A 144,179-nucleotide genomic window follows, 5' to 3' on the forward strand; every position below is an offset into this window, starting at 1 on the left:
ACATGGCTGACGTTTGGTATGGAAATAACATCCAAACAAATATTAAACTATTTTTTACTAATTTTATTATCATTGTGTTGTATTGAAGTTTAACAAGTCTACACAAAGAAAGGTGCTAGCGATATACTGTTGAGGTTGATATAATTAGCAGGTACAACCATTGCGGTTAGTAGGGACACACTATCTTTGGCCGCTGATGCTATTTGCACCTCGTAAGGTCCCATCAAATAAAATAATACAGCTGTAATAGATTAGTTATTGAACGATATATTATTATTAATTAATATACTATTACTTTATTATTATTTATTTACAAATATTATACCATTATTAATTTATATTTAGATTAGGTACCATTAGGACCGATATGATTTTTAACACTGCCTTCGGGTAAAATTTATAGTTTATCGGTTTAGCAGTAATAATAATAATTATGATCATAATGATCGTGTAACGATTATTGTTATTATTATTATTATTATTATTATTATTGTCGGTTACTGCCTTCAGGGGATTCTGACGGACGAACCGAATAGAGGATGGTCATCGAACCGTCTGTTATTATTCTAGCTTGCCAGGTATATAGTTCTCTTGTGAATTTCACAGGTCATTCCCCACACTTGTCCGTCACATGAGAACGCACTTCTGAGTTCTGTCTTATGACTATTGCTATAGTATAGTACTTATTGGAAGCCGTCCATACTCCAAGTTCAAAGTCATGACGTTCAACTGATATTCACCGAAAACAATAAAAAACCATTAGGAATCAGCATTGCCGTTTAATGACCAAGTGTATTTTTGTTGAAGCGGCCAATAGATTAGCAAAAAATATATCAAATTAAACTTTTTAGGTCGAAGAAAATATACGAGGCAGACTTATTTTTTAAAAAATATGTTTATTCGACTAATAATAATCAGTATAGGATGATGCCGCTCCCTTCAAAATTGCATGAACTTTCTGAGCTTGACGGCTAATGACGAGCCACTCCCAGTTGGCAAAAAGTGTGGTCATAAGTGAACAAATATTCAAGATGATTCATCGACAATGAGCTAATAATTTGTAAATAAGCTTTTGTCTATCTGTCAGTTGTCAGCCAATAACTTACAATTAGTGTAGAAAATATTAGAAACAACACTAATAATCGTTAAAGTGCTAATTGGAACCAACATGAAATTAGGATTTTTTTTTGTTCAAACCGTCAATATTATTTTAGTGTTGTCAAACAAGTACTTATAATGAAGACGGCGTGCTTGTCAAAAGTTTGTGACAAAAAAGTAATTCTACAACATCATAAACAATTTAATAATTATGTATATTTTACAAAAATAAAAATTTTTAATTTTATAATTTTTTATGAACACTGTATGTTTAGAAACCATGTATAACAATTATATTATATTCATCAAATTTAGCAAATAATTACTCACTAATTATGACTTATAATCATTATACAACACTACTTCGAACACAAGAAATAAAACAAAACCATTTTCTACATTTCTCGTTGAATATGAATCTGGTCTCAGATTTTGAGTAATAAGGCTTATTTTTTTTAAAAATATACTTTTTTAAATATGGTCTTAAAGAAATTTTTCCTGCTAAATTTAGAATGAATTCCCGAATAAATAAAAGTTATCGTTTTAAATATTTAGTTTTTATTTAAATGTAAGAGGGAAAAAATATTTGTTTTTTTAAACTATAGGATATCTATACGTTTAAATCAGATTATGCTAAATTTTGGTTGATAGATAAGTTGAACTTTTAAAACAAGCACATTTTTTTTGTAACATGTTTTATATATTTTTAATAGTTTTCAATAATAGAAATGACGGCAACACGTCTGACGCCTGTGTTAGTAACTTACTGCTACCAAATATATTTTAAAACGTAATCGTCATTAGGATCCATAATGAAATGGATGGATTAAAATGTATGTAAAGTAACACCTCATTTTGATATATACAGAATCGTTAATACAATTTTCAACAATTTCACTAAAAGCTTTACCATCACAATATTACATTCTCCTTTGTTGTGATTTGTTACTCTTAACGCCGACTATAAATCGAACTAAAATGGAGTTGATCTCAAACCGACGTCCTAATCAAATTAATTTTAATTTAATTTATAACGTACACTTTGAGTAACATTATATGAGAGTGTCCATTAAAAGCCATCCATTAAAGAAAAATATCTTTTCTCTAATTTAGTTACCTATCGTTTGTGTAGCAACCCTTTAAAGCTTTTGAATTAATTTAACTGATCCTATTATTATCAAAATATTCTGTCATCCATAAGGCCATAAGTGATTTTATTATCTCTGAAATTAATATATAGAAAATATCATCGTTGAATAACAATATCCGCAGTATATTATAAAAATGTATGCAATTGTGAACAAACAGTTAACAGTTATCATTGATACTAATTAACCACACTGGCATTCAACTGATTTAAGACAGTTATTTTTTGAGATGGCATATTTAATTTGGTAGATCTAGAGTGGGGATATACCATATTATAGTTTTCTCACATACCTTAGTCAGACTTTTTTTTTATTAAGGCAAAACCCATAAAATAAGGGAGAAATTACACTTTGAACGTAGTAAGTTTTTTAATTGTTGTGTGTGAATCAATAGAGCGGTTATTCAAAAAATGTTTACATTACATTGTTAATTACGGCGTATAAGTAAACATGACAAAAAACTGTTATGGATAGAAAGGGTTGCTTCAAAGGGTGTAAGGAAAAGTTTGTAAACGTTTTCGGTAGTACCTACTACATGTGTAAAGAGTATTTCATACGAATTTGGAACTAATTCTACTATTTTTTAAAAAGTTATTGAGTTAATTTAAATTTAATAAATATGTAACTCATTGGGTGTTTTTTCTAGATTCTGATTGGAAAATGGTGAATTTTTTTATATTTCTGGCCCATTAAAGTGCATTTCACGTACGATTTCTGATCTTTAGAGTTGCTCCACAAGGAAATTGGTTCCGTAGTTTAGAAGATGACAAAAAAAAAATGCAAATACAAATAAAATTATTGTACGAACATATTATCCTCTCAGATCTGCATCAAAGCTAAAATAGAATTTCCCACTGCTAGGAAATATTATGTGTGCTGGCATAATATTACAAAATTCACTTTTGTTTCATCTATCGCCCGACTTGTGACTGTATTATAACAATGATAATTATATTGTACAGGACAACGTTTCCTAGTTGACGTTAGTAACTCCCACATTGTAATACGGTTTAAGCCCACGCCCATCGGATTCATCATTATCATACAACTATATTTTATCCTTGAAGTTTTCTATTGTGCACAACATAGATTTGCAAGTTCGGTGCGGTGATTCTAAGTACAAAATAAATAAAAATTAAAGACCCTCGCCGAACAAACACAATATTATGATATTGTTTGTCCAAGTATCATCAATAATTAACAACTATCACATTTTGATAGGCGATTCACGCTATAATATGTATGTATGTGTGCCAATAGACAACTGATTATGTTTTAGACATTTTTAAAAATAGAATTTTGAGAAAATTTTACTTATATTATTTAGTTTTGTGCAAAACGCATACGTTTTAGCACACGCATGTGCTATGGGATAAGCTTAAGTATTTAATAATATAAAAGCAATTTCATTTTGACATTTCAACCTAACAAGACTGTAAATTCGGTGTCATATCTGACTACCATCTAATAGTTTTTTTTTATTAGCTTTACAGTTTTTTACATGCACAGGTAATTTGTAGTTCACATAAATTATAATCGAGTTAGCGTTTTAGAGTGACAATTTATGATGAAATTTTCTTTTGTTTTAATGGGCAATAAACTATAAATTTTAAAACGCATTGCCGTTTAAAATTATTTTTTTATACACCAATTTTCCATGATGTAATTAGTCGATGATATTGTAAGAGTTAATTATTAAATACTAAACCATTCACAAACGAAAATATTCGGCCAGTAATTGTTGTTCTACGCAATAAAAACGGTCATGTAACTTATTTGACAATATTAATACAATGCATTCAGTGGCGGATTTTGGACGAAGTCACGGTTTGCAATCGCCCTCGGGTAACACTTTTATAATTAATAAAGGAACAAAAGCTACCTCGAGCAAAATTCAAAAACAAAAACCAACTATATCATAATTTACCAAGTACTTTTTGTTCGATGTAGCAGGTGTCGTTATGTCTTTTTATTGACATTCAGTGGAATTAATGATGGTAATATTATTATAGATAACTTTTTTCCTCCAAATGGGTTTTATAATATTAAATTTTGATTTTTAGAGAATTCTTGAACGTTTTATTTAACTCATAAATCGTGTTTTTTTAAGATAATACAGACAACACACATGTTAAGGGTAAACAATTGTTAGTAATAAAAATAACGAAGTTAAATCCTATTAAACAAATTAATATGTACATCGTGTCAACAATAGCACAAAAATACAACGCACCGTCGAGTAATATAATTTCTTCGAAACGTTAAGTAAAGTAAAGTAAGGTAAAGCAATAATACACAATAAAGAGGGTTGAGTAAAATAAGGTTATTTACTTAAGTCCAATTAACATTCCCAGTAATACGCCAGTCTTTACCCATCCCTATCAACTTCCATTTCTTTGAACTGAGCTAAGGCTTTAAGCCAAAAAAGCAAGACGCGATGAATACAACTTGCTCGTTTTAATTTTCAGGATTTGGTTTTTTTGCTTAGCTAATAAATATGTATAGCACAAATTCAAAACGGGTTCTTCTTACTAGAAACACGAGTTTCTTAGAATCATATATCAATATTTGCTACACATTTTCAGTTAACTTTAAGCATGAACGCAAACATTGTACATACATGTGTTAAAGATTAATTATACATTGCATCAGAAACGAAATTTTCGAAGAAGCTCTTTATATAACAAAGGAGATAAAACGTATACATCATAATTTGGTCTTAAATAGATATTTTTGTTGACAGAAAGTCTGGGAATAATTTTTGTTTTAATTATTTTTCATGTATCCTTTATCCTGTATTTTTAATCTAATAAACGAATTACACAAGATTTTTTCAAAGCCAGTCGTTTGTTGAAAAGATATTTCGGTTTTCCTTTTAAGGAATTCAATAACTGCAAAAGTAATTTTCCTTTTTAAATAAGTCTTAAATGTTGAAATATGGCGATCACTACATCTCCCCATTGATTTGAACTTGCAGTATATTTAAATATTAGTTTAACAGTTTCCTCAATTCCCAATTGGCTTTTTCACTTTAAAGCTATAATGAAATAAATAAATTGTTTACAACATTATTCACAAATTTTTGTTCAAACGTTGCTAACTCATTGCTCGGTATAATAATTATTTAATGTACTTATAAACATGTAACATTGCATTACTTTTTAGATATACTTTCTGTAACCAAACTGCCATTAGCTTAGCTTTTCAGAGCTTTTTTCCATCCATATTTTTATGAGATTTTGAACGTTTTTTAGAAGATCTCAAATCTCAATGTCACCTTTAATTGACGCCAATAAATAAATATAATAATTGGTATAATAAACAAAATATTAAGAAACTAAATCGAATAGGTACCCATATTTAGTAAGATGGACACAACCTTTAATAAGGCGAACTGCCAAAATGACATATTATACCGGGTATACTTATTAAAATTAATACAAAATGAGTTTGCTTAGTCATAGTATGCCGCTTGTGTTAATTATTAATGTTAATACATTAAAGTGGTACTGAAAAAGGAACTATTATTATAAACAATATTATAATATTCGTCATCGTTTATCTCGCTTAATAATAATAAAGCGTGGATTAAGCACAAATACTTTAGGAAACAGACAACTCCTATTATTCAAATATAATGTAACTTGGAACGAATTGTTCTAAATTCATGGTAGACTTGACTTTGGTAATATGTTAATTTCCCAATTTTTTAATACTGTGTTGATATAGTCAAAATAAAATCTTTCCACCTGTTACACGGGCGGGTTTTCGTGAACTTGTTTATGTAATTGTATATAATAAGATAGTGTGATGACATTTGATCTGGTAAATAATATTATCCGGGTGTGAATTGATCCGCATTAAGACAACTGGTGTCAGCATAAATAGTAATAACCGGATACCGTTCTGGTATCATTCTGTCTATTTAAAGTATTAAATAAATAAAGGTTTTTTGAAGTGTCTTTGATTTTGTTTAATAGTGCGATGAACCAATATTACAAAATATAAAAAACGTGTTCATAATAGGTACCTATTAAGTTTTTTTTTTCAATTCAAATTATCAATATATTGTTAAATTTAAATTTGTTGCATTAAAAAATATCTAGATACCAGATAGATAAACCGGTTGCATACTTTTAAAACACGTTAATTGTAACCAAGTTAATATGCAAAAAAAACAATTGATAGACACTCGTTAAATACACAAATAACTGACAACGTTTTAGACTTATGTTCAACACACAAAACATAAGCAAACCAATCGGCAGCTCTTATTATATGACACTGGCTCCTTAGGTGTGATATATTTTTGTTAGTAAATTTGAATTATTCACAGTTTTTCTAATATTGTGCTCCTGTATAATATACATTTATGATTTTAGATGTTTTTCTATGAACCGTGGGACAGTCGGCCTGGTAAAATAGCACAGCTAAACAACTCGCTATGATTGCGCTATTAGGTACCTACACCTAATTACAAAGTAGACAGAGGAAGAGTATAGCCTCAGTAAACGGATGTGCGAAATAATGTCATTACAACATTACCAAATCGCGCATCGTATGGGAATTTCTTTTGATTTCGGACGTTACGTTAGTGCACGCAAGCATCCGCCTCGTAAATAATGTCAAGGTCTTGACAAATCTATTGTTATTTGTAACCCGGTAATAACGATTATATAGCAACAATAACGTCGGCCAAGCACAGCGGGTCGACCAGAATACCAATCGGACTGTCGGTGGGTAAAACAGGCAGTGTTGTGTCCAAAAGTGTCAGTGGCTCTCTCTGAACAGCTGTCAACGTTATGGTGTGTCATCAGACTGCGAATGTCGACTTGAATCGACAAACACTCTTCACCGATAGAATCGAGAGTGGTTTTTTAAAACTATGATAAGAACAGTCAAGAAAAAAAACATGATTGTTAAAATAATCCAAGCTAAAAAAAAGCCAGCAGTCAGCACAATGGTGTTAGGACTTATAAGTCAGTATTTTTTTTAAGAAATGATTACAATTGAAAGTGATAAAAATACTTTCAAATAAAAGCTTCGGTGTGTATTTGTAGAAGTTGAGAATATCGTTGTAGTAAACCAATAGGCTAATTAACGACATAATAAAAATATTTTTAGGATGATACCTGTTGACTGTTGACTCATACACACTCAGTAACCAATTACGCAGTTACTGCGGTCAAAGTGTAATTTTCTCACTTATGGTTTTTCTTTATTAAAAAAAATATAGACTACAGATTTTTGAGAAAACTTGATATGCTATAGCCCCGTTCTAGATCTAACTTCAGTCTAATTTTCCTTAAGTCCGAAAACTACACAGATAAAAGCGAAATTTAGTAAACGATTTTAGCCTTCCAGAAGAAAAGGTTTATGATATTTTGTTTGGTTTGTCAACGTTCATTCTGTACAAATTTGGAACTCATTCGACTATTTTTCAGAAAGCTATTGAGGGCCGCGATTTTAAGTTGACAGATATATAAATTGTTTAGATGTTTTTCTCAATTTTGTAGGGGAAGCTATTTTAATTTTGGTCTTAATAAAGTATCTTTCGGGTACGATTTTTGGACTACAGACTTGCTATAGGAAAAATAATCAATTCAGCGATTATAAAAGACGTTTGTGCTTTGTATCGAAGCTAAAAATTCAGGACGAAAGGGGTTCACTTTTAAATTCTTAAGAACCTTTGATGAAGACACCCATGTTCTTAGAAAGTGTGTACAATTATGTAATTTTTTTTTCGGAAAACCTTCTAGCTTGTTATTTTACATTATTGAACAATATGGAAATTTGTATTCTCTTTGGTAAATTCCTGAGCCCTATCAACTTTTAATAGTAACGTTTATGCTAAATTAACTTTTTAAATAAAAAATTATTTTCTGAACATTTTGAGTGGTCAATAATAATTGACGATTAACAATAAGTGGAGTGTGGTATTATTTTTATCTGCGCATTACTCTACCGATCTGAGCTCTTCACCTCCTGTCCTAAAATTTAAACTCAAGTTCATTCAAAAATATTTATCCAAAACAGGTTATTGACAAGTAAACATTTTCAGCAAATTATTCTTAACTTAAAAAGTTAATTAAATATAAATGTCACTATTTAAGTTTTAAAAGTTTTTCAAGTTCAGATAAATATTAAAAGAGTTAAAAATGTTCAAGGTGAACAATATTATAAAATAACATTAACCAAAGTGTTTTCAAATATTGCAAATATTTTAAGAGAATTGTAAGACACGCGTTACTTAATAAATCGTTTTCTATAAACTGACAGCTCTAAAATTATATAGTTGCCTCTACATTTTTTTTAACTCTCCAACTTGTTAGTGCCAAGTATAGTGAGCAGTGCCATTAAGAAGGTAAGCGCAGGAGCCAAATGTCACGCGCCATACAAAAAAATAATACTGCCCTCAGAAGAAAAAAAAGTTAAAAGTCGAACCGGGTAACCCAAAAGTTTCTTTTATCATTGCTGGAAAAACATTTTTATGAAGCGCATTTGGCCGTTTTTAGTTGTATTTTTCATTGGAACATATATTTTGTTACCTGTATATGATGTGTAACGCGATGGCCAACTCCGTAGGAAACCGTCATTAATAATATAGTGATATTATCCACCTATGTTACGTTAGTAATAGGCAGCAGGTCTAATTGCAAGTCAATTTTTGAAAGTGCATAACTAGTTGAGATATAATTTCACCGTAAGCTACAGCAAAAAAACACTTTATTTTATTATGTTTATAGTATGTAATTTATTCCACAGATAATACCTAAACATATGTCACACGGTTGAATGGATAGTCGTATGACAGCTAATGCGATTATACTACCGGAGGGGACGTTATATTAAAATAACCATTGACGAGCAGACACATATCATTCAAAATTATGATTGAGGTTGGTGACCCGTTATTATATCATCCAATGGATTGGAAATTAAAAGTTCCCAAATGTTTAACTTTCTTGGTATTTTCCAGAGCCCTGTCAACTTTTAAAACATAAATGGGAACTTATATATTGAATATAATTTTTTTAATTAAGTATAATTTTCTGAAAATATCGACTAGTCCATATCCAATTTTGAATAATTACTTTTAAAGTTGTTAAACTTTGCAATTTATTTAGGACGGCAAAAGGGTGGTGTATAGTATTATTTTTATCTGCGTGGTCTATCACAATCCGCCTCTCGTCCTAAATTTTAAACTCTAGTAACTTTAGATTTTAGAAACAATTTGAATGTTGTCTAAAGTTGTATGATAACATAAACTAAAACTGCAATTATTTCAAGAGGAAGTAAGTGTCTTAAGAGTACTAGTTGGCTATGACACTTCCGGGTGGTTTATGAATAGTACTGTACATTACATACTTGGTAAATAATGAACTTAGGTTGGGTAGGCGGTGTGGTGACTCATTGTTCAAGTGACGAACGAGTTTCAGTTTTCTGCGTGTGTTGCCAAAATCTTTTAACATTCACTACAAAGGCGTTGAAGCAATATTGTGAATAATTTATGTTGTTATTTCGAATGTGACTCAACTAGCAGAGGCAAGTGCAAAACGCCATTATATATTGTTATAAATGGTTTTGCAGACGGATCAGAATTCAGATATTAGTCACACTAGACGATATGACGGGACAACGCAATTGTACACCCGTTAACGGTCTAAGTGCAAATAAAACACATCCTATTGTGACCTGGATGGTGTCCACCTTTGAGTTTCTATAAAACTTTGTGCCGGCGGTGATTCAAACCCAATTGTTTAGGTTACTCTTTAGAAAACGCAGTTAATAGTGTTTTGTTATTTGATTTTATTCGATAATTTGGCTTAAGTTTAATTTTAAATATGTAATTTATACCCAGACGAGCCAATAATATTAGATTTAAAATATGAAATATTATAATTTGTGTTTTAATTCAGATTTCCTACGTTATTATAGCGGCTGAAATAGTAAATAGCCGCTATAATGTCTCTATACAAATATTGTAATTATACACTAGAAAATATGTTCAGTGAAGTCACAAAACATATAATTTTTGAATAACGTCCAGAGAGATTACTGTTTTCTGATTCTACACTTACACTGGGACCGCTTTTTTTGGCCTTGACCTTTCAGTTTGTGGGCACTTTCTCTATATAGGTACGACGCCAACGAAACGATGCAGTTGTATAAATCGTAATAAAAAACAACTTAAAACAACGCCTTTGGGATCCGTTGTCAGGCAACTTATACGACCTACGTGTTTTTCACTCGCAGGGATACAATTTAACAGGAAACAATAACTTACGTCACAAACTTGCTAAACAATCTCTGCGTTCACCCGACTAAGAAGTTCTAATAGAAAACACTAATGTATAACATCATAAATATTTGTTGAATTTTACAACACGGTTAATTTTGTAAGGGCTGTAATGTGTTGATATAAACGGTTTATTTAAATATGATAAATGGTCAACAAATTACAATGAGAACTTTATAAACATTTTGTTTTGAAAATAGTCATTTTGGACTTTTAATTACCCTGTAAAGAAATTAGCATGATCAAAAGCAATCACGAAATAAATAGATAATGTCTTTGTTTTAATCGTTAATAAATGCTGACATTAATAGCCTTAATACTATTCACGTAGTGAGAAAAAACTAATAAATTCTATTTATTTATACTTTTCTTAGAGCTTATTTTTGATACCGATCGATATTGTTTTTCTTTAACATTTTTTTATGTTTTTCCTTTATCAACAAAAGTGGTTGAACGGGCTTTTCAGATTATGGTAATTGAAATTCCGTAGATAGGTTAAACCGATTATTCTGGAATCGGGAATTCCATTAGTGAGTACTGTCAATGAGTATATATTGTACAATAATATATAGTTTATATTCAACAGTATTACTTCTCTCTTATTTACTGAGCACAGACAATTCTTAAAATTGTATTGTACTATAAAACTTATTTTAGTTTTATTTACTATATTTTTTATTTCATAAAAAATACATAAAATATGTTGTAGATATTTATTGTTGAAGTAGGGTCACTGGACTCCTTCTTCAATTAAATTATTCATGTCAAGTTAATAATAAATACCTATCAAATTTGTTTACCTCTTGTTTTCCATATATATATAAAACTGTTGTTAGTAAGTAAATTGTCAATTAAGTTTTTAAGTTTAGTATATAAACTACCTACCATTCCAATATTTTTTAAAAAATGACAAGAAAATAAATTATACATACCTACTATACACTGTTTATGTACTGTCATACATTGTGAAAAAATAGTCTTTTTTATTAGAAACGTTATTTCTTAAGTATATTTTTACTTTTTTAAAAAAATTGTAAGCTAATAAATTTGAATTATTCTAGAAAACATCTTATCAGCTTTATTTTGAATAAAAGTACAGTAAAAAAATATAAAACATTAGGTAGGGATCGTAGCCGTTCCCCTTGTTCCGCTAAATCCAACAGTGTATAAAATATTGAACGTGTCTAATACGAATTTGAAATAAAATTTTGTAAAATAAAAATTAAATGTTAATAATGTTGTTCATAAACAAAATAAAAGTAATTAAAAAGATAAAGTCCGATTGACTTTTATAATAAAAACTTACAAATAGCATTGTTCATTTTTTTAGTCTTGCAAAAAAGAGCTTATAGTGTTATGTTTGTTTGAATTTTATTATAATAAATTATAATTTTTAGGAAATCTGGAAAAAGGATTTGATTAAATTTTTTAATACTTTTTTTTACGAGTCTCGGGGGAAACATTGTTTTAACGAGCATGGGTCAACCTAAAATAGCAAAACGATAGAAAAAAGCATCAAAGGACTAGAAACCCAAGTATTTCGGACATAAAAGAAATCGTTGTAAGATATTTTTCCTTTCTTCAATGCAATATTTCAATGGATTCCCACGCGAGATTTGTTCTAAAGGTTATTTTTCATTTTAGACAAAAATAGTCTTTCATTTATTTATTTTTTGTTCAATAGCAATGACAAAAACAACCATTATTGATGGTCAGTTAGGTTACCTAAATAAAAATGATAGTTTTTGTTAGAACGGTTGTATATCATTTTCTTCATAATACAAAACAATAGTTGATCTTGAGTACCTCGGTTTTTGAATTCATTGCTCGTTATGCTTTTTATATTCCCCTAAGAACAAAATTAAGGAAAGCTTTAGCATTGCTGAACACAAGACTCAAAACAGCGTTGTTCAAACAAACATTGAATAATATAATCAAATGTGATTCGGAATGCCAAAAAAAAAATGAATTAAACCATTTACGTTTTTATGATATGTATAACTGTTAATGACACTTCCTATACTGAACAACAACTCGTTTTATTTTAGTTTTTTTTGTTGCTCGGAAATTATCGCTTGGCTTCTTTGCATAACGAGGATACAAAATCCGATATTATACTTTGAGCGCTAAACACGCATAGTTTACTTATACTATACTTAGTACTTACCAGAAATATGTTTTATAATATGTGTATTTTATTCATCCAATGACCGTGACACCATCGCTCTGCCTCGGGATTAATGTCTTAAATTATATTTGGCTCTTGCATCGGTTTTCCGAGAAAAACAATGTCTGAGCGTCTGAAATATAACAGTTGATACTTAAGAAAGAAATTCTCGCGTAACGCAAAGAAAGACTATACTCTTGACATAAGATAACATACTGACAGCTGTCAGTCAGCATACATTTACTATAAGTGTAAAATCAACATGTGGAGCCGTGGTTGCAGTTGCATAGGCAATATGATAATGTATAATTATGTTTAAAACAATATTTAGAGGTTTTTTTTTTTATAAAAAATGAATTTGTTTTTAGCGTTGCAAGCAAAGTCGAGAACTTTTATTTTACTTTGATTTCATAAATTCAAAAGCTTCTAAACATAGAATGTAAGATGGCTTTTAATTAAATTGTTCGGTGTGTCTTTAGTCTCTAAATCTATCTTCATTGTTAATACTTCGCAAACAAGTACAAGACAGCTTTAATATCAACTCAAAATACTTATTGTGTACAAATCGAGAATCTTATACATTGCTGAAACGACCGATATAAATAGTGTTGTTGATGTATAATTCGTATATTCGTGCTTAATAATTGCTTCGCAATAACATTTTAAAATGTTATTTCCGGAAATCTAACATTAAAATAAACTTTCGATAATAGTTCTTAAGTATTAAAATTACTGGTGTATAAAGTTTAATAACGATGATTAATTTCTGTTTAAGTCCGTCAGTTATCAATAATTATAACTTTTTACAGTTTTGGAATTATACATTTCAAAAATCACGCAGCAATAGATAATATAAATAGTCCATCAATAAGGCAGATAATGTATAAGACAATGTACAAGAGTCTTAGCAAATAAAAATGTTTTAATAAAATTAGTCAGCACCTGTTTAAAAATTAGTGCACTGTTGCGGACACGAATTCGTTTGAACTTGGAATAATTTTGCTCAAAACACTTTGAAAACAACACCACCAAATTAATAAAACCGGCATTTTTTTACTGGAAGCTGAACTCATTAAAACACCTAAAATTCTTATAGTTCAAAGAAAAAGCTACGTTCAATGTTTTAAAAATTGTTTAATTTACTTAAGAGCGAGTGTTTTCAAGTTTTTATTTACACCTTAAGATAATAATAATTAATGATATTTCTCTGAAAGCAATACAATTATTTTGGTAGAAAAAAAAGTACATAAATTATTTGTTTGGCATTTATTCATTTACTTTATAATTGAAGGTCTAAGATTCTGCATAAATTAATTTATGCGCAAGTCGTAGAATTAGGAGTGTTTAATTCTTCTTATTAACTTTATACTTTGACAAAGCGTTTTGTTGATACTTTAAAATCAGGATTAATTAACTGATAATGATAATCACATAATCATCATATCACATAATCACTTGTTGGCATTAATTTACCACAGATCCAATTAGTAAATTATGACAGAAATCTCGTTTATTTAGAAAAGTGTATGGTCCCAAAGATGGGATATGAATTTTTAAGAAATAACTGTCAACTATCTTCAGTTGTGATATCGTGGCATAACTTTTAACCTTAATTAATTGTTTAATAAAATTTATTATTATACGTGTTTATTGTACAAGTTCCGTTCTCTTTGTATGCGAATTTTTTCCTTAAATATAAACTCTTTTATATCAGATTCTCGACGGTTAGGTTTTTGGAAGCCTTATGATATGAGCCGAGCAGTTTTATATATTATATTATATAGTAGGAAAATGTTTTATTTTAAAAGTTTTTAATTTTTGAGAGTGTCTGTATAATACTATGTATAAATATATAAAAGCAAAAGGGGTGAATTTTTTCAGTTTTTTCAATTCTTTTGTTTTTGTCAACTACCTTTGTTACTCTCTGGCACCAGTGTTATGTAGATGGACATTACAAAAAAACAATTGAGGCTCGCAGCAATGTAAAAAACGTAGTCTTAAATTATACGGTTTATATATTTGTATGGTTTATTTAATTTAAAATACATACCGAGTTGCGGTCAAAAAATACAAAATGTAATAATACTAATACTATGCACCCCGTCAGTTGGAGACAATGTTATTTTTGAACGTTTAAGAAATTATATACGACATCACAAAATAGTGTTGTATGTAAATTTATTCTGAAAAAGAACCTATACTAATCGGTATTTTAGTTCTTGTTGTGAAAAAATAAAATATCAAATGCGTTGCACAGTGTGTTATTACGTCCTTAATATTTGGTCGAGTAGTAAATCAGATTCTTCCAGTCCCGAGTATTGGATTCCTACGTTGTCGCACACGTGATCGAAGATGGCATCTGCCAGATCGGCGTCGATATCATCGTCGAACAACTTAAGACAGTTGTCATCGGTAATCACTGACTTGTGCATTAGCCCGTAGTCGCGGTCGTCGTCGTCATCGTCATCGTCGTCATCGTCATCGTCATCGTCGCCGCCGTCGTCGTCGTCGTCGTCGTCGTCCGAGAAGGTCGCATTATTACTGAAGTGTTGCCACTGGTCGACGATCATCTTGAGGTATTTGTCTTTCTTCGTTGCCAATACCGACACCGTCTTGGGCATGTGCAGAAAATCGACTAGCTCTGTGATTCTCATGCGATAATCGTTTTCCAGACAGCCGACGATCGAGTTCAACGCCAAGTCGAGCATGTGCTCGATCTTGATCGCTCTGTCTTCGTAACCGGGAGAAGTCCAAGTCCTGTAACCGCTGAAGCACAACAGCGACACAAACTTGAACGCCCTGTTGCGTACCGCGGTGTGCAAGTCGGCACAAGCACTGTTGTAGACTATAAGGTCGTCCGGTGTCTGAATGGCATCGCGAACCACTTGTTTTATCGTGGTCAGTCGGTTGCCGGGCCGTATCGTTTCTTTCTCCACGTACTTCCAGCTGTCGGTTTGCACGATCCTCTCCAAGTCACATTGCCGGACTGTTTCTTGGACATAACCGGCGTTGTACACCTTAGACCAGCAGTGACGGTACATGACGGTCAATGCCAAAATGTATAGTTTCATTTTTGTGGAAAACTGTGTCACAATGGAACACTTGAACACTGCACGCTTGTGTAGATCCGATAAAACAACTGAAACAGATATTTTGATTACGTTTTGCTTACCTACCGTTTAACAAATTGTTAGTTTCAAACTCATAACATATAATGTAAAGCTATAAAAACAAAAAAAAAACAAAGCCATCGTCAACACGCTATATTTTAATAAAAACATATTTGATTACTGTTGGGTATATTGAATTCGTGTTGACTTAAGTCTCGCATAAATTACATAGCATTATTTCATATTGTACGGGTTGTGTTTAAGTTATTCGTTTATGCTGGAGCGCATAAACTGTAGTGCTTACGCTAATTTTGAACTTAAGACAAGAGCTGTTGTGACCTAGCAGGTGGCGTCGATTAAATACTTGAATGCGAAAATGATTACAATATTATAATTTAGATTATGTACTATGGAAGAGAAGACATTGCAAATAGATTGTACACACACGGTATGAATATACAGAAAAACCAAATTTGCCCTAAATATGTTTCTGTATTGCACACGTGTTTGAAATTCCTATGAAATGTATTAACACGTCATGTGCAACGCTCATATTATTAATATGAGTAGGCTTTACTGGTAATAAGACAAAAAAAAGACGTTTTGAATTTTCGAAATTTTAGTATCTTTCTATTATATAACACAAAAGTACTAAAATCTTTCAAACAAATTTGATTATACAACTATTCGGATAATACCCAATTCTGTTTGCAAATTATACAACGATTATTTCTAACTAATTTTTAAATAGGCTTCTACTATTTTATTACGCATATTAACAACATTTATATTGGATACAAATAAAGGATATTTGCCGATATCTATAATTATCATTTCATTTACTTTATCATCAAATAAAATAAAAAATGTACATTTTTTTATAATATTACAATTTTCAATTACGTAGTATTTCAATTTGTATGATATTATAATAATGAAAAAAATAATTGAAGTTCACGTTATAACAATATAGAGAGAGGACCAACAACTAATAATATAACACTGGAGTTACTTTTTTAAACTGGTAGACTAATATAATACTTGTGGGACAACTAAACATGCAATCACAAATATCATTTGAAAAATGCGAAGTATGAAACTTCCAAGACCAAGTATTGGCTTGGTAGTTCTTTGTAATAGACATTTTTTAATATAGGGTGGTTCTTTTAGCATCTAACATAAATTGTATGAATTAATTACTTAGATTTTTACAAAAAACAAAAAATTTAAGAATTGTTTTAAAATGAAATACTAAATTATTACACAGTACTTTTTTTTTGTACCTCCTCCCCTTCATCAAAAACTCGACACTAATTTTTATTTTGATATGGAAACCTCTATAACTAATTACGTATATATATATGATATTTTTTTTTTTTACATTTTGGAAGCTTAGTTTAAACAAATTATTGTTATAGTTATTAGTATTAAAAGTGATAAACTTGCGGTGAAGGGGGCGAACGTTGGTTATTGGACTAGTAGATAAATTTTAAAATTAACATGTGTCCAAAAAAACAAAAAATTAATAATTTAATTGGTCCAACCAAAATTATTATACGTCTGCATTGTTGCTAAAAAAAAGAACTTAGCAATTCTCAATAAATAAACGAAAAGTTTACTAATATAGTTATACACATTATATATTTACTCTGAATATTACATACTTCCCCTGTGGGTGGGGGCCAGAATACACCCACGGCAGTTCATGCCCGTCGTAAAAGGCGACCAAAATGGACCTAGCAATGGGCAGCAACATTGTTAGTATCAAGTATAGATTTGTCTATATTTGAATAACATCCCTTAGTAATAAGAGATGCCATTACAATGCAGAAGGCAACGGAAAACCACTGCATTAATTTTCCCAAACATCAGGCAATGAAGGTTAAACATAAGAATGAGGAGAACCAGATTTGCAACGACAAGGCAAGGCCTTTAGTAAAGAAGAAGATATTACATATTTAGGTTATTGTGTTTAATTACAATTGATAATTTTAATTCTCTATCAAAATATTGAACTAAATACAAAATTAAATACAGATATTATATAATTATTGAAGATAAAAAAATAAAAAATCATGTGTTATGGTTTTGCATTATAATGTACAATTTTTAGATTTGACAGCTTCGTGGACAACAAAACTTTTTAACTAAGAAGAATTTCGGTTTTTTGGTAAATCTAAACTTAAGGGGTTTTCGATTTAACTGTACTTCCAACTGACCAACGACTATTACCACACCAGTAATATAGAACCTACTATCCAATTTACTACTTCTCTTTATTTAAATACTTGTAAACATTAGTACCTACATTCAATAGCAACTGCTATTACTACAAACTGTAATTATTAAACTTTATCTTTGAAGTCAATGTATACAGCGACAGTAAGTATAAGACAGTGAGCTAAATATTCATTACATAAGTTTTAGTATAGCCGAGAGAGTATTACACGGTACAACTTTCCAGAACAAACGTTTAGAAATGTAATATTGTATTTTATTGAAGCATTTCTGTTCTCTCCGGCTATAATATTTGTGTATAATAATATGTGAGAATAGTTTCTGTTTCAAAAGTAAGTAGTTACCCGATGGTTTAGTTGCTCTAAACAGAAATATTGTCTGCAATGAATTTCGAACGAGGCGTTATTTGCTGAGAAGTTGTGTTTTAAGACCAGAACAGCGAATAATGATTTCAACCGTTAAAACGACTTTAGGAGTTACGGCAAGTTAATTTAAATCACATATACAGGTGTTCGTAGAAACATATAATAGTGATATGTAATACACAGAATTCATTATGGAATGAATGCTTCTGCCAGCTTTTGTAGCAGTTTGCAGAGATAATGTGCAAAACTTATGATATAAATTATTCGTCAAACTGCTGCTGTATTACATTAATATAATTTATGTATAGACACATATTAAGGGCATACATATATCATGTAATACTCACTAAATTAATTTCACCGACGCGACGTGTAAAGTGAATAATGTAAAAGCGATGGAGAGAGATTTCGGCTGGTATAGATTGAAGAACAATTTATTGTTTCGCTAAAAACTATAGAAAATAAAAAAAAAATGGTCTGAATAATAACTAATTGCAATTAAATGAGTTATTAGTGATGAGAATATCGAGGTTTCAAAATACTTTTATCAAATTCGGTTAGGTTTTTTTTTCTTTCTAACAAGAAGTTGAATAATAAAATCAATGTTTAAATTATATTTTTTGCTCACTTTGCTAAAACCGTGATCCTATTGCATTTAACAACTGTTTTCTGTATAGTCAAATCAGATGTGACAGCTATGATTTATTGGTAGTCTATCGTTTTTTATTATTAAATTAAATTTGATACATCAATATATTTTCAAAGACAAAATTTATTATCATATTTTACAGAATATATTAATATATTATCAACACGCTTGATTGATTAAACGTTGATGATAAATGATCGGGCGCAGATGCGAGATAGAGTGAATGCCTGTTATGAAGAAGTTGAAAGCTTTGAAATAAAAAGATAATCAACGATCAAGTGTCCGCCGGTAGCTACAGTAAAAAACTCGATGAAAATAAATACAAGTGTCCCTGCAATGCAAAAAACTGTCACCGTTATATTTTATACCCAAGACATTATTAATTTTCTATAAACGAGGGTACTATAATACTGCAAAACCTACAGAATAAATGAATTGCCAAAAAGAAAAGGAGACCAATGAGCCTAATATTTTTGAACCGTTATGGATATTTTAAACTGTTCTATAAAATATGAGTGTACTTGTAACCACAATCATGCATGCAATCAAGAACTGTTGTTTATTTTACCGAGTGCGTTGTATTTACACAAACGAATGCTTGGTGAACTTTGAAGCGTTTCAAATTGACATTCGTGCTACAATGTTTACCAAATCAAAAAAGTATTTGGTTTTAAAGAAACGCTGCATGGTGTCATAGCGTAGGACATGATGTGATAAATTGATTTTGTTGAGAAATTGTCTTGTCTTTATTAGTCTTCCACGGATTTTAAGAAAAATTTGTAGAAGCCATTGTTAAAATTATTGGAATAATTTATAATTTTATGAAATTTAAAAATCTTAAAATTAATTGCTTTAAAGTTTAAACTAGGAGTTACAAATTGGGTTGCCATTTACATCATCTCTCAAAATACATGAATAATGGTGATTGTGTTAGGTATTTGCCAATTATTGTAAATTGCCTTTGTGAAAAACTAACCAAAACTCAAAAACGGTTTTTTTTAAAACTTTATAGAAGTTGGTAAAATTTATCACAATACGTATTATGATTAATAATACATATTATTAGTACTTAAATATTGGATTCTCTTTTGTACAAATAAAAAAACTTCATTTTTGATAATGTATATTTTCAAATTATTAAGTAGAGCTAATATAATATTTATACTGTATATTTTAATCTACACGACATTGTTTTTAGTCGTTTTTTAGGTGTTCAAAAACCGTCAATGAACATTTATCTCGATGGTTACCAAATAATTTTGAATAAACACACATTGCCTATAGTGAAACGGAGTCTAAACAGTTTAACATTTTTAGTTGTATTGTGTTTGGGAATTTTTCATTTTGTGTTCTCCAAAACATTATTCTTCACTATATTCTATAGATATAATATTGAAAATTAGTACATACTATGAAGGGTTGTGCAGTTTTTGAAGGTGGAGACCAGGCACCCAAACAGGTACTTATCATTGAGTCTATTGACTATAAATTCATATTATTATTTTCATACAACTAATAAATTGTTTGTTTCAGGTTAAGGTTGTTAAAGCAGACGATGGAAGTAGCAACGGGCCTTGTTACGTTCATCGTTATGAGAGGTATAGTTCGTTTGTCAACACACCGAGGTTTAAAGCAAACAAACCGTCTTGTCCTCAGAAATCGACCCTGTTGAGTCACAACTCCGATTCAAACCTTACCAACACATTTGATTTGTGTGACGTGTTTGTCGGCGAGGTGAGCAAAGCTATTTGGGTACATAGAAATAATAGCCTTAGGCACCATAATGGTTAACTATTACCAACGAGGCCCACAGTTTGTTGGATATTCGAACTGTATGCTTAACGTTTAACCCTAATAGAACCGGAAATGTAAATGATAACCCTATAAAGCGACGACAAATTCCGCTAAAATACTTTAACTAAGCTCAATGCTGGCGCTGCAAGTTTTTTTTTGATCTAGGACTTCTTTTGATGAGCACAAGCGGTCGTTTAAAGCAACGATTGCTCGATTAAAATTATAAATGTATCTAGGAAAAATACGAAGATGTTGGTTAAAAGTATTTCTGACCTATGCTCATACAAGCAGGCTTACTCAATAAAAGCTTATGTCCTTTAAAACGAATATGATAATATTATTATGTCTGTTTCTCTATGTTATAGGATTACAACTTAGAGAAACCTCAGACGGGTCCTCGCAAAGAAAAAGCGCCTGAAAAAGGTGACGAGTCAGCTAGAGAAAATGAGCCGGAAAAGGAAAAATCGGCCGGCCTGCTTGTAGCAGTCTTGGATTCGAAAAATTCTGATTTAGAAGAAAAAGCGCCTACGCCGGAAGATGAAGTTAAACATAATCCAAGAGTAACCGTAGAATCTACATCAAGGTTGAGTGAGGGTAACATAAAGATTGCCCGTGTCGTTACAGGAATCGTTATTGTCGTTCTATTCGGCGTATATTTCACAAGGTTCCTGATGAACACAAACGGGTCCTGGTTCCATTAGGAATAAGTCGTTGTATTATTCGTTTAGTTATTATAAGACACTTGACGGTATACTAAGTTGCGTCGAGAAAACTATCATTTCGTTAATTGTAAAACAGAATAAATAAAATAATATGAAATTTGTAAGACGATAAGGCCTTGTTTATACAAGTTTGAAAAAAAAAACAAGAATGAAACTCATTGTTTATTTATTGCTGTGCTTTTGTGTAATTGGATGTGCACTTCATTACAAAAGAAGTATTCATTTTTAATTAGTACATGTAAATATAATGATTTGTTTAAACGGTAATAATTAGGGCTCCCTATTTTACGTGAATCACGGCTCACGGATTCAAGTGAAATTAATCACGAGTTTATAAGACTCGTGATTGGAAATTGTCCGTGAATTTATAATTTTATTCACGTGATATTCACGTGATAATATAATATACGTGATCACGTGAATTTCGTACAACGAATTCACGTGAATTAAACATACGGGTTTAATATTACTTTTATTCACGTGATCACGGAACCGTGATCACGTATGTATTACTTCACGTACGAAACCGAGACCCCTAGTAATAATGTTAAGATGTCATGAATTTTCTAAAAAATTAACTTTCTCTGAATTATAAACATTTCCTGTGTTACATGTTCAAGTAATTAAAGAAAATGCGCAAAACGTTCAACCTAATGAAGATTTGATTACATAATTTCAAGCCATAAATGTAAATGATAAACCCAAGAGAAAACTCTGAATTAGCGTGCGATGAATATTTAAAATAATAGGGTTTAACGTATGAAATCTGCTTTAATAAAAACCGCTGTAGCAAAAAAAAAAGACAAATGGAAACAGTCACCACAAAACTGAATCACTAAATAAACAAACAAGCCAAAGCCAATTTAGCGAATTAAATGTAACTTTTAATTATAGAACTTTGGAAGTAAAGCAATAAAACCATTTGAGTGCAGAATAAAAAAATATTTCATTTACATTCTGTAAATTTGTTCTGTTGTATTTTAATAATAGTAATGGAAGTTGTGTATTGTAAAATAATTATTTTTTATTGGTATTTTACGCTATACATAATTTGTTGTAATTTAGTTACTTTATTTTTAAGAGACAAACATGTTATAAAAACTTAAAGCACCACTAAAGGTACTTTTTTAACATTTATTTTTGAAAATTTAATTGTGCAATGTTGTATAACATAATAGCTGGCCCTGATATTATTTAAGCTGTTAAATCAACTATTTGTTTTATACAAGATAATTTTGGATCTTTGTAAAAAAGAAGACTTTCGAAATAAAACTGATACAAACACTTACATTGAACTAAAATATAAGGCCTCCGATCGAGACTTATAAAACGGTAAATTAAATAATAAACCAACAACGACCAAGTAGGTTTCTACATAATTTACTACCGGGACACTATGAAAAATATATTACAAACTGTCATACAATAATGTTGTAAAAGCTGTCTAAAAATCGAATTTCTGGTATTAAAATAAGAAACTTGGTCGGTGACGAAATCCTCGAAGATATAGACTTGCATTCTTAAAATAATTAAATAATTTAAAGTATTGAATATTTTTTTATTAAAATATTTTTATTATTAAAAGTTAAGATTTGTTAGTATGGCAACTATTATTTACATCAATAGTGATTTTTTTAAAAAAAGTTTTCGACAAAAAAAATGAATAAAGTTCTCATAAAGTAATCAACGATCTACCCGCAAACAAAACCACAAATCAACTAAAAAAGAAATCGGTCGCAGTAATCACATCCAACTAAAAAATGATGTCAACGAAATTTAAAGCACTATAGTGGATCAAAAGGGTTAATAATATGAATTTCCCATTCGAAATCAAACGAAGTTTAGAAAAATGCAAGTTTAACAGCATTTTTAGATCTCAAGTCGGACAAACTTTATGTGGTTATAATGGCTGTAACGAACCAACGACTTTTTGACACGTTGCAGAAGTTGGGGACAAGACGCTGAACATCTTTAAAGTGTACGAAACGGCTACAGTGAGCTATTCTCAATCAATCGACTCGATTGGGCCCATTGGGACGATTCTAGTCTAGATGATTCAATTTTGGATGAAGTTTTTACTGAAAATATCTATATAATCTTTTTCGGTTTGGCGACGCAAATGCGAGTCATCGCCTATACTGTGTATATTGACATTCTGCTGAGAACCGCAATGTATAATATATCCAAACCGTCTACATGGAAAAAATAAAGCTACTCGATCAATACTATTTCATATTATTGGATTTTTATTTACATACGTTTAAAATCGTAATCGTAGCATATGAAAACATGCATTTCCCAAAAGCCTACCAAATATGTTGGAAATATTATAGTTATTGAAAATACTGAAAAACTCATTATTTATGTGGGTAAAGTATGATTTGTATTTGTAGTTGAATCATATTGTAATATGTTAATTCTTATTATATCACATTACTGTTTTTGATATATTAATTTTTATTGGTGTATTTTCAGTTAAATATTTTGTTGTACTTAGAGCCTAGTTGATTTGAATAGTAGGAGGACTAGGAATCAAGGATGTACTAACTAAATTTGCCACACAGCTAATATAGGTACCCGTAGGTTAGACATTTGGGGAAAAAATGGAGTTACTTGTATGTACATTTTATGCATAGAATTTTTTTTTTTAGTATTGATTTTAATCAATTATATTATACATCTCTGTTGTTTTCGTGTTAAGCAAATATTAATGTTTGTTTGCGTGAATGTAAATAAATCGGTTATTGATCATTTTAAGACGGCCTACATTCGAAAGGTTGCAAACAAAATCTAGACACGATCTTTTACAAGTAGGTTATTTACATTGTTTACCGAACAGAGATAAATTAAAAAAAAATAAACACTAGAGCGGATGATAGTAAGTAAGTCAGTAAGTTTTGCATGCTCTTAAATAATAGTCACAAAATGGCGAACATTTCATTGTGCGTTGTAATATTATCAGCAATCGTTTGTTCGGCCGGTTGTGCAGTATTATCCATCGACAAAATAAAAGCGATGAATAAGTACAATAAAATCAACGCGTTTGATAGAGGAAATTTTGGACATCAGTATAAAAGACTATTGTACCTCGACGAACAGGAAGTGGATACGTTCGTTGAAAAAGTTTGCGTGGAAATCGAATGCGATAACGTGTACAACATTTCCGTTTATTTGCATTTGACCAGGCCGGATTTTTATGAGTTTTCCCAATTAAAGGCGTTGCACAAGTCGATGATGTACAAAACCGTTGCCGGTTACGGGTACCTCGAGTGGCCGCAGAAAATCTTAGCCGCTGTGTACAATCTCAGTGCGACCACCGAGATGTATTCACACGTGAATCTATTGTGGCTGTACTACTTGTACTCGAAAAAGATAGCCATATACATAGCGTCTGATGACAACGCAGAACTCTATCTCGTCATTAAGAGAGTGCACAACGGAATGTACGAGCTTTTCCGGGACACTCTGCAAACGAATGGTTGTGAAATGTACGAAGCGCTTACGGATAATAAAGTCGAATACAGTACTTACATGCGGGAGTTGGTCAACGCCCCAGTCAATCCGGCGATGGTGTTCGAGCATTTAGCGTATCAAGCCCAACAGCTCCGAGACAACATCGCAAAAGGTATGAACGATCTAGGCATAGAACACTACGATTTGAACCGGCTGTATTTGAATTTTGTGATCGACGACACTAGGAAAATGGAATACATTTTGACCAAATTCGGAGCCATCAAACATGCGGTCACGTTGAAAGAGTTAGCGCATGCTAAAATGCGAGTGGTCAAAGACTACACGATACCGTTACAACAGTATGTTCGGTCGCTTTATGAATTCCATCATTATTTCATTGAGTTGTTGAACACAATAGTGTTGCGGATATGTTGGAAGTACTTTGCGTGCATAAAAACGGTGTCCAAAAACTTTCGGAAGAAACAAACCTGGAAACTTTACGGTCACGTGAAGGATTATGCAGATTTCTTGAAATTAAACGATACCGACCGCGTTCGTTTGCTAATGACCGATCTGAATCCAAAGCACATGTCTTCTTTGGACAACAATACCGTAACAGATGTAGAATCTAAAATCGTCAAATGCATTAACGATAAAGGTGGTCTATCACAAGTCACTATGGTCACGCATACCGCCGAATCCTTAAGGAAAAGTGACGACGGTGTATCTTCAGCCGTACTTAAAAAATTCGCAACAGAAAACCGTATTATTTTTACTGATAAACAATCGTCTTCTATTCAAGACACTCTACTGCAAGCCGAAGTGTTTGTCGGATACGTGAAGCAAATATTTTCAAAAGTAAATTTTGAGGTTATACAATCATTTATGAATGTTATCACATCAAGTTACTTTAGCTTGTATTGTAAATTTGAAGAGAATAGCAAATTTTCAAGTACTTAAATTTGGGAAAATAGAAGTTAATGTTGTTGTAAACAATTTAAGTTGAAATTCAATACCTTATTTTTATATTTTGTGTGTGTAAGTACAAATTACCAATTTTTCCGATTGATTAATTTCTTTGATTGTTCATACCTGTTAAACCCGTAGGTTGGTTGTCAGTTATTCCACTTCCCCCAATTCTACCAATATTCTTATGGCCTTATATGTATCATAACTGCGAAGTCTTTATTTATTTGTCCTATAAAGAAATTACGAGGTCATTTTGCTGTTCTCTCTATTTTTCCTTATTTTATGTTCAAAAATTCCATCAAACTCCGTTTATTGCTAATAATATTTTCCTCTTTACTCTCTGCTGCCATCCAGTTTATTTTCACCACCACATTTTTAGAGTTTCTTAAGATTTATCTTTAGCTTTGATAAAATTGAAGTTAGACCAACTTGTGAAATGTATTACTATTAAATAAAAACACTATATTATTGGGTTATAACATCGTTCTAGATTACCTTCAGTCTAGTTTTTTAACCTTAAGACTTTAAGCTTGGCTCGGAAAAGAGAAATAAAGAAAAAGTTTTCATCCCTACTGTAAGAAAGGGGGTGATATTGCTTGGTGTGTCAACGTATATCAATAGTATTTTATCTTAGAATATTTCATACAAAATTGGGAGTAATTAGGCTATTTATTTAAGATAGTTTTACAATAAATTATTGATAAACGAAGCTTAAATTAAGTTAGTAAATGGTATTATTTCTTGTTCCTCACTTCTCGAACGGATTCCTTTCCATGAACCGCAATATAAATGCCACTCATGCCTAACATTTTATAATAGACCCTATCGCACTAATTATGGTCAAAATATTCTTTAAATATAATTCTTAAGCAAGGTAACTCGTCCAAGCTAGATTTCTTCTTTAATACAGTCTATCTGCTATAAAAAGCCAATATTTTGATTTATAACAGCTAATTTTTTTTTTATCGTATAATGTATATTAATTGTTAGAGCTAAATTAAAGTTAAGCGATAAATTACTATCAAACGTGTTGGAGCTATTTCCAAATTGTGACCTTTTATTTGTTTTTTGTTAATGTAAATTCGCCGTTCATCCATACAATGAGTTGTCTAAATGCATTTGTACGGAGTTTTGGGGTTGTAAATAGTTTGATTGGAGTAGGTAAAAACTAACATTGATTAACTTCTATTTGTTTGAGTGTAAATTACTTAGGTTAATTAACAACATATGTCTATATAGTTAATTAGTTTTCAGTCGCGAAGAGTAAATTTGCAAAAGTTTTTCAAAAAACACCCATTGACTAAAAAATTTATAAGTTTCTTGTTTTAATAGACAGGCTTGATTACTGGATAAGACCCTAATGTCTCTAGAGGTTCTTATCCTCACGGATTTTAGTATTCACGGGTTTCTGAACCGAGAATTATTCAAAGGATAACAGACCTTTTCGTTTGATTTCTCTCTCATTTGTACATCTAAAAGGAATATTCAGATCGGCTCCTAAAATCGTATAAGGACAAGAAGTCTTATAATCGTATCTACTATCAACGTGAGGAGGACTCCTAATTTAGAATACCTAAACAGAAATATTGTTGTATCATATTGTAATTAAATACATTTAATATTTTAATGTCTAAAATTGTAAGTATAATTATTATTATTTTAATTTTACTTACCATGTGACAGTTTTCTGAAGTTTTAAATTGAGTTTGAACCATTCATAGAATCTGGCTCTGCGGATGTGTGACTGGAATTATTTTATACCAATATATATGTTTAATATATTACTTCAGATCGTATATTAATATATGTTGTAATACCCAAGTTTAGTTTTAATAAATTGTTTCATTTTTCGTGTACAAAATATATGGCGATAATAAATGGTTTTATGACTCTTCACAGTTAAAACTGTTAAGTTTAAGAATATATATTTACTCGTAACTATTGTATTAAGACCTTAGTATTTAGTACATAGTCATTCTTAAATAATTTGCTTAAAGATTGGGAAGAACATGCGTAGGATAAAATTAATACCAATGATGTAGTTAAATGTTTAAAACATTAGGTTTATTGTATTTTGCTCAGAATTTTGTATTTTTATAAAATCCAACTTTATCATATAGAGTTCTGTTATAATAATAATTGTTACAAGTTTAATAAATTATCATTGTACACTATAAAATACATATACGTCTAAATTGTAATAGTTTTTATTATTCATGTCTTACTTCGCTAAGGAATATCCTATTTCTAATAATAATAACAATAATAATAATAATACACATAATATAAAAAATAAGAACATTCATAATAATAATAATAATAAATGTATAAAAAGATTTAAAAAACTGGCGAAGTACATTGTTTAATTATTGACGAAAAAAGAATAAATTAAATAAACGTTTGAATTCTTTTTGTATTATATTAACTTTAAATATAATAGTTATTATGTTTACTTTTTTAGAAATTAAAACAACTATGCTATTTGATGTTGAGAGTTCAAAGTCGTCCTGAAAAAATGTAACAAACACATTTGTTCAGTGATTTATATAAAAAACGAATTCATTGATTAATTTTACAATAAATTCTTCGGGAAGGACAATATAGTACAGTTACCTAGGCCTATGAAGTAAAGAAAATCGTTTCATCGTTTCTGAGGAAAATTAGAAAAAAAAATAAATTAAAAAAATGTTTTCCATATTTATCTGGAATCATTGTTTAAGGGGCCTCTACACATGTGTATTTTTATCGAAAACAGCTCATTCTACTTCAAACTTTTTAGAATACTCCGTTTTCAGTTTTGAAAAAAACATTTGAATTCTGCATAAAAGTTTCGACTGTGGCACAAATTTAATTAAAATTATTTTTTGTTAATTTCTTATTTCAGATTAAAAAAGGTTCAAAATAGCAGTTTTTCACATTGAAATAATTAACTAAAAAAATTAAAAAATTGTGCCACAGTCGATGCCTTGAAAACGTTATGAAGAATTCAAATGTTTTTAAAACTTAAATCGAAGTATTCTTAGGAACAGTACGTTGTAGTAGAAATGTTTTCGTACCATAATAACCTAATTTGTACCTAAAAGCACTATAAGAGTTGGAAAAAAAAATTTATAATTTATCAAAATTTATACTTCTTTCCTTTGTTTAAGTATATTTTATGTTTAAAAAATGTAGCTTAATGTTAAGTTTTATCGAAAAATGAATTAAACAATGCGCCTTAATAAATGCTCCCGTTAATGTTTTTTCAATTAAATGACAATTTATCTAATAGTAATAATAATATAAGAATTCAAGGAACTCGTACGCATTATATTCATACTTGGCATTTGGTTGTAGGGACTGTTCAACCAATTTGTGATTCTATTAGATCAAATTAAGGAATAACTCGACAACGTTTTGGTGATGAACATAGTCAATATATTGTTGGTAGTTCAACAGTTGCCTGATCAAAATAATAATTACTTAATGGAACGATAATCATAGTGATTTACTACCGGGCACTGATGTAATTACGGAATTGAATCCGTTCGTTTGGTGGGAACAGCGCCTGCGGAACACGGAAATGTTGTTGTAAAACATAAAATACTGCGCTTTAACGGTATTGTATCTGGCTTTGTAGCAAAATGCTCGAAAATAACAATGAATTGCACGCCGGGGGAAAAAAATACAATGAAAAGTGCTTGGCCGCTATTTATCCGGATACGGCTCATCAATCGGAGCTCAAACAAAAGTCTATAAAACCGCTTCTAACTCGCATACAAAAACAAAACCACAAAAAATTATAAAAACAAAAAAACCTACTCGCGGAGCATGTCAGTTGAGGTGATAAATAATCCCTTAACTGCCGTTGGGTATGTAAATAAATATAAATTATTGAAAACTATAATAATTTATCCCGTTGAAATGTTTTGTTTATAATTGAAAAAGAAACCCCAAATATATGTAATTTACACGATACCCAGTGAAATAGTGCTTTACTCGAAGAGTGGTAATAATTAATACCAACATGTGAAATTATCAACTCGTTTGTTTTTATTAAAAAAATACATAGTCTATAACTATTGATCCAATTCCGTTGTACTTGTTTTAAATGTTTACTTTTTTAGTTAATACAATTATAAAAAATATATATTATTAGCTAATTTATGCTGATTCAGAAATGTCTATAGCCGATTTGAAGAACTTCGGGAGAGACTCCTTCTGTCTCCCATTTCTAGTCAAGCCATTGGGATTCACTGTAATCGTTAATAAGTCTGTCCTCAACGAAATTTTTACCTTTTGGAAATAGTAACGACTTACACGCTATTGAACCGATTGTATTACAACAGCTGTTGTTGGCAGCAATGTAGAAAATTGGCTTATTAGCGTAAAGCATATTGGTTTATTAATATTAATAATAACAAAAGAAAACTTTCAAACCCAGAAATGCCCTATTGACTTCAAACTTTTTATGACCCATACTTTAAAAAAAAATGGTTTATCGTGCAGAGGATAATAATGAGGTGGTAAAATTTAGTTTTATATGTCTCATTACTTATGCCACACTGAAGTACATTAAGAATCTATAAGCTATTAGCTATCTATGGTAATTAATCAACGAGTTGACTCTTCGTCGTTGTGCTTATGTAACAACAAACGCCACAAGATAATTATAGATACAATAGGATATTGGTAATATCTCATCGATCATTGAATCTGAAGCGATCCATGAGTTTTGACAGTGAATTAATAATTGACAGATGATAATATAGTTTTTCTATTTGATTAGTTTTTATTTGAACGTGTCGAATAATGTTATTTTTATATTTAAAAATTTCGTAAGTATAATCTAGTAAAGCATTGACTTACAAACGACTTCGGCGTGCTTGGAGCAGTGTATGCCGGTAGCAGTAGAACATTCACAGCTACTGTTGGCTTCAGTGTTTCCACTCGAAGGAGCCTCTTCGTTGCTTCCCAACGAGTCTTCGGGAGATCTGGATACCTCGGTAGTGTCGTTTGTGTCGCTCATGTCAAACGAATCCCTGTTCTTTAATTTTCTACGGCCCTTGATAGATGACTATGGAATACATATAATACTAATTTGAAAATCATAAAAAAAAAATCAAACGCGTTTTCAATACAACACAAATTGGGCATGTGAGGTATTTAACGCGTTTACATCCGCCATTGGCGTCCTCCAACCACAGTTCCGTTCTAAGGAGTGTACGAAAACATCGTATTGGAAATACATAGTAATGTACAATTGTAAAAAATCAGAGTTTGTAAAATTTTGTGGATTCAAAAAAAAAAAAAATTTGGTACACAAAGATTTCTAATTTTTGATTTTGGTTTTTTTAGTTTCGTTTAAATAACTATAAAAATATTTAGTTTTGTTGTTTAATGACTATTGCTTTAAACACATATTTTTATAATAAAATTTAAATACTAAAAATTCTATTTTAAATTTGCAGGTATTATATTATTTAATGATAAACATTTATTTTTAATATTGAAGATAAATATACTATTTCAAAAAGTGGCTTAATAGGCTATCTTTAAAAAAGGCAAACTTGTATATTTTCAATTCACCTATAATTATAAAATAATAACCCTTAAAATTTACTTATTTAAAACAACAATTATAAATTAAACACTAAATACTAGAAAAAACTTAAGCACTTATGGTTATATGTAATAAAATAATAATAAGTGTTATAATAGTTTTATAATTAAGGGTTTTTATTATTATTTTATTACTAAATACTGTTTTTTAGTAGTTAATTTAAATTAACATTTTATTTGACACTTTTTTAACTAAAATATTAATTTCATTAGAAAAATGGCCGTTAGGTGAAGTTTTGAAAACCTGTATTTGATTATTTTGTTTACCTATATTATTGTTTTTGAATTTTTACAATAATACAAAAAAATATTACCTACAAATGAGGCGTTTTTTAGCTTCGATGTGGAGCTGACTGAGTATTGTTTTAACAATAATGTGTTTTTATTTTTAATATTGTCTTAGATCCTATGTGGATCTTAGAATAAATTGCTTTTACAATGATGTGTTTTTTATTTTTTCGTTTCTGAACCCACGATATTTTTTTAGAAAATATCAGCGGTTTAAAAAATTTAAAAATTCAGTTACCATTGAACCGATTTCTTTATGTAGTAAATGTATAGGTTAAAAATCATACCTAAAAAGTATTTTATTTGGTCAAAAACTAAAAAAAATTCATCACACATCCCAAAAATTAACTTATTTTTCATCTTAAAATTACGGCACCAAACCATTTATTTTTAAACAGTTGAATTACTTCCAAACTTGTACTAGTACTACTTATGTATATTCATTGACAACCAAATAAATAACGAAAACCTTTTTGTCCAAAAGGGATAGAACATTTTTCTTTTTTATATTTAGGTAAGTATTAAAAGTATAAGACTATGTAAATTTAAAAATTATTAAACATTTTCTTGTTACACACTATATAAATAAATATTAATTTAAATTCTATGTTCATCTAATTGAAACGAGAATAATAAAAATGAACTTCTAAACCTACTTCTTGGCAAAGAAATCGACATAGCCTTAATTTCTGAAACCCATCTCACTAGTAGAACAAAATTCTCAATTCCTGGTTACAAAACAATAAATAAAAATCACACGGATTACTCTGCTCACGGTGGTGCAGCTATTATAATTTAAAATACTATTCAATTTTACCAATACATCGAATTTAATGAATATTTTTTACAGTCTGCTGCCACAAAAATAATACTAAATCATGTACCCACTACAATTGCATCTGTATATTGCCCTTCTAGGCATTCGGTCTCTTCATAAAATTACAATAACTACTTTTCTACTCTAGGTCACAGTTTTATCGTAGGCGGCGACTTAAATGCCAAAAATGTACAATAGGGATGTTATTCTAACAGCCAAAGAGGAAATTCTTTATTCCAAGTTGTAAGTAGTAATCACTTTTTAATAATTCTGCCACAAATGCCAACATATTGGCCTACTTCCTCAAGCAAACGTCCCGATGTAACGGAAATATTTGTCTCAAAAACTCCAAACCACATATTTCACACAATAGAAAATCTACTAGATCCATGTTCAGACCACTCACCAGTTTTATTAAATCTTGAAACCTTAGTGCCTCAATGTTTAAATAACCCTTCCCTTACAAATGGAAATATGAACTGGCCTAAGTTTCAAAATATTATAAATAGCTACATCAATCTTAATTTAAGTCTAAAGTCACCTGATGACATAGAAAACGCGGTTAATAATTTTACCACATGTATTCAATCTGCCGCCTAGGAGTCATGTGCCCCAAAATCACAGCAAACCCTGATCTACTCTCTTCCCTTACCTGCATTCGCTAGAGGCCTAATTGCACAAAAACCTCGTGCAAGAGGAATTTGGCAACGGTCACGGCTTCCTTCCGATAAACGTTTTTATAATAATCTGTCAACGCGTGTCAAACACTTATTAAAAGAGCTACGTTCAAACTTCTTTATTAAGCATATTGCTTCCCTCTCAACCAAAAACTGATCATTATGGAGAACAACAAAAAGTATTCTACGTTTTCACTCAACAATTCCTCCTCTTAAAAAAGACGATGGAACCTGGGCCATCTATGACCATGAAAAAGCCGAATTTTTTCGTAAACACCTCTCTAAAGTTTTCCAACCCCATCACGATATCCCAATTCTCCCATCTCTACAAAATATTGAAGAATCTTTATTAACTCCTTTACCTATGGGATATAACATTACCTCCTTAGCATTTTTCACCTGTAGAAGTTCGAAACTATATAATACATTTGCATTAAAAAAATCACTCTGATATAATATAATCACTACAGAAGTAGCCCGTCAGTTGCCAAAAAAGCAATTATTTTTTTAACATTCATATTAAATGGAATACTGCGTCTGTCTTACTTCCCAGTTCAGTGGAAATTCTCGATAATTATTTTGTTACCGAAACCCAACAAATCATTGAATGACACTACCTCGTACAGGCCCATAAGTCTACCTCCCTTCTTCTTGAAAGTGTGCGAAAAACTTATTTTAAAGCGTATCACCCCAATCACAAAGGAAAAAATATACTATCTGACAACCGATTCGGGTTCCGTGAACGTCATTCGACAATCCACCAGGCACATCGTTTAATTGATCTTATATCGTTTAGTCTAGAAAAAAAAAACTGTACCGTACAACAGTTTTCTTAGATGTTTCTCAAACTTCACCATATCCTACACCCCTCTTACTTTTTACTTTTTAAATCCTATCTCAGCCAACTCGATTTTGCCACCAGAGTAGGCAGTGATATATCTCAATTGTATGAAATAAAAGCAGGCGTCCCCCAAGGAGCTATCTCCACCCCACTTCTTTTTAATTTATTCACCTCAGATCAACCAACCACCCCCAACACTAAAATAGCCGATTATGCAGATGACAAAGCAATAATTTCCATCCACGAAACCCCCAATGTAGCCGCTGAAAATTTACAACTGCATCTTGACGAAATGTCAAAGTGGGAATAACAAATGGCGTGTCAAAATTAATAAGAGTAAACCTGCCCGTGTAACCTTTACGCTACGCAAAAAAAAAAACCACCTCCAGTTTTTATTAACAACACCCAAATCCCAATTGAGACCAAAACAAAATATCTGGGACTTATTATAGATAAACGTCTCACATAGGCACCCCACTTACAAGCGAAAAGAATAGTCCTAAATCAGCGCCTAAGGCTTCTTCGGCCATTACTAAACAATAAATCTGAAATTAATTTAAAAACAAAACTTACGCTATACAAAATGTTACTCAAATCAGTATGGTCTTATGGTATAGAACTTTGGGGTTCAGCAAAAATCTCCCACACAAACAGAATCCAAGTGTTCCAATCCCGAGTCCTTCGGACCATCATTGCGGCACCTCCTTATGTTTCCAACGAAACGCTCCACAAAGACACTTTCCTCCCTACCGTAGTCAAAGTAGCCAAAAATCACTACAAAAGATTCCGAAATAGACTCCAGGGACATCCTAATCCTTTAATTGCCGACCTAGCCTCCAATAGTCTTCCTGAAAACCTACCCCGTCGCCTAAAAAGAAAATGGCGTAGAGACCTGCTAACATAATCTCCACTCTTCCAGCCATTGGAGTTCCATCATTGGATGGTTTCTTCAATCAAGTGCTACACTGTTAATTTTAATTAATCATACCATATGCTTATTGTACAAATATTTTAGTGTATAGATTGTATATTTTTCTAATAAAGAAAAAAAAACTATTTAAATAAAGCACGTTTGGACTGTTGAACTATTTAATTTATTGTTAACATTTTAATGAAATCGTTTTATATATTTTGATTGTAACTAAACACCATCAATTACATTTAATTTTATTCATCTCGTTTTTTTTTTGAATAAATCTATAAAAAACAAAAGGGATCATCTTCTCACTTTCTATAAAGGATTATTATAAATTAAAAAAAAGGTATGACGTGCCGTACTTTTAAGTTGAAATATATATAAACATTTTTTGGGTGTTTTTCCGATTTTGACGAGGAAGAGGAGATTTCTGAGGTACGATTTCTGGTCTATAGAGTTTCTACATGAAGAAATCAGCTCAGTGGCTAAATATGATATACTTATGGTAAGCGTATTTATTTATATGACTGTCAATTGATTTAGTGATAAATAGGCTAATTGATAAATTATTCGTTTGTATAGTAGAAATGTTTGTTGTATTGTTTTCTGTTTTTTAGTTGAATACTTACATTTTTCTGAGATGTGTTTTTAGTAACATAAACACGGAGCTCGTTATTTTTTAAACGTTCTATTTTAACGGATTTCGTTCGACACACTAAAATCTAATAAATATAATGTATGGCTTTCGCTCAAACCTGTATTGAGAATCTTCTGTGCTGCAATTTTTTACCGCCTTTTCGTTTTGAAATATGTGGGTTTTTGTACATTGCATATTTTATTCGGTCTTTTTCGAGCTGTTGATACAACCGAATGAGTTCCTCCTGTTTAATAGAGACAATAGTCTAATCCCAGCGAAAACATTCTGTGTACTCTGTGAGAAAATTCGCCAAGTATGAAAAACAGAAGTCCAAGTAGCAGATATTGCAATTTTCTTTCCATTTTGTACCACAACCTCTTATAGGACTTGGACCATTTCGTTACCATTTATGACTTACCGTTATGGTTTACTGTTTAAGTTGGCGAATTTTTACACCGAGAGTACATCCAAACGTTTTTGATCTACTAGTATTCATTTTTATTTAGAACTAAGAGTACAGGAATCCTTTTATCCTAATATCCATGTATTCTACGTGCATTTTAATATTTCCTCGACTGAAGCCTGTTGGTTAACGACTTAAATAAGACGGGCCACGTGGCATGGGCGAAAAACAACGAGATGACAAGTATTATTACTACCACTTATGCAACTTTTACTACATACTACCAAACGTTTGGAATTGACGCGTTATTGTTGTAGTGTGCATAACAAGCGGTAGTGGTGTTTGATTTTAACATTCAAATGTTGTCAACAGCTCGTCTTTCCTTGTTGTAGTCCTATAATCATATCTTACGGTCAAGTCTGCTCGTTCATATATCCTCTGGCCTCGGTCAAAGAAATATTAAAATAACAGCCTTTTACATGGCAACAGCCAAAAGATTCCTATATAATATAGATATTACTGTTATGAGCGCTCCTCTAATTAACCAAAGTTCGTGCCAATATCGAATATAAAATATATGTCAATATCAAAGTCTGCATTGTATACGAACCGTGATCAGGACCGAAATTAATTTTAATGTGCACTATAAGCCGGTATCTCTTGATGGTAAAAATATTTACCTTTAACCTTACATCATTGCCATTCAAGTCTGAATTATTGTCGTTCTCAGTCATTTCGACTTCGGTTTGAGAAGGCTCAAAAGGGTCATCAGTAGAATCGTTATGCTTGTCTTTGTTCAAATGTCTTTCGAAACAGATCTAATACAAAATGCGTCCATTATTATTATAGTTTGTTAAGTATTTAATACATTATTTCATCGTCAATAAAACAATATCCGCTATAACGTTCATTATTGTATGCGCCCAAATACTTAACAGTTTGATTTTTGTTAATCAACTAGTTGATTTTTTATAATGTATTTATACGATTTGGCAAAAATAGTAACAATTTCTGAAGTTACAGATGTACATGACATAATAATTATAAAACATACACGTATCATACCTAAGCTTTGCACAGTTTTTAAATAAGGAACGTTTTTAGAATTTTGTTAAGTGCCCTTTGTTGTGTCCATTAGGATAAGGAAATATATGAGAGATTAAGTCAAATTTGTAATATAATTTAAAGTATAATTGTATTATTGTATGTAGATATAATAAGTAGTAATAACTTAGTATAATATATAGTATGTTAAATAGATAATTATTTAAATATTCACATCGATTCTAAATAAAATTACTAACAAGATAGAATAATGTATATTTATAATCGCTCAACGGAAAAAAGTTATAAACAAAAAACAAAGTTCAAAAAACAATAATTTCAAAACATATAATAAGTAAAACTAGATAAATGGTAAAACAAATAAGCTATAACAACATAAAACAAAAAACCAGAAATCATAAAAAGCAATTTAAGTTTTTTTTTATAGCATGACCTAAGGATAATTTGGGTCTAAGCCCTAATTGTATATTTTTGTAGATATTGAGCTATATTATTATGTATATTATACGCTGAATTAAAAAGTTTAAATGAAGTAAAGTGAAGCAAGGTCCAATAGCTGTCTGGTGTTGGAACGTATATCAAAATTGTATTCATCGTCATTGTCAACAAATTCTTCTTCCGGTGTCCCGTCTGGGTATGTTACTACGCTGAATTTTTCTCGGGAGATCGTGTCTAGATCCTGGAGAAACTGTTGGGGTTTCACATATTACGTCTTAATATTTTACATTTAAGTGCTTATATAATATAGTTATTTTTTACAGATAACAATGGTTACCATTTTACAATTTCTAGAAAATATCATCTCCAAAAGGATTTAGGTACACATCTTATATAATTCCCAGAAACGAATGGCCGATAGGGTTAGCATAAAGTGTTAGCGCTTACTGTCACTGGTTCAACACTAGGTTCTATTTGCTAAGTGGGGGACCGCCTAGTTAAAAGAAATCGCCACCCCCTTTTTGCGGGCCCGGATTGACCACTCGTGATCTTATATTTGCTTCCAATTTTTTGTGAGGTGGAGAAGGGTATAGTAAAACAAATATTTTGTATGAATAAATATTATGTTGTAGACACGTCGCGTCGTGTTAAAACCAGTGGCGGTTCGCGCTTGTGAGTCTTATATGGGTGTATTCTGGCCTATGTCGATCATAAGACTCACAACTAGACACCTCTAGTTTAAACTCTTCTGTTGAGAAGCATTTGAACAAAAAAAAAGTTGGTAACCAAAGATAGAATTTTTTTTAAATCATTTTGATATTTTCCAAAAAAAAGGTCTAAAATGTATTTATACTGTAAACATCTATTTTTACAGTTTTAAAGTAAATTATTTCATTAATTATTAAGTTACCCTAGTAACACTAGAAAATTTAATACTGTTTTTTTAGTTTTAGGAAACTATACATTTTAGTTTTATTTCCCAATTTTGCCAAAAAATCGTTTTTATCTTAGATTTTTTTTTTGAAAAACTTATTTTTACAAAATGTTTGAACAAATAAAACTGTAGGTAATAAATCCGTGGATAGGATTCTTATCATTAAATATTATGAATCGATTGAAAATTTAACTATTTTGTACTCTATTAGAGGATTATGAAAATATAAAAATAAAATTATTTATGATCCATCTTCTTTATTAATGAAATAGTAATATGCAGTTTTTACGTGTTTGGCTTTTTTTCTCTAAAATGAGCGTTTCCTTAAACATGAGAAATTGATGTATACATATATTGGTTATTTAATATTATTTTGTTGCTGAGTAAATCAACTGCATTAACTGATATTGTAGCTGCTAAGTGAATCCCCAATGCAATGCTATTTCATAATATGAAACGACATACTAGATTTGTTTAGAATAACATCGTGTTAAACGTTTTATAGCCGTCGAACATCCCTGGTCCAACAACAGCTAGTTATTTACAGTAAGTATAATACTTAAACAACTAGCTAGTCAATTGGAAAATATATAGGTATTATTCATGCTTCCTATGATCATTTATTTAAATTTTTATCAAATTTTGCATTTACCTTTGGAACGAACACCATGAGCAACGTGAAAATGTTGGTCAGCAGCCCGCGCACGTAGAGAATCGCAAGTATTATATCTTTTCTGCCGCCCGTCCACTCATATAGAGATGAACGGACGGCGTAAAACGAAGTACTCACGAGTGCTTCGGACATGAGCGCGTAATAAAGAAATCTGCGCTCATCGTACCGAACAACTGCGTGGCGGGCAACATGGGCAAATCGGATGCCGACCATGAGAATTGTAAGTTCACCTGTAAGCAACAAAACCAAAATTCAATATCAATACGGGGCGGGTATATTATGGGTTCTTCAGATTTCTGTGTTAGGGAAAATTGCGTCGAGCAGTGTGATTGGATACAAAAAACCGTTATACCCGTCCAGCCCTCTCTTTTTTCCCCTACCCCTTTTATCACGTTCTTATCTTATAAACGCTAATAGCTCAACAAGTAATTACTGAACACAGAAAAGAATAAAGGTAGGTTATTATTGAACTTTTAAAATTTACCCTCGAACACTACCCTTAAAATTTAAATTAAATTAACATGGATATGTTATTGGGCTGGATCTATTTTAAATTTAAATCTGATTTTTGGATGTGTAAACTTTTTAGCATAATCATTAAAGACTTTAATGCATAATGTATTGGCGTGAATTGAAAACCGCTTTAATGAAAATCGCCAGTAAAAACTTTTTCTTTAGCTCAGACTTCTTAAGTTTTTTAATAAGCATAAACCTAAATAGTTCGTTCTAAATTACCCAATCACCTGAATTCAACGACTTTTTTATAAAGTAAAGTTTGAGAACTTTGCAACTGGAAATTGTTCTTAACCTCAATGAAATCTGTATAATTAAAACTACATTATACATAATCAACAAACACACTGAACGTCATAGAACTACCAGATCAAAAATCTAAATGTTTAACCCCTAAGAAGTAGCAAGAAAATTTTCAATTTCATTAACCGGTTAATCTTAATAAAATTCTCCGGTTGTACTAATAGGGTTATCGAAAAAATCGAATGCGAATTTCCGACTGAAGTGTACCACTGAGAACTTGAAAACCAATTAGATTATCATTGTCATGCTCAAGGAACTGGTCGAACCTGAGAAAGCGTTGCGTCCTAGAGACCACTATTTTTACTACCAGCTAAATCAAAACCATAAAAAAATCTTTTCCTTAATAAACTCAAACTATTAACATGGTATTAGATCATAAATTTGGTTTTAATAACCATCATCCTTTCATTGATCAGGTTCATCGAGTAACAGCAATCATTGAGAGATCATTTGAAGAAAAGGCATACTGTTCTGCAGTACTTCTAGACATATCTCAAGCTTTTGACAGTTTCTGGCACGAAGGATTGATGTTTAGTACTAAATTACTCAGGAAACTGCGGTCGATTGCAATTATCTTATCTACGGACATGAATGCCTACAGACTTGCTATATAAAAAAATTTGGTTAGGAACAATCCATGAATCCAGACATACACAAAAAAACATATATAATACAAAATCTCTTCAGCTCCGCGTTAAAGCTAAAAAAAATACGTCTGTATTTTATTATACAAATAGGGAACTCGATGTTTGAACAAAACCCATTTTTTTTCTGAAGTTCAACATTAATTCTGCGAAATTATTATTACTCTCCTGGCAAACAGTTGCCAACGGCTGAAGCTCGTTTTTTTTATTTACTCTAATAAGCCGTCTTGATTGGTATGGTAACTAGGATGAGTTTGTGATCTCAGAGCAGTAAAAACAAACTGGGGTTGTGTAAATAAATTCGCCACGTCTGCACGTTTCGCCGATAATGTGACACGTGTTGATGTAAGTCTGCTTTTTTGAGTACTCGCAAGTCAATAAAAAATCGTCAGCAAACCATTACACGCTGCAAACACTGTATTCGTCACGTACCTAGTTACTTTGTTGTTAACAATATCAATCGTTATGGGATTCTCTAAGTTTCGATTTTCAGTCGGTTTAGTCTTGCTATACCGTCAGAACATGTATATATGTAATAATTTAGTAATAATTTGACAGCCATAAACCTTATATTACAACAATAGCTACAACAGCCGTTTTGAGTAGTTATATGTAATAAGTAATTGACCTGACCAGATGCAAGTTCAATAATTAATGTACTCAAAACTTACTTAATCTAATTTGAAATCGTCTTATTAAAGCCATTTATTTTAATGCTGGTAACCGGTAATCTTGTGCTTGGTAAATTAAATTTTAATTGAATCTCTTAGTTAATATAATGTACAACAGAGTCGAAATTCTAATAAAATCACGGTTTAATATGGTAGCTTAGCGCAACCACATGGAACAGAAAAATGAAAGTAAACTTTGGATGTTTAAATAAGGAAGAAATGTAATTAACTGGAAAAGCCGGCATAAATCAGACGAGGCAAAGGAAAACAAACTTTAGATTTTCTTAATTAAATTTCTTAATCTTGTCCATGACGTGTATGAACAAAAATGTTTTGTACTTTACAAGATAATTATTAAAGTATATTGCTTTACTGATGTTAAAAATCATTGGGTAAATACAGAAAATGTTGTACAGAATAACTTATCAAATTAGTAAACTTTCTTTATTCAAAGCAATTATTTTTACTCGTGTTCACATTTTACCAGTAAAATAAATATTTAACCTAGATTTTAGGTCAACTTACTTAAATATTTCATTATATTCGTATATTTTAAATCATGTTTTTTAAATATATTTAAGCCAATAATATTATGTAATTATTACCTTACAGAAATGCATAGGACTCAATTATTATTTTTGAGTTTAGCTGATTATAGCAACTTATTATTTTTTTTTTTTGTGACTTCGGGCTTACATTTAGTTTTTTCGTTTTAGCGCGACACGAGTTGAAAGATGTACAACAAAAGTCATCATTAATCTCTAGTCACCTTACTAATAATATAGTATAAATGATTGAAAGTTATTACCGTAATCAGGGTTCTATTTCTTCCAGTGTCGATAATAGTTGTACAGTCCAAACGTGAGTTTAACATGCAAAAGCCGCCCTTATCGATTAATGCGCAAAGGATAGCGAAATTCAAATTACCTAACACGCGGTAAGGGACTAAAAGAATTTTTGTCTAATAAAAAAAAAAGCACGACTACTCGTGTGGGATTACAGGTGAGCTCTATCGCTTAAGTGTACTTTAGTCGTCAGTGTTTCGAGTTTTTTATATATTATGTAATAAACAAGTTTAAAAGACTTTTCTGAATGAACTGTCGGATGGATTTAGTTCTAAATCAACGGCTCGACACGCTAAATGCTAGTAGACACGTAAGCAAAAGTGTTTGCATTAATTAAACAAACTATTTTGTACAGGTTATGTGTAGTGTGCTCGTTTATAGTTTACCGTTGACGTTTAATAGTACAATGTAGAGCTCACACGTCAGCACACAAAATACAAAAGACCGAAAGTAATTTGTAAGACCGCCGCTATAAAATCGCAGGAACCATCTTGTTGGTAAAATATTACGGATATGTGCTTTGGTGTTTTGATTTACTATCGTGTGCACACGCCCATATAACACAGTCATTAGTTTTAATTGTACGATAAAACATTGGTGCGTGGAGTATTATAATTTATATCTAAAGGCAAGCCAAAAAATGTCAAACGTTGCAAAAAATTGAATTTCTTAAACTTCTACAATCGACTGTTGACGATACAAACTAGCGTGATACTGTCGTTTCAACAGTTTTTTTCCCTATGCTATATTTATATACTTTTTATTGACGTGCTCACCGCAAAATCCCCTTGGGTGTAAATGTGTATGAGCGGATTGACTATTGACTTGGCGTCAGTCAGCAGGGATATAAAAAAAATCTCCCCATAAAAAAACGCTATAAGTCGTTGAGGGAGACAGAAATAGATAAATATGGTAATTTATTAGTTTACCATATTCGACGACAAGTAAGATAAAAAAAACGTTTTTCTAGACTTTCCTAAATCTCAAGTGTGTGCATGTGTGTGTGCTAATAATCTATTAGTATCCTTAAGATGAAAATATGTCAAAATCGTAAAATGAAACTTAGTAAAAAAAAAAAAAATTTACTTCTTTTTTTATTTATTAGCGAAAGTTTTAACAAACATTAGAATATACACGCATTACTTAATTCGTGTAAATTTCGTTTGTGAAATTATTTCAGATAATTTGTTTTGTAGGCAATATTAGTTAGTTAAAAATCCTACTTTACCGATAATGCGTTTACATGAATATTAAACTCACGATGTAGCTATTTTTTTGGAGCACATTTATGATTTTCAAATATTCTAATAAATAAATATTTAATATTCATATGTATGTACATTGAATATATTGTATAAAATTATAATAAATTATATGTTTTTATAATTTCAACAAATTAAATAGGTTTTGCTATTTGAAAATCAAAAGTTGCCATCAAAAACACAAAATTAGGAGGGTGGTAAAAAAACCAATGTGAAAAATTGAGATCACATTGTATAAAACAAAATATAAAAAAATATTAAATTTCTTATTAAACCCTATGAGATACTGAGTGGATCACGTCAAGATGACCACTCTGTAAGTTTATTTTCTGATAAAGCATTTGAAATTTACTTATACATATATATATATATATATATATATATATATATATATATATATATATAGATATATTCAATTTCTTGTGACCTAAGATACTTGACCTAGTGCACTTTTCTACGCTTTTCTAACGCTATATAGTTATAAATAATTGGATTAATGGACTATAACATTATCGGTTCAAATTCCAGGGATTTTCTTTATTCTGAGGATAAACGATTTCTTTGAATAAAGAAATAGACACTCTACTCTCATTCTATGGTTTCATTATACTTGTTTAGTCAAACCCGACATCCAGATCCTATTCCTTTTTTAGGACAATAAGCTAAACAGCAAAGAAGGAGGCTTCTATTTACTGTAAACAAAATAAACTAAATAACTTCTGACCTGTTTCCGTGACGTAGCTCCACCATTGAACTTTGCATGTTTTGTATATACTGCCGTTCGGAGCAATTCTCTCTTCTACTAAGTCATATCCTTCATTTATATAGTTCAAAGTGTTCGCGGTGTAAGCTGCCATATAGAGACAACAAGCGAAAATGCCTAATAACAGATACACCGTCAAGTCATGTTCACGAATAGACCATTGGTGAGCTTTTCTAGTGCGGAAATGCATCATGATTCTGCAAACAAACGTCGGACGTCAACAGAAAAAACAAAATACTTATAATTAACTGTGTAGCCCCGTTATGGGTGTTTTTTCATAGGTTTCGACGGAGTTACTAACCTGTACAATTTCATGTTAATAGACCCGTAGCAGGAGACAAATCCAATTTCGCGTACCCATGGAATTACTAAACATACCATTAAATCAGGCTCTTGGGAATGAAGTTGAATCTGTGAGAGGAAAAGAAATTATTATTTATATTTTAGTAAAATTGACCATTTCTAAATTATAGTATTTTATATATGAAAAAAGTCCACAAAATTAACATCTATAACACCTATAAGATCCATAGATGTTGAAATGATAGCTTATGTAATATGTCTGTTGTTGAATAGGAGAATATTTTAATAACAAACAAATATTTTACATTATTTAAACGATTTTATTATAATGCTGAGTACTGTGTAAGGAATAGGAATTGATACAATTTTTTTCTACCAATATTGATTATGATATTCTTCTAAACTTAAAAGCTTACAAGGTTGTTCAATGCGAAACTGTAGTTAATAAAAACTAAACAATATAAATAAAAAAGTGAGACTTAAAAGATGTGAATTTAAAAAAAGGCAACGCATTGATGTAATTACCTTTTTAAGTAGAAAATTGTTAATGGTTGTAAGAAATCCAATAAAAATATAAGACAAATATATGTAAAATTAATATTATTTTCAAAAAAATCGTTTTACGTGAAGTTTACCACTCTGCATACATGTTTAGTGTATGGAAATATTAAAAATCGCAATAAGTAACTAGTAAGTATTACCTAGTGAAAATGAACTATTTTATAAAAAGTATTTTGTGTAGCTTTTTTTTCTTAATAAAAAAATCTAAACTGCTACAGATTTAATTATGTTTCAAATACGGGTTTATTTTATAGAGTTTATTTATATGAAAAAAACTACTCATTTTAAGAACAATACCATCTCAAATCCGCATTGAAAATGTAACTGTGCAATTAGTTATAACACACTAAATTTGTATTGGTCTCACTTGACTTACCTCCGTTTCCATTAAAAATGTACCCACAGCTATACTTTCTAACATAGACCACATAGAATTTTCGATAGTCTGCAAAAAAATAACAACTTAATTAATATTTAGTTAAGGATTAAACTCAATTTCACTAAACATTATAATGGAATAGTATATTATAAAACAATTATAAAATGTTTTTTTAATTATTAGGATGACTAATACATAGTTTTATAAAGGTAAGCCACAAAATAAAAAACTGATTATTCTGTTTTCACTATCCTTAATTTAAAATACTCCTTTGTAATTTTCAGGTGATAAAAATTAGAAAATAAAAAATGTATTTATTATAGTGTTTATACTATGTGATTCGTGTGTGTTGATAAATTGTTCGATCAGTTTTCTTACTTCATACTTAAGTACAGACAGCGTTTAACAGCAGACATTTAAGCCAGCTATAAGTTAAATTAAATATGCCATCTCTTAAGTTTTGATGGGAAGTAGGAGACTGACAAGAAAGTATGTGTTTATTGTATAGGCGACCGCGCCATTATCTAAATAGTCATGTAAACAGAATTATATGAAGTCCCGACATCATTTTAATTTATTTATTGTTATTGTTGTTTATTATTGATCTGTTCAATTTACATATAAAAGCTTCTATAAAAATATACACTAGAATTTCAATTTGTTGTGTAGTGGGTAAACTGATTTATTCTGATCAACGTTTATTTATTCTCAGAACAATAATCTATTAAAATGGAGATTCAAGTATCAGTTTTAATTTTTTTTTTAAATTCACATAATTTATACATATAATCCAAGGTCTCATTTTGACATAAAAAACAAATTCAGTTTATTAGTAACTTACGCATTTTTTATGAGTTAATAACGATAATTATATGTCGATTGTAAAGTTTTCTAATGACAAATATAATACTATTAATAGCTTTTCAAGAAATCATAAATTTGGTTGTACATGATCTAGATGGTTGGAAACTATTATGAATGGAATTTGCCCAATAATAAGGGCCGTGCAAGTGCGAGATTACCTGTCCAAGTTTGTTTAGCTACATTAAAAAGCACTTGTAAAGGTATGGTAATGTAACTTTATGCGGTTTGTTACATTAAATAATAGCAGCCAAACAGCCGCGTTCGATTCATTACACTATTTCATAAAACTATTTAACAACTTCTGCGGTTAGTACAAATACCTGCTTTTGGTGTTAATCGAACCAACGGTCCTTTTTGAATTCCAGAAATTCCAATTACATACTTAAATAATCCTACGGTGAAATAAACCCTTAAGTCCACCATAATAATATGTATTTGTATAACTTTTATAACTATTATTGGCTGGCTTGGTTAAGTTTCTCTAAATCCTTAGCTACATTATATCCATAAAATGCCAGGCTGTGTTTATTTATATGCTATCAGCTATTGCCAAGCGCACGGCTTGTGTACACGAGGACAATTATTTTGGTAAAACGCATACTTTGACTCTTGATCATTTTATCAAGTCATTATTCCAAACTAATAGTAATTGCAATGGAAGTGTGATAGCACGAGAATGGTAGATTACATGTCGTTTAGTTTGATTGTCTGTTTTTAACATGTTACGCTTAGAAAGCAAGCGTTGAACGGATTAAAGAAGTTTGAGTATTTTAGATCAGTTATACCGTCGTGTAGTCTTAATTTTTGGCAAACAATTTGAGTTCAATTTGACAATGTCACATTCACATTCACTTATTTATCATTACTATTTTTAATGTAAAAATGTTGCATCTGTTCAATCTGGAAAACGTATATAAAGTGGAACTGAAGCCATTACTCTGCCATCTGCGTACTTAGTTGTAATAACGTGGTAATATTTAAAGTTGTTTTTATATTGATGAATGTCGGGCGTCTCGTTTGTGTATTAGTAAAAGCGTGTTAAAGGAGGTTTGATGGATGACTACTCGCTAATTCCGAATGCCTACAAGAGCTTAAAGCGTTATTACACCCTAACGCTGTTTACCGACTTCTTACTGAAGTGTTTCGGCTTGGATTATTTTTCTGGAATCCTATTATAGCATGTTCATTTCCTTGAACGACGCGTCGCTTTTCGGTAATGGCAAACGCAATCATTCAAACCGTTGCCAATAATGATGTTTACGATTAAGAAAGGATTAACTAGTACCACGGGTGACATCTCGGTTTTTCTTATCTGAACTTATCCAATGTCTCTAATCGGTTGGGACGCGTTGTAAATTTTGATAATTACATTTTAACAATGTCCATCGCTCGTACACTCTAATAGCACTTAAATTAATTTTTTTTATCAGTTTTATAAATAAATTTATGTGCGAAAAATGACAGTGATAAAAGTGCCTATACGAGTATATACAATATAATCGAATTAAGAAAACCGTTGTATAATAACATTTTTCACGAATAACCGGAAAATCTGTAACCCGTCAAAGTAAATTGAACAAACCATCAAAAACCATAAACTCAATTTTATGGCAAAGATGTAAAACGTTATAATTAACTTAACTTAAAATATTTAAGTGCTTATGCCGTCCATTAAATTATAATTACAAAATAACCAACTTAAAACAACTATATATAATAACTTTCAAGCATTTTTTATTATAATAATAGAATTAAAATATAAAATAATATTATAATAATTTAAATATTACTATAAACGGAATATTTATAATATTACTATAGTTGACTGATTGTGAGTTTAAGGAATAGGTTTTTTTATCAGTTTAAAGTCTTAATAAAAACATTAAAAATAGTTGAAAAATAGTCAGGAAACATTGATTTAATACGCCATAAAATTTAATTTAAATACCCATCAGGTACTGAATTACGTAAAAACACTTTTTTTAATATTTATTCTTCAAACGTGTCAGTTTAAATAATACCACTGGTATCGCATGCGAATGTTATCGTTTGGGATTTAGTTTTGTGCATAATGTTTTTAATTTAAAAATAAACTGACACAACCCGTCAAATTGCATCACCTCAGTGACTTGTGCTAACTATTTTTTTTGTTTACATGGAAACACAACACCGTTTGTATGTTAGATCAGCGGACACGGTTCTTTTTGAAAAGTATCAACATTTATATTTCTTACGTTCAAATAAACATTAAGTGTCCAAAAATATCACTTGTTTTTGCTATTTTTTTAAATTGTTATAAATGCATTTATTTTGAATTTGGCGGAATCCAATTTAGGTATTTTAAAATTGTTATGTACTTCTTTTCAAAAATCAGTACGAATTTCTGAACCAAGTTGAACGAGAATCGTACCGACTGGAAAGCGATTGTTAAATTAAAAGCACTATAAGACAATGGACCTAGACTTTTATTTTTGGTTACATGAACGTTTCAATCGATGCAGAAATGCTTTTAAATTGCCTATACAGGGCGCCGTTTCACCGAGCTACTTGTTCGCTTTACTTGAGGTATAATACATTATTACAAAACAAGTGCTTTGTTTCAAATTTTATATTCTGAGACTTGGCTATGCAACTTGGTGGTCTTATTGAAACAGATTTTATTCATGCGTACAAATTGTACAAAAGTGCTTCTTTATTACCAGAAATATATATCAAAGAACATGGATAACAACGCCCTTTTGAATTCCGTTATAAGACAAAGTTAAAATTACTCATTGATAGTGAAAGAAAAAGCCATAAAAGCATTTGATTAAAGGGAAACGAAATTCCTGCGTCGCTATTGTTACCGTCTGGTTGTATACATTTAAAGTGAAAGACGGTACTTGCTAAACGGGACTCGAAAAAAGTTGTTTTGAGTTGTTGGAGATTTGAATTGGGGCGCCGAAATTATTATATAATACCATTGGGCGGTAAACTACATAATAAACCATTTTATTGCCAGTGCCCGAACAGTGTTATTTGCAGGATAATAGCTTTTGTATAGATGTGTTCGGTATTACGCTTATGAATATGACAGCAATAAAAACAGAAACCAAAAAATATATTTTGAATTCGGCAACGTTTGTGGTGGTATGATGTGAAGAAACAATGAAAACTGTAAAACAATAAATCGCGTCGGGCTTGAGAAAGAGCCAATGCGTACTTAATGATAATCATAATATAAATAATAATAACTTAACGAATATTTATATTAATGTTGTACATTATCACAAACAGCATTAAGTCCACAAACCGGACATTTTTTTAAAGTCTATTAAAATGTTTTCTTTTGTCTGTAAACCATTTTTTTAAACTTTTTTATTACATTATTTGTAACTCTTATTATATAAATAAGAGTAGGTAACATAAACGACGTTAAATGCTCTCAGGAACACATTAATCTCTCTATTGTACTTAATATCATGTCATACACGACAATGTTTAATTATTGTTATATGAGCAACAAATGCTTATAACATTCATTAATCTTCACAACAATCGTACAACAAATATAATGTTATACTTTTGTTTGTAACATGATGATAACAATACATTATTATTTTGTTTATATAATACATATATTTATATATGTTTGTCTGTCTGGTTGGTATTTTTCTGGTAATTTTTAAGCATTTTCTCTTCTTTGACGGTCCTTAATAGACGCATAATATATTAAAAAGGCGTTTATTTTTAATTATTTTAGATAGCTTTCATATTTTTTAACGAAGTCATGACAAGCCAGACGTCATTTGTTGTTTTAGTCGTAGACGCGCTTTTACATGAGCGGTAATAAACATTTTCATGGTATAATTAAGCTTAAAAATGCTTTAAGTAGCTAACATAAAGTAAAACAATAGAGTGGTGCGATGTGGTGGTGAAAATAAATGACGACAGTTACTTATCTCACGTACCGAACTCATTAACGCGGTTAAATAAATTACAAAAAAAAAAATACCTTAAGCGTTTTAGAAGAAAACAAATCAACCGCTGTCAATAGTTTTAAGTAAAAGAACGATTTTTATTCAACATTGCGGGCCTTTAGATGATAAATAAAACAAATTACAGATAAACTTCTTTAATAACACAATACATTAAAAAATATTAGAACTTAGATGGTTTGCCAGGGGTTTTTGAAAAAAAAATAATGCAAGTACTTATATAATATCATTAAATAAAATGAGTTTTATCACTTCTGATCATTGATCGTTTGTACTTGAAAAATGTGTTAATTAATCGTATTTAACAACTTTTAATGTGTTAATAGTTATGTGTATGGAAAAATTAAATCGTCTTGACCAGAATAATTCATTTTGATTTGGTATTATTCCATTCGCTTGTATTTATTGTATCAATTTACAATAGTAATTGACTGTTAATATTTTCATGTTGTTGTTTGGATTAACCACTGTTCGTTTAGGATAGCATAAATTAAAACGTATCGTTTAACGGTTAAATTGTTTGAAAAATAATTTATTACACAAAGTTGTTTATGACATTAGTCTCTTAACGTTTTTTGATCGACAAGTAAAATTAAGCTGCGAATAATTGTTTGCTTCTGTCCTATATTATAAATGCATTTCAGTTGTCACATTAAATATGGAGCGATGGCAAACAACATACAATGGCCCGTTTAATTTAATGTGAATAATTCAGTTATGGTGGATAAGAGCACATAAAACACAAGTGTTGGGAGTTTAACTGCAATAGTAAAGGCACAAGGTGTTCAAGAGAACCGTTTTGTAGACAGGTCGAGTACAAACCCTACGCGATTCTACTGTATTGTAATGTAGGTACCTAATATATATTAAATAGTACACTGTGTATATAAGTACTGTATATATACTAGAGACTAAAATATGCTATGTTGTCTAATAAATACTAAAGATAAAAAGCCAGTATAGTGGGTCGTGACATAGAGGGAAAGAGGAGGTCACAGTTCTAAAGCAATTTATTATTATAACGGAAAGTGGTAAAATCACTTTCAAATAAACGCTTCGATGCAAATCTGTGGACAGAAAGTCCAAACTAATATTGTCAAAACCAAGCACAATAAGAAAGTATTAAATTGAGGACCAGAGTCCACAAATTCGAATCGATTCAGTTATAATAATTCCTGTAGTCATGTGACCTCCCCGTTTTCACACTGTCCCAACATTACCGCATGTGCTTTTGTATTATTGTAATATTGAATACATTTTTAGTATTTAAAAAAATTGTATACATATATATATATATAAGGTGAAATCAAAATTTGTATGTATGATCGCCTACTTAGTTATTTATAGAAATAAAATCACACATAATTGTATCTAAGATAGCCTCTCAGCTACGAATTGAAGCTAAAATTAGTTGCATAAAAAAATTAATTTCTTCAAATGTTTTCTGATAAAACGGTCTCTGTTACTATAAAATAAATAGTTAATACTTGCCCTGTCTTGGCGTTTACGGTGAGTGATATACATTCAATTTAAAGATCTTTTGCAACCATAATGGCGGCAAGTCATTATTTTTAATGGTCTTATTTATTGTGCGTTGAAAGAGATTTTGGCGGTTTGGAAAAGTCACGTTTGTAGTTGAACGGCGACGTAGAGTTAGGTCGAAACGAGAATTCTCTACTTATAATAAATATTATATAGGAATACGTCATAACGTTTACGGTCTATTTGCTTTTATAAAAATCACAGCCTGTGCCGATATAAGTACGTGTCATCAGTACGGCGGCACACGAAAAGGTCCAGAGGTCTTTCCTAAGTAACCCATTATGCACGTTACATATCCGCTTTTAGCCGATCCGACGATTCTGTGTATAAAAAAAAAAGATGGTCCATTGTATAAAACCTAAACAGGGATATTGCAAAAAAATCATACTCTTCACCGGCTCGGCTGCTGTTAAGGCTTGCTCGACTTAATATAATATGGTTCTTAAAGTACGAGAATATTTAAGGAAATAGTAATCAACTATGATTTATCGAAACAAACATTAAGGAAAAATATTTTTAGAGAATGCCGAAATGATGACATGTTTATAAAAACACTATACTTATCAAATGTAAGTATTAACGTCGATAAAAAAAAAAAATCTGCCTCATTTTCAATACAAAACGTATTTTTTTTCAATTCATCTAAATTAAAAAAAAATCGAATTCCTTTTGAAAAAATATTTGTTTTCAATTTTTTATATAATTTCTATTTACATCTCTTTACATTCTAATACATACAAATGTATTAATAATGTTAAATAAACTATAATTAACATATTGAACTTTTTTCACTTTTTTGGTCACTTTTTTTAAACTATACTGTATTATATAAAAATATGTTTAGAGATTTGGGAAAATAGGTTCTTAAAAAAGTCATATATTATGTAAAATAATACAAAAAATAATAATATCCTAAAGTATATTAATCAGAACATATAAAGTAATTTTAAATGTATGAACTCTTTAAATATGTTTAATGTATATTATTATTACTTAACTCACTACTTCGGACATTATCCTAATATTTAATTTGGATAATTCCAGGTCCTCGTAACAAGCTTGATAATATTTATGCGTTGTTGTCTGCTGGATATTTTGTGCTGAGAAGGCTTAGTTACTATGTATATAAGTACCGTTTATAAATTAATATACACATATTTATCATGAATCATGATCATAATAAAATTAAATTAAAAGTAAAACAGTGTCGGTTGTTTACTCGTTGTACCATGTTATTCAAATATTAAATATTGTCAGATATGATTTTGCCTTATTTTATATTCTAAGAATTAGACAGTCGGAGAAAATATGATAAGTAAGTAAAATACTTGTTATTTTGAATGAATACTAAATTTATGATGAAAATATTATTGAAACATTTGTGTCATTAATATATTTTGATATATATTTTATATCTTTTCAAAAAAAATATAGAATTAATAATATTATTTTTCATTGAACATATATTTTACTATTGAAATATTTGTAATACATAGGTATAGGTATTTATTTCTGAGATCAATGAAACGTGAAAGTTATAATATCCATTATTGAAGCGACGTGACATTTACCATAAAAGCCAAATGCTTATTCCATATAAATATAAGTGGTGTGTTGGTTGTCACGTTTGCTCGGCAAAAAACGTTTTATTGTCACCAATGTGTGTGTGACATTGTTATAATAAATTGTTCGCCATAAATAAAAAAAATAGGATACGTTCTTAATTCTAAGCAGATTTATGTGTTAGGTATATGAGATAGCTAAAGGCGATAGCGGACAAAAAAAAATATATAAGGGCGGAAATAGCATTGGCGAAACGTCGTCCGACTGTTTGAATTATTAGAATTTTGGTGGAAAACAAAAACCAAAGGAGAAAAAAAATACAGTTTGCGATAAATTTAACCTGCCATCTAAGCACACGAGAAAGCTGAGCCATTTACATGTTTTTGCCACTTTCTCATTTCAAAAACGCCGTTTTTGCTCGCTAGCCTATAACAGTCTCCGTCCGACCGTTTACACTTTGTACGGTTACACTGTACTAAGTTTTTGTTCACCGACCGAAAACGATGCCTTTATTTTCGTTTTCCTTTCGTTGGTGGGTTCTAAGCCGCTGTTGTTCTTTTGTCGGTATATTATACACATTAATGCACTAGCTCGCAACATTAGCGAGCACACATTGTGGCCAAATGACAATGTATGGCTGTATAAGTGTCGGGTTACCGCAATAATGCCGTTTGTCCATTAGCAAATTGAATGATAAAAAAAAAATCCAATCTTATCTGTTGTTAGACGTTTGTGACAGTATAACAATATGTTTTTCCGTGTTCTTGTGTTGAGCTTGTTATTCAGTCATTGAAACATTGAAATTGACATGCTTAACAATTAAAAACCCAATAAAAGACGATGATTAAATGAGATGTTGAAGAACACATAATGAAGAGACAGACCAAGGGCAAAATACAAGACCCAAATAATTAAGGATATGAATATTGGAAAATACAAGGCCCTGAAAAAATTAAGTTGCAATAGAGAAGCATGGGAGTGCTGCCACAAACTAATCCGAGGATTAATAACTAAAAAATTTAAAAAAAAACCACTATATTGTTTGCATTTAATTGTTGACGTCATGTAAAACGGCGTTTGACGTAGGCAATTCAGCTACACGCCGGTCGTGCGTCATTTTAATATAATAATTATTATGACTACCTATTATCTCTTGCACAAAAATCAAATGTATCTAAATTTACTTAGTTCCATTTCTTTCGCCTAAACGGTTAAGTTTAAGACGACGGGGAAAGTTAAAATAATCATCAATGTATATAGTATAATGAATAAATAATAATTTTAGACACGTTTGATTTTTATAAATCTGAGTACTTCGGATCTTTCTCATTAGACACTTGTTATAATCGTCTTGATTGCTAATCATATTTGGTATTTTATAATTACTTATTTCTCCCCGTTTTAATAAAACCGTCCGCTTTCGCAGAAATTAATGAATTTATAAGACGATTTCTAAAATGTTCAATTGTAAATTAAATTAGCCAATTTTAATCAAGTAATACCTAAGTGTGAATAGCAATAAATTAAAGTAGTATTATGAATTTCGTTGCCAGTGAACTCTAAGTAGATTATATTATAAAACTATGTGCAATATGAGCCGAGGGCGACTTATTTTATTTTATATTTGTGCAAATATTGCAAAACGTGATTGCTATGAGCAACTAAACATTTTAAAATAACTCAATTAAGTGAATAATTCTGTTAAATGTTTGTACAGGACTCGATGTTTCTCTTATTTTCAATAAAATTGAAATAGTCTATCTTATTAATTATCTTGTTTATTAGCTACATATTTTAATTTTAGAGAATCGTATTTTGAGAAGGTACTTTTCTGATTAAATATTCATCCTTAACCGTATGATTTTACTCGTTCACTATTTTACCGCAATTCACATAAAACATGTTTCAATTATTGTTAATAGTTTCAACTGAGCTACTGAAACAATTTTGAATCCGAGTTCATTTAAAATAACTATTGTATTTTGAATTGGAAACAGATTTTTTTTTATGTTACCAAAGTAGCAACAAGTTCACAGAAAGCAATTTTGCTTGAAAATAGAAAATCCGAATACTATAAAAAACACTATTTTGTAGTCAGCGTCATACTGTGCAATATAATAAAACAATAAAAGTGTTCCATTTAACATTTAATATCAAAAAGAAAAACATCAAAAGAATAGTTAAATTGCAAAATAAATGAATAAACGATTTGGGTTCGTAGTAAAAAAAAAAATAAAAACACTTTAGTCATAATAAGTCGATTGGTTTCCATAAGAAAGTATGTATTTATACTCATATAATTGTATAAATGATTTTGGAACCAATATTGATTGAGAATTATTAACTATTGTTATTTTTCATAGAAAAACTAGTTTTCGGTATTGTATTTGTAATTATTTTGATTTATAAAAAAAATAAATGACATTAAAAAATAAATATTTTTTATAATAATTGTACTTGTTCCCAACATATTGTCTTACGCATGTCTCATTAAAGTTTTACACAATTACAATTCACTGTGTTGATTAATAAAAAAATGATTTAAGCGTTATAGTTTTATGTTTTAGTATTTTTAGAATTATACATTTCTTAAACCACGTGTAAAATAATTACAATATAAATATATTTTAATTATTTTAGACATTTAAATTAAACAATTAAATTATTAAAAATAATTTTGTTTTTTTTTCAGTGTACAATCAAACTATGACTGTATGTGTATAAAGTTTGTACACAGAAAAAGGCAGAATTTAATGTTTCAGTAGCAATAAAGATTAAACCGAAATGCCCGTAGTTTGGCCTAAAGTCCTATAGTAAACAGATGCGAGCGTTAGCTTTTAAACGTTAGTTTAATCTTAAGTAATAATTATTTTGCTTTGTTTAAAAGAAATAAAATCCGAGTGTAGCAAGTTAGTTTATGTGATAATATTTCTATTCTGAAACTTTGTTTGTATACTAATCTTTACTATAGCAGTACGATTAAGCTAATGCTTTAATTAAAAAAGCTCTAATGTGTTATTGTTCACTGTTATTTATGTTGTGTATTTATAAACGAAAATCTTTTTTTATAACAATGCATGTAATAATATACAAGATTAGTTGTAGTATAATCTGAATGGCTCTACCGGTATTGTCTATAAACGGTTTTTAAGACAGCATTAAACCTTATTGTTGTTGTTATGTATACAAGTATTTAAAATGGAAATTTTTTATCTTTTAAACCAGATTAAGGCAAACTATGTATTTTTCATACAATTTATATGTAAATTCGACCTTTTACTAAAATATATCTCTAGAATAATCAAATGTTTTGAACACGTCTACTCAATGAAATTCGTCGTTTTTGAGAAAACTAAGATAACTCCCCACTGATTTACTGAATGAAGCTTCTGGGTCGTTTTGTTTTCAGTAATGGCTGTTATATTCATAAAGCTAGTCACGGTCTATTCAATACCTGCGATAAAGCATCACTGAACACGGCATCGGATTATACAAGCTCGGCTTAAAGATTTTCATCAGACACCGAAGAGAGAATGGGCTCCCAAGAATACAAAATAATGATATTACACCCGTTATCTATTTAATAGTATTTCTTAATCAACTTTGAAAACTTAAACATGGAATCTCAGCGTTGGGTGATAAAGAAGAAACTCTGCCTTGACCTAGTTTAGTTTAGCTTCCATTTGTACACTGAACAAACGGCAGGCTTGGCCAGTCTTACTTAAAGTTATTGTTATAACATCATAGGCAAAGATCAGCGGAGATTGAGGATTCGCTTGAAAACTAAACCGTATTAATTTAAACCCATTGGCGAAGATCAGAGGAGGCTTGGTATAATATAAATCTTAAAACATAAAGTTACTGCAATACCTACATTTTTTTTTATGGGGAGATTTGTCGAAATAAAAATAAATGTGGTACTAATTTTAAGTTTAAGGGTTTTAGAATCCCAAGCCCCTCTCTACTGATCTCTGCCATAGACTCTACCGTTTTAGAAAATTGGAGACTTCGTGGAAAATCTACTGCTTTGTAATAGTGTCAATTGGTCCAATTCGGTATTTTATTCCGCTAGTTAACTGTGTTACATTCTGGTTGTATACAAATAGTGTATAGGTAAAATAATATTTTTTGCTGACAACCAAATAGTTGAAAAAAATTATCGTTGCAAACTATACATAATTAAACAAATATATTTTTATTCAAATCTTATTATCGAATTTTTTACCTACAATTCATACATTGAAAAATGATTTTGGCCAATCTCCGAAGATGTGCCTGGTCCGGATTTGGGAAAACCATTCCCGCATCGCTGCAGCAAATCAGACCAAAAACGTCGTGCAATGACGGCTGCCCACCGAAGAAGCCATCGGAATGTCCATCTAAGTGTCCTCCACCCAAATGTCCGCCTAAGTGTCCTCCGCCCAAATGTCCGCCTAAGTGTCCTCCGTCCAAATGTCCTCCCAAGTGCCCAGATGAATGTGCGGAAAAACGCGAAGACAAATGCGAGGAAGTCAAGTACAAAATAGTTATGGTGAGACACGGCGAGAGCGAATGGAATAAAAAAAATCTATTTTGCGGATGGTACGACTCGGAGCTGAGTTGCAAGGGCGAAGCTGAAGCCCTAAGTGCCGGCAAAGCACTGGCAAAAGGCAAATACGAGTTCGACTTTGCGGCCACGTCGTTGTTGAAGAGAGCGCAGGACACGTTGAATATTATTCTTAAAGAACTTAAACTGGAGAAAATTCCCGTTTGCAAGACATGGCGGTTGAACGAACGTCACTACGGCGATCTCACCGGTTTGAACAAAGCCGACACCGCAAAAAAGTTTGGCGAAAAACAAGTAGAAGTCTGGAGACGCAGTTACAATGTGCCGCCGCCTCCTATGGAAAAAAGTCACCAGTACTACAAAACCATAGTGAACGACCCTCGGTACAAGGACGAGCCGTGCAAGAATGAATTTCCCATGACCGAATCTTTAGAGTTAACGATCAAAAGAACGCTGCCTTATTGGAATGACGTGATCATTCCACAACTGAAAGCTGGCAAACGTATCATCATAGCAGCGCACGGCAACAGTCTCAGGGGTATAGTGAAACACTTGGATTGCATATCCGACAAATGCATAATGAACTTGAACCTTCCTACCGGTATTCCGTTTGAGTATGTACTGGACAAAGATTTCCGTCCGTTGGTCTCGATGAAGTTCTTGGGCGATAAGGAGACCGTCAAGAAGGCAATGGAAGCGGTTGCGGCCCAGGGTAAAGCCAAAAAGTAGTAACTAACACCGAGAATATGGGAACAATTTGTTTTAGAATTTTCTTGTAAGTATGTATTGCCTATTATACTCGGCTATAATGAAGCTTTAAGTTAATAAATGAAAATTATTATTATCGCGTCTAGTTCCAAAGTCTTTTGAAGGGTTCTCTTTACTGTGCAAATTTTGCGAATTCATCCATGAACTTTCCTAGTGGTGATAATGAACAGGAATTTTTTAGTTGTGCTTTTACCCAGGTGTAATCTTTAATATGGCTGAATTTTAAATTATATAGCTACCTAATAATAAAAATAATATTAGCCTAACAATAATAGTTTGAAAACTATCAGATGTTGTCTTGATAAATATATAAAGAACATATATGGATGGTTCTGAATACAAGTGAATCAAGTTTATCACAGCTGGTTTTCAGTAATTGGTTTCTAAATTGCTTTTCATTTAATCTATTCTGTGGTACAATGTTATACATGTTGCCATTTTGTGGCATTGCGATGAACTAAGAATTCGATTCACTGTGGGACTGAAAGATATTACTTTTACGCCAAAAACCTCACAAAAAATAAACTTTGCTGACTTATGTACTGAGCCCTCCATATGCGATTAAGGTAGCAAAAATTGGTTATTTTTTTAAAAATCAACAGAAATACTTAAAAAGTAAGTTTACAACAGACTTTATCAATGTTTCTACTTAAGTAGCGGCGGAAAAAAATGAAATAAAATCCATACCCTTTATGGTAAAATCACTGTTTCAAATCGTTTGCCAAACTAAGGCATCCATCGCTATTATTTTGAAGTTGTTAATTGCAAGAAAAGTATGTACAGTTAAAATAGTGACACAATGATATGTTAAGTTGAAATGACTAAATAAAGAGACCAACTAAAAGTATAGCTGCTCTAACTTAACAATTAGTTGGCCTAACTATTTAAGACTTACCAGTTTTGTGATAATACATTTTGAGTTTACCTATCAAAAATTATTTATTAATTTTATTAAAAGCTGGACATTTTTTTATTAGAAAATAAAAGTTATTGGACACAATACAGATATGATTTTCATCTGGTGATTCCTCTAGGCCACACAACTTTTACCAACTTAGACTGTACTAATTTTGTCAGGGTTGAGCTATTGTACGCAGTTTTCCTATATTTTTCTAAATATAATATTGAAACAATTCTTAAAGCTATTCAGTTCCAGTTCTACTCTCGCAAAGTTGCTGCTACAAAAAATAATTTAATAAAAAAATGTATAATAAATAATTGGTATGGCTTTTTTTTTTTTTGTGAAAGCCGCCAACATAAAATGTGATCTTAGCTTTTTTTTTATGACAAATCCCGTAGCAGTACGCATTTATGGTTGTGTATAATAATTTCCCCTGTGACAGGTAGGAAATAATATAATAACGGTGAATACATATTTTGTTTTGTTAAGGCGTAGGTAAGTACTACACATAAATACTAAGCTCCGAGCCCTGCGTCAGGAGAATATGAAATAATGTATTCGGTTAAGCTATTGTGCACATTTGCATTATATGTATGTATTAACCGGAAAAAAATATCATCTCTCGGGCGCTGCTTTCTAATTTGATATCTCGTGGAAAATAGAGCTGCCGCGAGTGACGAGTACAGGCTTTGCCATTAGATGTACTTATATATATGTATATTAGGTTAAATTGTATGCGATGTCGACTTGGGTTTTGTTTGACAAATTCGACGTCGTCACTTTTATTTAAAAAAAAAAAAAGAAAAACAGAGCAAATAATATGGTTTATTTTCAAGTCTACCCGAACGGTATAATGACCGCCACCTGAATGTCACGCCGGGTTCGGGAGACAAATACGTGGGAACGAGATAAATTATTATTTCTACTGGCGCCGCATCGGCCACCACCGGATCTGGATAACGGCTATTGCTATTTTGTTTGTAAAGTGACCCCAACAACCGTCCCGAGCCCTGTCCGCAATAATTTCCAAACAGGCTTTTGTTATAAATCGTTATCGTTTGAGAACAGCTACGGTTTGTAAAATAGGCCTTCGTAAAATCTGCAAAAAAAAAATCTACTAATACCTACTTCTAAAAGCGAAATTTCAAAATTGTCTTTCAACGTGCTGGTTTTCATTGGACGTACACGATTGTCGAACAATAAACCCGTTAAAAGCCCAAGAAGAGTTCCTGGTAAAATATTTTAACTTTATGATTTTACATTTTTTTTACATAAGAATAAAAACATTCATTAGCAACATGACCTAATAACTTAGCCAAAGAATTTGTGTCTGTGTCTTTACAGAATTGAACGGACCATTCTAAATAGTCAACTAGTCAACATTTTATCAACCTTTTGGTTGAAAAAAAAAACAGAATCTTCTTGATTATTGCATTTTTTTAATACGATGTGTTTTCTACTCTTTAAAATCTTTAATTTCTAGCTAGTATTATTAAAGCTGTTTTATAATGTATTTATATAATATGTTAACTAATAATATGTTGGATAAATTCGTATTTTCATTTTGATATTATCTGAAATTTTTATTTGAAAATCTTCCTCAAAAACTTTACTATCTAAAAACTGTTATTTATAATAGTTTAACCGTGCAAAGGTATAATGAATTTCACATACGTTTGACAAAAAATTCTTGGTTTACTCGTTTGGATATAAGTAATTATTTTGCCAGGTTTTTGGGCTTATAAGGGTAAATCGATTTGCTCCGTATTTTTTTCCCCGTTGTCCAAATTAGATAATTTTTATATAAAAGCTTTTAGAGAAATTACAAGCCTGGGCAGTGTAAATGCTTCGCTAGTACCTGCACGCGACAGGCGCCCAGAGAACAATGTAACTTCCAAGGAGTTGACAGATTCCGTTTTTATGATATATGGTGTTTAGTATATAAATGTATATAGGAAGTGAATACACGAAGACCGGCGGTAGTTGCACGGTTTGATAGGAACTATCGTCTCACGTTGAAGCGTGTGCACAAAATACCCGGAAACCTCCTAATTGATTAACTTGGGTCGTGCCAACCGCGGTGACCACTCGTTCTTTCTTTATGTCTGTATGTACACCACAGGTTAAACCAGATAAATAACTCGGTCGAAAACGTGACAGGTGTGTACATTACCGTCATCCCAAACGGGAAATAAAACTAAATTGCACCAACTCGGGCACTATAAAGGATGTGTGCGCCTCTATGGTTGCTTTAGGAATTTTACATTTTGGACTGTGATTCTTTTTGCACGATTTATATTGCAGAATATAAAATATTGGTACAAATTTGCATTTAAATAAAAATCGAGTTCTTTCTTATGCTTTTCTTTAATAAAAACAATTTCTCCTTTCGCCCTGTTGATATACAGCGTTATCTCTTTGGGTGAAAAATTATATGGCAACCCTATTGTGTTGTTGTCAAAACTGCTAGTTGTGTGTTTTTATATATAAAAAAAATGTAGATGAAAATATACTCTATTTGTATTCAGTTACTGCGCGTTTCTCTGGTTTTTATTGGCTACTTTAAGTTGTATTATATTTGTGTCAACGCACCAGCATAATCATTTCGCTGATTTCAAAATCGTTTGCTCTTCTGGGAAACAAAAAAAAAATATATCCCCAACTGTATTCGGTATAGGGAAAACTTTTGTTTTCGCGTTATTCTCTATGCTATAATAATAAAAAAATAATAATGTTACACAAAAGGCGAAATAACGTTTTGATGATGAAACAAACGAAACTCGGGGGGGGGGGGGGGGGTCAGAGACAGAGTTCCTAGAATTACTCTTTTATGAAAAACATAAATACAAATATTATATGTATATATATACATTTTTTTGACATTGTGTTTGTGGAGTTAGAATTGTCCACGTTCCAATGTTTTATTTTATATTCCAAAGTGCGATAAAAGCATGTTTCGAATAAAGTTTTTCCAGTGAAATCCGATTTGACGATTTATATTATAATATAAAAGTAAATTCCCTCGCAAATTCTACACATATTTCGCTCTCTAGGATTTGTATTTATTTATTACCCAACCGAGTTTTCTCGCGTGTACCATTCGTGGAAAATCATTTCCGAATCGCTGCTACAAGTTTCGCAGCAAAAACGACAATAATAAGACGGAACAGTGCCGTCCGCGTGTCGTGTAGTCATAAACTTGTACAAAGAAAAAAAAACGGTGAAAATCTAACGTTTGATTTTAAAATTTATTGAGTGTAACGACGGCGAACGGCCTAGACTGGATCACAATGGATTTATCTAACTTTTATCAACGTTAAGAAAAAGAACATATTGTATTAGTTAATTTTTCCCGAAACGGTTCAATGCCTGTTTTTATTAAAAAACATTTTAATTTATTTTCTTCTATAACATGCATTTGGTTTTTTTTAAATATTAAATATCTGCGATTTCTATAATCTAATATATTATAATAAAAGGAAAACGGCAGTAATAGTTTAAAATAACTTACCCTTCTCTTCCTGAATACAAACACGCAGATTACGGTCAACAAAGTTAACGCCAAGTTAATTAAATGCAAGATCGACACCAATGTTGACAACCACATTTTACTCTTCTTTACTCTGTCTTCTCGAAACCGTTGATAATAATTGTAGCCACAAAACTGTGAAAATACAAAACAAAATAGACATATCGATTAAATTTAGAGTAAATATTCGCTGTAAAATTTGTTTAACTATTTCACACAGTGTCATAGCGCAAAAAATATACATTCTAAATAAATGATCATTAATTATTATTGTAAGTTTGTGATATTCTAGTAGTTGCACTAAATCAACCGAAATCAAACGTTGAAAGCCCAATTTACTTATTTATGCAGATCTTGTTGGAGACGGTGTGCAATAACCAGAGACGAAATTTGACGAGACGTTCGTGGAATATTCAAATCTGTTCATTCAACCGCAACTCACCGATTTTGTCACGGATGACTAGACACTTCTATAGTTGCCATTAAACCTTTGATTAGCTGAATTTCAGTGTGAAATCGAACTTACTCAGTTTCTATAATTTTTTTCTCGGAAAGACGTTCGTTATTATAACGTAGCGCAATAAACCAATTACAAAATCTGAATAAAACCTCAAAAATATGTCTACTTGAAAAAAAGTACATCTGGTTCAGACGAAAGAGTAAATGAAACAAATATAATGTTTATCAGAAATCCTATTGAATTATTGAATGACAACTAATATATTTTCATGATGTTTATATTCTACTGTAAATTCTATTAATTGGAATTTAAAAATATATTTTATTTATATTAAAATGGTACGTTTATAGTGAACAAATAAAATAAAATTGTTTTTTTCATAAAATCTATAATCATAACACAATTAGTTTATATTTTATCCAACTTGTTTTTAGTGATCTTGTTGATTGGATAAATATAATTCACAATACAAACATCATCAGCTAATAACTTTTAGTTTCACTAGATACTATTAGAAGGTATTCAGGAAATGTTTCACATGTGACAACTATAATTGTTTTATTGTTTGTTAAAACAACGATATCGATATATTTAATGAACGGATAAAACGATTTAATAAAAACTACAAGTTTTAATTATGTTTATATTTGGTTATTATAATTATTGAGGGTAAATCAGATTAAACCAGTAATGTATAATAATAAATGCTGAGTATTATTTTTTTTGTTTAGCTAAATTTATTATTTTAATTGTTGATTGTTGTGGACTTTAAATATTGCGCGGGGGGCATAAAAAACATGATTGAGTTATTATTGATAATTTTGATATTAAAAAAAGCAGATGAAGTAATTAGTGTCACTCGGTACCCATTGTTTATTCAGCCTTTTATTTATACCATTGAGTTTAAGCTATTTGATGTTAATGTAGTACAACTATAATGTTTTGAGTTAGCAGGAAGTTTTTTTCAGAAAATACCTAGTTTTCGTTCTAGACTCTAGTTTATTGTAATTTATTGTGTACTATTATAATCATATAAATTTAGCTGTAACAGCAAAGTTAAGTTTTAAGTTTTAAGTGCTTATGGAAAAAACGGTTTTGTTTAAGATTGGACACATTTAATGGGATAGAGCGAAAGTATCCCCCTCTCAGTGTGGGTGATACCGTGATAAAAAAAAAAAAGATTGGAAAAATTTGCAAGAGATTTAGTTAATGACCCACGTACTCGGACCAGGCTAAACTTGGATACGTTTATTTCAACAATTAAAATTTGTTAAAGTTTCAAATAAAATAAATATATATTTTATAATAAAAAAAAACAGATTAGGTCATTAAAAAAACTTCACCGAGCCATTAAAAAAGTTTATAAAGATACTTATTTTTAGGTAAAGTGTATCTTAAATTACAATTGTTTTCAAGTCGAGTAATTAAGGGACAATGCATAAGGGAAAGATATAGCATAGACCCTCATTAATGTCCTTTACTTTAAAAAAAAAGTTAATAACTTATTTGTTTCTAAGACATTTCAAATGTACTACAGTTGTAGTTTCGGTTCTATTTCGAATTTCACTTCTATAATTTTGTTAAACTTGGCGAGTAAAGCTTAAGTTTGATTTCCGAGAATAGCCCTATAATGATGTGTCTAAGGAGTGTATTAAAGAAACTTTGTTCCGGTTCCGCCGTTTTCCCGAAAGTAATTGTGTGTCAATAGATAAACTTTTACAACCTGAGAATTGTCTGATTTCGGACGAACCGTAACGGAGACTTTTGCTGCTTTTATTAGTTCCGCTCGCCAAACTTAATTGGCCCTTTATAAATCCAAATTCCGAAAATCTTAAGAGTGCAGCGAGGAAAGAATCGTCGTCAAAACATAAATAAATAAACGATCCCATTCGTCGGTGGGATAGGAGTCAGACTTAACAGAACTTTTGGTATCCAATGTAGATTAATTATTAAAAAAAAAGAAAGAAAAAACTCATCAATATAGATATCGCACAAAGGCGCTTAACAAACTAAATCCCAACACCTTCACGGTGATATAATACTATTACTGTTCACATTAGTTTTATCCTTCAAGCAAATAAGGTCAGCGGATTTGAATTCATCCCGTATTAACTTGTAATACATGACGTCGTTTATCAACGATGGCTTTACTTTTTATAGATAAACCTCATTATTCAATATATTATTATACATATACTGAGCTGCTTCCAAGATTTTTCTCCTCCGAATCATCTTTCGGTCTCTGTACACGTTACGATTTTCTCAATTTTAATCATTAAATTTGTTTGTCGATCGATATAATAATATTGTGCCAATTAAGGTAGACAGCTTTTTGTTATTCCAAATTCACCGTTAGAAGATTATTTTAATGTGGTTTTTTCTTTTTTTTATTCGGCTGAGCGTTGAACGGTTGTTTTACTTAAGTATTGACCGTTTTCGATATCGGGTAACGAATAATTTTCCATAGAAATCAGATTTGTTTGACCTCGTTCCATTTTATCATAAACTGTACAGACCATTTGGCAAAACGAACGGCTTCCAGTTATAAGTTTTTCGAGTTTTCTAGAATAAAAAAAAATTCAGTACGTGACATGTGTCTTTTATTTTTGCGCCATGACAAAAATTATTGATTTCCAGTATTTTTCAGACGACTGGATGCACCCACTGTTCGGCGTTTCTGCGCCATTAGCGATCAAAACATGTTTTATATTATATATTTATTGTATGGTTCGACTGTCGTCACCATACCTCGGTTCTGTGCATTATTATATTAGATAACCGTCTTTGAACTTAATGTAGTATATATTCCGTTTTCTGTTTTTCTGCAACATAAATAAACTAAACGAGCAAACCAAAGTATACATTTCGTTTGGAAAAACCGTCGCGTAACACGTTCACTGGTCCACATCATGTCGGCGTTCAGGCAACGCAGAATAAGCTGTTTAGAATATTAATAAGATTATAATATCGCATTGTTATATAAACTATATATTATCTCGTTCAACATGTAAATCATGTCTAAAATACTATTTTTTTAGTCGTATTTCAGCTGTACAAAGCGCAAACAACAGACAATTTTATTGTAGTAATAAATTATTAAACATTTACATTTTGTCGCTGGACCCTTTTGATATTATGTGTAATATCAAAAATGTAAGTTAGTTTCTTAACTATTTTCTTTGTTGATATTGTTATGTCGTGTAATTATAAATATAGAGAGAAAAGTATTAAACAATATTCTTATGCTCAGAAATTTGTTTTAAATTTTCTTCTATTTTTAAATAAAAAAACTGTTTCTAGGTCATAAATTAAAAAAAAAAAATATGACAGTGTTTTTAAATTAATAACTTTTTTTGTTATTAACCCCCTTTAAATGGAATTCAAAATAGAATAATATCAACTAATCCTTCATTCTCATTGACATTCAGTTTTAATTTTTATGATAATAATTGTAGGTGTAAAAAAAAATGTAATAAAATACTAATATAGTATTCATTTTAGATTTCAACATAGTACTATATATTTTAGTACATAGAAAGATATTAAAACGGTGAAATGTTCGAGCACTTATATAATTTAATAAAACAGCCAACGTACAAATGACCTTCAGCTCGACAGATTTAACTTTGTACATGGTATAATATTTATAATATTTAGTTTGTAGAATTCATTGCGTTTGAATTATTATTCATCATACTTTTATTACTCCACATATTTGGTTTCAAGACAAATATCAACGTATAGCATAAACATCACGTTCCGGCATTTTTGAGCTCAAATAAATCCTAGTCGAACTTACAGCAAACCCAAATAATCCGTCTCGTTTCTTTAACAGCTACACTACAAAACATTCGTTTATTGTTAAGTGGTCTATTCATGAAAATATCGTTTTATTATTACTGCCCAATTATTTGATCTATTACCAGTAAACATATTGTAATAACGCGTTGGAGTTGTTTTTAAGTCGAATTCGCAGTCACTATAAAGAAATCCTAATATATATGGACCGGTCGACATGATAAACCGTAAAGTTTAAAAGCTAATAACACCTTTTAACTTTATTTGTTTTAATACTTTGTCAACTTTTATTCCTCTCGTCATACGGCATGTCCTTTAAGTTATGGAAATTTATTCACACAAATAACAAAAGTCAAATGTTGTAACGCCCCGTGTTGAAGTTTCCGTTTATGTATTACAGCATAATTTAGTATTCCTTTCAAAATATTAACGTCTCCATTTTATAATTTTAAATACAAAACGTTTTTTTTAACGTTTGTTATTTTATTTCTTCCCGGTATTAAGCTTAACCTTTTATATAACAGAACTATTTTGAGGCATACAAAGTCTTCGCTTTTTATGTAAATTTTAAAGATGACATTACATTTTTACGCATTAGCTTTAAATTATGTTTTTGCTTAAAGAAAAATATCACATGTTTTTTTTTTAAATCGAAATCGTTTTACATGTAAGTTTTACCATAAAACGTTAGAAAATCGTTTTGTAGTTTACAATTTCTAATACACTAGGTTACATGTCATCTAAGTACCTACGTTAAAAATATTTGGAATCACTGAAGTGTATAGAATTTTGTAACATTTTCTCATTAATCTTCTTAGTTGATTTATATTTTTTTATCCATAAAATAACAAAGATAACAGTGTTATAATATATTATAGCACAGTTCTTTGTGCAAACGTAAACGTCACTTTTTTCAGGTAGAAGTGCTAAAAAAAAAAATTCGTTTACCAGTCTTCAAAACCATTAGTTAGTAAAAAGTTAAAAATAAAATAATAAAATACAATTTTTTTTTTTAATTTATAAAAATTTGAAACTAATACATTTGAAAAAATTCGTGTAGTATTGCATAATTATATACCAAGTTCTTATTTATATACTTAAGGATTTTATAGAATAAATACTATATTATAATTTTCAAAGCTTTAATTATTTAGAAAGTTCCTATTATTCTATTTTATGTTACAAACCGAAGAAGTATTTGTATAGAAATGCATTTATGTAAATAGTTCAAAATGTATCCCTAATATAAGTATACAATGAGAAGAGATTAGGTATATAAAGAGAGCAAGAACCAATTTTAGGCGAGTTTTAAAATAAAATTAGTTGTCTAAAATTTCACAACAGAATTAAAATTTCAACCAAAATATAGTCAGAGTGGACAATTAAAAATATTAATGTGTATTTAAATATTATGAATTGCGAAGGGAATGATCAAGACGTTATTGTGAGGAATCCCACAGTATTTTTACAAAACTGAAGTAAGTTATTTTTTATGTCGATTTACTTACCGAAAATTTGGTGTTGCAAACTATATATTTCATATAAGCTGCTTAAAGTTTTTTTGGGATTTAGTCAGACGATAAAAACGTTTAAAGATTTACTGGATAACAAAGTTACTCAACGACTTAACCATCTGGCAAATCTGTCAGTAATAACTAAAAAAACTTCGGCGATTTAAAGTATTGTTTGAATATCGGTATTTTTTTTTTACCGTTGAATGTGTTATAACTATGTTCGTATTTTTCTTTATTTTTTGTGAGCTGGCACTTGATCTCTTGTATTTTTATTTGAACTTTTCAAGCATCTCATACATATTTGTGTGACATGCTTACACGATTGTCCATAACTATTGCCGATGCAGTTTGGTTTGATTGGTTATACAAAAAAAAAAAATCCCCAGCCATATAGCACAAAAAACCAATACCTACACAAGACCTTTACTAAAGCTCAAACGAAGGATTTAATTTTCCAGTTCGTGACCATACGTTACAGAATTGAAGCTCAGCTATCTCCATGACAACACGTGTACCTAGCCACTTCTAAGTACGTGAGATACATATACGTGTGGTGTTTACCAAATATTTTATGATAATAAAAAACTCACCACCTGCCGAAATCACATGCCGGAGAATAGAATTTAAGTGAAAAAACAACTTGTTAAAAAAACACAACTTCCGTTAGGTTCAACCCAACAAAAAACGAGTCCCAATGGTTATAACGTTAAGCTGTTGTTTTCCAATCCATTGGTCTATATTGATGTTATTCAAATACTAATAATATTTTAAATAAATGTATACTCATTGGAAAAAAATTGCTACTCCTTGGCATTTAACCTCGGTAAAAAAGCAACGAAGTTGTTTTTTGAATTTTGATTACACCGATTTTCGTTTCCAGCGAAAACTTAAAAGTTTTACATTTAAGAGATGTTGAACCTATCGACTTATTTTTTTTTTAACTATAACATCTGTTATCCAACCGACCGCACAATATAATTGTTATAATGTTAATTAAAAATTATTATATTTATTACAAATTGATTAATCATCAAAATATTTTAATAATTATCATCCTTTTAAAACCATAAGGTCATTTAAAGACAGTATAGAGCGCAATAAAACATTTTTGTATTGAGTGTTGTTTAGGTAATAATTAAAACAATATTTTAGTTAATAAACTATTATATTAGCCATCAATTTCCAAGTCGTTAAGTGGGGTACATGCATTTTTAGTGGCTAACAGAACCTTAATGTCGATAATTACAAATTAGAGAATTAAGAGGGTGGGCGATGATTAATGATAAATGAGTTGTTAGTAATCTATAATAATACTAAGGACAAGTGCACTATTGTTCAAACGACATAGAAATAATTACCTAAAGTTTGTAATGTTTTAATAAGTTTAAGAGATTATTTTTTGAAAATAATTCATTGTAATGAAGATTGATGACATTTTTTAACTAAAAAAATAATCAGCCGTTTTCGTACTTAACACTTGGGAAGTTTATTATACGAGACACATAGTATGTAAATGGGAGCAACCGTTTCCTATGTATATATATATAAATAAAAAGCACCCAGTTGTGTGCCCTGATGTGGTTTTAAACTATGCAAAATTCATTCTGGATAAGTGGCCAGGGGATTTAACGGTGTGTGAAAAAGAACCCGTCAATATATTTAAACTTGCAAGAGTGATCCGCGCTAATGGAGCATGTCGGCTAAAAGTTTTTGGATATTTTGTGTCCGCCAAATGAGATAAAATATCTATATTGGTTTAATCGGATTTTCGTAGAAATATATCAGACTTGTTTAAGTTTGCGGTTTCAGTTGATTTATTATTGACAACCGAAGTTATATGCTTTTTATTTTTTTTCTATTCGAACCGATCAGATTGTCAGACCGATTGAAAAAGGACATCGTCTACTCGTCTGACATGGTGTTAAAAATTCAGATAGTTCACAATTGATGACCTATATAACCTATGTTGACTACTTAGACTGAAATTTGAACTATACCAATCCGCAACGTACGTACTCGGTACAGTGATTCATTAAGGATAAGGCACTAATTTGTTATCGGAGTAATTATTTTTGTAGTTTTTTTTTTTTTGTAAATATTTTGACTATTTGCTAACCGCAAATTTGGATAGTTTCTTTTCGAATAACTTCAAGTTTAATATTTAGAACGGGATGTAGGGTGTAGTATAATGTTAGTTTTATCTGAGCGCGTTACTCAACCGCACTCCATTTTCCGTTCCAATTTTTTAACTTTAAAAATAATAATCCAAAACTAGTTATTAACCGGTAAAAATATTCAGAAAATTATCCTTTAAGTTTAATAAAGCTCTAGAAAATACTGAGAAATATAAAAAGTGTAATATTGTCTAATATTGTAAAATAACATAAATTAAAAAAGAAAAACTACAATCGTTTTAAGAGAAAATGAAGGTCTTATGCTCAATGAATCACCTGTATTACAAATATTTGTATTTTATGTCGATTTAATATTAAATGTAGGTATACTATATAAGGATTTTAGTTGTTTTTTTACTAACCATTAAAAATTAAATTATTCTACCAATTTTTATATTTTTTATTAAAACTACAATTTATTATTGTTTGAAGCTTAGATGGTATTTTAGATTTTTATGAGAATTTAGGAACTCGAAATGAGCATTTTGAGAAGTAGATAAAGATAATAGATAAAGGATAAGTATTTATATTAAAATAAAAAGCGGCAGGATCCAATAAGGGTTTGGTATCTCTTATTACATTTTTTAAATAGGTCGAGTATTTTCCTGTCGATGTGGATAAAAAATGTTCGCAATAACCGCAGGTATGGTTATCTTTCTGGAGCGCGTCGGCAGCCTATATATTAAAGGTGCAATAAAAACATTAGTACCGTTGGTCTTAAATTTTTATTCGACTGAAAAAGCGTTTATTGGGCCTTAGATATTTTCGATACGTTTAAATAAACCCAAGCCACGTCACACCGAGGATTCCTTTAATTTGTTTTGTTTCGTTATAAACACATAAAATCCCACAATAGATTATACCAAGGAAATGTGAAGCCATCGATTTGATTACAAAACGTACCACTTATATATTATTCGTTATCGGATAGAGATGCGAGTGGAATATTATACTATACTCAGAAGGGTATTAAAGCCCACGTGAGCCCTTTTGTTATAAAATAATATAACGGCGGTTTTGTTTTAGTTAGTACAGGGTGATTCAATAAGGATAAGGAAATTCAATAATTTTTAATTTAAAAAATGAATTAAACATATATACGTTACCATTTAGGCTTAAGAGTAATAATATTTTATAATATTATTATTTTTCTGGGTTCGTCTATTTTTAACTTTCAAACATTATGTAGTGTGTCCATAAGGATTTTCTAATTAAACATTTTTTTTTCAGCTTCAAAGGCCATTTAGGCCAATTGCTGCATTAAACCCTTTCTTCTTTTTCTGCCTATCCATCGCTACCGCTCACTCCTAGTATTCCTAGGTCCTTTGCGACTTTAGACCATCGTTGCTTAGGTAACCTAAGGGTCTTTACCCCTGTAGTTTCCAATTCAGGACTACTTTTGTGATCATGTCAGACCTTAGTACGTGGCCTAGCCAGTTTAATCTTTTGGCTCGAATTACCCCAGTTATGTTTGATTCTCCAAAGGCGTTATATATCTCTTTATTTGATATAGTATCGTACCTTTGGGTCAAATTATTTATTTTCAGTCCACATATCCTACTAAATTGAAAAATTATCTTAGCTTTAGGGTATGAGATTTTTTTCTTCTAAATAATTCATATGTAATAGTCTATAAATAGTAGGAACACGCTTGAGTAATGCACAAATATATTTGATGATTTTGTATTCAACGTTTTGCACTGAAACAGCTGTATTCAAAGATACATTTGCTCGATTACTTTCCTGTACGTTCACTGCTAAAACGTTTTCAGAGAACGTCAAAGGCTGCTTTCGTTACTCGTTAATTAAATACGGTTTTAGTATTCCGGAAGTCGTTCAAAGGGAAACCGAATGTACACAAATCCCGTTGATTCTTGTGTCAATGCCGCTAGCACTGTAATTACTTAATTTAATCATCCGTCGACTAAGTGGCTCCATCAAATGTTCTTAGCACCGTACAAAATTATTTTAGTAAGCAACAGTAATGAACTCGGCAATGTAATGAACTTCCGTCCCTTGTCTATACGTCACACAATGAGCGTCGACGCTTAATTCAATTATACAATATATTGGAAACTACTGCTGGAGAATAAAATGATCTGATTTATAATTTACATAAATTAAAAGAAGTAAAAAGTTCATATTTTATCAGAAACGGAAACTTTTTTGCCATCTTCATGATTAATTTACATAAATGTTTCCCGTTGATAACTTCTGCAATTATCGTTTCGGATTTCGTCGTCATTAAAATGTACATAATTTCCTTTTGTTAGACCTTATTACATTTTTTTATTTTGGCAAATCGAATTAATCTATGTGCTATATTATGAATGTAAATTTTAGCTTCTCTTTAAATAAAAATTGATTGTACGAACATTTTTCTATACTTTGTATTTTAGTGTATTTTAAATATAATTTTAAAGACATTTTACTTCAACAAATTATAAAACGTAACAATTTGAATAATTTTACAAGCATGCAAATAAAAAAGGACATATTGTTGTAATACTGAAATAATATTTAAATCCTTTAACCATTAAAAATTATATACTCTCCGCGAATACGCCGTATTCCGGCAACAATGTTGTCATCTTTAGCGCTAACGACAGGCTGAGGAATTTAATACTTACTACCTATGTATAAAATCCAAAAGATTTATTAATATCGGATATTTTAGGGTATTTCCGGTTACATTCCAACGTATGGTCTGGGAAAACGTAAAAAGTATTAAAAATAAAGTATAACTCAATTCCCTCTTCCAATTGTGTCCTAGGTACTGTAGGTAAAATATTTTACTAACGAGTTGAAACATCAAACTGACATTTTATGAACATGTAAAATCATTCTTAAGCTAACAATTAGCACGGTATGCGCAAATAAAGGGCTAACGAATTAAAAATGCAAACGCGATAATCACTTAAATTAAAAAATCCCCCGAATAAGAGAATAGTCGTTTGTAAAAAAAAAGTAATTAAAAAAAGGCACTGATAAAAACACAAAGTTGTTTTGCAATTACAGTATTTTTGCTTTAATTTAAACTTGCTGTATACATTTTTTTTTGTAACGTGCTCTTGTGAAATTTCCATTTAAATCGTCACGTCATGTGGTGACAGGGTTATTTGTCGTGCCCTGTTATTTGCAAAGGGTTCAGGTATACCTTAATCGTGTACGAGATTAAAAGTATACCAGATTATGAGCAAACGACGTGGTGAGGACTTGACACTTGCAAGAGAAAGTTTTTCCACTGTGTTTAATCTCCTTAGAGCCACCATCGTTTGTCACATTATCTTGGAAAATTTATTTGCCTCCTAGTACGGAAAGCGCGTTTAGCGGTGGACTTATACCGGCCGACTATAAATACTGGTTAAAAACAATAAATATTTGTAAAGGAAGATATTAACTAGTTTGTGCAACGCTTGTGCCTAACTTGATTTTAAATATTGCTTTTAAACTATTATCTAAGAGAATAAGATGGTCATTCAGAAGTCAGACAGTCATTATCTTCTGTTCCTCATTTTGTCTCTGGTCAAAATGCCTTCCTATCGATTAAATTAAAATGTATAATAGAAAAATGTCTATCATTATTTTTTACCTAAAAAAAAGTAAAGCTTTATTCTTAAAAAAAACAATCAAGTGTAAAAAATGTATTTCTACCCGAATGACTTGATAAACGATAACATTGTAAGTAGGTATAGCGTAAAGTGGGATTTTTATGGAGTTTCCTACCGATATTATAAGATTGTTTCCCGGTCTTTGCGCTTTGGCCGTTATGTTGAAACGGAGTGACGTTAGGCGGATTGTATAAATACTGTGCTTGTCACACAGTGAAAGCTGAAAATGTCGATCTCCCCTTATAAATGCCAGAGTAAACAGACCAGTCAAAATGGAATTACATAGAATTCACCATTGTTGTTAAGCTGTTGATTTAACATAGGCAATAAAACGCCTGTTACTTATATGTAAAATACCACGACCCACAGGAGTAGTTTAACGTCTCATTTTTTTACAACGGTATCAATAATTTATATTTACTATATTCCAGTCAAAACAGACATTTTACCGAATAAAGAGGGAAGGATATACGTGTAAAAATAATATCGACAGTTTTATTGATGTGTATTTGAGGACTCCATTGGATTTTCTTGTGTATTATAAAACTTTTCGTTTTCAGCTATATAAGTAATAAAGTAATTCAAACTTTTGCTGGCTATAAATTTTACCATGGAGAAATATTGCATCGATGAATGTACCCGTTCTCTTAGTTGTTAAATTATTCGTTTCGGTAATTTTTAGTTTATTTAACCGTAAAAATCTAAACTACTTTTGAAAATAAATCCCAGAAATTGGTTTTACAGAGCGATTATAAGTTTTAATATCTTTAGAACTGTGAAATGAGAAACTTTGTGGATTCATTATAAATAATATTTCAGCCGGCTACTTAGTAAAATAATTTAAAGGGTTATTTAGCGACTTAAGAGTTTTCATAAGGACGTCGCGTCTGACGAGATCTTTGTCCATATTTTATTTTATTATTATTGTAATGTAAACTACTATTTTCTTCTCTGGTCTTAGATATACATTCATTCTTATAACAAAAACCTTAACATTTTTGGCATTATTTTTTTTATGGTATCTAAAAGTAAAATATAGAGTAATATAAAGTAAAATATAAAGTACTGTATATTAAATAATACTATTGGAAATTGTTTAGAAAAAAAAAGTAAATTCATGTGAATTTTATCGACGGTCTTATGTCGTCTGACAGTTCTACATATAATATTCTAGATCTTTTACAGCTTTACCTATTGTCTGTCTTTCTTTTCTACATCTATCTATTACTTATGAATTATTTACTATAGCATACCATACTAATACATACTACATACTAATACACACATACTAAACCTTTATCCTACTCCTTCTCTGTTCTCTCTGTTGCTTCTGATCTGTTATGCACCGTCTCTGTTGATATCCGATTATTTTTAATTTGTATTACTTTTTTATCGATTGTTAGTATCAAAATCCTTTCTCTATGTCTTACACACATACTCTGCGTACCTCAATAGTTTTGGTATTTTAGGAAGAAGAAGAAAAAGGTATTAGTTATATATTTTAATTTTGTACATGGTGTATTACACTTTTTGTTAATCGAGGGTCGGTGAGGCACTAAAAAACGAACAGAATGAATTAATTACTGCCACAAACGCCACGCCGACCGATGTAATATATTTCATTACTTAGAGCATTAAAATAAATAGGCGTATGTACCTTGAGCGCTAACTTCAGTGTACAACAGCTAAATGGATTGTGTTAGTTTTCCATTTTACCTCTTACGAATCATCAACTTGGTCTCTCTGTTTTTGTTGAATTATCCAAAAAATTCCCTTACGAATATTTTTATTCTAACCACAACACTATGCTTGCAAACTTATTTTCATTTTTCGTTGAATTTACTTTACTTAAAAAAGCCATTATTAGAATAAAATTAACGAATTAAAAATAGTGTATAAATAAAGTATATAAATAAATTTTTAAATAAAAAGTGAAAACATTTTTTTTTCCAAATTATTATTCAAATAAAAAGGTGTTAAAATATTCACAATTTTGATGAACAGCAAGACCTAATTTAACAACAAGCTCTAAAAGTTTAACCCAGACGAAACGGAATTCAAATAAGTATTAATGCATAATGTGTCACTAAAACTTTGTTTTAATATAACTTGTCTGGAGGCATTCGTTGTTTATAATTAATCATGTTTCAAGAAGTAATAACACTTTGTAGACAGCCGAGAGAAATGTTTATGACGTTTGCAATTATTTGCAAAATTTAAGTGTCGAAAACTTTATATTTTATGGCACTATTTCTAGCGAGCCGATAGTTGTTTGCCATTCGGCCAACAGAATTAAATTATAACTATACTCCATTATGGAAATTCACATATCAATAAAAATAAGAGTAAAATTTAGTTTCATTCGCCAAAATAAATGTACAATGAGGTGAGCGTATTATCATTGTGATTCAAAACTTGTATATTTAGCATTTCAACTCTCCTAGACTAAGAAATATTAAATTAAAAACAATTGTAATTCGACTGAAATGGATTTTAGCTTTAACCATTTAATGCGTTAATTTTTTTTTTGGTGTAATAAACGAGAGTTAAAGAGAGTTTTTCTTCAACAATTGCATACGACTATACTCTCTACTTAAAAAGCAAAATCATTAATTGTTTAAAATATGTTTTCTGTTATTTGTATAACAATAAAATGATAAGCTAAAAACATATACTCACGTGATCTACGTTGAATGAAGAAGTAAATGAATTGGTTTCTCTTTTAAAGCTGAGAGTTTAAAAATGGATCTAAAACATAAATACAAAACTGTTAAAATAAAAAACATAATTATTTTTTTAAAATTAATTTAGCTTTAATTGTTTCAACACTTCTTGCGAATTAAACTTTATGGCAGTGCTATGCACTTCAAATATTCAGGTAATTTCTTATAAGTTATTTTGTTTTTTTAAATTATTCATTTCGAACGACATTGATTCAAATAAATCCGGATATAATATTTGCTCTCAATATGTTTGGATTCGCTTGGGGCGGTGCGCTATTGCGGTTTATTAATCGCAATAAATTAATATAATATATTCCCATTGTCGCTGCGGTTGACTGTTTTATAATGACTTTTTGATACAAACGGAAAATGTAAGCCAGCGGACAAGTTAAACGAGTGGAAAGGTTATGACGTCAATATAATAATATCTTTCTCTTTGTTCATTCTACAACAATAAAATATATCATCCTCGGTGAACTATACCGTATTCTGATCATACCATTATACTGATTTTCGCGATACGGATATGCCATACAATATTTAAAACAGTAATCATTCAAACAGGTCGCCTTGTGCTATAATACTACAATAGAACACTTCACAGGTCGACTGAGAACTCTTAAAATTAAAATAATCCATCGGCTTTATTATCGTCGAACTACAGACATGCGTGAACGGAAAATGCAACTGAATACTAGTCATATGTTTCCTGTCAATAAAATACAATTTTCCGTCCGAACAACCTTTCACAGATAAAACCAATTCATCCGTGAGATTATTAAATTTCCTCTGACGACTTCTCCGGTTTTCCTATTCCTCTTCGTTTCGTTGACTGGCCCAATAGTAATGCCATAAGTAAATTATGTACACATACTGTATCGTGCATTGTTCACCGCACTTTACACTTGCTATTAGCATATATTTTTTTATTTAAAATCCGTTTAGAAAATGTGCACTCAATGCAAATCAAGTAAGGTTAATCTAGAATAACAAAGCGACGTGTCTAATAAAACTATCACGGAGATCAAGTAATACATATACTATGAAAGAGCAAGCTGAAAAGAGGGTTTATGGAATAATCTTGGTGGAAACGGTTAGCGAGAGTGCCTTGTGAAAAAAAGTCTCCATTTAGGTAAAAAGAAGAGTTTACAAAAATGCAGCGAGACCAATGACGAAGTATAGAAGCGAATGTTGAGCGTTGCACAAGATAGATGAGAAAAACATGATAATAGCGGAAATAAGATGTTAAGATATAGTATAATGTAACATTAAGTCAACCGGATGGTGTTTTAACGACGTGAGTATCTAAGCTGTAGTCGAATAAAATATGACGACGAGACACAAACCCTAATGTAGTTAAGGCGTGTCCAAGAAAGGAGACATAATTAATTTGTAGTATATATAATATTATAATATCATAGGTAGGTAAGATTGATCCGAGTGGCACAAAGACGGAATGAAAGTTTACCGAGACATATACAACGAATGAATAGAAGCGTTTGTTGTAGATAATATAGCGACAACCGTAAGCAAATATTATAAGTACAAGGATAATACTATTATGGATGTGCACCGCGTCTGTGGGCTAAGGCAAACGATGTGGTCGTTACGTTTTATACGCAAAACAAATTGGTATTACTTACATAAAAAGCAGTAATGTCGTTCGATATTCCACTTGTAATAGAAAGAAATAAATTATAATTTGTCATGGGTAATCCGTGGTTTCGCTGGAGAAATACAATGTAAGTAGAACACTCCCATGTACTCTACGGATTTTATATATAATATATCTAAAGAGATTACTTGAAACTAAATATGACGCAACCATAATGATGACGAAAATAAAATAAAAATCCCATTGGCGGTGACGGGGTAGATACGTTGGCTTAGACACAGTCGGCTTTAGGAAATGCTCATAATATATAGGGTGATCCATTTAACATAAGACACTCATTTTCTCGGGAAATAATTATAATTTTGCAATTTTAGTTTTGAAAACATTTTTGCCTACTACAAAAGTTATTATTTTACATTATTACAAAACCACCAAATATTTATCTTTTTAGTAGTATAGTAGTATCAACTTTAATGGTAACGTATACCTATTTTAAATTACCTATTAAATAATTTGAATAATTTGCTGAAAATGTTAACTGATCGTTGACTAGTTTTGAACAATTTAGAACGGGAGGAGTGCGGTTGAATAATACTCGTGCTAAATTTTAAACTTTAATAACTTTAAAGATAATTATTCAAAAGTTGTTTTTGGTCAGTCAAAATATTCATGAAATTATTTCTTTTATACACAGTTGATTAGTAAATACGTTATCATTGAGTTTCAAATATTGGTAACGCTCTTGAATTTTTTAAAAATTATGTGATCTTACAAAATATTATTAAAACATAGATGAAATATTTACAAAAATAAAAACTACAAAATTATAATTATTTTCTAAGAAATGTATTATCTCACGTTAGATGGATTACCTTGTAGAGACTAATACTGAGGTCACGGGGTATGATAAGTTCAATGGCTAGGTGGAAGCAAAATAAAAAAAGTTTGCCGAATTGAATCATCGCAGACATTATTCCATATTGAATTCAGTGAAATAAAACCCATCTTCGAGATGTTTTTTAAAAATAATTTGATATTTTCTTGGGAAAATTCGCATCGAAGCTAAGATAACATTATGTAACCGTTTGTTTTTATTTAATATTTCTGTCTTCATTATGTTCAACTGCTGTTTTTTATTTCATTTTTCCACTCGAGCAAAAAAAACATCACCGAGACGAGGAAAGTAATGAAACGCGGGCCATAAGTAATGGTGTAGTTTACAAACGGAAGTAGAAATAGGATTTTAAACGGCAAATAAAAAATGAACAGAAGTTTACCGACCTTAAAAAATTGTTTTTTTTTTAATATAAATTAATTAGATTAAAAAAAAAATATTCAATATTAAACTAATGATTGATACATTTGTTGCACCTTAAACGGATCTACTTGATGTGGCTTATTCCCAAATTCATGAAAAATGACTATGTTATAATCGTTTTAATGCATAGTTATGTACACTTACAAATTTTTACTATTTAGTAGTAACGTTTATACGATTAGTAAACTGTAAATAAATATATGTAGGTATCTTAACTTGAGCCATACTCCTAGATATTTTATTTAATTACATAATTTAACTTTATTTGTTTAGCTTATAAAATAATTGAAAAAATATTAATGTGTTAAAGCATTTTAAATATAATGTATTTAATGAAAACACAACGGGTAGCCAGAGCTAACACAACATATGGCCAAGAAGGTATAGATGGCATAGAAGGGCTGCTGATGGCAAATTTTTTTATGTTCTACAATAAATTCTTTTGAAGACCAACGTCTCTTATTTAAAAATGTTTGAATAATATTTATCATTATTATGTATTTTATACATTTTATACATACTTGATATGTACTATGCATTTAATATATTGAGAAGTTTTGTTTTGAAACGGGTGGTGTAAAATCTAGGTTTTAAAATTAGGTTAATTATGCTCTTAAGTAATGTTTAATCATTTGTTATATTGTCGATATTGATTGTGGTCGATTTGTATACAAGTAGCCACGACATCAAATTATATTAGGACAGCAGATTCGACTGGTTAAAAGACTCTTTACAAAAAAAAAAAAATCCTAATTAGAAACCTCAATTTTAACTTAAATATTTATGTATACACATGTTTTTTTAATTAAAAAACAACATTGTATTGATCTTGGCTTATAATAACAACCAGAGAAATTCATTTTTATCAAAAAAAGTTATTTTCCATGAAAATGTTATCTTTATTATGGTGTAAAAAATGGAGTAAACCGGACCACAAGATTCAAAGATATTGCAAAACGAGGAAGCTTTAAAGATAAAGTGGCCTATACAGAAACACTTCCAGTCGAATGTCCGCGATATTAGGAAAAAAGAAAGAACAGAAATAATATCGTTAAATAAACAGTTGATTTTTATTTTCCATATTATAATATGGTAGTTGAACCTTAAGAGCGCGGAAAATGTGCATTTGTGTATAAATAATATAACAAGATTATGCATAAATGCGTGTAGTTATAAAGGACAGTGAGGGATAGACCAAACGGAGATGACTAAACTGTGTTTTCGGTAGTCGACATAAATCAGAAAATAGGCCTTGTGGCGACAATCACAGCGAGCAAGGTCGGAAACGGGCAACGTGGAAACGACTAAACCGGAAGAGAAGTGCTATTAGGACTAAGGATATACTTCTTAATTATTTTGTCCACCCACACATATATCTCGGTATCCCGGAAGTCTTCGCTTTTGAACGACAGTCCAATTTCATTAACCGCTTTCATTAAATTTATAATTTAATTTGAAATTGTTTTTTTTTTCGAAAGCAGTAAGAATTGAAGGTAATAAAATTATACGTAGGAAGAAAGAGGAAGACTGAAAAAGAGGTGATTGGATCCGATTGGGAATGATCATGTGGGAGATGGCGTTAAGTGGAAGTTTAGAACAAGGGTGGCCGATCCCAAACGTTGGGATTATGGCAAGGTTTATGCATATCCCCACTTTATTATATTATTAGTTCATAAAATAGCAGCGTAAGGGTACATTATTGCTTTTTTAATAAATATATACACAATATCTTTATAAAATAAACTATTTTGATTGGTTAACCCTTATGCTATCGTTTTATTTTTATCTTCGAAATTTCTATGAACAGGGGTATGCAATAACTTGGTATATTTAAATCATGGTTGGGACAAAGCCAAAGGAGAAAAAGAAGACAATTTTTGGTGGGTTTTTTTTTTATTAAAACTAAGTGCTTAACTAGATGAATAAAAGCTTTAAAAAGTACAGTTGCACGGTGAATATGATATAAATTTGAATACAATTATTACTATTATTATTACTATTCGATGTATAATATATTGTCACACCCTTATAGTGAATGTACACAATACATGCTTTCATAAATTATCATTATTTTTTAACTGAACATCCGATGACCGAAATCGGAAGGTCATATATTATTTGGGTTTTGAGACTCGACGATAATAATTTATGGGCGTTGACATGATTGCCCGAGGTCTGTATAATCAGTGACAATTTATGCGGACGGCTAACTAATAATTATAGTAGCATAATATTTGGTAATTGATCCCTGCGGTGTCGACTCCGACTGAACCACTGCCAAGACAGCACTACCAATCGTTTGATTAAAATGCAACAGTATAATTATTTGATATTATTTTAGGTAAACTCATTATCCTTTCGTGGTCCGACCAACGAACCGAACGGAAACCGACGGGACTAGACAGAATATATTAATATTTAATATAATATTGAAGGCACGGCCTAAAAGATAATGCGAGTATAACTAGAATTTAAACAACTAAATTGTGTATAATTACAATATAATACATTTATCCCTGCCCGAACAACTCAACGTTATAATATTTGTATTAGCTACTATCTACTCATAATGCATAATATCCAACATTTTGCATCAGAAACCGGTCTTGAACAAATCAAACGTTGAACTACAAGCGCATAATATATTGTGCTTATATAGTGTTACTGTTATAAGTATTGGTATTTATGTCAATGTATAATATCCAGCAATATCGAGTAAAGGTATATATTGAGAACTTCATCTATATAAAATAAATATATGAAAATCTGTTAATTAACAACAATAATCTCTGTGTATGTATAATGTATATAAATCATACAGTTGTATAATATTATGCTTAGCACGAGTACCAGGAATCTGATTCATTTGTCTTGTACTGTAGTTTAAATCAAGATTCTATCGCTTTCATTTTGCTTAATAATAATAAAAAAAGATTACCAGTTTATAATTGTTGACGAAGATAGGTATGAAGTCATTATTAGTTTTTAAGTTATTCTTGTGTAAATTAGTTTAAAAATATCAACTTATTTAAATAATATTTCCTTAGTAATACCATTTAACTTTACTCTTTTCGATTTCAACTAATAATTTTTCGTTGACATTTGTATTTGGCAGTTTTATATATATATATGTATATATTTAAAAAAAAGAAAGCTAACGTTTGTCTGACATTTGTTTTACTTTTTTCATAAACCGGAAAATCGAAACGCGTTGAACTGATGTCATTGGCATTTAAAATATAGTTATTATTGTTTTTTTTTTTTTTTTTATGTGTCCCTGCTTTATCTTTTTTATGGATAATATAATATAATATTTATATACACAGAACGTGTCAGCGCCACACTTCTCCCCGTCATTTTGTAGAGTAAACGTTGAAGCTATATACAAATGGAATTTGCTATTTTTTTTTTTAAATCGACTTTTTCAAACAACGGTCGAGAGCCAAGAAGGAAATCTTTTTTTCAGAGTGATTTTTCTTTGGAGATTGGCTGTCTTGTCGACTTGTTGTTTTTAAGGATTAATGATGATCCAATTGTCAACCTTCTCCTTTCGGTAAACAAACTGTGTCTGGCCAATCTTACAATAAATACTCGAATGAAATAAATACTGTTCCACATTCATCGTTAAAGCAAGATAGGTAAACTGTTGATTGTTAATACGCTGTAATCTTACACGAATCACTGCTTTTCGATACTACAACTGGTATAGAAGGGATGGTCGATATTCTTAGAATGATCAGTTAGGTTACTAATAGTTTGGTGAAGACTTAATCAGTCCTTCCAGTAAGTATAATTTCGAAATGTCCTCTATTAGTTTAGTGCGCAACGAAATGGAGTATACATTTTAATTAAGATAACATTTTTTTAGAAAACAATCCATCAGCCGTAACGATAGTTTAATCATTCAAACGCATTAAAAAAAAAAGTGATCATTAAAAGCGATAGTGATCATTTGTTGTATTCCTATGAGAATTCGGATCCGTTTTCCGTACAGTTTAAATAGTCCATCCGTTGCAGTTTTATTATGTACTTATAAACGTGTTCTACTATTATTCAACAACAACTATTATTCGTTGGTCAGTTAACTACATATGGTCTGCAGTGCATGAAAACGACGATTTTTATCATTGGACAACATTAATTTGAATAGTGTACACAACTGACAACGGCCGTCTTCGTTTCATGAATAATATATAAATTCGTTGTACAAATACATAACTTTTTATTGTTATTATTACGATATTGTTATTTTAAACGAATGTCCGATAAAACGTTTATGAGGCTACAGGCTATCTTTTTTCTACCCGGACTTATATCGTCATTAAAACCGAAACATTTTCCTTCGCCAATATCAAAACCACAAGAGAGTTTTTTATTCTACGCCACGATGGACGACGGATATATTTCCACGACACGGCCGCAGTTTAACACGTACCAAAAGTTTAATCAACCAAAACTAATTCAAAGGACGTCTATTATTTTATAAACTTAATAACGCCAAATGTCAAAAAAAATATACCTCTGATGTTTGTAGAGTGCGTCGATGATAAACTCTTGTTTGCCTAAACCTCCCGCCTAGCTCAGACCATAATTTTAGTCTGCCATAGCTTAATATAATACCATTGTACGGTGACGTCCTTTCCTGGACCGGAACGTGAAATGGATAGTAAAAAACGTTGAAGGCGGCGATAGTACCAAATTTGACATGATTGGATATTACTACTTCATTTGGCGTTATCAGAAAGGTTTAATTGAACAAATTGGACGTATTCAGTGACGTTTTCTACGTGTTCTTTGATGAAAATTAGACAGATCTGATCTACAATTAGATGTTATTGCTGATAAATTGTACAGGTATATTAAAAATTTATAGTTTTTGAAATGGAAAAAAAATTGTTTTTTGAGGCTTTGGGTTGATATTAATTAACGTTTCAAAGTTCGTTCTACGCCCTTGTTCAGCACATCTTAGCACTTATGGGATTAAGTCACCACTAAATATAGTATTTCAAACCCATGTAATGAGTTGAAACCATTTTATTTTGTTCTATGATTCGGAATTCAAGTTTAGGCCATAAATTTTTGGTTATAACATTAACATTTGTAATAATTATTATATTAATTCGTTTTTAGGTGTAGGCGCGTGGCGGAGTAAGATAAGGCGGCAGTGTATCAACACTACTTTGGCGTTATTATTAAAATCAATTTTAAAAAATCCTAATTTATCAGTTTGTGAAATGACAAAATTTTTAACACTAATCTCCACATATAGCGCAAAATATGACAAAACCGAGTGGTTAGAAAAAGGTAGGAAAAAAACGTTTTCCCCTTTATTGTTATACCAAAATCTCATCACGTCCAAAGTAAACAAGTAGGTCCATTAGAACAACATGAAACTGGAAGTACTAAGAGAATGAAGTCGTCTGAACTTAATAGCCTTTTCTCGGGTTCCGTTCTAGTTATATTTGTGAAATAATCTTAAGTCCGGACAGCAACGTTTGGGGGGAAAAGGGTATTTATTAATCGTTGCCAGATCTTCTTAGCTCATTGTTTCATTTGTTGGTTTGTGGTGGAAATAGTGTTATTATAGTAAAGTATTGTGTATTATTCAACGGTTGACGTTCGACGACCACGGCGATGATGAAAAAAAATATTCATCCGAACATGATAACGCGGTTATAACTTTAAACTTAATCGTTTTCAGTATAAAGCTTTTCTAAAACGAAATGTTTAACGTTGTTATACCATCGCACGAGAGAAACGAACTCGTACACCAAAGAAAGGCCTCTCTGATAATCTCTTATATAGAATATTATATTGATTATTGTCTTATCTATATCGCTGTGTTTAGTACTTACTCTTGACTAAAAAAGTGCGTACTGTAAACTATTATTATAATGATACGGTTCCTCTATCCCAAATGTCATTTCTTTCATTTCCAAGTTAGTCCAATTACTTTTCTCAGCGAGCGAAGGACTAAATTATTATCTCAGAATCACCTTTTAAAAAAAACTAACTGCCTAAAAGAGTAGGATTTTGTAGCAAGTATCAGATAAGTCGCTATCTGTCCTCAAGTTCGAGCAGTTCTGTGTACATTTCGCGTCCTAACATTTACTTTAATATACTTTTTTAATGATTTTAGTGGTAAATCGATTTTTTTATTGCATCCTGTCAAAAGACATTTTAGCTCGTGGATATATTTTAGTAGCATAATATAAACGAATATATTTTACCTGTGCAAAGGTGAACATTTCATTTTTACGGTTGTTTTAAGGATCCACAAGGATGTTTAACGATGACCGAAGCCATTTTCCAAATAAAGAAAACTATAACGGTCAGTATAATGCAGTATTATATATACGGCCAGACTCCTTTATAAGAAAACGTTCGATAATCTTAACTGTTTTGCCATTCAATAAAAATGGATGTACAAGATACTAGAATAACCTCTCCCTTCTCTGTCTTCTTTCACATACACTTGCTAATATATATATATACATACATATATCAGGTATGTTATGATTTGATAAAAATATATATGAAAAGGTTGTAGGTAAACGGACGAGATTAAAAATAATGTCTTTTTCGAGTAGTTACTGGGAAGTATATGTACGAACGGATGGACAAATTTAATTTAAAAGGGCACTATATGGGTAGGTATACCGCGCTGTGTATAATTCTTTATTCTCCCAAGGGCAACAATCGGGTCGTGTATTTATTATAACCCGAAAGCGCCGTTCTGACAGAAATCCATTGCGCTCTCGGTATGATAACAATCTACTATTGTGGGCGCTATAGAAAGAGAACGCGCTGTGCATCAACTGTAATATACATTAGGTAACGGCTGATGGACTAAGGGAATATTACAGTTTTCGGGTTCTAATCTAAGAGAACGGCCAAAAAGCGAACAATTCGGAGTTTCTAGACTCGATGGGACGTCGGAATGTTATCACTTATATACATGCACTGCAAGAAGCCCGTATTATGTGCCCCGACAATTTACTCTCAAGAGATGAATCGCAGCCACTCCAGAGGTCCTATCACACTTCTATTATTACTTAATTATTAACTCAACGCGGCTTATTTGTTGAATATATATATATATTTAATAAATCATATAAATGACGAATCTTAATACATCTCTTTGTTCTCAAAAATGTGCGTATGTAGTTTTTCCCTCATACATTACTTTGTTGAACACCTTTGCAAACCACTGAATTATATTGTTACTTTGTAATGCTTTCTCCAGGGCTGCGTACTATACCTATTCGGTTCTAGTACTTTTATCTACTTAATTTCATTTATAACTTTTTCAATAACATATCCTATAAGGTCCTGCTCGCGAAATTGTTTACTTGAATTATACCTATTTCGGTTTTAGGGACGTGCTTTCCAGGAAAGATCTTACACCTTCCAGAGTAGTCTGATGAGAATAATTTTTTATTGAAAAGATTTGCATTCGACTTCGATTTTTGATTAAGTTACTACTTATTGAGAAACAAAGTAAATACAAATTTTGCAATAACTAGTCACCTCAAACTCTTATTATAGCGCGTTTAGAAAAGCTAAGTCCCCCCGTAAGAAGGAGTTTCTCTTTTCAACAACAACAAAATACAAATAATTGTAATCCGATTACTCTACTCTGCGAAATGTTAGAGTTTTTACTGTTTTACACAAAAAACAAGTCACGCGCAGGGTCTTAATGGTTGGAAAATTAAGTTTCAACCATTTAATTCCACTCTGGTTTCTCATGAGTTTATTTTTTCAAAAATCCTTCATTCAATAATCCATTAACATATTGTTTTCATTCCTCTTTCGTATTTTCAGCTCATACCATCAATGTTTTTGTTTTATCATTCGGGTACCTTTAATTTTAAATGTCTAAGCTTATTATTATATCTATTCTTCTGTACGCATCTATTAATAAACACTTAGTTTTAGGACTTTAAAATCGCAGCATTATGAATAAAAGATGTGCGACATTGTGTCCTCCCTCTTTTTCATGTATTACATTTATTTACTCTGCCTCTCACTCTTCTTCCACCTCCCTTTATCCTCTTCTCTTTCTATATTTTATACGTTTCATTTACTCTTTCTTTTTTTTGCTTTTATTCCACTTTTATATTACCCTACCTCTCTCCGTCTTTCATTTTATATTTTTATTAACTTCTCTCCCTTCCTTAATTTTCTTTTTCTTTATTAACACATCACTCTCTCGTTATTCATATATCTATCATTATTATTTTGCTCGACAGATGTAAGAGTATACGAAAAACCAGATTTCAAAAATGTAAAACATATTCTTTGTTATATAATTTCACATATTTTTGGGTGCAATTGTCGAAATTTGTTTGAAAACAAATCATAATTCATAAGTTATGAAATTAACAATTTTTAAATTCCAAATTAACGAAGCAATACATTGGTTTATCGTAAATAAAATAGGGCGTTGTTATAATTATATTTTGGTTAAAAAGGAATTGAGGTTTTATTTATCAAATAAAAGAATATTAAATATTCAATAGTTATATTAAAATAACATTATTATTGTTATTAGGGAATATTCGGTTATAATAGGTATACGGCAGAAATGTTTTGCGGCTTGAACACACACCACAAATAGTTTGCACCTCGAGAACTCCATTTGTAAGGGGTAGATCGGTGACCAATGAATTTAATAACGGGGGAGTAGTAACGATAATACGTGTAGCGTGAACCCCTAAACTTTTACAGTTAAATCTTAAGATACTTATTGTACTAATAAGCAAGCTGTCACCATAGTCCCGAAGTAACTACTATACCACATCATGTCCCTTAATAAGTATAAAACTAGCTTTTTGAAATAAAGTACCTTAGTACTTAAAAGTTTATCTCTAATCGTTGAGTAATACTACTAATTACTAGTTTTTACTAGTAAATTAGCTAATTATATTATAGGATGTTTATCGGTCTTAAAACTAATATGTTCACAACTTTATCTATTGACATTGGTGGAATCCACCAACCATAAGTCCAAGTCTTCGAAGCACATACTAATAAATTAGTAACAAATGGTATTAAATAAACAACTTATTGCATACACCTATGTTTTAATAAAAAACAATATGGTAAGAAACATATTTTTTGTCCTAAATATTGAAAACTTATGCCGTTTAAACTCTGAAATGTATAGTTAATATTTTACTAAGGTATATAGTTAAATTATTTTGTTTTCTATCAACTAAATTCCATTTTAGTCATACAAATCACTAAAATTATTACTTTGAATTGTTTTAAATATTATTTCCTCTTACAAAATTTTCGACAAGATACCTGTAATTATTGGTCTAGCATCCTCAGTGATCCATGTAAAATGTGTTTAAAAATTAAGGGGTCAGCGGATAAAGGTGTTAACTGAAATTTTTTCGAAAATGAATTTTATTGCATGAATAAAAGTGTTATAGTGCAATAAAAACATTATATCAGCCGGAAAAGTTGTTGATTCATGGTTACATAGTTATTTCATATATTGAGTAGGTATGTACGTTAGACATAAAACATAGCATTTATAAACATTGAAGAGTTACAGATTTTAATAATATTTATAAAAAAAAAAAAAAAAAGTCTAGTAAAATCAACTGATTTTATCACAAAAATTGTAATTTTAGCAGGAAATAGCCATTAAACTAAACCAAGATATGTAATTAAACCTTTAGAAAAACATATATTATCTATTTAATGGTATCGAATCTTCATTTTTGAAAAAAAAAAACTGTTAGTTACGCGGTATTGCAGTTACAGTTACAAGTGTATAACATATCTGATCGTCTATTAATCAATTATCGTTTCTCGAGATATTCTAATTGAATCATTTATTATAATGCATGCGTTAATAAAAGTCATATTACCGCAGAGCCGGAGATAGAAAGATCCTTGACAGCGGCGGCTAATTCCTTGGCAGTGACGGCTAATTCCTTGGCAGTGACGGCAAATTCCTTGGCAGGCAGCGACTGAAAGGTATCGTACAGTAAACGATACTGAATTTAGATAATGCACGCAAGTCGCCTGGAACACCCTCAGAGAACCGCCAACAGCGCGCCAGTGGAAATTCTGATAGGCCAGCACCACCCCTAGAACGACCACCCTGCCTCGTCTCGAGCATAGTTTAAGATCGAATTAACATATTTGATTATTACAATTTCGTCTAATGGTTTTATCACGTGCGTCATACTGGACATTTTTCTTCTGTACCAATTTACCTTTTTTTTTTTTATCCATCTTCCCATCCCGAATACATTAAATGTATAATTTGGGATTTGAAATATTAAAAAAATATGTAAAATATTAAAATATATGCTACATTGGATAATGATATAATTTTGCCCTGATGGGACGGCGGAATTGTACGTTAGACACATTAATGATTTATACATTGCAGTAAATTTAACACAGATGGGTAGTATCTAATATACAAGGCTTTGAAATAATTCAATGCCCAATTCTTATAATTTTTTTATGTATTGTATGATTATAATATTTAATTGTAGTATAAAATATATTAAACGTCTAACTGGGTAAAGCCGGGTATAATAGCTAACCAAAACCAAAATCATGTTAATGTCGGCTACGGGTAAAGCTGGGTAAATTTAAATTCACTCCTAAAAATAGTACAATAATACACGTATGTTAAAATATGTAGTCGAATTTAAATTTAGTATTCCTAAAATCAGACCTGAATGGTTATATGTTTGTTATACCTAGTAAATGTACATTTTATATTACTGTTTTTTTATTTGTTTCCTTTCAATCGATAGTAATCTATTTAAAGAATAAAAATCGAAAATATCAGAACCCTAGCTCAACTGAGTACTTTTTTATAATATTTTATTTTGCATTCGATAAACATGAGAAACTATAAATCTTAATTGAAAAAATTCTAATTTGATATCTAATTCAATTTTTTTCAATTTGAAATAAGATACTTAATACTAAAATATGAATCTTAAAAATAACTTTTTTTATACTTCGTAAGTTTTTGTATTTTTAAGTTATCAAGTTTTTATTTGAATTAATTTCAATGGACTGTAACTTGATCAAAACAATTTTTATCGTGAAATATCAAAGTAGTATTTTTGAAGTTAGAATGTTTTAAATGAAAAATTAAGCTTAATCAACTTTCCTCTTTTTCCTTTTTTTTCGCACTAATTGTACTAATATTATAATCGAGTTTTCTTGAAAATCGTTGGAAAAAAAATCAATCGAACTAGGTCGAATGAGTATTATCGACGCAGTTATCGATCAGACAGTGTCGTCGATCATTTGCTGGACCATTTTGTGCGGCCTCTCTTCGATGAGCACTTGCATGACTTTCACCCGACTTGGGCCGTCCAGCAGATATTGATTATCCACCAGTCTCTTGAGCATATGGCCGGCTTCTACGACGCAATTGTAATTCCAGTGGTTGGTATAAACGACGGCCAAGGCTTCGGCGACGGTCTGGGCTTGCACGCTATCCAATCTGTTCTCGTCGACTAACCGACCGCAAAATTCAATGGTGGCGTCGCAAACGACAAAATTGTCATTCCTCAGCAACTGGGCCAAATGCTGTACGGTCCTTTGCCGTACCTGGGTCCACTGCGCTTCCCCGCAGCTTTGGCAAATGGCGAACAGCATTCGACACCAAGGCAAGTACAACGGCATGCCGGCGGCCGGCCAATGCGCCAGCGTGTACTCGACAAAAGCCACGGACAGGTTGGCGTCGATCTGGCGAACTGCCAACTCAAAGCACTCGTTCAACGTCAAAATATAATGGACCAACCCGTTTCGTTTCATCAGGGGAGGCAACACCTGTGTTTAAACGTAGGTTTTTTTAAAAATATATTTACATTTTTACAAAACTTCACACGGTCTGGATAGGGCCGTTGCGTTCTAGTCAGGGTTGGCATCAAATAGCCCGGGCTGTTTTGTTTTTGCCGGGCTAAATCCATTCTATGATTTTAAAAAAACAGGGGCTGTTTTCAGGTTTTTCCACTAAACTTTTAAAAATATTGGTACTTGAAAAGGACCGTTTTTCGGTATTTAATTAAAAAATAACCCGTCTTTGGTATTATTCTACTTTGGTAAGCTTTTTTAAGTAAAATTGCATGAAAACAATAATACTTATACAAGTACTATTCAAAATGTCTGTCAGGATAGTTCAGGTTAGCCTAACCTAACGAGGTTACTTACTTTCGCCAAATTATTGGTCAGATTTCTGTAAATTGTCAATTTGAATGGACAAATGCTACCGGTTTTCATAACTGTCAAGTGTGTAACTGAAGTGTTAAAGAAAGACGCCAAAACTTGTCAAGATGAATAATTTCATCATCGGTAATTTTAATATTACCTTAACCAGCACAGCCGGCACAATCAGCTTGCAAGTAATGTACGATTTCAATATTTCCAGCAATTCTTTAACGCCTTTGAACTCGTTGATTTGCACATAGCCATATTCGGCCAGAGTGTTGACGACCCCGTGGTATATGAAATCCCTCAAGTAAGGAGCCACTTGTAACAGTCTCAAGAGGATATGCTTTATCCATTCCCTTTCGGCTTCCACACAACTGTCGAGTCGCCGGATGGACGCGTTGATAAATTTTTTGTCAATATACTGAGATGCTTTTTCCGGGTCGAATCCTTTGAGGTCCAGGAACGCGTTGAACACACTGTACACCGGACTTAACTGATGAAATTCCCACATCATCTCATTGTTGATTTCGTCTTCGCCCGAGTAACACGACACAGGTAGTGAGCGAAAGACGTTTTCCGAAAACATAACTGCAAACAAAATAGAAAACGTATTATCGATCACAATAATATTAGGTATGTCGTCGCTTAAGATGCAAAACCTCGCATCTCGTTTTTTGGCCAAATCAAGTTGGCCACACTGTTATTTGTGTTATGTACATAACCTTCAACACCCTTTACACAAACACACAACTACACATAAGCATATTTATTACTCATATTATAATGATGTCACTCTGTTAAATATAAAATAACCGCACATCTATTATAATTGTAAAACGTGACTAATGGTCAGTATTAAACTACACCAGTATAATTATCTAACACAATGATTAGATAAAATTACAAATATATATTTCATATACAGAAGCTATTCGGTTTCCGTTCCGCTTAATTAAACTATATGGGAAAAATATGTTATTACCATTTTATCGCAAATTAATACTAATTAAAATAATCATCCGATGTGCGTCCGCCCATCAATAAGCTAAAACCTACACAATTCCCACAATAATACATTACACAAATTATCATGTCCATATAAATAGGAGTAAGATCCATTGCTAAACCAGACGAATTACCAAACTCAGTATACTACTCTGTGGCAGTTTGTCCATTTTATGTTTTACAAGTGTTAATAAAAATCAAACTTATTTTTAAAAAATCTTCAATTATTTAAAAATACATCTTCCTGAATTGGTTTCGACTTCGAACAACAAATCAATTTCTTAATAGTTCTGGTACCAGTGACTAGAACTATTACATTTGATTCAATTTTCGCGGGCAATTCAATGATGGGCTCAGTATTGTGACAAAGCCAATAGGTAACGCTATAATCGAATAATTGATAACACGGTTGTAATTGCTATGGAATGGTAATTGTAACTGATTTTTTCTGCTCTCCTGTAAAGTTGAGAAAAATGAGAGCATGAGGTGTTGCATGTTGAGCGACAGTGTTAAATGTGGCCGAGTCATTAAGTGAAAATATTTTGGATGGAGAAAATCAATTATTAGCTGTCGGACAGCCGTTTCCGGGAAAGAATGGTCCAGCCCAGATGTGTTTGCTAATGAAGAAATGTTGAAAACGATCACTTTAGTTCTAATATATTTTTGTCTAAAATACAATATCGGGCCTTTGTATTTGTGTAGTATTTTAAAAATCCCTATCTTGAAGTATACATACTACATAGTACTATCACGTTTCAATAGTTTACCACAAATTTGTTTATACACTTCAGAAGGATAGACACAGTCTTCGATTTGATTGTTGGACCACACGGATTTTAGATTGTTCAAGTAGGCGATCTTTTGTTTTAATTTTGGATCGTCGATAATTGTCGGCACCGAGAAATATTTGGAACACACTTTGAGTACACTCACAATTGTTTCCACCGATTCCATATCCTCGTTGAAATAATAAACCATCAAGTCCTGTTGGTCTTCGCCAAGAAAATAATTTGTACACTCAACTACTGTACACCATGTTGTGCATATTTCCTATGCATTTATTTTGAATGAAAATTAGTTCTCGGTATTTGAATAAGACACAAACAATTTTTTTATAAACACGTCTGTAGCAATGTATGTATTAAAATAGGCCAAATAGTATTTATCGACCTGTCGTGTAAAATTTTATTAGATGAACGTTTTCCTATATTTTTTTCTTAATTTTTCAAATTATATTTTTATAATAATTATAGTCACTGCCAACATCAGTTTTCGAAAAACTATTTTTTTTACTATTAATATATTAATGTTTTCATAAATTGTACTTTATAACGTCTAAATTAGAGCCAATAATACATTTTTTTTTATCAAAATAATTAATTAATTAATTTAAAAAAAAATACTAGTCCGATCCTCTTTTTTTACTGATGATTTTTTTATAAAATAACATATGTTTCAAATTAATACTTACGCCTAAAAAAAGCAAAACGTTTTCTGAAAACCGATGTTTGCAGATGCTAAAAATAATTTTAAAAATCTAAAAAAATAAGATTATGTTTTTTTGACCGCTGGAACAAACTGTCACAATAGGAACCAAATAAACACTTTTTGGACTACTCTGAATTACAAACATATATATTATACTAAGCTGTTTTTTTACACCATATTTTTTGTTCTTCCTGAGGCTTACCCTTTCAATTGATAGTAGCCCATTAAAAAAAATCAGAAGTACATTGTTATGACTCTTTTTTTTTATTTAATAAATATGGAAAATTTTATTTTTTCATCTACAAATTTCTAGTTTCAAAAATAATTTAATGTAAAGCTAAAACATGATATCTGAACATACTTAGCAATTAAGATTAAATAATACTATAATAATATAGTAGTTAGAATTACAAAATAATATATAAATAAAAACATTGCAATCACAATTATATGGTTAAAATTGTATTTATACGATTAAGATTGATTGTCATTCTATAATAATGTGCTGTCATGATCACGGTTCCAGTGGTTAGGTGAACAAAAATAATATAAGGTCTTCATTTTAATTCACGTGAATACTATTATTAAATACCTAGACTTCTTATGACTGTAGCAGCGATTTAACCGTCAATGGCAAACTTTGTGAAATAATAATTTGTCATGCTTTGTCCGATATGTTCAAAAGATTTTACACATTTCTCTATAATTTTCCCTGCTAATGAGAGAATTGCCAAACTTTCTCTTAACATCCGTCTCTCTTGTCTTTCAAGTTTGGAATTTAAATTAGCGAATTGAATATCCTATTTCTGGATACAAAGAGAAGACGACAATAGACTTTGTCTATATGCAAAACACGTTTCCTGCATTACAGTTCACAAATCACTGAACATTAGCTATCCCGTCGGCCGAATAGCATGCACTAATTAAATGATAAACTAGAAGCACGAAACTATAACTCTGAATCGAGATGATTCAATTATGGTCGAAAATTTCGAATTTCAGATTTATTCGTCTGTAATGATATTGCATCAATTTTGTGAAACGGCGCCACCATAACATTCAAGTGTAAAACGTTAAATGTCTTTCTTGTTCAACGATTTTCATGTTAAAATATACCACGTTAAAATAATTCTGAGATAATTTCACTGATAATCTAGAAAATGTATAAATGAAGCGTTAGAGAAAATTATGATAATAATAAAGACGTAGATGTTAAATAAATTAGTAAAATACCTAAGACAAATAATATGGTAATATTAAAACGGGCATTATCTCAAAATAACATAATTCGAAAGTCTCAATATTTTATAGTAAAATAAATATTACAAATTTAATAAAAGATTCTTGTATCTTCAATTAATAATATTATTTTTTGGGACAATTACGCCATCTATAAACCGTTTGTTTAATTTAAATTTTATGTTTTTTAGTCACATCTTTTTCTAAACACACAAAACCTCTTTGAGTTCACTATTCATATATTTTGTATACAGAAAAGTTATAGATTTATTGTAATGAATATACTCGTTTGATAATTTATTCTTTTTCGTTCTTTTATTAACTATGACTAAAAGCTGAAATAAACTAGATGTTTTTGAGTTTTTAGATAAGTACAAAAGTATTTACTCTAGTTATTAACCTAAAATTATCTCCGTAGAACGACATGTATAATTTACTATCTATAGATTCCCACCGAAACTTTTAAAAATTCCAATTTGTTTTCAGTATTAATTGTTCCAAAAATCCGCGACAGCCCTCAGTAGCATACAATTTTTTTAAACACTCGCAGCTTAAAAAATACCAGTTTATTATTAAGTGAACCTCCTTTACAAATATAGTATTTGTTTGATTACCAGAATATTTTTTTGCATAAAAGTCTATGTCTAGCACCTGGCAAAAAAAGGTTGGTATTGATAAAATCTACGATGTGTAACACCGATGAGTTACAAAATTAAATTGTGTAAACATTTTGGCAATGTTTTGTTTTCAAATACAGGAACACTATTTTAAGTGTTTTTCTTGTTTTTTTTGAAGGGTAAGAAAAAACGTTTTTATATTTTTGACCTTATAGAGATATTTTTGTACATATTTTCTGATGTATAAACTTGTTACATAGAGAAATCGGTCTGGTGGTAAATGTATTATGGTTGATACACAAACAATTTATTATAGTAACAACATAATTAATAACGGCCCCAAAAACATTTCTACTTTGTATGACCTTGCAAAATTTAGCACGTCTAAGTCGAAACTAGTCAAACCAAAAGGTCAGATATTTTTTTAAAATAATTTTCCCGATGAAAGGTACGATTTGTGATTAAGAGATGCCACTCTATTTAATCGGTATACCAAAAATAGTTCTAGGGCTCAGAGACATTTAACAAAACGCATCAATGTAAAACATATTTTCTAGAAAAAGAGTATTTTGCATGTTAATATTAACGCCTGGATTTTATTATAATATTTTCGGATTACAAAATAACAAAAGCATTCCACCAATACGTCGCCTAAAGCTGTCACAAACATATTTTACGATAAAATAGTATTATTGTTGTTATTGACATGTTGTTCTTCGATAGTTCCCAATAAAACCAGTCACTGTGCTACATTGAAAATAGTATTAAAGTTATATTGTTAATTCCAATTGAAATTCATAGATAAGGCCTACTTTACAGTTTAAAAGACGAACTTAAAAAGAAAAAAAAATGAATGTGAAATACATATTTATTTTGTGTTTTGTAATAAATTACTTAGTAATTAAAAGTGTTGCGGACGAGCCCGAAGAAGAAAAGCAACAACAAATCCAGGTAATTTTATCTCTGTGGTGAAAACACACTCTTAAAATGTATAAACTTACTTTTATTTTTTTTTTTTGTGAATTTATTTAAACAAACATTTATTGATACAGAGCCGATTTCTAGCTTGTATCACATGATGGATCGTTAATGACTGTGTGATTTATTTTGTTCTCTGGTCTAAACGCATTCAAATTGTGAAATGAGTTTCTTATGCAACGAATTATAATGATATTAGTATAATTCAATTTCAGCTTAGAGATCATGTGTTGTCATTAAATAATTCTTTAACCATCAGTTCTGAAGTGCAGTCAAACATAAAGCAACTTGAGGACGAGGTAATTTTTTTAGATGATAAATATTTAATTTTAAGAAATTGATCAAAATATTTCATTTGTAATGACATATATACGTATTAGTTTCATACATTAACGAGTATATGTCTAGTATGTTATTGCCGGTGTATACTATTCTTGGTGTAACTTTCCCCACAAATAATTTATTCCATTATGATTGAATACATAATTTTCTGGTTTTAATAGTTTTCTGATCTAAACGCATTCAAATTGTGTAATCAGTTTCTTGTGCAACGAATTATAATGATATTAGTATAGTTTAATTTCAGCTCATGAATACCATTTTTTTAACCATTTTACTTATAAATGATTTACCTGGTGAACCTAATAGTACTATTAGTCTGGATATGTTTCGTAACTACGTGAATGATGCCGAATTAAGTAAAACTATATTAAACAATTTTTATTTCGACGGCACACTTTCTGATATAACTAAAAGTAAGCATGAACTATACTTCATTTATAAATAAATATAATTGAAAAAGTTAAATTAAAATAGAAAAGGTAATGTGTTAGTAAAAATTTGTCGCGTTTGAAATTTGCCTAAGCTGTTGTACAGAAGCCAATGTACAACTGCTCTTTATACTCTAAAAATGTATATCAATTAATAATGTATTTTTAAATTACATGGAAATGTATTTCTTTTTAGACGAAATGACTCGTGATAAATTTAAGTATATCATAAGAAGTGCAAGTACATTATACGAGATGGGAGTAAATAAATTCACTGGACAATTAAACGCTAAATTTAAAGAACATTTTAAAACGTAGTCATAATAATAACTCTAAATTAGTCTGTTGTTTGTAAAATTTACAAATGTTAACTACGAATATAATAAAATGTATTTAAAATATAAAACTATTAAAATTATTTATTTATTTGTATAAAGCATCGAGCAAGGGTACTGAGTACAGTGCAAGGTATACTTACCAATACGATTGCTGCACAAAATATTGAAGAGTATAATCATGTATAATAATCTATATAATAAAATACAGTAATAAAAGTGTAATGTACGGTTTATCGGCTGATTATAGTTGTAGTTTTGGACTTATGAGGAACATTCCAAAAATGTATAACGTCTGGAATTATAAGAAAGCATGCAAAAGAATAAGAGTTACTATCAATTTCTTTAATTAGTAGTTTGTATAAAGAAACAGAAATCATTCAATTGTCTGAGTTTGTAAAAAAAAATTATTTAACACCATTAGCGACTGTATACAAATTAGTACCACCATGAATTTCCGTTCTATATTTTTATAAGGAAAACATATAATAAACGACGTTGAATTGAATCTAAAAAAACAGTAAGTGTTAGATAGTTGTGAAGTGGGTTCCTGATCTGCCTCTGAGAACAGAAAGGTAAGCTAATTTGGCAACAAGTAAGAAGTGTTATCAGCTAGTAAGAGATAAGTGATAAGAAATAAGAAGTGTTGATAGTAGCTCAATTTAGTGACATCGTAGAGGCAAACCATTAATCCACAAGGTGGAAGTAAACTTATAACTTATAACAGTTCCAAGATTCCAAGAAGAGATTAGAACCACACATTAAACTTTGAACCATTTACTATTGACTCAAGAAAACGCAGTGCAGTACCGGTTCAGTGTTATTGTATTTATCGTTCAGTGTGGTATGGCTTCGTGTAAAAGTTCAAATATTTTGTTGAAATTAAAATTTTTTAATTACCAATAACAATATTATTCTAAAACAATCATGGTTTATAAATTTAGTGACAAACTCAAAGCATAATTAACTTATTGATTGATTAAGAATTAACTTTTTGACGAGTGTTATACCTTGTGTATAAAGTAAAACACATTTTTGATTAATGTAGATAATAATATTCGCAGATGTTTATTATGAAACCCAAATAACAAGAATGACGAGATGTGCCGATGTAGCACTCGCCACCATATATATTTATATAAACTGCTGATACGTAACACTTCTTTCCTTTTTTTAATATTTAAAATAAAATCAAAAATAATATACTCAATCATAATTACATTTTTAATAATATATAGATAGACAATACAAATTATTATAAAAGCAATATCAAATTATCATATTTAGTACAAAAATAATAATTATGTGTAGTAAACATGTTTTTATAATATGCAAAAATAATACAGTAACATACTTATTTATAATCACAAGGAGAAAAACGCTGAATAGGGTTTTAATTCTAACAGGTCAAACAGGTCTAGGATGTTAGAATTTCCTTTTTATACGCTTTGTCAAAATTTGGTGACCAATTCCATTTAATATCCCTATATAGAAGCAAATAAAATGGTTTTAAAATATCTGCTGCGTTAGGTATAAATTAAATATAATATGTTACCAATCCTAAAAACGATTTTAGCATTACCCTTTGCAGGGTCCAAAACGTTGGTTAACAACCATTGACGCGGATATATCAGAAACACATTCAGATTTTAGCATTGTTTTATTTTTTGGAATTTGAGCTAAAGAAATAGCGTCAGTGTGTTTTGACAATGTGTGCAAGGCTTGCTCATCAATTTTATGACCTGGATATTCAATTGACTTTTTGAGAAAACAACATTTATTTCTTTTAACTCTTAAGCCATATTCTGAAATAACATTAAGTAATTTTTTTAACCTATCGTTATGTTGCTCTATCGTTTTACCCGCAATTATTACATCATCTTGAAATACACCTACGCTTTCTAAATTTGCAGTGGCAAGCTCCATAGCTTTCTGAAATTCATCTGCTGAACTTTTTATACGAAATGGATTTCGAGTGTAACTGAATAAACCTTTGTGTGTGTTAATGGTAGTATATTTTCGATCTGTCTCTTTAATTACCATATACTGTTGCTACGCATTTTTAAGATCAATTTTAGAAAAATACTTTGAACCGCTAATGTTTGCGTATAGATGTTCTATTTTAGGTAATGGGTACTCCGTTCCCTCTAAAACTGGGTTAATTGTAATTTTAAAATCACCACAAATTCTTACTGTGCCGTCAGGTTTTAAAATTGGAACAATAAGTGTTGCCCATTCGCTGTAGTCAACAGGAACTAGTATTTGATTGACTACTAAACGATTTATTTTTGTCTCTACATTACTTTTTAACGCTAAAGGAGCTGACCTGGGTTTGAAAATTTGGGTATAGTCCCTTTTTTAATATTTAATGAAATTTCATATTTATTAAATGACCCCAAATCATCTTTAAACAGTTCTTTAAAGTTTTTTAATATTTGATTCAATTATAAATTATCACTGTCATTTACATTTTTATATAAGGGTGAGTAGTTAATTGTATGCGAATCATTTCTACCTATTAATGGAGGGCCTCCCTTTTCAATGACATAAATACACATTTTAAAAGCCTTGTTCGAATATTTCGAATTTACCATGACTGGTAAGGTCACCGATAGGTAATATCGGGCTTATGTTATGTCTTACATAATCGTATAATGAAATATCGTTGTCTTGTAAAACTATAGTACTAAAGTTAGAGTCATACATTTTTTTGGATATAACACTGTACTTAGACCCCGTATCTATTTCAAAATTACAATTTTTGTTTTCAATTGATAGGTTAATTGTATAAGGCTTTATTCTATTTTGATAATTATGTTGTTCCCTTATACAAAAAAAATGTACCAGATAATCTATACGTAATATCATTTACATTCGAATTCTGTGATGTAAATTTATTTTGGGAAGACTTATTATATTTTGGTTGATCATTCTTACCCTTTTTAGTACACATAGGAGCCAAGTGACCTTTGACATTACAAATGTTACAGCTGTAGTCCTTGTATTTGCAGTCCTTTTAGGCGTGGTTTGAACGACCGCATACCCCGCACCTTGGTTTATCTGAAGTTGTCTGACGATCAGCTGGTCCGATCTCAGCCATTTTTTTCTTTCAAAGTAGCCTCTTTGGCAGTAGCATTTCTGAGGGATAACATCGAATTGAGTTCATCCTACTTTTAGTTATTTGAATCCCGTTTCGTATCTTAATATGTTTGAATTGATTACGTAGATAAGATCGTAAGCATAGTCTCCTTTGCTATTATTAGGAGGGAATTTGCACGGATTATATTGAATTGAGTGCCAAATAAACAATGAAGTTGGACAGTTTTCCCCCAAAATTTGGTGACTTTTTTTAGCAAGCACTAATCGGACAACTAACAGTTGTGAAAGTTTTCATGCAAAATTAAATGCATTGTTTCACTCAGGACATCCGAATATTTTTATTCTTGTTGTCACTCTTCTAGGCATACAGTCAGATACCTATATTAAATTACGAAGCAATGCAACAACAAAAACATGTAAAAAAACATTGGAAAAAGTACAATTTTTACGGGAGCAGAATATCAAATATCAAAATAAAAAAATTAGCAGATTTGACTACTTAAAATCTGTTTCATTTAAATTTTTACCAGCAACTATTTAAACTCGGACATTGTTTTAATTATTTTTAAAAATTATTAAAATTGAAAGTTTTTTTTGACCATTTATAAACAAGCAAAGCATTTGTAAGCAAGCACACACATTTTTGGGAGACTAATCAGCCAACCTCTACGTGGTGTCTCCTCGATAACGATAATAGGCTGAAGGGACTCAACTCAAACAACCAAAAAAATATTTGTTGGACTCAATTCCGACAACCCAAAAATATTCGTAGGACTCATTTCAATATTTGGGACTCAATTCAATATCACCGTTTCTGAGAGGCTTGTGAATGTTGTGCTTACTTTAGAAGCATCTTCTTCAAATAGTCGGTCTTGCAATTTTTCCGGATTCATACCCACTACAAAAATGTCACGGATGACAGTAGACAAGTCTGACGAGAAATTGCATTTAGATGCAAGGTTTTTACTCGTTCGCACTTACTACGTCCTATACTAAAATCCAAACTCCCGCTTCATAACAAAATTCTTATTTATAAGTCAATGTTAAGACCAATTTGGTCATACGGAGCTCAAATATGGGGTTGTGCCAAACCATCCCAACTAAAAAGAATAGAAGTTTTCCAATCGATTTCCCTCCGTACAATCACGTCCGCCCCATGGTATGTTTCCAACCTCACCCTTCACAATGACTTACACATCGAATCAGTTGAAAATTTAGTTAAGACTCATTATAAAAAAATTCCACTCTAGATTACTCGAATCCATTAATAGCAAGCCAACACACAGCTACTATCCCAAAAAAAACCCTCGTCGTCTTAAGAGACATTGGTGTCGAGACCTCCTAAATTGTAATGCTACCGTTTAAGTTGTAGCCGAAACCTGTCATAGGGTCCTATCACTGGATAGCTTCCCTACTCATAGTCTACAAGTCATTTATTACATTGTTAGCATATTTTGTATGTACAGATTGTAAATGTTATTTAAAAAAAAAAAAAAAAAATGCAAGGTTTTTGACTCGGGCACCCCATTCAGCAACTGTTTCATCTGTACGTTTATTGGCTTGATAATACGCATGTCTCGCAGCGAAGTAGGACTTTACTGGCTTATAGTACTTATTTAAAAGACCAATAAGTGTAGCATAAGTCTGAGTATGTGGTGTGCTTGGAATGCATAAACTGAATAAAATTTTATGAATTTCTTTACTTACTGATGAAAGTAATATGGTTTTCTTTTGAACTTCGTTTTCGATTCCGTTTGCCAAAATCAAATTTATCAGCTTAGATTCGAATATGATCACGTCCATTTCCGGTTCAAATGTTCCGGGTGTTCCAACTACTTGATTGAATTTAATTGTTTCTTTGGTTTCAACCATTTTTTTTATTAATTCACTGAACTTCTTATAAACGTAAATAATTTTAACTTACCATTAATTTTTTTTTTATAAATTCACTGAACTTCTTAGACACGTAAATAATTTAAATTTACTTTTAATAGACAGTATGGTCTATGTGAGAAATAAAGAATTTTCCTCGTCGCCAATTTATTATAACTTATGTATAATGTAAAACACAATTTTGATTAATGTAAATAATAATATTCGCAGATGTTTATTATGAAACCCAAATAACATGAATGACGAGTTGTGCCGTTGTAGCACTCGCGTATGGTGGACAATCCCACCATATATTTATACCACTATATATTTATATAAACTGCTGATACGTAACAACGAGTGAATAATTTTAACCGTTTTACCACTTCATCCCTTAAATTTGTCATTATTAATGATTAATGTAAGCAATTCTATAAACTCGATTTTTTTTTTAATTTGTACATAAAGTTAATTTAAATGTTAATGTTAAGAGGACGCCACATCGGCCATTTCTAAGGAGTAAAGTATAGGCAATTTTTTCGAAAAATCTTAATTTAGAGTTTGAACTCTATACTTAACTGTATACTTATTAATACAGTATTGAGGATACTTTGTTGATTGCAATTTTTTTTGTCAGACTATCACAGTCATTTCTATAGGATAAAATACAATTTTTTTGCCATCAAACTGCTTTGCGCGAATTAATTTTTCCCAGGCTTCATAGATAGTTAAGGAAATAAATTCATACATATAATTTATGACAAAATTATCTATTTTCCGTCATCCGTATTTTTTCTATACACCTAATACAACCAACGCTATATCATTTTTAAAAAAGTCAAAAAAGTCTTTTCTTAATTAATTAATTATTCATTAACTGGTTGAAATTTTGAAAAAAAGGCGATGGTGGAACACAGACAATATTGTTGTCTGTATTATGAAAAAATTTGGTTTCTTAGTTTTGATTATAGCCTTTGTAAAATTAATCCGCCCAAGGCGGGTTTTTTGAAAAAAATAACGGGTATGTGACGTCCTCTTAACATTATTTTTTCTGCAGATTTCTCTGCAATAATTTTAAATTATAAGTACGTTAATAATTTTTATCCTAAGGCTAATATGGCTAATTTAATTTTTTTAGATATATTATCATGGTTTAATAATAATTTCTTAGAGTTTAATTTAAATAAATAACTAAGCAAATACTTTTCAATATTCAAAGTAATTGTAGTATGTATAATCTAATCAAGAGGTCATTAAAAATTGTATTCCATGAATAAAAAGAGTTCTGGCGTTTTCTTTTTTTTATAAGATAGGTTTTAACACTATGGTAACCTTTAACCAGTCGTTGATTTCTTACACTTACCTACTTTTTAACGATTGTTTTTATGTAAGACGTTAGTAGTTGTTTCGACATCCGACAGTTTTATTGGTCTTTGCCTGGACCCGACTAATACATATCTTCAATCAATTATAAAGACCTAACTATAATTGTATGACTGAGCACTGGCAAATTATCATCTGACCCGGAATGTATTATCATCTAATAATTAACGTTACAAGTTGCTCGAATTAATAAAATTGTTTGAAACTCCATCTTGAACTTTGAAACGTAAAATTATTACGAACAAAATTCATTCGGTGTACTCGAAGCATATTTTTTATACCAAAAACTGTAATTAGTTCACATTCAATTTGAATAGGATTATCCGCATGGTAGTTGAACATTATGTCCTGGCAGCTGCTGTTTGCTGGCTCGGTCGTATAATATAATTATTAATAATAACATTAAAAGAACGTCAAGTTGCTCATGCCCATTTTGCAGAACGCTTTAGTCGGTTGAACAATAATTTAATAATAATTCAGATTTCCGTTTTAATTAAGCGTTTGTTTTAAAATACGCAATTTAATTTAAGCAGCTAACGATGTAAAAGCAATTCCCCTAAAATAGTTTCCATATAAAAAAACAACATTCAAATAATGAACACGGTATGTTTTTATTTTATATCAAGGAGTAAAAAAGCATCAGGAATTTTTTATGTAGTAGTGAATTATTATATTAATTTTTCAAACTTCCCTGTATGTATCTGTAAACTAATTATTGAAATTTAACGTTTGAGACAATAGCTCGTACTTAGAAAATAATTACTGTCTAGTCCACTATGTCAGCATCTTAACATCAAAATTGAAAGTGACATAAGCATACGTGGAAAATAATTTGATAAAATTATAAAATATAATAAAAATGTTCTATAAACATACTTTATTATTTTTATTGTTATCACTATTTAAATACAATTTCCATCATATTCTCCACGCAAATAATGCTTGAATTTACAGTCTGGATTATCATAATAATATTGAAATATTTCTATGAAAAAATCATATTTTCATATATTTTTAATTGACGGGGTTGTCTATTTATTTATTAAGTATTGTTTTGTAGAATTCTATCAGTCTGGAGAAAACTGATGTATTCGGATTGGTCAACTACTGCATGCCGAGCAGATTTCTTCATTGCATCTCCAATGATACACTGGCGATGGTAAGGAATTACCATTATGGTCTGAAGCAGTTATCTGCGGACTATCTGACGTCGTTCCCGATTTGTCAAACTAATAAAGAATTCTGACTGGGCAATGTGGAATGTTTCCAACAGTATTTTAAGGGGCTCCATACAGACCATTTTTTCAGTCAAAACACATCATTTTCATTCCATCGCACAGGCCTAAACAGTGATCCGATAAGCAATCTTAAAACAGATTTGAATTTTTCATGAAGTTTACTTAGGATCGGTCGAGGTACTTTTTTCAATTTTTAATTTTAACCCTTTCTAAATTTTATTTAAAATGTTGAAATTTTATATAATGTTCAAACGTGTTTTATACATTGTAGGAATAAAATATCAAAAAAGTACGTCAACCTATCTCAAGTAAATTTCATGACGAATTCAAATCTGTTTTCATATTACTTATTAAATCACTGGTCGAGCTTGCGCGATGGAACATAGAATGTATGTTATATTAACTAAAATGGCTTTTACTTATAGACAAATGATTTAAATTAAAAATAATACATTGAAGCTTATACAAATTAACCGGTAAATTTATTGACATGGTCGAAATTTATTTAAGCCAATTTTTTCATAAATATTGCCTATACAAAACTCCTTAAAAATGGTCTGTATGGAGCCCCTTAATAGTGAAAATTAATACTAAATTGATTTTTCTTAAAAAAAAAAAAAACTGTAGTAAATTTTAGATTTAATCGTTAGTTAGACAATTTAATTACAATTAATGTATGTAATATGTATTATCGTTAAAAATGTCTCGTACCTGTTAATCTAGCGCCATCTATAATAGTTAATTTGATAATTTTTTGTTTAAAACTTGTCATAATTTTGTCAGTATATCAAAGTAGTATATATGTATAATCGGGATTCCCCGTAAACTATGCACAAGCAATTTCTATTTTACTTTACTTACGTTTTTAGATGGCTAGCTATATACTGTTGGATAGTAAAACTCCTAGCGCTAACATTATTATATGAATTTGATATCAGTTTTTATTTTGGCCTACTGCATGCCTGTAAGCATTTTAAAAATGACTTAAGAAGAACTCGTTATAGTCTATAAAAATTAGAATGATGTATATACTCTATATTCTAATATATGCTTAAAAACTGACAAAAACCAAAAACTAGTAGGCGATGATAGATTTAATTTTTTTTTTAGTTGATAACTACAAATATAGACCTGTAACTTTCCTTGGTGGAACCCTGAACCACTCTTCGATATATCTACGATAAAAGTTTATAAAATATGTTATACCGCAGGAGTAGAAAAATTAAGTAAAAACTTTAAAAAATATTTTCCTATTATATGACTTGTATTATATTATCTGTGATTCATAGTTTTAAAATATAATCAACCTTTGGCCAAACATACTTAACTTGAGTGGTTTTTAAAAGGAATAGCAACTCGTTTTCTAAAATGTAGGTATAAATAATAATAAATAGGTAATAATAAAAAAATACTTAACTATTTAACTAGAAGTACCGAATTTATTCATACATTTTTTTTGAAAAAACAGTGACTCACCTATGTCGTTTTTGAAATGACCGATTCAATTATAAATTTGATGTTATGCGTGATTATACTATGAACTATTATGGTATAATTTTTGCATAAATAAAATATAGTACTACAAAATACGGTATTTAATGTATTCTTTTATTTTCATTTTTTTTTTTAAGTTAGGATATAATCAGTTTGTAATTTTTGAAATTAGATACATGAATTTTTATTTTTTATTGTAGACTTATTGCTTAATTAAAAAATCAGGGTTCCCTTTCCTGGTATTCCCTTGAATTTTTCATTTTCTATCCCGTTGATCTTGAGTGTACCTTCAGCCCATTGTATCGACCGTAGATCTTCTGCTTGAATTTCTGGGACGTATATGTCGTTGATAACGAGTGTTTCGCCATCAAACGACTGGGTTACAGAATCTAAGATGGTGACTACACCTATTGAAACGTTTTCAATAAATTAAATGTGATATAATGTATGATAATAACTCTACCGCGAGGTCGAATTAGACTTACCTGTACTAGTGAAATTCTGTACACCTTCTTTACATAAATACCCTATGTCACGTGACGCCACTTCTGGATCACCGTGGTAGTCATAATACACACCTTTTGCATATCTGTTACTGGGAGTCACACTGCGTGAAGTACTAGCTACTTCACTCGGTTTAATAATTGGTTCTCTCAGTCCAATTGGTTCACTCGGTTCAATTGGTTCACTAATTTCAACTGATCCATGCCGTTCAGATGTTGGTACTCTATTCAGTTTAATTGGCTGACTAAGTTCAATGTTATTGTTGACATCTTCATACATCCATTCATCATCTAAAACAAGGTGTTATCGACTGATATATCAATAATATAATCTTAAAAACGATGTAGCTCTCATCGTTTTGTAATCGAGTTTAGTTCTATTATTTTTAACTTCGATGAGGGGCTGAGGAGGTATTAGTTGTAATGTATGGGTTTGTTTTACAGTAGACACGTTAAATGTTGGAAATAATGCTGAAGTAATTATTTATTAGTTGGTTTTTTTTTACAACATTATAACTTTCCCAATTGACCGGTTTAAATGTTAGACGATTAGTCTCGACGAAAAGTCAACGACATCATGCTGCACTTTTTTTATTGACCCCAAAAAATAAAAATAAATTAGGGTAATTTAATCATATTTTGTTGTGTAAAAATATGAATAGATTCATAATTATATTAAATCGATTAATCGTCTGTACTGAGAAGGTATAAGGTATATTTAATTTTCTGTTATTTCATCCCGAACCACCAAAAAGCGATTTCTTTATGTAACAAATTTATAGATAAAAAAGCTTACCTAAAAGATTACTAACTCTAATACGACCAAAAATAAAGAAAAGAAATGTAACCAATTCTTTTCAAAGTCGCTAAAAATGTAAATGTACAATTTTTTCAATTTAAAATTACGGCACGCTATAGCTTTTTAAAAAATGGTTGAATTTTTTTAAATTGAGAGGGGTACCTTTTAGTTGATATTTTTTCTGATTTTTTGGTCTAAAATATACCACAATGGCTTTTACTCATAGAAACAATATTTGAATTAAAAACCATATCTTAAAACTTATAAAAATTTACCGGTAAACTAATTGACATTGTCGAAATTTATTAAAACCTCTTTTTTCTTAAGTATGGCCTTTTCACAACTCTTTAAAAATATACCGCATGCAATCCCTTTAACTACGAACAACAATGATTAAAAATATTAATCATGACTGAAAATGTTTATCGTGATCAATATTTATATAGTCATGATTAAATTTAATTAATCGCTTTTAATAATTAAATTAATCAGTATTCGTATGATTATTTATGATGTATAAATAATCAACTTTTATTTAAAACATTTATTTAAATTAAAATATATTATTTAAATAATGCGCAACTTTGCCGACATGAGGCCGCAATTTATTTTCAATTTAATTTTTAAAGCAAAATAATAATAACAAAACAGTTTACTGTGGAAAATAAGGATTTTATTTTTGCCTAATATTTTTTACCGTACGTAATTTCTCATCCAATGTTATTTCCAAAATTAGTCACGATAATAATTACTAAAAATCTCCATGTCACCAATATACTTTGACCCCACTATGCCCCGACTTCGTTGAGTTATAATTTTTTATACCAAATCTTATATTATATAATTACCATCTAAGCTGCCTGCTAATGGTGGTTCCTCGCCGCCACTACACCTGAAACGCAAACGTTTATATTTAAATAAAAATGAATACACGAAAACTCTAGATTTGATAAAATATTATCACTCTTTAAAAAAAAAAAAAATAGAAAAAAATACTTACGCCACGTATGCTGCCAGACTAAGCAAGAGAAAAATTGTACTATTCATCGTGTTAACTGTTATAATCTGTTATGAACTATTTAGTTCGACTCTACTAAAATATTCAGTGTTTTCAGTATTTATAATACCAAAGTCAACGAGTCTAGAAATGATTGACACATAGTTGGGGGTACGGATGATTTTAAGTTTTTGCGCACGAATAAAATCCATATTTACATTTGTTTTCAAGAAAATATAACTGTCCATAAGAACACATGAGTTGTTTATGAGCATCTTATAGACATTTTTGCGGATATTAATTTAACGCTCGAGCACTTTAAAATAATTATACTAAAAAATATGTATTTGCTTAGTGCATAATATTTTTTCAAAGAATTTTTTGCTCGTAAATCGTACACAAAAGGTACTTTGTAAATCGAAAAAAAAACTTCACTACTTTCTTAAATCGACGATTTTGATACGTTAATGGTAATTTAATTGTTTAATAGTTTAATATTACTATATTTTACTTTTTAAACATTATAAATTTCCGTTTTAAGAAGTATTACAATTTAGGTCCAGTTTTCTGCTTAACATATAGAGTAGCTTACTATTCCACTATTTTTCGTTGAAAGTACGTGTCATGTACAAGCGACTCACGTTGGTTCCAAATAAAAAAAAAATTGTTTATATCTTCCGAAAATATTAAAAACAAAATTCTATAATCCCGTGTCATTATAGTGGGAAAATATTCAGGGGAGACTGACACTTTAAACTAATAATACCTACTAAAACAAAAACACCTAACAAGAAAAACCTTTATTGTTTGTAGCATATACTATATTTAATCATTGCTTGTAAGTCTTGTACTTGCAGCATACAATTTAATTTACATATTACTTATTAGTATAGTATTATGTCTTAAATTGTCGGACTTAACCCAACAAATGACATTTTTCCCGATTTGTAAAATGCTTTTGGGATGTTTTTTTCTAATCTCTAAGCAAAATGTCTAGTCGATCACAAAAAAACAAAAATCTATAACAGAATATATTGTATATTACACGGGAGTGACTTGATTAATACTTGAACATGTTAAATCCCCAAGCATGTGCAACGTATTCAGTTTTGAGAAACGGTGTGGCTTTGTGTATGTAGACTATGTAAAGTTCAATAAGCTATAGCAGTACACCATTGTACTCGATATTCGTATTATTTGCAAACCACATCTGCACGAACGTTTTGCCTGGCACGTGGAAAAAAGGCCAGTGTTATTGAATTTGAGAACAAAAAGCAAGATACAAAAATATATTGTATGCAATAGCTCATCAATAATAATTATAGTAATCAAAATAATGTACAATTGTAGCTCAAAGTGATAAAATCACTTACAATACGCGAATCCTATGACGGTGAACTACACTTTAACTTGGCAAAAAAATATTTTTAACAAATTGTTAGACGTTCCAAGTTGGAAATATGTCCATCGTCTGCACATTTAAAAAAAAATTCTTTAATGAAATATTATGATAGAAAAATTGCCAACAACGTGACAGTATTTTTAATAATATTCATACTACACATTGTGAACAACATGGCTGAAGCATTGATCAGTGGAAAATTTGTACAAAACATTTGTTTTCCGCTTTGTATAATTAAGTTTTTTTTCTTGGTCCAAAAACTACACCACAAAAAAATTTCCCTCTTTATAAGAAAACAGACTACTGAATTTTGTTTTTCACTGTATACTGGTAGAGTTGTATCAAAACAGCACCTGAAATAAATTTGGAACAAATCCCAACTTTTTAAAAAAAAAATAATGGTCTGCTGTATTTTCAAGTCGAAAATTTTTAAATTTGATGAGGGATGAAATAATTTGATTTTTGGCAAACATAAATGAAAAACATGTGTAATGTATAAGCTTGCTAAATGAAGAATTTAGTTCAGTGGTTAAAAAAAATGTTGTGAATAAAACACATAAAATAAAAAATACATTCAAAACAGCATAGCGTAGTTAAAACCTTTACCTTTACATGACATTAAATAAACAGTAACAAGAAAATTTATAATATTTGTTAATGCCTATTAATTAGTAATAAACTTTCTTATATGTTCAGTTAAGCAAATTATTAATTAAAAATATATAATATTATAACAGTATTCACCATACTATTCAAAAACTATTAAGTTTTAATAGTAGAAATATCTGCTCCTCCACCCTTTCGTTATATCACTAAATACAAATAGTGTTTTAAACAACATACTATTGTTGTTACTACTTATTAATATCGGGTTATATAAATTATTATTCCAAAGCTGGAATATAGATTTCAGGTGATGTCAGTGTAATTTAATTTGTTTTATGCCGTTTACCAAACAAATTTAAATCACTTTCGACATTTAACTTAGATACGGAGCTAAGAGGCAATTAGTTTTGCTATAATGTGAGCATTTTTTTTTTGTCTGTACCCACTGTAACTTTTTTAATACTGGACTAATTTCGTTAAGTAGCAATTTTAAACATCACAAACTTAATCTAGTTCTTATCTAGGGGGTCAAAAATTTTAAAAGTTTACTCCATCGCCCTTAGAACCGGGAAAAAAAAATTTCAACTTTTACTAGCTACAATTTCAAATGTACATATTTTGTGTGACCCCTTAACGGCAACAGTCTCAAATTTAAATTATGCCTATTGCTTACACTATACGTATACATATTATATTGTAATGTGAAGCACAAGTATACGAAAATGTTTAGTTTAAAATTCGAAGGTCACGAAAAAGTATTTTATAGCAGTTTTTTATTGCACCAAATGTTAAATTTTTTGTACGTTTTTAGCAAAATAGTTTTGCAACGCCCGTAGCAATGTAAACAAGTAATCAAAGACATCTGTAAATTTTCTACAAACAGTATATATAATATATTATAAGAAAAACTCATTTTTGCAGTTTTTTACTACATTATGTATGATTTATGTGTTTATGCAGAAACCCATAACATGAAACCACGTATTATTAAATTATTAAGAGTTTTTTGTCTAATATAAACGATTTGTGAGAATTTTATGTATCGATATTATTTTTTTAGGGATTTGGATTAGGTACATTACAACTTTATGTATTATATTGTTTAACTCTGATCTAACAGTTATAGCAAGTTATCCTTGTTTTAAAAAGTTAGTTAAAGATATACGTTCCTATTTAAGTTTCAAAAGTTGACAGCGCACTCGAAAATATTAAAAATAGAAAATATTTGATCATTTTATAATGTTGTACAATAACATACTATAAATGTTTTTAAAAAAAAAAACATAAAATTGTATTTATTTTTAAAAATATTTTGAAACCTATTTTTTTTTCAAAAAATCTTATTAACCAATCGATTATTTTTTTAAACATTTACTCGTACAGTTAATAGTCCGCCCAATAATGATGCATTTTTCAAAAATATTACGCCACCTCTTATTCGCCACCTGTTTTCAATTCTCTTAACTAGTAACATAACTACTAAAAAAATAATGTTAAATTTTACATTAGGATAAAACACTGTTTAAATGTCACTTTTAAAAATCATAAAATATGAAATGTAATATACCGGTATAAATAAACTAGGTGTAATAACTACATAGTATCTAAATCATTTAAATTTCTTGCAGTAGACTATTAAGAAAGTTTTGTATGTATTATGGATCGCCATCTATTGTAATGATTGCAGCACTTGTAGTCCTAAGTAGGCGGTTCGCCTACAGATGGAGCTCTTTGTACGCTCAACGGCTTTTAAATAAGTTTCTATAATCTATAATATTATTATTATTATTAATAATAATATGTTGTTATGTTAGAAATAAACACTTCCTAGTTCCTGGCATCGTTTATTTATTTTAACAAAATACAGTATTAGTCGAAAAGTATAGTGCATTATCTTATAGTTATATTATTGAGAATCACATATAATAAAATAGAAATTAAACAAGCAGTGTTTAACATAATGTGTTACAGTATTATAATAAATATAATATTATTCTAAATTTCACTAAAAGATCATATCTACATATACAATCTCACCATAAACAAATAAATCTCAGAAGAACGGGTTGCTAATAAGTCAACGAAAAAAGGCTTAAAAAGACTAGGTATATTTACTTTATTGGAAAAAAATTAATATTATATTATACCAAGTTTAAATGCTGTTAGTAAAATAAATAAATAATGTAAAAACGAATTAAAAACCATTAGGTGTTTAAGATTGGCTTGCATTAAATGATTGAAAATGATTCCAAACTAAAATGTACAGTATTTGCTATAACTTATAATTACAACATGCATTTATAAAAATGATCAATAGTATGGTACTGTAATAGCTCAACTGCTTTTGAACTTGTAATAAGAAATACATTTAATTAAGACGTTCCAAAAATCATAATATCTACGTTAGCTTTAAAATATTTTCAACTTAATTTTTAGTTTTTTTAAAATCAGAATATTAATAATTGTAATCAATTAAAATGTTGTAGTGATAAAAAATAATTTAAATTTTGTCCTGATAAGTTTTCAGTCCCTGCTTACAATATCCTGCCATGAATTATATGTTAAACTATTATTCCTATTAGTACCTAAATAGAATAAACGAAAATGCTTAACTTGAATAATATAATTTACCTCCATTTAAGTAATAAAACATGTATATATTTTTTTTAATTTATCTACTCTCTTCTACCATACGGAAAATAACTAATTTTTTCCAATAATGCCTTTTTAAAATAGACTACATAAATTGTATACATAGCTGATAACGCAATTGATATTATTTTTCGGATGAGCTGTGGAGTTCAATTAGAGCTTACAATCGCGAATGCAAGTATTATAGTTATTAAAAAATATTTTTTTTATCTAGTAATTATATATTTCGTTAGTATACAATATAATTTTCTTAAACGATGCTGTTGCAACGCAGTAACCTTTTTTGTGTTCTTTAAAAATGTTATACAAATAACTGTGTAAATAATAATGATTTTTGATATTTGATGTTTAGTTTGTACAAAGTTGTTTTCTTTAAAAAAAAAAAAATAATATATGACTTTATATGTTTTAATAATTCTGTTGGCAATCAATGACACAAATGCATTATGTTTTATATTTGTCTAAAAAATGTAGATAAACAATTTTAAAATGTTTTTTTTTTTAATATATATTTACCGTGTAGGGTACTTAATTACAAATATACCATAAATATCAATAAATACAAATACATTTTGTTTTTGGGATTCTGTAATGACAAACGGATATTATTAAATTGAGTTGAGTAATTATCCGTAATCTTAGAAATGTGTGACGTCGCAGTACCGGCTGGAATTAAACGTTTCATAAATTGTGGCAATTTCGTGACGAAATTATAATACTACAAATAACAGTATATTATGTTATTACTTATTTATAATTATAATTAATGTACTTACGATATAACATGTAGACAGATGTGATACCTGGCGCCGAACAATACCATTCTCAGCGGGATTTGTTTTCATCACAATGCCGGCGGGGCGGCTCAAAAACCTAACCCTTATAACTTAACGTATTTGTTTTCCATTCATTTTTCCACCGCCGTTCCGGTCTCGCCCACCACCCTCCGCCGTTATATATCTCTTTTCCGCGCTCTGCCCTTTCTGCTAACTTTCTCGTGTGCTTCTGTCAGCATTTTTTCCCTCATTATTATTTCCAAGTCAAACCAATACGAATTGTGTGTACACATACAAGCACACAGGGTGTGGTGTAGGATTTATACTCGTGCGTGTGTGTGTGTGTGTACATCGCACTGACAGACGTCTGTCAGTAGGGTAAAAAAAAAAATCTACGATTTCTGTTTTTTTTTTCACTTCCCTTCCCCCCTCTTTTTCCCTATACAATTCAACAGTCATCCTACGCCCCGATGACTTTTTCATTAGTGCAAAATAACAATCGGACTCGACGACTAGTAAAAATTAACGGATCAGTGATTTTCAGCGCCCTTCGGTCGTGTACTACAACTGTAATTATTACCTACTATATTGTTATTGTTATTATTATTCAATTTAATCATTTGATTTCCAAAATTCTACTACTGCCTAAACCATTTGTTACACCTAGTGCTATAATGTTTACATTTGGGGTTGCGTCGATTAGGTTTTAAAAACCACACTCGCACAAGCAAATCAACTTCACATTTCACGATTGACAAATGTGCGTGCTGAGTTTGTATTGGAGGTTTTTCAAATAACATAATAATATGTATTAAAATTGTAGACAAATAGTTTACCACGTTGCAACTACATTCGTTCAAATAATACTTATCATATCATACCAAATTGAATTTTATATGACGTTATAAGTGAAAAAAAAAAATTAATTACTATAAAAAGTGAGAAACTAAACAAAATTACATGAATAAAAAAATATGAAACTGACACAGTAAACAAACAAGTCAAAGGAAAAAGTGAAGTAGAAAATTAGACCAATAAAACACCAAGCACAATATAAACTAGCGCTTTTCCGTCCAAGTACAGTGCAGAAAAAGTTAGTAAAGTTGGATCAAAGCAAGCCAAGGTTGAAGGTTGAAAAAGCAGTCAATTATTTTTGAGGTGTGAAGTTAACTTTTTATACTGTGACCCACCAAGGTACTAATCACATACGGTACGGGTCGATAAAGACGTTACTCGAGTAAATAGGCTAACTGGAAAAAAAAAATAAGAATTCCTTTTAATATTTTACTCAACTGGATAAAATTATTACATGGAAATATATATGTTTATTTTTTTTTCTACGCTATAATTCGTGCTAAGACTAAAAGTAGAAATAACTTTTTATTATTTTACTTTAATTAGTTCCAGTTATACAATACAATTTCAAGTGGTTATTCATTTAAATTAATTATCGAAGGATTAAAAACGTTTACAGCATAATTCCATTTTTTTTTCTATTGTAAATTTTGGGTATTTTTTACCCAAAGAAAATGTAAAAAAAGTAATGGGATATTTTTAAATTTGATGTTATTTAATTAAAGTGTGTACCTATTCGCTAAACAATTGCACGACCAAAACATGTATTTGAAAAAAATAATTTAAAGAGATGTTTTTAGAATTATAATATTATTGTACTATTATTAGTATTGTTTGATTACTATTATTAATGTATTTTTATCGCCAGTGTCGAAAATAATAATAGTTTGTGATTATGTAAGTTTTCCTTAATAACTGGTGCCTATAATAATAATTTGTAATTAAAAAGCTTTGCTTGAATTCAACACACTTATTTCTATCATATTTTTTGTTAGATAACTTAATACGATTAATCTATTATATCGATATAAACTATAAATTGTTATTATATTATAATTTATTTTATAGTTTATAGATGTTCGGATAAGATCCGATGACGAGTTAAGTAACTGCGATATTGTTTTTAAGCAAATTTCTGAAGGCTTACTGTGTGTTAACGGTTCGCCGACATGACATTGAAAACAAATTAAACACACTGTAAAAAAGCAACTTATCTCGTACGTGATTATACTAAACGTGATCACCATAAATTTAGTTCGATCAATCTGTACGAATGATAATTATTAAAACATTTATCTTAATATTATTCAATTTGGTTAGCAAACGCTATAGTATAGTTTTATGTCATATTATCTCAATTACAGAAAGGAATGACAATTAATTTTAATCTTGTGCATTTGCCAGTTTTAAATGAAATGAAAAAAAAGTGGTAGATACTGTTCGACTACATTGTCAAAACATGGGTCAAGTATAGCTAACAATGAAAATTAAAAATAATTATACGTATAATTATTATTATAATTTTATAATAATATTTTATAATTTTATGCATTAGGTAATGTGATTATTTTGGTTGAACAGAATTGCTATAATAATTTACTACATAGGGTTTTAATGATCTCTGTTTTGAAATAATAATGTTTTGACTGGTCGATAACCAGTTTTGGATAACTATTTTTGAAGATTTTTAAGTTTCAAACTTAGGGCAGGAGGAAAGGTGGAGTGTGGTATTGCGTTTGTATATGCGTGCACTTCCCCTCCCGTCCTAACTTTTAAACTCTCATAATTTAAAAAATTGTCGTTCAAAACTGGTTAACAACCAATCAAAATGTTTAGTAAAATACTCTTAATTTATAAAGTTAATAAAATATATATGTTACCGTTTATGTTTTAAAAGTTGATGTAAAAATGATCAGTTTGGCAGGAGGTAAAAACAAAATAAATTGTAAATTGTACAATTGAGATCACATTGTATGAAAAGACTATGAAGAAAAAAATGAAATTTCTTCTTAAACTCTATGAGATATTGAGTGGTTGACGATAAAATGATCACCCTATATTATACTATGACCATAGCTGATCGATACCATCGCTGTGCTGGGCCCGCGGGTGTCTGTTACCGATTTGATGGTCAGGGGTGTGCTCGTTTTCATTCCGTCCATTATTTTCAATTGTGTCAATTTAAAAAACCCAGGAGGCGCTACCGTTGTCCTACACTAATCGAGTTACGGTCGACGGCACAAACTTCCGCTTCTCCGAGATTATACCGTTGGGCTTGTTCATTTATTTATTTTTTTTTACTTTCTAATCAAATTGTCGCCAGAAACGGTGTGACCGCCCGCGTAGGGGTGTAATATAATATAATATTCGAGACGTCCCGGGGGTGTTGAACCGCTAAATTCTACCCTTGAAACGCTGTCAACGTTATACAATACCAATAAATGCTGTTAAAATAAAACATATCTTTTTTTAACCTGGCCGGCGTTTGTCTATAGTGTTATATTATTTTCTCAAGAACGATTATCTAAAGTTTGTATAAAACATTTAAAACACTATTATTTTTTTTATTTATTAGAAGTCTAATTTTTTCAACATACAAATGTTTTTTATAAGTATGATGGGTATATTATGATGTATACAAGGTGCAGAAAGAAAAAACAACAATGATTAGTTTGGTGAAATATGAGAATTGAGATACCAAAGTATAGACTTTAGTGACAAAAGAAAAAAGTTATAATTTATCATAGTTTGTGAGTGTTGGTACGTGCTTGTTTCATTCTTTGCTGGTGGAGTCTTGGTCCGATAATAGGGTAAGACTTTATTTAAATGGTTAATGCCGGTCGTAGATTATCACCAATAATAAAAAACTTTATAGAATATGTACACATGGCACATAGTTTGGAAGATTTTTAAATAATAGTAGGCAAAATAAAAGAGCATAAATTGAAACGGTTTTTAGTAAGAGGAGAAATGGATTAATTAAACAAGTAAGAGAGGTAAGTGCTTAAGGATTTAGTTGTAAAGTGTTGAATACAAAATGTGTAAATTTTATAGAAACATGGAGGTATATAAAATAGGTAGACAAATGGTGGCGACCTATCTGTGAAAAACCTGAGTAATATGTCTTGTGGTTAAAAATAAACAAGTAAAAAAATTCTGCCAAATTATTAATTGATTAACTTTCCCAATAATTTAGCGTTTTTTTTTTTTAATTTCAGTATTATCTCATTTATCTATTGTTATCGGACTATCGGGTTGATTCACGCGGCTGCCTCGAATATTTTGCATGACAAATTTGTCTTAGAAAAGCGCCACTTGCTATTTTTTTAAACTTAGAATGAACAAGCGAATTCTCCAACAAAGAATAATACGGGTATAGAGTATATAGACTTAATTAAATAATAATATTATTACGTTTATTAAAATATTCTGTAATTGTTGACCGATAAATTAAATAAAATTACGAAAACATAATGTTTGATATGAATTTACTGGCAATTACAAACAATTGCTAATTGCCATATTGTCAATCTAAATGAGAACGCGTGTTTCAATGACGCAGAAGTCTGTGGTTAATTAATAAAAACCCGTGCTAATCTAATCAAGTAATATTCATGCGCGTCACACCATACATTTAGAACTACACTCCCTAAAACAGCATTAATTGTTAGAAAATTACAACTTTCAGATTTTTCCTTTTAGTTACACTATAAGACCTGTCTTTGTGCCAAATTTTACGTTTCTACCCATACAGGAAGTGTTTTATAATTTTGATGATGAGTGAGTGAGTGAGTCAGTAACAAAAATGAAAATTTTGAAATTCTCCCCTTTTGAAAAGGCTTTTACGAAGGACTCAAATTTTTACAGTATCCTAAGCTACTCGAGCTTAATCAATGTTAAAAATTTCATAAGCTTATCTTAAGAGGATACACTGGCATTGCTGGAACTTGGCCTGGCGCACTGCCGTGCGCTCAGATAAGTAAAAAAAACTACTGCCAAATTATTAATCCATTAACTTTCCCAATAATTTAGTGTTTTTTTTTTAATTTCAGTATTATCTCATTTATTTACTATTATCGGACTATCGGTTTCCATGCTAACATATCCCAAAAAAAAATTGTCTATCAGAGTCAAAATGTATAAGATAAATTCGTCTTATAACAGCAAAAATAGTGATAACATCTATAATTTGTATGCTATTGAGCCGACATTTCTTAAATTTGTTTATTTTTTTCGACAAAATAAATGTGTCTAGGATTCTAATTCCTATGTATAGGTAAATATATTTTTTAAACCATGGTTGCACAGATGTGATTTTTTAGAATAGCTAAGGACAATAGTGATAAAAACATAACAATTATTCTAATTGTGGCCAACGATCGAGATCAGTAACTTTAGGTAAAAAGTACGGATCAACTTAATATGTTTTTATTTAGTATTTTAAGCACTTATATAACCGTGGTATAACCTTGGTTACGTGCCAGTATTGTTTTTTTTTATTAAAATCTAAACCAATATGTCTGTGATAAAAAAATATTGGCTTGTTGTTAGTCATCATGTTTGCAGCTGCAAAATCAGATACCGTATAATAATTAGTCAGTAATCATTTTTCCTTTGTTTTTTTCGTTCGACATGTTGGGCGGCAGCTGTTGCTTTTTTGTAAGTGCTCCGATTCTAGGGACGTCTGCAAACAATAACAAAACCACACCCAGGCCGTTTAGGATACCGATTGCAGGACTTAACTAATAATTATCTCACGTGCACTTATTTTTAAAACATTGGCATCACCATTCTCAGCCAACTATTGAAAACCGCACGTCAACTCCCCAAAATTTAGAACATAACCCAATGTAAAATATATAAGACCAAATATTTGAAAACGATCTAGGTGTATATTTTAAACTTTTACTGTTAATACTTCTTTGCCTTCGACATCAAGCTACCTTATTGCAGCATTTATCATTAACAGGACCTCCATTGTTTAACAGTTTAATTATTAGTTATTAAATATATCATTTATTTTGTTTCTAAATCTAATCTATGGCCCATATCTTGACCCACGAACTGGAGAATAGAGATTACGAAACACTGAGAAGCTTCAAAACATGTAGCAAAAACCGTGCATATCAAGGGAAGTCGCAAAAAGAAGGTTAATGTGGGCCGGTCACGCCTGGAGAAAAAAGGATGCAATAATAAAAGCAGTAATTGATAAGGATCTGATAGGGAAAAGACCACTAGGTAGGCCATTGTTAGGCACAAACATTGTATTATTTTATAATTTTAAGTCTTCGTCACCAAGATGTAATCTTGTAGCCTCACTTATAACCATTTGCATCAACTAAATTTAAAATTTAAGTATAGTTGCTGTTTGTTACAAACGGCTATTAGTCACCTAAAATATGTGTTGTTCAACAACTTGTTCTGCAGTTTAAGGCGCGTGAGTCAACCAGCATTACGGCGTATCACTCAATTTTTGTAGCTAGCATTATTATCAGCTATTAATCGCTTTGCTTCTGGTAAATTCTATTATGAAACTCATCCAGTAAAAAAACAATTTGTCGTGTTCATAGACCTTAAAACAAACCACATATAATTTTACAATCAATGATAGAGTTTAACTATTAAAGACTTTCTTGCATAATATCTTCTTCTCGAGCTAAGTCTATATTGAACAGACCTTTTGACAGTATACTTGTTACCAAAGTGCCTAACATGCACTATTGCCGTGGAAGGGGGAAACTTAACTGATTGTTCTGACTATTTACATAATAACAACAGTATAGTATATCAACTATTACTGAACAAAAGCGAAACTAACACTATTTTTATAACCTTGCTACAATATACTTTATTTTTATTTTTATTAACGTTTATTATAATATTTACAACCTATACCATATTATGTACAATAAGTAAATTTGCTGGAAGAAACAATGACAGGGCGGTTAGGAGGAGGCTTATTTTAGAGCCATCTGTACATAAGAGTTTAAATTTAGTTAATTTACATTAAATAAGTCTCTTGACCAATTACGTTTGAGGCGTCTGTTTGGATTGCCCGGAAGTGTTTTTGAGCGCAGCTGGGTGACAAGTCGGTTTGAATGGCATTGCATTTTGGAGGGTAGTCTTAGATTAAAATATATAGATGCGGTCTATTTAACTGATGTGATTTTGAAGTCTTTATGTAGGGAGTTGTTTGTGACGTACCACGGGGCTTTGGTGACCAAGCGGAGGCATATGGTACTGGAACGCCTAAACAATATATATATATTTATAAAAAAAAAAAAACATAATCAAAACACAACACAATATTATATTGTTACTAAATATTCTTATTAATAAAAACAAATTTAACATAATACATGTGACACATAATATATAATGATTTTTGTAGAAAAATGTTGTACTAAAATAATCTAAGATTATATTGAAAAATCGCTAAGATAAGGAAGTCAAATTTATTGAATGGCTTTGTAAACCAGATGTGGATAAGACCCGGTAAAACCGATGTCTTTGCGGTTGCACACAAATCTGGAATCGTTTTAATTATGAATTGTTTACAAAATAAAAAAAATGGTCGACCTCAGCACGATCACACTTGGATGTTGTTCATGACAAAGAAAAATCCGATTACGATCTACCAAACAGTGGGAAATATGTTTAATATCAATTCAAAAAGAAACAAGCCGGCTGACATGAGCTTGCACTTGAACGGACATGGATCATCTGATCTTCGTACTCTGCTCTTATGGGGCGCGGACCTGCAAACGCTATCGCACTTTTTGGTTTTTTCGTCGAAGGCGCCGCTGCAACAGTGGCGGAACTGCTGGACCCGCTTGGCCGGCAATCCGTCGGCGCATTTGTACTGAACGTTGGCGACGGCGGTCAGGTTGCCGGGGCTGGTTCGCGACTGTGTGGTGATGAAGGCGTCGATCCGCGGCTGTGTCTTGTTGGCCGCCGGCATTCCGGGGTGTTCGGCCACGATGATTTTGGACTCATCGTCCAGCACCAGGTACGGGCAATCGGTTTTCGTGACCACGGCCCCGCTGCCGAAGCCGCAGATCGCCAACAACAAGCAAAAAGCTACGGTGAAACGCATGTAGCAAAACTAGGTATATAACGTCGACGTGAAAAGAATAACGACTGCTGTGTACGTTGTGTCCGGCGTTTGTCCGACAAATATTTATATAATGTGTATAAGCAAATATTATAATGTTAGTAAAATAATACACAACGATAATAAAAATAACGATAAACTACGCGATAACAATGACACTGTCGTTATTATTATTATGTTTGGACATCGGTAATTATATGGGAATTTATATAAATATAAATAACCAGTAATTAATATAATACTATCACGCTTTATTAAGATTTAGAATAATTATGTGGCATGACAACATTAGTAATAACGGCGATGACGTCAATATGATAACTAAAGTGACACGAGGTACAAAACGAACCGGTCAGCGCTTATCTATAGGATGATTGGTATACAAAAACTACAATTATATACAATAATAAAGGGCAATCCGGGACTATTATAAAAATCATAACCTCAGAAAGCAGAACATAACCTATTTTATGTACCTACCGTTTTTTTTTGTATTAGAACATGTATAGTCCCCAAATACAATCCCTAAAGGCCAAAGCCGATTTTAGAAAAACATTTATGTGTGTTATGAAATCTAAATAGAACATTTTTTTTAAGGAAATATTTATTTGTTAAAAATGATCACGTAAGTCGAAATAACATATTATAGTTACTTAAGAAATCAAAAGTAACGTCATTACTGAAATGTTTGTTACACTCTTATGTGTCCAACTAATATTGTTGTTCAATTTCACCGTTAATTTGCTTAATAAATAACTAGTATCTTAACTATATAGTTAATGAAATTAAAAAGCTTTCTCAGCTTTGCCTTACTATTAATACTGTCACTAAGGGATCAGTTTCCTTGTTTTGCCCGATTGATTCATGTCGAGAACACATTTTGTGCTACACTTTTGACTACGTAACTCTTAGATTTTGGATGATATAATGGAGATATCAAAATTAATCTTAAGGGATTATAATTATAATATAATATAAAACATGTCATTTGACGGCATTAATCATTAGTGACAACATTCTAGTAAATATAGAACTAGTGTAATTTTTATCTATTTATAATTTTAATTTTTAAATGTTTATTACTATTTACTAAGTATATCTTTTTGAAAATACCGAAGTTTATTTTGAGTAACATTTTCCTTCAATTACAGTTTTGTCAGTTTTCTTTTTGAAAATTTGTTATTTATGATAACAAATTAACTTACTTTATTTTAACATTACCAAATATTTATTATTTGTTGTATTTTCAAGAGCGCTATCAACTTGTAAAACATAAATAGGAACGTCTACATTAATTCAACTTTTTTAAATATTTTTTTGAAAATTTCGACTGGTTGATAATCAGTTCAAATAATTTTAAAGTTAGTAAAGATTAAAAATTATGATTGGGGGAAGGGTGAATTAAAGTAATAATTTTATCCACAGCAAATGTGATTGCTAGTAATATTGTGTTTTTTTTTCTTTTTTAGTAAAATCTTTATAAAAGCGTGTTTTTTTTTAACATTGTATTATTTTGTACCCTCACTAAGACCATTTGCACCAACTATACTTAACATTTAAAGGTAGTTAAGCAATACTGAAATTATAGTTTAAACTTACTTCAAACTTAAGTAAGAAATCCCTTGTAAGTATGTTGTAAGCAATGTAAGCTGCTAGTTGGTGCAAATGGCTATTAGTCATTAAAAATATGCGTTGTTCTGCAGTTTTAAGCACATGATTCAACCAGCTTTACGGTGTATAGTAATTACTCTATTTTTGTAGCTAGGATTCTTGTCAGCTACTAGCTAGTAATCGCTTTGCTTCTGGTAAACATGCATTATCGCCGTGGAAGGGAAACTTAACTGATTATTCTGACTATTTACATAATAACCACAGTATAGCATAACTATTGCTAAACAAAAGCGAAACTGACACAAAATGCTTATCGTTAGCAAATAGTTAGCGACACAAAATAAATTTGAAAACGACTTCAAATACAAAAATGATTATTACAAATGACAAAAGAAAAAATAACACTATTTTTATAACCTTACAACAATATATTTAAAAAAAAACAATATACAATATACAATACAATATTATATTCGTAATAAGTATAATATTCTTAATAATAAAAAAAATTAAACTTTATACATGTATGTAAGCGACACGTAATATATAATGATTTTTGTAGAAAAATGTTGTACCAAAATAATCTAAGGTTATATTGGAAAACCCCTAGGAAGAGGAATTAAAATTTACTGGATGACTTTGTAAACCAGATATGGTTAGGTTGGTTGATGGATAAAACCCGGTCTTTGCGGTTGCACACAAATCTGGAATCGTTTTAATTATGAATTGTTTACAAAATAAAATAAAAAACGGTCGATTTCGGCACGATCACACTTGGATGTATTCATGGCGAAGAAAAATCCGAATATGATCTACACAATATTAGTAAACTCGTACGTATAACCTAACCAGTAGAAAATCCATTTGCCGATTTCCTTGAGCGTGCCACAGAAACCTTTACTGGGCGAGACTGATCTTCGTGCTCTGCTCTTTTGGGGCGCGGACCTACAAACGCTATCGCACTTTTTGGTTTTTTCGTCGAAGGCGCCGCTGCAACAGTGGAGGAACTGCTGGACCCGCCTGGCCGGCAATCCGTCGTCGCATATGTACTGAACGTTGGCGACGGCGGTCAGGTTGCCGGGGCTGGTTCGCGACTGTGTGGTGATGAAGGCGTCGATCCGCGGCTGTGTCTTGTTGGCCGCCGGCATTCCGCGGTGTTCGGCCACCGCTTTGGCGTGGTCCAAGTGCGCAGCGTCGATGGCGGCACGTACGGTTCGGCTGGCCGCCTTCTTGAGCGCGCTGACTTTTCTCAGACTTCCGATGACTTTGGACTCCTCGACAAGCACCAGGTACGGGCAATCCGTTTCCGTGATCACGGCCCCGCTGCCAAACCCGCATACCGTCAACAACAAGCCAAAAGCTACGGTAAAACGCATGTTGCAAAACTAGGTATAACGTCGACGTGAAAAGAATAACGACTGCTGTTGTACGTTGTGTCCGGCGTTTGTCGCGGCCGCATAAATAATATATTATAAATGTATATTAGTAGGCTATTATTTATGTTATTAAATCTAGTTAAACCTACCAAAGGAGCTAACACACTGATCTCTATCGTTGGGCAATGGCGATACGCGTTTTCCCAAAACGTCCAGTGCACAATATAATATGGGTGATTTTATTTAGTAATAATAATCGATAAACTAGCTAATAAAAATAAACTAATCAAAGATAATTTTGTATTCTATGGAATGATAATTATTAATAAAAATGGTAGTAAAATAATACACAATTATAATACAAGTAACGATGCTAAAAAACTCAATAAAAATAACGACAATGATAGTACCAAGTAAAATTCACACAAAAGTAAGTTTTAATAATATAGAAACGATCGAGAATACGGCCGGCGGTGAACTGGTTTTGCCAAAAGTTGTTGGTGTGTGGACGGTCGGCACTACGGTTTTATCGATGAAATCGAAAGTTCTAGAACAGTAATAACCCTAGATAACGGTTTGTCTTTAGGCCGACGGTCGTCCATCACAAGAAGCACTCATTGATTTTCCATTAACAATATTACCGTCGTCGATAAACTACGCGATAACAATAACACTGTCGTTATTATTTACAATAATAAAGGGTAACCCAGGACTAGATTTATTAACATGGATATGTTTTTGGGCTGAGTGTCATTCTGTAATACGTCATTCGTGTATAGACAAAGATGTTATGTAAGTTTTTTTTTATGTTTGGATATCGGTATTTATATAGGAATTTGTATAAATAAATAACTAGTAATTAATATATTATTTAACACGTTTGATTAAGACTTAAAATAATTATGTGGCATGACAACATTACTATTAACTACTAATGGTGATGACGTCAATATGATAACTGAATGTGACACTAGGTACAAAACGAACCGGTCATCGCTTATCTATAGGATAAGTGATAATACAATAATTACATATACAACTAGCTGCACGTGTATCCGACTTCGCATGGGTTAACTCACAAATTATACAAATTATTAGTTTATATGTGAAACCGTGTCTTTTTGGTCAGAAACTACGAATAAATATGATCATCTGTCAACCGTCCAAATGTACACGTAGGAATAAACTTTCACTAAATTTAAAATTTTCCAATTTTTCCTATCTAACCTATCCTATACTTCAAGTTGGACCAAATTACACAGTGTAAAAAATGTCATCAAGATCAGTTTAGTAGTTTCGGAGTTCATCGCGACCAAACCATGTGACTGGAGATTTTTATAGATAATAAAAAGCAATCCGGGACTAGATTAATTTTCTTTTATGTGTATCCTCTAAAAACACATAGGTTTTAATCCCATACCACAGAATAAAATATGAAATCAGAATCATAGATTAAATACATGTATTTAATCTATGTTAGAATGGAAAGCTATTGTGTAAACGAAAAAACGGCGGTCATTTTCTCAGTGGAAAAAAACAAAAGTATAAAAAAGATATAGATATAAGAATAAAAGAACAACCTCTGAGAAATTAGCCGAAAAAAAAAACCAACGCGGTCTAAATCAGTACAGTGTAAGCTAGCAGTCGTTACCTACGATAAAAATAGATTCGTTCACAGCTGTACACCTTATGACAGCCGTCTAGACTATAGTTTAATATAACAAAAAAAGCAAAGTATAGTTAACTAAAATAAGAGTGGTTAATAGTTGCAAAGTTTTTAAAAAATCACTTTCAAGAAAACGCTTTGATGCGAATCTGTGGAGATTGGAACCCACTTTAGTAATTTCTTACTGTTCTGGTTTGGATTGGCTTGGTTTTAACTATGCTGGGTTAAACTGTGTTGGTTTGTTCCTAAGAATTCAGTACGATTCTTACTATTTCCAGATTCGCATCGAAGCGTTTGATTGTCATAAAATCACATTTAGATTTAATAATTGCTTCGACTCAACTTTGCTAATTTCCACTGTACTGGCTTATACTAAGTATGCTTGGTTTTTTTAACATTAACATACTGTTTTTAATTTTTAAGATATATACATTTGAATAATTGAAAATATGCCCTTTCTTTATGCCATATTGTTTCATATCTAAACCAACTATCGAAAATTGATTTCCAACAAAACATATAAAAAGTTCTAACCTACAACATTTATAATTGGGGTTTTTACTCTAAAACAACCCAGTGAGCCGTGTTTTTGGAGTTAGAATACTATGTTTAGGTAAAAAAAAATATTTAAAATCGATAACAAAGATGCTGCGATAGTCCGTAAATAAATGAACTGCCTAAAAAAAAATATTATTACTAATCTAATAATTACAAATTACAATTGAGGCGTATAGTTTCAAAACCAGCCAAAATCACATTTTGAAATTGTTCAGGAACAACAAAAAACGAAAAAGACCTTAACATTTTACTCTATGATTTTGTAATAAATATGAAATCATAGGTTTAGAATGTATACATATTAATATCAGTTGTTTTTTGCCGCGAAAAAAAACGTGTTTGGATATGGCTGGTTTTGATAAAAATTTCGTTTGATAGGTGATTTTGAAATCAACCACAATTTTCCATGGTCAGTTTAAACTAGAGGTCTCAGTCAAGTACGTGAAAGCGAACAATCGTGTATTCGTTACACGAATACACGAATGTTCTATTCGAACACGTACGAATTTTCGTGAAAACGGGTATTCGAATAACGAATGTACGGGTATTCGTGAAAACGGGTATTCGAATAACGAATGTACGAATATAGTGAATTGGTCACATGGTTACGCCATAGCACACACAAGTCTAGAATATAAGTAAAAAAAATCGGTAAAAATTAATATCTTTCTAATTTTACTTTGAAATACTTCATAGTAAATTAACTTATACATTTTCAGGGTTGCAAAATTCAAATGTAATGCCTATGTTAAAATTTACTTCTCATTTAGAGGGGTTAAGGGTGTTTTTTAAAAGAGTACAGAGTTAATAATTATATTGCCAAAAGGGGCACCTTTCATGTACACTTTTTATCAATAATAATTTTTATTATCAAGATATTATTTAAGACTAGTTATCGATAAAACAAAATTGTAAGTACCTAGGGACCAAACTATTGGAGATGTCTTCAAAAATATATGTTATACTTTTAGGATGATTAAAAAAACCTGTTTTTACAGAAAACATATTCAGGGAGAGATTCGACCCCCAAAATCCCCCCCCCCCCAAAGATAGCTTCATAAAATGTAAAATAAAATATAATGTATTATAAATGTAACCATTAATGTTTAATAATAATAAAGCTTTCATAGTTTTTGTAAATTTGTTTTTATATTCATATTTTCTTGCAATCGTTGAATTTTGCATTTTATAACAATTTATAAATTTGTCTTTATTTTAGGAAAAATGTTTTTTTATTGTGTAAATAATTTTTGTCACCCATTATTACATTCAAATATTTCTGTCAGGGAATGCAAATTTGTAATGAATTTGGTTTATTTAGAGGATTAAGACGATAATTGTAGATTCAAATCTTAATTATATCACTTATTGATATTTTGAGTTATTCTTGTCACATTTATTATATTATAAATTGTTTATTTAGTAGTGAAAATTATATTTGTATTTTTTTTTCTATGATTTTTTGTAGGTAACGTTATTGTTTATTAAGTTCATATTTGTTATTAATGAAGTATAATCAAAATTATATAATTTGTTATTTATGATAAACATTATATTATATATGACATAAAAGCTGGAATTTTGTAATTATTTACTCAGGTTTTTTTACTGAAATTAAAATGATATTGAATGATTAAATTATGTTATATAATATAAATATTATTTACAGTTTAATTTTTATAGACTCACACTTTATTCAAAAAAATTAGTTAAAAAATAAGACCCTGTAAATTATAAAAAAAATATATACATAATACATATGTATTTAATAAGGCTAAATCAAAGACAACCTACATATATAATCAATTCTATATTAAATAAGTGTACTCGGAATTTATAAAACAATAATAAGTAAATGGCGATTAAGTTACAAATATACAATTACACGAATATACTAACACACTAATATACGAAAACACGAATATACGAATGTACAAATACACGAATACACGAAAACACGAATATACGAAAACACGAATGTACATATACACGAATACACGAAAACACGAATACACGAACTATTCAAAAGTTCGAATACACGTATTTTCGTGTACACGTGAAATAAGAAGCTCTAGTTTAAACCAGTTATAGCTCTATTTGATGTTCAATATTTTTACAGGACTTGTAATACAGTGTGACCATTTACAAAAAACAAAAAACCCAATTTTCAAAAAATGTGCTTTTGGCTGGTTTTGAAACTATACGCCTCAATTAAAGTTTTAAATTGAGATTTCGCTAAAAATTGCCTATACCCATCTCCTTAATAAATAGCGGTACGACGTCCTTAAGGCCCCTGGATACCGACCGTTTTTTCAGCCAAAACAAATCATTTTTGGTCCATCGCACAGGCCGAACCAGTGATAAAGAATAAGATATCAAAAAAGAACGTAGACCGATCTAAAGTAAACTTTATGACAAATTCAAATCTGTTTTTAGATTACTTATCGGATCACTGATTGAGCCTGTGCGATGAACGAAAAATGTACTATTATATTAACTAAAATATGGCTTTTATTCATAGACAGAATGATTTAAATTAAAAATAATACCATGAAGCTTCTACAAATTAACCGGTAAATTAATTGACATGGTTGACATTTTTTAAAAACCCTTTTTCTTAAATATTGCCTATACAAAACTCCTTAAAATTAGTCGGTATCCAGGGGCCTCAACTGATTAAAAATTGAATTTATAAATTTATTCGAGACAGATTTAATTCTTAGAAAACCACAAATATATATTGCGTATAGTCGTAAGATGTTCACAGAATATATATCATAAATAACTTTGTTAAACTGTTTCTTAAAGTCAAAAGTTAAGTCTCCTAAAAAAACCAAAATTTGAAATTGGGCCCCATTGAACTAATAAGCCATTCAATTTCAGTTTTTAATGTTTAAGTTTATAATATGAGTGATAAAAATATAAAACTACCCACTTTTAAAATCCATATAGCAATTTACACAACTAGTTGTTCATATTTTTGGCCAAATCATGTAGATTAACCGAGTTGGGGGTAGTTCTTCCAAAAAATGATAACGCGTGATAAGAAATAAATGTTACATAACCTATAAAATGTGTAATACTACAGATAGTACCAACATCGATTTTACCAAAAACCCGCCAAGAGAAATTTCGTATTTTAATATCAAAAGCATTGCCTTTAGTTAAGTTCTTATCTTTATTGCAAATTGTAGTTAGATCTTTATCAATTCTCTAATTAATCGTGTATTCACTATACACGTAAAATTATATAATGTAAAACTCATAATAAATTACATTATATTAGTGTGTATACATAACTTATAAGTATATGTTATAATTTAATATTATTTGGTATAAAATAATAATAATTTTATTGAAATTTCCCACAAATTGTTTATATTACTATTTAAATAAAACATTTTTTTTACTCTTTACCTAAATTAGTTGACGATTTCAAAAGTATAAATTAATTTTACCACATCTTACATATGTATTCTGTAGTTAAAGAATACAGGTAGGAGCTAATGAGCTTTGTCTTCAATCTTGTCTTTTAGAAGATATATTATTAACAAAATTTGGTACCTAAAAGATATTAAAGCAAGAAAAACGGAACATATGACACTTGTAGTTTAAATAACTAGAATAAAACTCATATTTAATTTTCAAGTTTCTACACAAATCAATATATACATTATAAATTTAGTCCAAAGTGAACCTATTGCCGGATAAAGACTTGTGATGAGAAAAAAAATTGTTGTACGGCCCTTTTGCATGGGATAATAGGTAGATAATAAGAATATTACATAATATAAAATTATTGTAAACTAGATTAAACAATTCTGTTATATTAATAAAAATGATCAAACTACGGTCATAATCGTATAAACGTCATACTTAATAAATATATAATGTAATTTAATGCAATCTTGCTTTTATGTTGGTGAGATTATCAAATCAGACTGATTGTCTTACTGAATTTAAAAAAAAGGAAAACTAACTAAATAGTATCCCGTACCATACAAATTATATATATATATATATATATATATATATATATATATATATATTTATATATATATATATATATATAATAATTAAATAATAGTATTCAATACCAAATAATGTATTTTAAATGTCTGTATTAAAATACCTTGCAGGACTGAATGTGATTTATAATCTATTAGTAGGTTTTTAAAATAATTATTATTCACTTAATATTTTACAGAAGTTAGTTTATATTAAGCTACTCTGGGTATATATTTTTATTAAAGAAACCAAACTAAACAATATGAATTTGTTCAGTAAAAGTTATTCATATGATTTAAAAATATGATTCTATTTTTGGTCAATATAAATTTGCAAATTTACAATTATCTTTTGATATGAAAATGTCCATATTTGTTAGAAGATTGCATAGCCCATATTTTATTAATCTATGTACTTATTCATTTAATATGGCCATTTACTTAGCAATAACCAAGTCTCTACGATGAACTTAAAGTTTTAATACTACACAAAAACTGTCTACATTCCTTTTATTAAGAAATGTATACTTTTCTTATATTATAAAAAAAAATAGAAATAATACATATTATAAAATAAATAGATACAATTGCAAGTTGCAGCATCTCATCATATTTATTTATCTCTTATCTCGTTTTCATCGAGATCTGCTATTAAAGCTCTTTTTGCCCACAAAAAGTTAAATAAGTTATAATAAGACTGATTTAAGTATGTTAATATTTACTTAAGATTGGTCAAGTTGTGAAAATTTAAATGATATAGACGTAGCTTTGGACATATTTAATGGGAAAATTAATGAGGCTATTTCCAATTCCACTAATATGTATATAATAAAATTATCAAATCAGAAATTAAAAGGTTGGATATCAAGCGGTCAGGTTAACTCTATTTTAACTAAGTGAACATTTAAAAACAGATTAGATAATCCCATTTTTATTTATCATTAATTAAAAATGGTATAATTGTGTTAGGAATATCTTATACCCCCATAGTTTTGTTTAGAAATACTAGATCAAACTAGTAGAAGATATTTCTAACTTTATACTGTTAAACAGTTGTACTTAACAATGAAAAGTATAAAAGTTGTAGGTATTTAATTTAGTAAGTGCCCAATAGTTTTAACAAATGTGTCTTCATTCCTATACACAAAACGGGAAATAAATAATTGTTCAGTAGTTATTATCTATTATTTCAGTCGGTAATTATAATTACTAGACTGTAGCCATTATAAAGCAATATCGTTATCACTGCCTCTATCAAAAATATTTGAAAAATCATTAAATCCCAAATAATGAAGTAATATAATATTTAGTTATTAAAATATATTTACATGGTTTTACGAGTTTTTATAGTTGAATTTGAATAAAACTGAACATATGGTTTTCAATATTAAAAAATATTTTAATCTGGATAACTTAAAGTTTAGAGGTCAAAACTGTGTAGAGATACAAAATTGTGTTTCATGAATTATGATTCATATAAGATGTAACTGCGTTACTATTAAAAAGAAAATAGTTGTATACTTTGATTCATTGATAACTGACTAAAATGAAAATATCAAAAATATTAAATATGTTATAAAACTATTCAATTATTATCAAGACATTATTTATATATATTTATAGTTATTAGACAATAGCAAGTATTGTTAAGGGTTAAACTTACTAAGGCTAATTTATTATTTATTTGTAGAATCTTTAATTATTTACTACATTATACTATGCATATAAATAAAGATAACGGTGTCTGGACTTTATAATACAATTTATATCGAACACATCATTGTATAGCAGAGAGAGTATTCAATATGTTAAACATCCTTCATTTGAACGCATTATATAATATCACTTAATACAACACACAGATACAAATCACTCGCTATCGAGAGTTAACGTGTCTATGAGAACAGATTTAGAAAAAATACATTTGGTTTACTTTTACTTTATTGTGTCAAAAACTTCATCTAAAAACTAATGCATTTCTAAATAATAAAATTATAAATAAATGTATACAATATACTAAATAAGCTTTGAATCTTTATCATAATTAAATATTATTTAATATAAAATTATCAAAAAAGTAAGTGGTTATTAAAACATGTTTTCAGTTGTAAAATAACACAAACAAAAATGTTTTGAAAAATAATTTTACCTGATTGAAATTATTATGAGAGAAAATTAGTGAATCACACTATATAATAAGGCTAACCAAGAAAAAACAACTTTTATTTCTAAAAAACAATATAGATTTTCTGTCAGGCTACCTATAGTAACACAGTATACATTTCAGACCAATTTTATAACTTATAAAGTACAGTTCATAAAGTTTGATAAGTCATATTAAATAAATAATAAATAGTAATAATAGAAATAATAAATGTAATAGTTTAAGACACACCAAATAATCTGGTAAATAGTATAAAATATATAGAAATATTCAATTATTTAATACATAATATATTAATCAGTGAATTGACATTGATTAAAATACATTTTTTATGATACTTAAGTAAAGATATTTTTTAATTAAAAAAAGTATATTTTATAAACTAAACATCAAAATTTACAAATGTATAATTACTTGTTTTAGCAAAAAAAATTGTATCGTTTTTTTTTTAATCTAAGTATTCAAAATTTTGACTACACATTTTTTCCTAACAACATCGACATAATTTCACAACAGTTTACAAATTTTCAATCTTTCAGTTAGGTCAAGATATTTTTACAATAAATTAATATTTTAATGTTATTAAGGTAAGTAAATATTAATGAATAAGTAAATACAGAAACTACATTTATAATTTGTTTGGTAGGCTAATAATTATGTTTGTCAAAATTGTAATAGTAATATACTGTTAGTATCTTTAAACTAATACAGTTTTAAGTCTAGAATATTATAAGATATTGTTTTGACACTCAAAGTGTAAAAATATTCAAACAATAATACAAGTATTCAAAAAAAAAAAAAAAATTAAACAATCTTAATTTTGTTTTAATGTAGTTGAAAATTAAAAATATTTAGCCAAATGAGATAGTAGTGTAGTAGTCATAAATACAGTACAGTTTATATGGATGTTGAAGACAGGATAATAAGTTTTTCAATAAATAGACAACTGAATTACACTTGATTAATAATAAATTATAATGACACTTTTTTAAATAAAATTAAACAAAATATAAAGAGATTGGAGATGATACTACAATGTCTAACAGCAGGTAAACAGAATTACTGGGTGGCGTTTATACTGTTAGTTTGAAACACAATATTCTTCCGGGGGTTTTGCACAAAATCCAATTAACGTCAACAACAAATATTCAAATATAGTGTCAAAAATCAGTCTATGGATTACAGTGTCCATGGAGAAATATATGATATGTCCATTTAATCTTCCTCAGGTCACATTCCAGCTGAAAAAAAAACCAATTGTTAAATAATAGTAATAATAATTATAACATTAAAGCAATTTTAAATGATTTACTAATGTTATCGTTTGTTAATTGTGAAGTTAAAATAAATGTAATTAAAATTGATACTTTTTTCAGGGTGTTGTACCGATTCTGTCCCAGTTCGATTTGAGGCTCTACCGCAATCGGGAGCCGAGAAAAACAAACGAACGACACAACCGTCCTGACGACTTGACCGCACTAATAATTAACACTGAACAATAATACTCATTTAAAAGTTAATATTTTAACTTCAAATCATCACTGTATCTTCGATATCCCACCGATCTTCCCGTTCGACCCCGCGTTCAATCGGTTGTGGTGAGACAATTTTTTTGATCTGTCGTACTCAAAAAACGAACAAAAATTTTTACAAGAAAAACACTCACTGTCACGGAGCGGCCGAGGAAACGCGTATTCTTTCCGGCTGCTACGACGCGACTCTATAATAAATACCCTGAGCTTATACAAATTTAATTGAAAATAAATTAGCATCATCGTAATGTATCAAAACGACTTTTTTCTTAAATATTGCCCATGTAATACTCCTTAAGAACCGCCCTCTTTCAAGGGATGCGTCGAATTTGGTATTTGAACACTGCGCTTAAGGGTAGATGATTTATACAAAATAGATGATATATTATAGATATTCAAATAACAATGGATAAACGACACAAACCGGAACGGTTTCGTGATATAAATGCGTTAAAGCTTTTGTGGATTGAAATTTCACATATAATTACCACTGTCGTATAGCCACGACAGCGGTACAGTCGTGACTACAACATCCTGATGATGAACTCTGCAATGAGTTCGAAACGTCGATCTAAAAATACTAACGTGGATATACCCGAAAATCAGCAAAATGGACGGTTTCATGAATTAGAGTCTAAAACGGAACCCAAATAACAGGATTTGGAGCGGTAATTTAAATTTAAACCGGTATTCGAAGGTATACTAATATTGTGCAATTATTAAGGTTTCAAGTCCTGTTTTTGAATACTTTCGTAAACTGCCGTGATTTATTCATGAAATAAATAAACTTCATGGTGTAATAAACAAGTTGACTATTGCCAAACGACTAATTATGTTTGATCAGCTGAAAACAAGTGACGATTGTGCGCAAACAATTTTCGGTTAATTACATTCATATAAATATATACCTAAACAAGTGTATAGTTTTTGAAAACGCGTTCTCGCGTCCATACTGATGAATACAAAATAAAAGCCAATGTCTTCGGACACGGGTGCCATGTACGACCAAACGTCTTGGCAATCGTATGCGACGCTATACACGTTATGCGGTGGTTTGCTGTTGATAGGATTGATCGTGTACAAGCACACGGGCGGCACAAGTGGTATCAAAGGACTTAACGCCGTATTTGGGTCGGACGACAGCATTGCCGCACTGGTTGAGAAGGCCAACGCGGAACACCGGTTGCCGGCTGTGGTCCAGATGCAGATGTTGATCAATTGGACGCAGCAATTCACTTCCACACACTTGGAAACGTTGGAAAAGCGATTCGAGCATGCGTTTAAACGTCTTGAAGAGATTGACCGGATGAATCAACAGGCCGAGCTGTCTTTGCGGTTCGAGAGCGTTCAATTGATTAAGGGTTGGAGGCACTGTGGCCACTTGGGCATTTGTCCTGTGCACGTAGGCGTGCAAGCGGCTCCGGAGCAGGAGTATCAGGGTGGCGCTGGCGACCGAAAAAGTGTTAGGTATGCATTTTCAGTGGATTATTTGTCAGTGTCGTGCCCTTATAGAAAATACCAAATCCCTCCGAATGTACCTATTTAACTGTGAAGTTAATAGTTAGATCACCACGTAGTCATCTTGGTATTCAATTGGCATGACTTCAACATGATTTGTTTCATTCGTATAAGATGCATGTAATTCATCATTTGTCTTTCTACAATTTCTTAAAGCAAAAATCAATTATTATTAAATTGGATGACATCGAATGAGAAATACGGTTCAGTATCGTCATACGCCAAAATTAATACTGACTCTAATCACCTCCACACCTATACCACGTTCTTGCTCGTCTGAAATCAATACTGACTCTGCTATATCCATTTTTTAGTTTTACATTTTCGAATTCATTTATTATACAGGAACACTTTCTTAAGCTCAATCGGTATTTTTTTCCTTTAACTGTTATTTATTATTGCCCCCTAGACATATTATGATCTATGTCTCTATACGTACAATTTTGTTACAGGTTCAAGTTACCCACAGAAGAAAGTGGCTCTACAGAGGACGACCGTGATCGAAGTGTGATAGACAGAGGGTTTTCGTTTTTCAGTTACCTTTTTGGCACATTGAGGTGTTTAGGATTAATAGCAAAAAGTGCATTTGATTTTTTGATGAATCCGCAGAGGATGAAAGCCGTTCTATTGAAGCTCGTTCAATGGTCCGAGTTGTGGGTAAAATTCTCAGTTGATGTTTCCAATGACTATACTGAAGTGGAATTCAGCTTGTTGCCGACCTTGCCTGAGCCTATGTCTACGCCTGTGCCTGTGCCAACTCCTACACCCTCTATACTTTCGTCTACGTCTACACGAAGTAACCAATGAAAATGCATCACTATCTGAATAAATACCGTCTTAAGTTAGTAAAGAAATGTAAGATAATATAATAACACAGCGATTAAGATTGTTTTCCATGTATCTTGCTCATAATAATTTTCGTAGCATACATATATTATCATGCGGTTTCATGTTATTGTTTTATATTCTTTGTGTGGACATAGTTTGTATTTCATAGTTTTGTAGTAGGCATCATAATATTCGATGACTTAATTAACTAAAGCCAGCTCAATATGTCTTAACTTATCTGCCCTACGGGTCACTGACAAAAAGTTTATTTAAGAAGACATACATCGTACTCCAGTTTTCTGCATTTTTTAATGCGCAAAATGAGACATTGATATCTCCCACATTGCTGTACAGGTAAGTTAAATACTCCCGTGTGATTTGATCAAATTCCCTAAGTGTAATGGAAAACGACGCAACATTTTGTTTGCCTCTACAAGTACCATAACATTTCGCAGTGGTATTATTTACCTCAGCGGAACAAAGGTGATAGAATGAGCCGGTATAAATAGCTGGTTTATCGTTGGCGCAAAGATATAATAGACCTACCTCGGCCTTTCTATTCTTTGTCGATGTGTATGCTATGTAGTTGTTCGTCAGACATGACCAAACATTTTCAGGACAGGCAATTGAAACAATGTAAGTAAGAAAAATTGTTAATGTACTTAGCGCACTCTAGTGGTGAAAAATTCAACAATGAAGTTATCTTGGCCACTGAAAATTGTATACTTTTGTAATTTAACCATGCCATTATTCACAATTTGAAAAAAAGTAGAGTTAATCGGTTTGGCATCTGAGCGCCTCATAATCGTTCATAAAGTCGTGCCTGATTAGGTGGCATAAATGTTCTACTATTAACATGCATCTAGCACCTTTGTTCGATCACCTGGAACTGCTGAACCGGAGATCTAGGCTTAGTCAGTTCGCCAACAATTGATGCATTGAGGCTAAGAATTTGACAGGAGGATGCGAACGGATTGTAAAACAACAAAGTATGCTTTCTAGACCGAACAAGTGTCTTTTTTTAAATTCTAAATATTAAAAAACTGTCCCATGATTTAAGGACTCGTTAAACGATACACTTCTTAGAACATTTAATTACCAAAAAACATAATAAAAGTACTTTTTTAAAATATTAAAATTAAATACACATTTTAATACGTAGCTTTCCATACGCACTTTTAGGGTTGAAAATTAATAACAGTTGTATTTAATAGAACTTTTACAAAAATCGTTAAGTAACATGTGTTCTTAAATGACAGTTCTTATTAAATATTAATTAAATTTTACGAATTTATTTAAAATAAAAGTGCGGATACCATAAAAACTTCAGCTCAATTGCTTCGAGTATAGACCGAAAATATACCCGTCATGGAGTTCGGATGATTTGACCACTCACAACATTCAAGTTTATTAGGCCAGACCTACAAATTCTAATACAATGCAAGTTCATTAATCAAAAGTTAAGATTAACCACGTTAAGTGTATTATATTAGAGGCAAATTTCCAGCAAAATATTTTTAATTAAAAAAAAACTAATTAAATATACAGAGTGATTTATTAAGGATATGAAACTCGTATTCTCTTAAAATAGTTGCAATTTTGTAGTTTTTCTTTTGGACATACTTTAGTTTATGATATTGTACAATATTAGAAAATATTAAAATTTTTATCTTCTTTATTTTTTTCTATTATTTATTAAGTAATTTGTTAATTTATTTTTCAAACTATCACAGCATCCTTGACAGCGATTTAAAAAAAAATCATATAAACATATTTACACTGAATGCGTTTTACTCGGTCCATAATTATTTTAGAGCAAAAACGCGTACTATAGAATCGAAATATACCAATATTTCGAAGACAATTTCATGGACAATTTTAAAAATAATGACGTAAAAAAGTAAAAAAATGTTATTTTAAATGTTAAATATAAGGTTTATGAAAAAAAAGACATGACATGTCTTCAAAATATTGTCATCTTTCGTTTCCGTTATAAGAATTTTTGCTCCAAAAATATCATGGAGCGGAACGAGTAAAATATATTATGAGTAGGTATGTTTTAACACTAGAAAATTGTGTGTATAACGTCCTCTTAATGAATCACTTTGTAAATAATAATTAACAATATGATAAAACTGTTTTACCGATACCAGTTGATTGTTCACTCTCATCAATTGTAATTTTCCCCTTTTATGGTCTTCCCTTGATAAAAAAAAAATTAAAACTGTATAATATGTTAGCCCCGTTTTATATCTACTTTCAGACAAATTTTTAGACCTCAAGCTTTAAAACGACACATAAAAAATTTAAAAAGAAGGGAAAGAATTTTTGATATATTTGGGTGATATTTACGCATTAATCTATGCGTATAACTCAGGCCCATACTGGTCCACCGGGATAGTCATGTAGCGCCCTGCATCTCTCGTTCAGTATTTTTATATATTATATGACATATGTAGGTATATATTTTTTTCCCTACATTATACCGATTGATGGTTGATGATTGGGTACGGGAAATAATTCGGTTTTATTTATTCTTCAACCATTGAACCATCGCATTGTTAACTATATACTCCACTGAGAATTGTCTAGACTTTAGACACAGCTGCCCCCACGGTGGTCAAATAAAATTAAAAGGTGAATATAGCAAAAAATAAAAAATGATAAAACTAGTATAATTTAACCCATTAAATATATGATTTGTGTTAAATATTTATGATGTGTCTACAAAAAAAATCGTAAATTATCAACTAAATTATGTTCTATTCTTCTAACCTTAACCATTCGTAAATACATTTTCAAATCAATATTAGATGTCTTATTTTGATTTTCAGATTGTATTGTAACAACCCCTAAAAAATTATATTTAATTTAATTATTTTACATTAAAACTAAGAAATAATAAAATATTTTTCTAACATATAACACATTTATGCTGTGACGACATTTTAATACAAGCTGCAATTTACAAATGTTTTCATTATGGTGTAAAATATCTATATGAATTCCACCGATTCCATTTTCGACAAGACAACTAAAATATAGCATACTTTTTTATTAAAAATCAAAAACCTCATTCTTCTAAACGATCAAAACATAGAAAACCCTAAAATTACAAATTTAGTAAAGCCAACAAGCCTTGCGTTTACAAGTTTCTTAACCCAAATTTATGTGCTTTCTGGTAATAGGTATAACCAAAAATCCATTGTGACTGAAACATTGAAAAAAGTTGAAGTTATCAAAATGTATTAAAACAAGTTTTTGTCAATTATTACTACCCCTCCCTATCCCTACTACTGTTATTATCCCCACTACTCTAATCAGTTTACCAGCAATTTTTTTCATAGGGACAAGTTGGGAGGGAGGTGTGATGACAAATATTAAATAACTATGAAATGAACGTGTTTACTGTGAAATAATTAAATAAGAGATAATTAACACGCTATTAAATCATTAGAACATTCGTGATAAGAAAACAGAGACCAGAATCCAAACGAAAAATAAAATGTATTGAGTGTATAAAAATATGCTTTATATGTTTCTAAACAAGTAATTGTATAATAGATATAAAAGCAATTGTCATGCCTTCCTGATACAAACAGTTTGTACTACAATACAGCCCTGATACCCCCGAAATACCAGTGATCCTGAGGGCTCTCATACAGGAATGACAAATTTTGTAAGGATACACGCTATGATAGTCTTCCAGAGAAACACAGTAGGCCATCTTCTTATTTTTCTCCTCATGTTTGATAATCTCACGGAAAACCAATCTTATTTCTTATACTAAAGAGCTGAGGATTTATTACAGTACATAGGAACAACGCGTAAACTTCTAATTTTAAATTCCTATTTCAGTACTACTTGGGAAGCTAATGGAACAATCCTCTAATTGGCTAATTAGGCTAATTTAAATTACCCAATATTTAAATTGTCGAAGCTATCATCATAATACAATGAGACTGAAAAAAAAAATCGTTTTCAAAAACTAAAGTGGTGCAACAGTTTGCAATTTAGAACTTATTGTTATTTAAATGTCATTTTAAATTAGGAAGTATATGCAAACCATAAAATAATGTTATCAAAACAGCGTCTTGATTATCATGTTTTACTGCATAAAGTCAATGGTCTCAAGACATTATCTAAATTCAATTACTGCACGTGATTAAACTCTTGAATTAAATAAATGTACAAGACATAATTATAATTGATAATAACTAACATTTATTTTTAAGACTTTTACATAACTTTTATCAATATTTTTTTATAAATTTAATTTAATCAATTTTGTAATGTCCCGGCATTAAAGCAACGTTGATTTACTAAATACTAATTCTGGCCGAAAATAACGTAGGTGAACTGTAAATAATTACTGTTTAATAATTGTCTGAAAAAAAATAATTTTGATTTGTAACCAAAAAGTACATTTTATTATTTTTCAATCATTTGTAAGAAAATAAAACGGGAATGGAGAAAGAAAATGAAAGAAAAACGAAAAACACATCAAAAGATTGTTGCAAAGTAAATGCAATTTCTATACTAGAAATGATGGACACAAGATCGATGATTAACGTTGGTATTTACATGGGATTGTTTCTAACATCAGTAACACTTAAATACATTATTAGTGAATAATTGTACTGAAAAATTACAACTTTTAAACATATTACAATATTTTTACTTACTTTTTCAACGTATAGTTTGAGTGGTATTGTGATGGTTATATGTGAAATTCTTTAAACTCTTCAAACTTTAAATACTGAATAAGTATTAGATATTTTTATTGTTGTTCTATAATATATTTTTTGAAAATAAAGTCTCATAAATAAAGAAAATGCATGTTTAACCTAATTAGGACTAAACTAACTGGTTATTCACTGCTAAAAATCCATCTTGACAACAGAATAAAATTTAAAAGAATTTTACTGAGACAATTTTAGAAGAGACTATAGATTGAATATTTAATGAAAAGATATAGTTTTTATCGACTTACCCAATACAAATATGGCCAGTCAGATACATTCTATTTAAAACAGATGCACTT

General features: G+C 30.3%; 5 protein-coding genes and 1 long non-coding RNA gene across 7 annotated transcripts; 2 read left to right on the plus strand and 4 right to left on the minus strand.

Moving 5' to 3' along the window:
* Nucleotides 1–28,363: 28,363 nt before the first annotated feature.
* LOC126836352 (probable G-protein coupled receptor 158) lies at nt 28,364–90,491 on the minus strand. Of its 2 annotated transcripts, none has more exons than XM_050569622.1 (11): nt 90,334–90,491; nt 77,473–77,541; nt 63,219–63,371; nt 45,544–45,612; nt 44,605–44,714; nt 44,265–44,500; nt 39,282–39,532; nt 36,885–37,010; nt 35,908–36,033; nt 30,861–31,068; nt 28,364–28,519 (listed from the first exon to the last, which is right to left on the minus strand). In XM_050569622.1, coding segments are annotated over exons 3-11 (1,224 nt in total). In that variant the 5' UTR covers nt 63,315–63,371; nt 77,473–77,541; nt 90,334–90,491; the 3' UTR covers nt 28,364–28,517. The 2 variants fall into 2 exon arrangements, with proteins under 2 accessions (XP_050425579.1, XP_050425578.1); XM_050569621.1 differs by having other exon boundaries at nt 36,873–37,010; nt 90,334–90,489.
* Nucleotides 57,739–58,767, plus strand: LOC126836907 (phosphoglycerate mutase 2-like). Its single transcript, XM_050570629.1, has one exon. The coding sequence runs from the start codon at nt 57,739–57,741 to the stop codon at nt 58,765–58,767; it is 1,029 nt and encodes a 342-aa protein (XP_050426586.1).
* Nucleotides 90,492–91,723: 1,232 nt separating the features above from the next.
* LOC126837027 (serine/threonine-protein phosphatase 2A 56 kDa regulatory subunit beta isoform-like) lies at nt 91,724–94,636 on the minus strand. The gene is made up of 3 exons (XM_050570748.1): nt 94,426–94,636; nt 92,811–93,241; nt 91,724–92,272 (listed from the first exon to the last, which is right to left on the minus strand). Exons 1-3 carry the CDS (start codon nt 94,634–94,636, stop codon nt 91,724–91,726), a joined length of 1,191 nt encoding a protein of 396 aa, XP_050426705.1.
* Nucleotides 94,637–98,133: 3,497 nt separating this feature from the next.
* LOC126836679 (uncharacterized) lies at nt 98,134–99,069 on the plus strand. Its single transcript, XR_007685364.1, has 3 exons — nt 98,134–98,279; nt 98,567–98,735; nt 98,947–99,069. It is a non-coding gene; the product is annotated as an uncharacterized LOC126836679 (long non-coding RNA).
* A 9,263-nt stretch (nt 99,070–108,332) lies between these two features.
* Nucleotides 108,333–110,520, minus strand: LOC126837028 (uncharacterized). Its single transcript, XM_050570749.1, has 4 exons — nt 110,474–110,520; nt 110,322–110,365; nt 108,657–108,965; nt 108,333–108,578 (listed from the first exon to the last, which is right to left on the minus strand). The coding sequence occupies exons 1-4, from the start codon at nt 110,518–110,520 to the stop codon at nt 108,385–108,387; spliced, it is 594 nt and encodes a 197-aa protein (XP_050426706.1). The 3' UTR covers nt 108,333–108,384.
* Nucleotides 110,521–123,051: 12,531 nt separating this feature from the next.
* Nucleotides 123,052–127,205, minus strand: LOC126836474 (uncharacterized). The gene is made up of 2 exons (XM_050569935.1): nt 126,776–127,205; nt 123,052–123,770 (listed from the first exon to the last, which is right to left on the minus strand). The coding sequence occupies exons 1-2, from the start codon at nt 126,860–126,862 to the stop codon at nt 123,396–123,398; spliced, it is 462 nt and encodes a 153-aa protein (XP_050425892.1). The 5' UTR covers nt 126,863–127,205; the 3' UTR covers nt 123,052–123,395.
* Between the last annotated feature and the right edge of the window lie 16,974 nt (nt 127,206–144,179).

Source organism: Adelges cooleyi, unplaced genomic scaffold (genome assembly GCF_023614345.1).
Source record: "Adelges cooleyi isolate 19-005CV unplaced genomic scaffold, UGA_ACOO_1.1 ACOO_flye_CR_arks_rails_tigmint_CR_PRNA_247, whole genome shotgun sequence".
NCBI classification, from domain to species: domain Eukaryota; kingdom Metazoa; phylum Arthropoda; class Insecta; order Hemiptera; family Adelgidae; genus Adelges; species Adelges cooleyi.

What these genes read in the sequence shown, in the direction of transcription:
- LOC126837028 (XM_050570749.1), bottom strand. Translation starts at nt 110,520, where the DNA reads ATGAATAGTACAATTTTTCTCTTGCTTAGTCTGGCAGCATACGTGGC. An exon ending in ATTAGCAGGCAGCTTAGATG is followed by an intron (nt 108,966 to 110,321) that starts GTAATTATATAA and finishes ACCTTGTTTTAG; the next exon opens with ATGATGAATGGATGTATGAA. An exon ending in ACAGAATTTCACTAGTACAG is followed by an intron (nt 108,579 to 108,656) that starts GTAAGTCTAATT and finishes ACGTTTCAATAG; the next exon opens with GTGTAGTCACCATCTTAGAT.
- LOC126836352 (XM_050569621.1), bottom strand. Translation starts at nt 63,314, where the DNA reads ATGTGGTTGTCAACATTGGTGTCGATCTTGCATTTAATTAACTTGGCG. An exon ending in TCATGGTGTTCGTTCCAAAG is followed by an intron (nt 37,011 to 39,281) that starts GTAAATGCAAAA and finishes ATTTTGTATTAG; the next exon opens with ATCTGTTTCGAAAGACATTT. An exon ending in ACAGAAGATTCTCAATACAG is followed by an intron (nt 31,069 to 35,907) that starts GTTTGAGCGAAA and finishes TGTATTCCATAG; the next exon opens with TCATCTATCAAGGGCCGTAG.
- LOC126836907 (XM_050570629.1), top strand. Translation starts at nt 57,739, where the DNA reads ATGATTTTGGCCAATCTCCGAAGATGTGCCTGGTCCGGATTTGGGAAA.
- LOC126837027 (XM_050570748.1), bottom strand. Translation starts at nt 94,636, where the DNA reads ATGGTTTATTATTTCAACGAGGATATGGAATCGGTGGAAACAATTGTG. An exon ending in AGTGTATAAACAAATTTGTG is followed by an intron (nt 93,242 to 94,425) that starts GTAAACTATTGA and finishes TTTTGTTTGCAG; the next exon opens with TTATGTTTTCGGAAAACGTC. An exon ending in TGCCGGCTGTGCTGGTTAAG is followed by an intron (nt 92,273 to 92,810) that starts GTAATATTAAAA and finishes GTTTAAACACAG; the next exon opens with GTGTTGCCTCCCCTGATGAA.
- LOC126836474 (XM_050569935.1), bottom strand. Translation starts at nt 126,862, where the DNA reads ATGCGTTTTACCGTAGCTTTTGGCTTGTTGTTGACGGTATGCGGGTTT. An exon ending in CGGAAACGGATTGCCCGTAC is followed by an intron (nt 123,771 to 126,775) that starts CTGGTGCTTGTC and finishes GATTGCCCGTAC; the next exon opens with CTGGTGCTGGACGATGAGTC.